This window comes from Trachypithecus francoisi, unplaced genomic scaffold (genome assembly GCF_009764315.1).
Source record: "Trachypithecus francoisi isolate TF-2019V2 unplaced genomic scaffold, Tfra_2.0 Lachesis_group20, whole genome shotgun sequence".
Taxonomy (NCBI): Eukaryota; Metazoa; Chordata; class Mammalia; order Primates; family Cercopithecidae; genus Trachypithecus; species Trachypithecus francoisi.
The window spans coordinates 12867205-12973305 of record NW_022681466.1 but is presented as its reverse complement, the minus strand read 5'-3'; the positions used below and the strand labels follow the sequence as shown (position 1 = coordinate 12973305).

At 61.0% G+C, this 106101-nt stretch overlaps 2 protein-coding genes and 1 pseudogene across 7 annotated transcripts; 1 reads left to right on the top strand and 2 right to left on the bottom strand.

The window, feature by feature from the left end:
* Nucleotides 1-1459: 1459 nt before the first annotated feature.
* On the top strand, nucleotides 1460-10414 carry LOC117066823. The gene is given in 5 exon segments (XM_033182591.1): nucleotides 1460-1515; nucleotides 8548-8651; nucleotide 9068; nucleotides 9283-9575; nucleotides 9577-10414. Coding segments are annotated over 5 exon segments (744 nt in total). The 5' UTR covers nucleotides 1460-1473; the 3' UTR covers nucleotides 9881-10414.
* An 18191-nt stretch (nucleotides 10415-28605) lies between these two features.
* On the bottom strand, nucleotides 28606-30399 carry LOC117066821 (annotated as a pseudogene). Its single transcript, XR_004430514.1, has one exon. The product of XR_004430514.1 is annotated as an uncharacterized LOC117066821 (transcript).
* BAHCC1 (BAH domain and coiled-coil containing 1) lies at nucleotides 28606-98698 on the bottom strand. 5 transcript variants are annotated; one of them, XM_033182584.1, is made up of 28 exons: nucleotides 98520-98698; nucleotides 94272-94644; nucleotides 67276-67455; nucleotides 56312-56434; nucleotides 51061-52794; nucleotides 50709-50817; nucleotides 50136-50323; nucleotides 49878-50036; nucleotides 49521-49684; nucleotides 49023-49347; nucleotides 46877-47686; nucleotides 42997-43199; nucleotides 42759-42895; nucleotides 42020-42148; nucleotides 39439-39562; nucleotides 38335-38623; nucleotides 37326-37508; nucleotides 36694-36995; nucleotides 36432-36536; nucleotides 36186-36342; nucleotides 35987-36101; nucleotides 35827-35902; nucleotides 35552-35660; nucleotides 34803-34922; nucleotides 34494-34670; nucleotides 33156-34333; nucleotides 31915-32151; nucleotides 28606-31346 (listed from the first exon to the last, which is right to left on the bottom strand). In XM_033182584.1, exons 2-28 carry the CDS (start codon nucleotides 94447-94449, stop codon nucleotides 31140-31142), a joined length of 7818 nt encoding a protein of 2605 aa, XP_033038475.1. In that variant the 5' UTR covers nucleotides 94450-94644; nucleotides 98520-98698; the 3' UTR covers nucleotides 28606-31139. The 5 variants fall into 5 exon arrangements, with proteins under 5 accessions (XP_033038475.1, XP_033038478.1, XP_033038477.1 ...); XM_033182587.1 differs by lacking the exon at nucleotides 98520-98698 and adding an exon at nucleotides 94859-95482; XM_033182586.1 differs by lacking the exon at nucleotides 98520-98698 and having other exon boundaries at nucleotides 94272-94845.
* Nucleotides 98699-106101: the final 7403 nt, after the last annotated feature.

Here is a 106101-nt window from a genome sequence, read left to right as displayed (position 1 = left end):
ATGCCCGATCATGGGTGGCCGTTGAGGCCTGGGGGAATCCGCTGCAGGGGCTTCTAGGGCAGGTTTGTCTTTCCCTATAAAAGGGCACAGATGTGACTGGTCCTGTCTCTTCATCCTTTCTTTGTGCCTTGACTGTAGAGGTGTGTGGTATATGGAGTTCCAGCAGCTGCCCTGTAAACAACGTACCAAAGCCCACCTGCCAAGGATGTCGGAGCAGAAAGACGGAAGGGGTCTGGGTAGTGACGGGGATAACTCCTACCTCCAGATTTCTGGTTACAAGAAAAAGAAGAAAAGCCTCCATACATTGAATCGCCTGTTAGTTGGGTATTCTGCTGCTTGCAGCTGAATTTATTCCTCACTAGCACCACGTTCTTACGTGGATACCCCGTGGGCCTGCCTCTGCAGATCAATGCGTGTATTTGCATGAAGCTCTATGGCAAACAGAGGTTCTCACTTTTCTTTCTCTCTCTCTCTTTTTTTTTTTTTTTTTTTTGAGATGGAGTCTCGCTCTGTCACCCAGGCTGGAGTGCAGTGGCATTATCTCGACTCACTGCAACCTCTGCCTCCCGGGTTCAAGCGATTCTCCTGCCTCAGCCTCCTGAATAGCTGGGACTACAGGTTCACGCCACCACGCCCGGCTAATTTTTGTATTTTCAGTAGAGACGGGGTTTCACCATATTGGCCAGGCTGGTCTCAAACTCCTGACCTCGTGATCCGCCCGCCTAGGCCTCCCAAAGTGCTGGGATTACAGGCGTGAGTCACTTACTGTAATCCCAGGTACTTGGGAGGCTGAGGCAGGAGAATCGCTTGAACCCAGGAGGCAGAGATTGCAGTGAGCTGAGATTGTCCCGCTGCACTCCAGCCTGGGCGACAGGGAGTGAGACATCTCCAGGCCACCATGCTGGGAAACAGCAGAACTCAGGCGCTCCAGGCGAGCTGGATCAGAGAGCTGTGTTCTGATTGGCTGAGGCCTGGATTGCCTGAACCAATCATGATGGAGCAGAGGCCGCACTGACCCGGTTGCTGGCTGGCGTGGGGCAGGCGCTGATGGAGGGAGGCACCCCACAAGCAGGTGGTTTTGTTCCAGGAAAGCAGCAAGTGCAGTGGTTAAGAGTGTAGATGCAGAGCCAGCCTACCTGGATTGTGTCCTGGCTCTGCCACTTAATAGCTGTGCAATCTGAGTCAAATTATACAACCTCCTTGTGCCTCAGTTTCTTAATCAGTGTGGTGGGAGCTTCCTACCTCACTGGCAGGTTGTTAACCTGTGTAAATAAGTCCTGTTACCACCACACCCCCCACTTTCTGGTTCCTAGCAGAGACCAGAGAGCTGACCTGCATGCCCTGAGTCAGCAAATATTTACTAAGTGCCATGGTATTCCAGGCGTGTGGGTGGCTCTGCAGACAGCCCGTCTGGTGAAGGGCAGCTCCCTGAAGCCTGTAGTACTGTCTGCTGCAGGGGATGGCCCTCCTTCCATGTTGGAGGAAATGCTCGTGTGGCCAGAAGTGCCCTGGAAGGTGAGCGTGTGGCTTCTGATACATGGGAGGACCAAGAATTTTCTGGGCAGAAGGAACACCATGTGCAAATGAATGGAGGACCAGACAGCTGACTCCTGCCAGGGACCAGATAGCTCGGGCCTGCAGCCCCTAGGAAATGGAGACATGGAGAGGAGGGTGTTTGGGTTCCATCCATCCCAGGGCTATAGCCACAAATGTGGGGCTTCCCCTGATGTCCTGGGTCAGAAAAGGAAAGCCGCGCAACTCTGAGGTCTTCTCTCTCCCTCCTCTTCCCTGTTTTCTTTTCTTTCTTTTTTTTTTTTTTTTTGAGACGGAGCCTTGCTCTGTCCCCAGGCTGGAGTGCAGTGGTGCGATCTCAGCTCACTGCAACCTCTTCCTCCGACTTCAAGCGATTCTCTTCAAGCCTGGCTAATTTTTTGTATTTTTAGTAGAGGGGGTTTCACCATGTTGGCCAGGATGGTCTCAATCTCTTGACCTTGTGATCCGCCCGTCTCGGCCTCCCAAAGTGTTGGGATTACAGGTGTGAGCCACCACGCCTACCTCCCCCCTCTTTCTTTTTTTTCTTTCTTTCTCCTTCCTTTCTTCCTTCCTTTCTTTTTCATTCGTTTGTTCTTTCTTTTTTGAGACAGGGTCTTTCTCTGTTGCCCAGGCTTGAGTGCAGTGGTGTGATCACAGCTCACTGCAGCCTGGAACTCCGTGGTCCAAGTGATCCTCCTGCATCAAGCCTCTGGAACAGTTGTGTCTACAGGTGCACACCACCCTCAGTAATCAGATGCCCAACCCTCGGTAACAAAGTGAAAAAAGGCAGTCTTGGGGATGTGATCAGGTCCCACTGAAGCCACAGTCGACAGAACCTTTTTCAGAAGGTGGGAAGGAACCCAAGGAAGGGTCGCCTGCACCCAGAGTGGCTCAGTGGGGGAGGGGGAGTGGCCCAGCTGCTGTTGATCCTGAGTCTCTGATGCCTTCTTTGTCACTGCCTGGAGATTCAAAGTCCTCACGGAAGCATCGGATCCATGCCTGGCTGTTTTATTTTTTAAATTTTCTGTAGAGACGGGGTTTCACTATGTTGCCCAGGCTGGCTCCATCCTCGGCCCCAAAGTGCTGGGATTACAGGCTGAGCCACTCCCCGGCGTTTATAACCAGCTCCTCTTAGGTGCCTGGCTACACCTGCTCCTGCTGCTGCTTTAGCAGTGCGTTGGCCCTCTACTGCTGTGTAACAAATTACTCCAAAACACAGGGGCTTACAGCAAGCAGCTATCATATCTCACAGCAGCCGAGGCACAGGAAGCAACTCACCTGGGTGGTCTTCCACGAGGCTGCGTGCCGGGCTGGAAAATCCACTTCCAAGCTTTTTCCCCTGGCTGTTGGCAGAGAGTGAGTTCCTCCCCATGTAGAGGAAGGGAAAGGAGAGATGGCACGGGGTGGGGGGATGGAGAGGGAGAGAGAGGGAGAGAGAGGGAGGGAGAGGGAGAGAGAGGGAGAGGGAGAGGGAGGGAGGGGGGCGGGGAGAGAGGTGGGGGAGAGAGGGAGAGAGAGAGAAGGAGAACCAGGACAGAAGCTGCTGTGTGCTATGTCTCTCTAAACTGGCCTCCTGGCGCCTCTGCCCTGCTCTACTGATTACAGACCCTCCCTTGGTGGGGTGTGGCTGACAGGAGGGCAGAGGTGCAGGCCTGTGGGGCCATCTGGGAGGCTACCCACCCTGGATGGCTGCTGCTCTGCTGTGTGTGTGTGGGTGTGCACACGCACTCCGGCCTGTGTTTGTTTTAGTAGCTAGTTGGTGTTGTTATTAAGATGTCTCAAGTCCACTTGGAGCAGATTGAGGGTCACACTTAGAAAGTGGAATGTGGTTCCTCTGAATCCCTTCTTGGGAGGTCCCGAGCTCAGATGGCCTCTGCCGGTCCAGAGTAGACAAAGAATTCTTGTGGAAGCTGCCTTTGGATTTACTCTTGAACACACTCATATTTGCTGTGAATAACTCCCTTTTTTGTGATGCTCCCAGATCCTGCCTGTCCTGGCGATGTAGGCAAACGAATGAGCAGCATCCAAACTGTTCCCATGAGCTGAGGTCACAGCCTCGTCAGGCCCCAGGAAGGGGCAGTGCCCCTACCCCCACCTGGCCCCCAGCCCCCTGTAAGGCATGGAAGAGAGATGCAGGGGACAAGGCCAAGCAGTCCTGATACAGGTCCCAGACGGATGGGCGTCCCAGGCTTCAGACAAGTCACCTATCACGGACAGCATTAGTGATGTCCCAGCACCAGAGAGTGGCCCCAAGCTAAACCGAGGAGGGTCTGGGAGCCGGGGACATGGGTCTTCAGTGTGGGGAACTCATTACATCAGCCACTCGAGGGTCAGGAAATAATTTGTCACTCTCTGCCCCGCGTGGCCTCTGTGGAAATCAAACAAGCAGCGTTGCCCATTTTTAAAGATAAATTAATGCATCAATATAAAAAACGTCCGGCAGTGATGTGGAGGGGGTAGGCAGACAGGGCTGTGATTTACTGGCCCTTTAAGGAGTGTTTCTGGGGCCACTCTGGCTTCCTCCTGCCACCTGCAGGGTGCCCAGGGACCCCTCCACCGAGGTCATGAGCCACCCACCCCAACTGGGGGGCCCCTGACCAGGCGGACGTGCCACACTCCTCGAGCTGGTGACTCAGAAACATCCAGTATTAACTGCACTGGGACAGAGAGACAGGGAAGGAGTCGGGGCAGGAAGGAACAGTAGGCCTGTGCTGGGGCTGAGTGCTCCTGCATCCTCACACTGAGGGGCTTCTCCGGGCCTAGCCGCAGTGAGGCTAATGGGGTCCCCAAGGGGCTGTGGCTCCTGATGCCTTAGCACGAATAGGTGCCCCGCAGGCTCAGAGGGTCCCCCAGGGCTGTGCCCTCCCTTCCTGAGGGCACCTTGCCAGCATCCCCACCAACACCCAGGACCACCCCGGTCCATGTTTGCCAGTTCGGAAGGTGAGAAATGACACTTCCTGGCTGTGTGAATTTGCATGTCTTTGGTTTTCGGAGGGCGTGAGCTTCTTTCCATTTGTTTGGGGCCATTGTGAATGTCTGTTCAGTCTTTGCCTGTTTTCTATGGAAGGGTCCCCGTTTCCCTTGCGGACGGATGCAGCACTCTGGCAGCTGAACTGGTGGCGTTCAGCAGTGCTCATGTGTGCTTTAGCTGTGGTGCATGCGGGTGAGGAGGGCTGACGCTGGCCTGGAATCGTATGGGGCATCTGCAGCTGCAGCTTTGTTGTCAGAAAATGCTTAGAGAGGTCTCCTGGGAGCCAGGCAGGATGCGGCAGGAAACAGAGGGGCAGAGAGCTCAGGTCCACAGCAGCGGGAAGGGGCGCCAGCTACCAGAACCCAAGCAGGAATTGGGCTTGAGGGGGATGAGGAGTGGGAGAGGGGACTGAACATTTAGACAGGGTTGTGGGGGCCCTCTGAGAAGACATGTGAGCAGAGATGTGTGGGAGGAGATGGGGGCGCCTAGAGCAAGAAGAAGAGCAGTCCTCAGAGGGATGGGCACACAGAGGCCCCGGGGCGAGCACAGCCTGGGTGCATTCCAGGAGCTGCAGGGAGGCCAGGTCAGTGCCGTGGGGGCTGGGGCAGGGGGCCAGGCTACCTGGGGGTCTGTGGGTTCCGGGAATGCTTTGGCTTCTGCTCTGAGTGCTGGGCGTGTAGGCTGTCAGTTCTCCAGGTGCAGGGCAGACAGGTGGTATGAGGCCCAGTTTGCCAGAGCATGGAGCTCCAAGCCTTGTGACCCACAGAGAGAGCCCTGGGTCCGCAGGCCAGAGTTTGGTCCTCCGCAGAGCTCCTGGTCGGCCCGCCTCTGCCCTTCTCTCCATGACTTGGGGGTCCTGCTCTACAGCCAGGCGGCCCATGGGGAGCAAAGGTCCGGGCCAGTGAGAATCTCACATATCCCCAAGCCCCCACAGCAACAAGGGTTGAGGGAGCAAAGGACGGTCGGGATGGTGGGAGGTGGCAGTGGCCTTGGTTGGGGCGGGGGCGTGCTGCTGACTTTAGTGCCCTCCCGTTACTACATAAGGGTAAAGTGCTTGCCAGCCCCCACCCGTGTCCCTCTGTAAAGTGCTCCTGGCATCAAGCTGGGCTCCCCGGAGGCTCAGCCTCCATTTTCTCCTCTGGGCAAGGGGAGTCCTGGGCCAGCGCCTGCTGTCCAGCCTCGCTGTGCCCCGCAGCCCATTCCCTTTCCTGGAGACCCTGAGAGGCCTGGAGGGCCCAGGCGTCGGGGTCGGGTCAGTAGGCGGCCCAGGCCAGCTGAGGACCGGTCAGTGCGAGGGGTTTTGTCGGAACCAAGGCTGTGGCTACCTGAGGACTTTCTGCAGAGCTCCGCTCGGGCCACCTTGGGGGGCCGAGGCCGGGAGACCCGCAGGGCCCCCTAGCAGCGCCCTCTGCCCCCTTATCGACCTCTCCCAGACCAAGGTAGGGGACAGTGCCCGAGGGCAGCGGAGCCGGAAACGGGAGCGGGCACAACCCGGGCCCGGAACATCCCGGCGGCCCCGGGGCCTTTAGAGCCCGCGAGGGGCTGTCTCCTCGGGCGCGGTGGGGCCTGGGCTCTCAGCCTTGCCGCCGACCTCGGGAGAAGCCCCCCAGCCTCTCCACCCGGCAGCTGGAGGAGGCCCGTCCGGGGTTGGGGACAGCGCGATCGACCCGCCTGGGGCTAGGCCGAGGGCTGGGGGTCGCGGGCCGCGGGGGGCGCATGTACGAGACGCTTTTCCCGGCCCGCCAGGAGGCAGGACAGCGCCCCAACTTCACAAGCCGACGCTGCGTCCGCCCGCAGACCGCCGCGGAGGGCCGAGTGCGCACGCGCCTGACGCTGTCCCCACCGCGCGCCCTGTGATTGGCCCGGGCGGCCGCGCTCTCGGCCAATGAGTGCGTGGCTTCTGGCTCGCCGCGGGCCTTTGGGGCGAGGGGCGGGGAGGGTCAGTCTCGGGCTGGGTCTCGGGGCTTGGGGAGGCCTGCGCCGGCCCGCGGGGTCGTTCCTTCAAGCCGCCTGCTGCCGCTCCGGAGACAAGGCCAGCGAGTCCGTGATCCCGGCCGCCCCCAGTAGTGAGCCCGTGCGCAGAAGCGCCGGCAGAGAGACGCGGAGCCCCGTCCCACCTGGCCGGGGCCTGCCCCTCGCAGGGCCTCCCCGTCGACCCCCGGCCAGCCCCGCTCTCCCCGCTCCCATCCTGCGCGTCAGAAAAACAATGCTTGACTGGAGGGAGCCCGTGCCTGTGGTCCCAGCCACTCGGGAGGCCGAGGCGGGAGTCCCGATCTCTTGAGCTCGGGAGGTAGAGGCTACAGTGAGCCGTGATTGCGCCGCTGCACTCCAGCCTGGGCCATAGAGCGAGACCCTGTCTCTAAACAAAACAAAACAACAGTGCTTAGAAAGCAATCAAGGCCGGGCGCGGTGGCTCAAGCCTGTAATCCCAGCACTTTGGGAGGTCGAGACGGGCGGATCATGAGGTCAGGAGATCGAAACCATCCTGGCTAACACGGTGAAACCCCATCTCTACTAAAAAATATGAAAAACTAGCCTGGTGAGGTGGCGGGCGCCTGTAGTCCCAGCTACTCGGGAGGCTGAGGCAGGAGAATGGCGTGAACCCGGGAGGCGGAGCTTGTAGTGAGCTGAGATCGCGCCACTGCACTCCAGCCTGGGCGACAGAGCGAGACTCTGTCTCAAAAAAAAAGAAAAGAAAAGAAAAGAAAGCAAACAAGTCTGTTGCCAAAAACGATCAACAAAAATTAGCAGTGGCCATCTCTAGGTGGTGGGGTTGGAGGTAAATAAAAAATATTTTGACTGGGTGCGGTGGCTCACAGCTGTAATCCCAGCACCCCAGGCAGGAGTTCGAAACCAGCCTGGCCAACATGGTGAAGCCCCCGTCTCTACTGAAAATACACACACACACAAATTAGCCGGGCGGGCGTGGTGGTGCGCACCTGTAAGCTACTCAGGAGGCTGAGGCAGGAGAATCACTTGAGCCTGGGCAAGGCGGAGGTCGCAGTGAGCCGAGATCGTGTCACTGCACTCCAGCCTGGGTGACAGAATGAGACCCTGTCTCAAAAAAAAAAATTTTTTTTTCTATCTCTGTAATTTGTTAATTATTTCAGTTAGTATATTGCTTTTGGGCTGGGCGATGTGGCTCACGCCTGTAATTCCAGCACTTTGGGAGGCCGAGGTGGGCGGACCACGAGGTCAGGGGATCCAGGCCATGCTGGCTAACAGGGTGAAACCCCGCCTCTACTAAAAATAACACAAAATTAGCTGGGCGTGGTGGCGGGCGCCTGTAATCCCAGCTACTCGGGAGGCTGAGGCAGAATTGCTTGAACCTGGGAGGCGGAGATTGCAGTGAGTCGAGATTGTGCCACTGCACTCCAGTCTGGGTGACAGTGTGAGACTCCGTCTCAAAAAAAAAAAATTGCTTTTTTAAAATGAAAGCTGTGTAAGAAGAACGATAATAAAAACAGTAAGTGTTGGAGAGGATGTGGAGAAACTGGACCTCTCACACGATGCATGCGCTGTGAAAAACACTTTAGTGGTTCTCAAAGAGCGGAGGGTAGAATTACCCAGCAGTTCCGCGCAGTCACACACCCAGAGAACTGGAGGCAGGAACACAAACAGTGTGCTCAACACCGGTTATTCCAAATGTTGACAACGATACCACAGAGAAAAGGTGGAAAGAACCCATGTGTCCATCCATAAATGGAGTAACATAAATGGACCATAAATGTGGTCCCTCCATACAGTGGACTATGATTTAACCTTAAAAAGGAAGGAAATTCCCACGCACACCACACACAGATGGCCTGAAAACATTATGCTAAGTGAGATGAGCCAGTCACAAAGGACAACTTCTGTCTGATTCCCTTTATAAAACATCTAGAATAGGCAAGTACAGAAATAGAAAGTAGGTAAGGGGTTGCCAGGGGTTGGGGGGAGAGGGCAAGGCCAGGGGCTGGGGAGGGAGGGCAAGGCCAGGGGCTGGGAAAGGGCAGCAATGCTTCACCAGGTGTGTGCCTAACAGTTCTCAATCCCACTGGAAGAGCTGCGAGGGAAGGATGGCTCCTTCGGAATGGACACACAGAGACGGCTCCAGTACAGAGAGGGCCCTGAAATGCTGTGCTCCTCCCAGGACGCACAACTCCAGGTGACGGGGATAACACGCGACACAGCTCCTGCATCGATGCTCCCCCAGCTCCTGCCCTGATGCTCCCCAGTTCCTGCCTGGTTGCTCCCCTGGCTCCTGGCCGGGATGTTCCCCCAGGTCCTGGCCTGTTGCTCCTCAGCCCCTGCCTGGCTACTCCCCCAGTTCCTGCGTAGGTTCTCCCCTATCTCCTGGCCTGATGCTCCCCAGTTCCTGCCTTTGTGCTCCCCCCGCCCCCCGAACCCAGAGCGCTCTTTCCCTCTGGCCAGGCCCCTTTCGGGGCTCAGGTGGGAACCGAGCTGGCTTCTTCCTCCCAACCGGAGCAGCTCCCTGTGGTTCCCAGGTTGCCTGCCCATCCAGCTGGGAACACCGGCCTTGCGGGGAGGGGCGGGGGCGCTCACCAACAGGCGGCCGCACAGGGTGCGAAGGGATCCCAAGGCCCACCCAGGAGGAGCTCCTGGCTTTCAGTTGCCGGCTGCGCGCGCTGCCCACGCGGCCACGCTTGAGGCCTGGCAGGCGGCCGCCATCCCGGTCACGGCCGCTGGAGGGCGCCCCCGCACCGCTCCTGCCTGCTGGTTCCCGCGGGAGGGCGCCTGTGGCGGGCGCCGGAGGTTGATCTCCCGGTTCACGCCAGGATTGCGACCGGCGGCTAGAGCGGGAGGCCGCAGAGGCGAGTTCAGATCGCGGTCCCGACCCACCTGGCAGCGACTTCCTGTCTCGCGGCTGCGCTGCAGCTCTTCAGGTTGGGGTGAAAATGCAGAAACGGTCCCGTGGACTAAGTCACGGACGTTCGCTTCTCACAGTGCCGCGTGCCTGCCTGCAGACAACCGAGCCACGCACGCCGAGGCCACCCCACCGCCCTGGGCCTGAACGCGCCGGCCCAGACCGGCAGCCCCCTCGGATCCTAACACCTCTGCACCGCAGCGCAGGTGTGGGGGTCCTCAGCCCGCGCCATCCAAGCAAAAACCAAGAGCGCGAGCGCCACGCCTTCCCCCACCCTCTGCCCTGCGCCCCTGGCTGGCAGTCCCTCCTGCAGCAGCTGGGCCTGGAATTCGGCCTGTGGAAGGGGCCGCACCCACACAGGGCTCACGCCATGGATGTGGGCGCTGGGAGGGTCTCAGCGCTTTCCAGCCCTGGTCCCCGGCTGTTTCCTGGTGCTGCCCAAGAAGCAGGTCCCTCGGCCAAACCAGCCCGTCCTGGTGCCTCCCAGTGCCCTCAGTCTGTGGGCCTAGGGGCCAGAATGCTGGCGGATGGGCAGGCCCTGACCACTCTGTCCTCCCTGGGAGCTTGCTGGTGAGACGCTCATCTGCCTCAGGGGGCCCAATAATGGTCACCTGACATGAAGGGACAGAGGCGGTCTGTCCAGGGTGATGGTGACCACTGTCCTGGCATGTGACGGAGCCCAGGCCCTGGGCAAGTGCCATGCTGAGAGGGGCTGGCCGCCCGCTGCCGGTGGCCTCATTCAGGAAACCTCACTCCCCTGAGCAGCAGCTGGAGGAGAGGCAGTGGCACTGGGCCTCTGGGGGCGGATTAGAGGGGTGGCCCTGTGGCCTTGCTTGGGCAGGAGGGATGCTGCAGCAGCTGCTGGAGCTCCTGGGCAGGGGCTGTCCCTCAGTCAGCTGGGTCACAGAGCAGCCGGCGCCTGCGTCATTCTCAGCCTGCCCAAGGGGGAGGCTTCCGCTCCAGGTGGGTGACCCTGGGCCCTTGCTATTACCCCCACCGTCTTTCCTCTTTCCTCTCCGCCTCCTCCAGCCTCCCTGGGCAGCCTCCTCTCTTTCTCTGGTGGAGACTTCCAGCTTCCGGAGGCCTCCTTGTGAAAGCAATAAAATGCCTTTGAAAGGAGGCTGGGGTGTCTTGGGAGCTCCGGTGCCTCAAAGGGTCACAGGGCTGGGGGCTGAGAAGCCCAGAGGTGGCTGGGTAGGAGACACAGGCCTTGGCGTGCTTTCAGGGGACACAAAACAGGGACAGTCCCCACTGACTTTCCTCCCACTCCACCTCCACTAGCTCACCTCCCTCTTGTCAACACGGGGATCTCCTGCCCTGGAACATCCAGGGAAAGAGGTGCGTCTGAACCCCGAATGGGGAGACAGACGCCCTCAGGCTGTCCTCTTGGCTCCACTCCCCTCTTCCCTCCTGTTCACTGCTCCCAGCCACCCCGATGGGGCCTGTTTAATTGATTCAATTTGTTCAACAGTAAAAGCACTCCACAGATGTCAGCCTCCCAGCACCCGCCCCCGGGGAGCTGCAGACACCTGCCAAGGCTCTGGGTCTGGGAGTCCTTCCATGGCCACTAACACCAGGATTTGGGGGAGGCCTCTGGGTCTGGGAGCTCGCGCAGGTGCCCCCACTCACCAGAGCAGTGCAGCCACTTCAGCCCAAGGACTGCTCTGTCAATGGCACCAGCGGCGTTCTGAACAGTGATCTGACGCAAATGTGTCATTCTGAAGGGTTTAATGTTTTTAGACTCCCAGGTCTGGGAGGATGACCTTGGAGATGACCCCCGTTTTGGTCAGGCTGCCATCCCAGGCCCAGGCCACTGTCAGGGTCCCACCTTCTTCATCAACCCGGGCTTGGCGGATTTTCCAGGTAATAAGTGTTGGGAGGTGGACTGGGGGCTCCCAGGGTCCTGATCCTGTCCCCTGCAGGGGAGAGGCCCCTCGCCTACAGATTGGGAGCCCTGTGTTCACAGCTTCAGCGCGGTGGCCCGTCCTACTCCCAGGGATGTGTGTGGCCACAGTGGCGCTGGGAGATCCTCTCAGGTGTTGTCTAAGGGAAGATGTGGGCCTGGAGGTCAGGAGACCCAGGCTGAACCCCTGACACCCCTGCCCGGATCACAGCACTCTCTCCCTGTGTAGGTCCCTGGTCCCTGGGGCCACCACTTTCCATCCCAGAGGGAGGCCCGTGCTATGAACTGACTGGTTGGTTGAGTGACTGAAAAGGTGGACGGTTAAGAGAGCATTTGCACAGCTGGCCAGGCTGTGGCTATGGGGGCCTCTGCCCACCCCCATCCAGCCCCACCTTGGACGAAGACGCCCCAGCCGTGATTAGGAGAAAGCTCACCCTGAAAACTCCCAGGTTAGGGTTACCTGGACACCTGCCTCTCCGGCTTGGGGGTCTCTCTCAGGCAAGATCGGGCCTGTCTATCATTGGCTTAGGTTTTAGGAAGGTCCCAGGCTAATTTGCCAAGGGCTGCGCTTCTCCATAACTCCCAGGACACAGGGAGAAGACGAGGGGAGGGAAACTGAGGGACGGAGATGAAAGCGCTCGTCCCAGCACTTCAGGCGCTGGGCCCTGGTGGCTGTGAACAAGCTGGGGGTGGGGCGTCGGGCCGCGCCCCCGCCCCCTCCAGACCCCCAGCGCGGACCCCGGCTCCGAGGTGGGGGCGCTCGCAGTCGCGCGAACCCCGGGGTGCGGAGAGAACAAAAGGGGCCCCGCCCCCTCCCCCGGGCCGGCCCGCCGAGGCCAATCGGCGCGGCCGCTACCTCCTCTGCTCTCTAATTGGCTGTGCGGCGGCCAATCGGGTGCGGGGACCACCAGCTCGTGCGGCCCCACGTGGGGCGGTGCGCGCGGCTGTTCGCGGACCGCAGCGGGCGGGGCGCGTGGTTCGGTCGCGCGCTGCGCGCCTCGGGGACGCGATCCGCGCCACCTCCAGCCGTCCCTGCCGTCCCAAGGCCGCCTGCGAGCGGCGTCGTGATTTCGGGCGCGCGGGGCTGGGGGCCATCGCCGGGAGCTGTGCGGTTCCCGGCTCGGAGGCGCTGGGCCGGCGTCGCGGCTGCCCCTTGCCCACGCGGGAGGTGAAGCGAGCGGCGCTTAGGGACCAGGAGCGAAGGCAGTGCCACCTGGCGAGACTGGGAGGCCGAGGTGGGCTGTGGAAGGAAGAGGTGGGCCTGCAGTTGGTGGTGGTGGGATCAATTCATTCATTCATTGAGTCCGTCATTGACACCTCCTACTCCAGGGCCCTCGGGACACAGCGGTGGCCCCAGCGGAGGCTTGGAGGCTCGCCTCCCCCCAGTTTCCATTAGTCTCCCCTCCAAACTACTCCAAGTGGAACGTACAAGCATGTTTTTTGATATGGGCAATTGACACACTCTTACATTTTTATGGCACCCTCAGACAGGGTGTTTGAGGAGAGTTGAATAAATGGAAAATATGTGAATTAAAGGAGAGCTGTGCAGTACCCAGGGCCAGCAACAAAGGGGAGCTGTTACCCCCTGAGACCTGGAGGGCAGCTACAGCCATAGGAGAGGCTGTCTCCAGGAGCAGTGCCCTTGGAGAGGGACACAGCGACCCGGCAGGGAGGAGCCACTGCTGTACACTGACCTCATACCTCCTGCCTGCTTGGCTCGTCTGCGGGCTGCGCATTAGTTGAAGTAGGTTGGAGGCCAGGGAGCAAGGAGGCCCCATGGATCCTGGACCTACAGTCAGCTTCCTGGGACACAGAGCGGGGGCTGGGGTGGGGCAATGGGAAGGTGTCCAGCACCTTTTGAAGTGTGAATAAAAGCATCGTAGAAAATGTTGCTGTTTTGCTTTGATTCTGATGTGTAGCCCATGTAGAGGCAGCCCAAGATGGGGCAAGGCCAGGCTGGGCCCCGCCTCTTGCAGATCCATTAGGACCCACCCAGCCCAGAGCCAAGGGGAACTTCCCTGTAGGGCTTCCCATCCTGTAAGTGATGAGTCACAAAACGAGGCAGGACTGTGGACGAGGAATGCCCGTGTCAGTGCGCGTGCACGGTGCTGTTCAGTCGCCTCTTCCTGGGAGTCCTCCCGGATGCTCTGATGCTTGCCGATCTTAGCAGCTGTCACAAGTCACAGCTGGGACCCTAATTCCCCAGGCAAGGACTGATCCTGTTCACTGTTGCCCCTTCATGGGGCCTGCATCTGGAAGGACAATGAATCTGCCTGGCTGAGGCCTGAGACGGGGGCTTCCCCCTGAGGCAGAGGACATTTGTTTACTCACCAAACCTTCTCAGGGGAGCCTTTCTTTGCCAGGTTGGGCTCAGCCCCAGGGAGCCCAAGGAAGAAAGGATGTAGTCCAGACTTGGAGACGTCTGTGGCCCAACAGTGAAGCCATGCACAAGTTCCTGATAAGGTGGCTCGGGCCCAGGTCCTCTGAGAGGCTCAGCAGGGGAAGGACTCTTGGATAATGAGGACGAGAGAGGGGGTGGCACTTGAGGTGGCTTTGAAGGGCAAGGAGGAGTAGGAGTGGTGGAGAAGCTGAAGAGAAGCAGGGAGCAAGGAGGTGCCACGATGGGGATCAAGGACGTGGCATCCGGGGGAGTGTGGCTGTGCACAGCTGGGCCTCTGCCTCTCGGGCATTAGGAGGCCAGGACGAGGCACCCCGTCCCTGGCTTCTCCGCCTGTGGTATGACGATGATGATAGGGTTGTTGGGAGGGTGAGAGGATGTAGGTGACGTGCAGCACAGTGTCTTGGTAATTACAGGCTTGATAAATATACGTGAGCTGTCATTACAAGCATTTGTTGCAGTTGAGGAGGTGGTGGTGGGCTTGGCTGGAGTGAGTGAGCTGCCTGTGGGGGGCTGTGAGGTTAGCGCGAGGATGGCCCTCTTTCAGGGACGTGCAGGCTGCCTCTCATTCCTGCAGCGCACATGGCAGACATCACTAATCCATCAGCCACTCTCTCCCACGGAGCCCAGCGGTGGCCTCAGGCCTTCAGCTCATTCTCCAGGCAGCCCCTGCTAATCAATCACAGCTGGCACACAGATGTCCCTGCCTGCCATCTCCGATTCCACTGACATCAAAAGCTGGGATCTGGGCTGGGTGCGGTGGCTCATGTCTGTGATCCCAACACTTTGGGAGGCCAAGGTAGGAGGACTGCTTGAGCCCAGGGAGGTCGAAGCTGCAGTGAGCCGTGACCGTGCCACTGCATTCCAGCCTGGGGAATAGAGGGCGTCCCTGTCTCAAAAAATTAAATTAAATTAAAAAATTGGGATTTAATGGCTGGGAACCAGAAGTGCCCCCCAACCCTGGGCCTGTTTCCCATGTGGAAGGGAGTCCTGGGCTGGTGGATGGGATTTTATTATTTTTTTGAGACAGGATCTTACTCTGTTAGGCTGGAGTGGGGTGGCGTGATCTCGGCTCACTGCAACCTCTGTGTCCCAGGCTCAAGTGATCCTCCCATCTCAGTCTACCGAGTAGCTGGGACTACGGGCACACCACCATGCCCAGCTAATTTCTGTATTTTATTTTATTTTTGAGACAGAGTCTTGCTCTGTCACCTAGGTTGGAGTCCAATGGCACGATTTCAGATCACCGCAACCTCTCCCTCCTGGGTTCAAGCGATTCTTCTGCCTCAGCCTCCCGAGTGGCTGGGACTACAAGTGTCGCCACCACACCTGGCTAATTTTTATAGTTTTAGTAGAGACAGGGTCTCACCATGTTGGCCAGGTTGGTCACGAACTCCTGACCTCAGGTGATCTGCCCTCCTCAGCCTTCCAAAGTGCTGGGATTACAAGCGTGAGCCACCACACCCTGCCTAATTTCTGTATTTTTTGTAGAGATGGGGTTTTGCTCTGTTACCCAGACTACTCTCAAACTCCTGAGCTCAAGCAATCTGCCTGCTTCGGCCTCCCAATGTGCTGGGATTACAGGCGCAAGCCACCACACCCAGCCTGGGATCTTTCTTAGGAGTAGAGGGGCTGGAGGGTTCAGAAGCCTGTCTCTAGAAAACAGTTTCTGGCTTGAGGTTCAGGATGTGCGGGTGCCCTTGGTGCTGTCAGAACAGCCCGGACCCAAAGCCAGGGAGGGCAAGAAGGATGGCACCTGCCAGGGTCGGGGAGAGAATGGACCAGAAGGAGGTACTGGAGTACAGGAGCACTGGACTGGGCCTGGGGACAGTGCAGAGCCCTGAGCCTCAGGGAGGGAAGCCCAGGCTATCCTGAACAGGGGACAGAGGAGGAGGAACAAGGGCTGCATTGTCGGGCAGGCGGCAATTGGTGGTTACAGGGATGAGAGCGTCCTGCAGAGTCATACTCTGCATTCTCAGACCACGCCTCCTCCATCTTTATATTCTTATTAAAAATGTGGGCCGGGCGCAGTGACTCACGCCTGTAATCTCAGCACCTTGGGAGGCCAAGGCAGGCAGATCACTGGAGGCCAGGAGTTCAAGACCAGCCTGGCCAACATGGCGAAACCCCGTGTCTACTAAAAATCCAAAAAATTAGCCGGGCGTGGTCGCGGGCACCTGTAGTCCCAGCTACTCGGGAGGCTGAGGCAGGAGAATGGCGTGAACCCGGGAGGCAGAGCTTGCAGTGAGCCGAGTTCACGCCATTGCACTCCTGAGTGAGACTCCGTCTCAAAAAAAACAAAGAAACAAAGAAACAAAAAAAGTGAAGTAGGTGCATCTTTTTTTTTTTTTTTTTTTTTTTTTTTTTTTTTTTGAGACGGAGTCTTGCTCTGTCGCCCAGGCTGGACTGCAGTGGTGCAATCTCAGCTCACTGCAAGCTCCACCTCCTGGGTTCATGCCGTTCTCCTGCCTCAGCCTCCCGAGTAGCTAGGACTACAGGCGCCTGCCACCATGCCTGGTTAATTTTTTTTTGCATTTTTTAGTAGAGACAGGGTTTCACCGTGTTAGCCAGGATGGTCTTGATCTCCTGACTTTGTGATCTGCCCTCCTCAGCCTCCCAAAGTGCTGTGATTACAGGCGTGAGCCACCGCGTCCAGCCAGGTGCAACAATCTTAAACTGCAGATCACTGGACTTTCACATTCGCGCACACCCATGCAACCGCCAGCGCAGTCCAGAGAACTCCCAGCCCTCAGAGGCTCCCTCATGCCCCTTCCCATGCAAGCCCAGGAGCGCTCGGACACCCATCCCGGAGACCGCTCCACCTGATCCTTAGTCCACGCCAGCGGAACTGCACAGCCGTCCTCTCTGAGGCTGGCGCCTTCACGCAGCACAGTGCTGCCCCGTGTTCGCTGCATTGCGGGGTCACTGCAGGAGTCTGTAGCGTGTTGTAGTCCATTGTATGGATGTAACGCTTTATCTATCAAGTGTCTTGTTGACAGACATTTAGGTCATCTCCACAGTTTATGAAGAGTGTTGCTACAAACGATCTAGTGTGTGTCCAGTGCTCGACAGTGGGGGTTTCTTGTGGATGTTAGCACACACCACCAGCTCTCCAAGCCGCTATCCTGCCCGCTGCTCCCACCTGCAGTGTGGGTGGGTTCTGATTGCCCCACATGGTGCCAGCACTGGGGACTGTCTGTCCTTTCCCGTAGGCCATTTGTGGGGTGGGGGAGACACGTCGCCTCTCCATCCTTCCAATGTCCCTGTGGATGGGAGACTTACTGGGGGGCCTGCGCTACCCCCCACACAGCCACCAGCAAGCCCTGGTGGTGCTGGAATGCCAGCCTCAGTTCCTTCCTCATGTTTGAAACCGGGTTCAGAAAATGAAATGTGGCTGGGTGTGGGTCACTGGAAGGCCCTGAGGCCTGCAGCCTCAATGCAAGGTCAGGAAGGGGGCAGAGAAGACAATGGGGTGGAAGAAAAGGGCTGGGAGGGGGACTCTGGGCATTGGGGGAGGGTAGAGAGAGGGACAGGAGTGGCTGGGGCCAGGGAGGAAGGGGTGGGGAGGGTGGTGGGTCACGGAATGGGCACTCACCAAGACGAGACTCACCTGCCCAGCGTTCACTGGGTACCTGCTTGAGCCCAGACCCCCAGCCGGGAGCTAAGGATATAATGTGAATACCAGGCAGGGGCCCTGCCCTCACATTAGTGACAGTCCTGGGGAGGCAGCAATCAAATAAACCCACAATAAATACATAATTACAGGCTGTGCGAGAGCTCTGTGCTGTGAGAGGGGCTGGCTTGGCAGCAACATCAAGCTGAGAGTGGACCTCAACCTCAGAGAACACGGGGCCCTGGGAGTCTCAAAGGGGGGGTCCCAGCAGAATGAGAGTGGGGAGAAGTGGAGAGTGGATGTTGGGTGTGGGCCGGCAGGGCTGGTCACAGAGGAGAGCCAAAGAGACAGGGTGGACTGAAGGGTAAGCAACACAGACATCAGATTTCAATTCAGGCTCTACAGAAATACCACAGAAATAGTGGTGACTGAAGCAAGGGGGATGCTTCTTATTTTTTTACATAAGGCCTCCAGGGCCACTCTGGAGCCTCTAATCACCAGGAACCCAGGCTCCTCTGTCTTGTTGCTCTGCCATCCTCAACTGTGGCTTCTTTCTCATGACCCAAAATAGCTGCTTAGGATCCAGCCATCACACCTACATTCCAACTAACAGGAAGGGAGAAGAGTACAACCTTATGCTTAAGGATACTTTCTTCTGCACATGTCATTGCTGTTCACCCTTGTTACCCAGCACTCGGACCCATGGCTGCATCTAGTTGCAAGGCACGCTGGGAAATGTAATTTTCACTCTTAAAGGCCAGGTGCCCAGTTATGAGTTGGGGCCTCCATTACTGAGGAAAAAGCGGGGGCAGGTACTAGGCAATATAGTTCCCCCCACCCCTGGTGATTGGAAAGGAAGAGCTGATGCTGGAGAAGAGGTGCCAGCAGGTCCAGTGCTCAGCCGTGTCTTCCATGAGCCGTCCTGCTGCTGTCACTTTCCATGTCATTTTCGTGGACAAGGAAATCAGGTCTCAGGAAGGCCAGTGGCTTGCCCAAGGGCCCACAGCAAGAGGCAGGCCAAGAGAAGCAGACCCAGCTAGGAACCTTCCAGAACCTCCATCTATCTGGTGGGGAGAGGGCTCCAGACCATGAGGCCCCCACTGCTCTCTTCCCCAAGATTCTCCTTCTCTCCGGGTCCCTGGATGATCAAGGCTGTGACGTCACCACCTTAAGCAGGACACAGGTGTGGCCACAGACCCCTTCCCATCTTCCTGGAGCACAGCAGGCATGGCAGGGACCCACAACGGGGTGGCCACGCTCTGGATGGTCAGGTGTGCCCTCAACACTGGTAGCCCCCTGCCCCCAGCACTGGCAGCCTCCTGCCTCATGCAGAAACCAGGACTGATGAGAGAAGAGGCTGGACCTGCCACTGCCCTCTATCCTGGCCTCAGTCCACATTTGGGCTCAAGGATAGCGTCCTCCCCAGCACCAGAGCTGAGTGTGATCCTCCCGCCTTGGCCTCCAAAAATGTTGGGATTATGGGTGTGAGCCACTGCACCCAGTCCAGAGCATTTTCTATGCGGACACAAAGGCTGCATTCACACACACACGTGTATGAAACAGGACGGGATGTGGGTTTTTTTTTTTTTTTTTTTTTGAGACGGAGTCTCGCTTTGTTGCCCAGGCTGGAGTGCAGTGGCGCCATCTCAGCTCACTGCAAGCTCCGCCTCCCGGGTTCACGCCATTCTCCTGCCTCAGCCTCCCAAGTAGCTGGGACTACAGGCGCCTGCCACCACACCTGGCTAATTTTTTGTATTTTTAGTAGCGACAGGGTTTCACTGTGTTAGCCAGGATGGTCTTGATCCCCTGACCTCATGATCTGCCCACCTTGGCCTCCAAAGTGCTGGGATTACAGGCGTGAGCCACCGCGCCCGGCCTGGGATGTGGGTTTTGTGCTGCCACCGGCCCTGCTCACCTCCCTGACTGAGTGGCTGGGCTGTCACTCATACTGGATCAGTGAGGTAGACCCTGCTGATGGAGGAGTGTCCAGTCCAGTCTTTTGAGGAGGTCTTTGTGTTGGGTACTTGTGGGTACTCGGGAAGGAGGGCTACCTTCCCCCTTCGTCAGGCCTCAGTTGGCCCCACCTGCCACCACAGTGTTTGTGGGACGCCGGGAACCCGGAGATGCTCAGAGCATGCACTGTCACCAGGGGCGGTGAATCCGTCACTACTCTGTGCAGGGCAGGAGCTGACAGCACCAAGACCCTTAGGATTTTAACGGATGCAGTCAGCTCAAATGCCGTCAGCACTAAAGGAAGCTACGGCCAGAACGGCCGGGGCAGCGTGGACCTCTGGGCCTCTGAGCCTCCGAGGACCCAGCTGTCATCAGGGTTCTGTCTGTCTTTACATTTGTCTCCGCGTTTCTGTCCCTTGCTCTTTCTCTCTGTGTGTTGGCCTCTGCTTCTCCACTACAAACACGTGTTTCCCTGTTCTTCAAGGGGAATGGGGGCATGACCCAGGCAGGGCCAGGCCAGCTCGTTTCCAGTGTGGCTACCCAGTAGCAATGCAGGGTCCTTGCTCATTCCAGGAAAGGGCTTGGTTCCCTGGGCCAGGGGACATGGCTGTGTGATCATCCAGGCCTGGGGGTCGGGTAACAACTCTACCAGAACCACGTGGGTCAGGCGAGGGCAGTTCCAGCACAAAACAGGGGCATCTGTTACCAGAAGGTGGCAGGAAGGCCTTGGGGCAGACATGGCAGCGGGGGCCACACTCAGCCCCGTGGGAGCCACACATTTCCCCTGAGCCACTCCCACGACTCCAGGGGCACCGTGCAGCCATCTGATGGTCAAAAATCCACTCCCTTTCCCCCCAGGAGATGAGCCGGGCCACTCAGCTGTGGCTGCAAAGGTGACAGCTGTGCCTGCTATCTGGGATGTCCACCTCCCTGAGTTCTCCTGAGGGTCTGCCGGGTGTCTGCAGCTGTGGAGTGGATGCTGGAACTACCCACTGCCAATCTACCTGACACCCAACAGAAGGGGAAGAAGAGGAGAAAAGAAAATAGAAAGCACACAGCCCCACGTGAGAAAGTCAAGGTGCCCTCCTTTTCCTGAGGGAGCCCCGAGCTGCCATGGGTGTCTGCAGTGCCTTCACTCCTGGCCTTACCACCGTTGCCCTCATCTCCAGCTAGAGCCTTGCACAGGTGGCTTCTTTCCCTGGTGGGGAGACCCAACTTTTATTCCTGGGGTGTCTGAGCCCCTGTGGTTCTTGCCCTCTTGGGGTTGCAGAGGTCTCCCACCAGTGCATTTGTGTGTCGTACGGGTAGGTTCTGAGGTCCCCAGCTCCACCCACATCCCCTTGCTCAACTGCAGGCCAGAATGGCAACCACACACCCTCTTTCTCCTACCCACCCTGCGGCCCACGGAACCCGAAATGGTTCCAGATCCCTGGGCTGTAACGATGTCCCCCGTGGGTGCCACACTGCAGACCAGTGCAGCTCTGAGTCAGGACCGGAGGCAGAGCTTAGGGGCACTAGTGTGACAGTGAGAGGCTGAAACTCCTCCTCCAACTCCTGCCTCCTGAAGCCAGGACTGGAGCTTATGCTGGCTCGTGGGGTGCCCTGCCCCAGACCAACCAGGCTGCGTGGCTCCCGGGTTGCAGATGCTAGGGACAGAGGGTGAGATGGGGAATGGCCGTGACTTAGTTCCTGGCTGTGCTTGTGCCTGGAAATGAGTTCCTTGGTTGCAGGGGCGGGGTGGGGTTCCCTGAGCAGGTCTAGAGGTTCTCCAGGCCCATGGCACGACCTCATCCAGAGCAGTACCTGTTCCTGATCAGGACAAGTTGCTGCCCATGCCACAACGGAAGGGACCAAAGTCATCAATGTGCCCCACAGCGCTGCCAGGTGCCCGTGAAGCATGGCACTGTGCTGGGATTTCAGGTCTGTTGTGGCTTCTACAATTGAGCCTTCCTCAGTGCGAATCCAGACCAGCCACTGGATTGGGGACGGCAGTTTCAAGACGGAGTGCCTGTGCTTGACCTTCCTCCCTGCACACTGCGAATCCGTGGGGCGAGCTGCAGATTGGCTGGGGGGAGGGAGGTGATGGGCACCCCTTGGTGGGTCATGTGCCCACCTGACTCTGAAGAATTCTTCTGCAGTGGGGCTTCTGGTGGGCTCACATGGCCCTGCACGTGCTCAGCCTCCAGGCACAACACAAATGCCTGCGGATCCTCCTGTTCCTCGAACTCCCCCGACTCCTGTCCCCAACTCGTTTGCCATGTGTTTTTTCCAAGTCCCTCACATTTGGCCAGATGGCCAGGCACTGCCCAGGACCCTGTGTAGGCCTCGGCCTTAAACATGGAGACGTCCACTCAATGTGCTGCACCCTGGAAGGGGTATCCTGCGAGGTGGGGCTGTGAGGGTGCAGCCATCCACTTGGGGCTGGGGCAGGCATCCTACAGAGCATGGTCTGTAAACCAAGGCTGCTGCCTCCTTGGTCAGCAGGTGATGGCGCTTTGCAGAGGCCATGAGTTTGAGGTGAGGGAGGGTCAGTGTAGCAGGAGTGGGCTCCAGCAGCTTCCTGAGCCTTCAGGGCCTGCATGGGTTTTTTCTGCCAGTGATGGATGGCTGGGTGCAGCTGCGTGCAGCCAGGTGGGCTGAGGAGACCCACTTTATGTTGGACAGCTGGGTTTCAAGGTCAACCGCAGTTGTGAAGACAGGCTGCCAGATTTAATGAATAAAATAGAGAAGCTGGGTGCGGGACTCACGCCTATAATAACAGCACTCTGGGAGGCTGAACCGGGGGTTCGAGGCCAGCCTGGGCAATATAGCGAGACACTCCCCCACCCAACTCTACAAAAAATAAAATAAAAAAATTAGCCGGGCTTGGTGGCATGTATCTGTAATCCCAGCTACTTGGGAGGCTGAAGTGGGAGGATGGCTTGAGCACAGGAGGTGGAGGCTGCAGTGAGCCAAGATCCCACCACTGCACCCCAGCCTGGGTGACAGAGTGAAACCCTCTCTCTGTCTCTAGATAAATAAATAGGACGTCAGGTTAATTTAAATTTCAGATAATGAATAATTTTTAGTGTAAGTATACCCCTCATATTGCATGGAACATGCTTATTTTACAAAGTACTTGTTCTTCACCAGTAATGTGAATGACACTGTGGGTTCTGCAACCCCATCCGGACTCCCAGGTTCCGCCGCTGTCAGAGCCCAGTGCTGGCAGAAGAGAATGTGGCCGGTTACCTGCAGGAGGTCACAGGAAGAACTGTGTGCTCATTGGGTCCCAGGGCTGAACCCTGATTGGCTCAGCTTAGGTCACATGCCTGGCCCAAAGCCAATCACAGTGGCAGAGGAAGCAGAGGTGTTGTGATTGGCCTGACTTGGGTCATGTGACCAGAGAGTGGCATGGCTGTCCTCGCAGCCACGTGCGTGCATGGCGTGTCTGTGCCCCTCCTCAGAGGAGGCTCTTCCAGCAGCTTCCAGGGCCCTGGGACAGTGGCCTTGGACACCCTCTGAGGGCTTTGGCTTTTCGGAGCCCCACATGTCTGGGGGCAGCACCGTTTGCCTGCTGATCCTTCAGAATTCCCGTCTGCCCCACAGAGCTTGCAGCCCTGAGCAGAGGCTGCCTGGGCTCTGGCTGTGCAGACCTGCCTTGTCAGTGGGTGCTCGTCCCCTTCCTGTCCGGGTCCCCCGACATCACCTCTGGCCTTCTGCACCCTCGCTGTAGATTGGCTTTCCAACCCCACCCCCCAAAAGACGGGCCATAGTGGGGGCTTCCGGGAGTACCAGGCCAGGGGTGCTTTGCCCAGGACCAGAGTGGAGAATAACCGGGGCAGTGGTGAAAAATATAATTAGCCTCTCAGTGTGGAGTCTTCCCTCACTGGTCTGCTCACCGCCGGCCCCTGAGCCAGCCTGTTTCTTATAAGTGAAAACAGATTTCCTGACAAGGGGCAAGATCATAAACTTGTTCAAAGGCTCCCAAATAAAAAGGGTGGTTTTAACTTTCCCCTCTCAGCAAACCAAATTGTGAGAAGGTTTCTAGACCATTCCATCACCGCAGGAAGGGTTTGAAAAGAGCCTGAGGCTCCTGACTGCTAGGAACCTTAGGGGAGAGGGGCTCTGGGAGGCCTCTGGCTAAGCCCACCCCACTGCCATCTGGAACACTTTTTCTCAGTGAAGTCTCAGCCCCCAGCCCCAGTCTCAGTGAGACCAGAGTTCCCACTGGCCTCCTAGCCAGTCTGTCCCGGGGCTCAGGGCCCAGGCCTAGAGACTGTTCTCTGAGTCAGTTTTCTGAGGTGTTGCCAGTGGAAGACAAGTCCTACCTAGCAAGCCCTTAGTCCTGCCTTTCTCTGCAAGCTGCCTTAGCTCAACTTTTGTCTTCGGATTAAACTAAAGGAAGCAACTGTGGATGCCCCCAGAAGTGCATTCTGCTAGGAGCTGAGCTTCCTGGAAGGACGACAAGACAGCTCCTCTCCCTGGGGCCCTGAAGCCGGATTCCTTGGCTTGCAGCTGCTCTGCACCGCAGAAAGGCCCCGTCCTGTATCCTTCGATGTGGCTTCTTGGAGTTCTTGGTGTGCCAGGTGCCAGGGCTTCTGTGTGCTGGCCTTCTTCCCTACTGGGCTCCGAGTTTCTTGAGGGTGGGGGCTTTGTGTAATCTTCTCAACACTGCATCCTGGTGCATGGCACAGGGCCTGGCACACAGTAGGTCTTCCGTTTGTATTAATGCTTGTTGAAATGATGGACAGATGGATGGGCAGATGGACAGAGGAATGGATGTCTGAGAAGGAAACAAGATGTGTCCTTGCCAAGAACAGATCACATCATCAGGGGTTGAGAACCAGCATGCACTGTCCCCTGCTTTGATGGGACAGGGACATCACAGGCCTCTTCTGGCAGGACGACAGATTCTAGGATATTTGGGATAGGCTGGAGGTGTTGAGTTTCCCCACCAGCCCTGGGTATCATGAGGGACCCTGCTGTCCTCTGTCCAGGGAGACAGGACTGGAGATTTTCCCTGAACAGTAGGTGTTGGCCCAGGACCCCAGGGTGCTGTGTCAATCCCCTGCCTTTTCTTTCTGTAAATGGGTACAGCCAGCCTCAGGAGCCTCCAAAAAACAGACAGGAAACGCCCATCAGAGTGGGCCCTGCTGACTCTAAAGCACAGGGTAGAGCCTGCCTGAAAACTCAGTCTCAGCAAAGGGGCAAAAGACTCCAGGGGGACATGGAATGTAAGAAAACAGATGCTTTTCTCAGTTCTGTGGCGACATCAGGCCCAAGACCATGTGGCATGCTCATGGCAAACCCTGCTTCAGGCTCCGAGTGGCGGCTGTCTGTGTCTGCTTTCTTCTTTTTCTTTCTTTTTTTTTTTTTTTTTTTTGAGACAGAGTTTCGCTCTTATTGCTCAGGCTGGAGCGCAATGGTGAGATCTCAGCTCATTGCAAACTGCCTCCTGGGTTCAGGCGATTCTCCTTCCTCAGCCTCCCAAGTAGCTGGGATTACAGGCGTGTGCCACCACGCCTGGCTAATTTTGTATTTTTAGTAGAGACGGGGTTTCTCCATATTGGTCAGGCTGGTCTTGAACTCCCGACCTCAGGTGATCTGCCTGCCTCAGTCTCCCAAAGTGCCAGGATTACAGGTGTGAGCCGCCGTGCCCGGCCTTAGTATCTGCTCTTAGTCTGCTGCTGCTTCCTGCTCTGGGAAAGCCTTTGCTCAGGCCCTCAGGAGTCCGGGGCTGAACGGAAGTGGAGTGTGTCCGGCCTTCGGAAGTGATGCAAGTGGCCTGAGAGCCTCGACCACAGACCTGATCTCTGTGATGAGGCGCTGACAGAGGGGAGGCTTGGAGGCCAGCCCTGCTCCTCTTTCTGCCTGAACTGGGCCTCTCAAGCCTCCCTTGGGTGTAGGTGGGGACACAAGGCCTGGGGGTTGAGGTTGGGGGCCAAGGGAAAGGGGCTGAGACCACCATGCCGACTGGGCTCTGCCTGTGCCTCTGTCCAGAAATCCCTTGGGCCGCCTGTGAGCCTCATCCTGGTCTCACGGGTGGGGAAAGAGGCCAAGGTCTGTATTTCAGACAAGGACACTGAGGTCCGAGCTACTGGAAAGTCAGGCTGCACCTAAAGGCCTGGCCCCGGGGGCACACCTCCACCCCACTGACCCATGGCCCGGCCCGCTCCCCACCCGAGACAGGGGCAGGCCTCGTCCCCCGGTAGCTGTGCTGTGGTCCCAGGTGGGCACTGAGTGGTGGCTGGGCCTTGAACAACCCACCCGCCTGTCCCTGGGAAGCTCGCTCCCCTAGACGCGTCCTCATCACCATCATGGCTCCAGGTAGCCTGAGGCGGGTTACAGAGGCTGCACTGACAGGGAGGGCACGGGAAGCTCAAGGCCGGGTCCCCTGGCTCTTACAGGAGGGAGGTTCTGGCTTCTCACTGGGACTCCTGGGGAGCGGGAGAGGGGTGGCTGTTGGGGGAGAATGGAGGCCGAGAGGCCCAGGTTCCTGGTAGGGGCTTGGTGGGAGGCAGGGAGCCATTCAGTTATTCCCCTGGGATGCTGCCTCTGCTTGTTTTCTTAGCCTGCACCCAGGGGCCAGAGGCAGTTCCCTCCTCACCTTGCCTGGTACAGACTCAGGAGACCATTGAGGGGCCTGGCCGGCATGGGCATCTGGCCAGCTCCAGTGCCCGGTGACCCTGCAATGGCTGAGCGGTGCGGCTGCCTCTCCCCCACTCCCCACCAACCCCCAGCAACCTCGCCAGGCCGGGGACGAACAATTAAAGCCCCCTGGTCCCCATTTGGTTTGTGGTATTAAAAACGAATTGCGATCAGCCAGGTTGTCATTTCTACCTGATAAAACATCACTTTTATTGATCTTACTCACCCAGCGCCAGCATTCATCTTGCTCCAGCATTTCACATAATGGCCCGTTTGTCTTGATCAAAGTGTAGTCTTGCATGTTTAACCCTTGGGGCTCTGCAGCTGTGCGTGCCCAGCCCCCCGACTGTCCTTCCCACAACGCCCCGCCCTTTGTCCAAGCCCTGTTCTGGGGGCAGGAGGTTCTGGAAGGCAAGGATGGCTGTGTCTGAGATAAGGTGGGAGGATGAGTGGCAGAGAGACGGTGGAGGGGAGGGTAGCACGGTGGTGTTTTGAGGCCAGGCCCAGGCACGAGTCCTGCCGTTAAGACTCAGCAGTGCGCCCTGCAGGGCTCCTGTGGAGGTCAGTCCCTTGAGGTTGGGGGCTCACCTAAGCCTGTGGTCAACCCCACTCGCTGTGCGCAGGTCACCTGCCTCCTGGGCTCACCCAGCCCATTCCTGGGCCCATTGGTGGCACCCCCTTCAGCCAGGCCCCCTCTGCAGCCATTTCTGGCCCTCAGTCCCACCTGGACCCCTGGCCCTGTGTCATCCTTAAAGCCTTTCTTCTTGGTGCTAGCCCCTCCCCGCAGGTACCTGTGTTGGCCTGGCCCCTCTAACCCTGACCCCCAGGCACCCGGCTGGCCTGGGACCTCCAACCCTGACCCCCAGGTGCCCGGCTGGCCTGGGACCTCCAACCCTGACCCCCAGGTGCCCGGCTGGCCTGGGACCTCCAACCCTGACCCCCAGGTGCCCGGCTGGCCTGGGACCTCCAACCCTGACCCCCAGGTGCCTGGCTGGCCTGGGACCTCCAACTCTGACTCCCAGGCTGCAGAATGTGTGCCTCAATTTGACCGCAGACTCTGCTTAGAGCTCTTGGGGCACCCTTTGTCAAAGAGAGAACACAGGCTCCACGCTGTTCTCAGGGGCTTGAGATTTGGACTGTGCCACCCTCTAGCTCTAGCATCAGTCCCCTACCTCCCCAGCCCCTGCTGGCCACCTGCTGTTCCGTGACTGCCCTCTTCCCTGCCCTGGGCTCTTCAAAGACAGCCCAGGTATTACCTCTTCCAGGGAGCCCACCTGGACTGCCCCAGAGACAGTTAATCTGCTTTGCCAGGTGCGATGTCCCCGCTGGCCCTGCTGCCACATGCAGCAGGGGGGCAGGGAGCTGCAGTGCTGCCCCACCAGGCCTGGCTCAGCCCTGATACCACACTTTTGGCTGAGATGGGGGTGGCCGACCTTAGGGTTCCATGGGCGAGGTTATCTCGGCTGTGTAGCCCCGGGTATAGCTGCTGGGCCCCACTGTTCTCTCTCTCCCATCTGCCCGTCATGAAGGTGGGGCCATGGGCCGCTCACTCCCACCGTGGCTCACTGCTTGGTACACTGCTAGCACCAGGCAGTGCTGGATGAATGGAGGATTTGAACCAAGACCTGCTGGCAGGTTTCCTGTGGGCTTCCCAGGCAGGTGTCACCTCTCTGGCCTGGGCTTCACCCGGCTCTCTTGCCCCAGAGTCCCTGTTGGCTGCCTGTGGCCTCTCTGTGCAACCTGCTCCATCAGGCAAGCTCCTGGGGTGGGCAGGAGGTGGCAGCAAGTCCTGGCTCAGGGCTCCAGGAGCCGGGGCAACAGCTGCAGGCCTTTCTCCCTGTTCCAGGCTGGCTTCTGCCCCAAAAAAGTCATTGAGATGAGTGAAGTCAGGGTCTCCTGAGCCCACAGGGAGTGTCTGGTCTCACCCATCTTTCCTTTCTTACCACAGAGGACCTCGACCTAGACACCTGGTCCAGCAGGCCCCCCTTCCTCAGGGCCCGGCCAAGGTCCTCATCTGCTCTCTGCCCTCGCGGCAGCCCGAGGCACAGTCGGTCTCTGAACACCTCCCTCTGCACTCACTGGCCCAGGGAAGCGCTGCTGACTCGGGGACTCCATCCTCCAAGGACCATGTTTCCTGGCCGTGGACACAGCTGTGACCAGGCACTCGGGCCCACTGGGACAGATGCACACCGACTTCACGCAGCTTCCCGAGATCCCGGTGGCAGAGGGGGGACAAGGAGGGTTCCCCACCCCCTGCAAGCATCCAGCTTCCTCTGGGTCTGCAGCCTCATCAACAGGGCTCCCTCCAGCTGGGGGTGCACTGATCTGTGTTCCCACACCCGGGCCGTGGGCCGGTCCTCGCAGGGTGGCCAGTCACATCGGAGGCCCTGCCCAGCGTGGCGGTCGGAGACTGCTCTTGCCCCTCGTCCTCTCCAGTGGAACCTACTCTGGCCCCGGACTCTGGTTCAGGCTGGACAGGGACTGACCAGGGGTCTGTGAGAGCAACCAGGAAAGGGGCTCTCCTCCTGGAGGGACCCCACCCCTAAGACCACCCTAAGCCATTCCAGTCACATGACCCTTTTCTGGCCTGAGGCTCAGTGCCCTGAGGGGCTACACAGGGGGCAGTGGGGAGGCCTGGTCCAGAGGCCCCAGCTCTGGGAATGAGGCTTTTGCTGAGCCCCTGGAGCCCTGGCCCCCCCAGGAGCACCGTGGGACACAGGACCCTGGACCCCCGAAAACCTGTACAATAGTCCATATATTTATTCTTAAGCAAGTTATCAATAAAAAATTTGATACTAAAATGCCTTTACATAGTCTGCTGTTCATAAAACCTTTGTGTGTTTTTTTGTCCATTTTGTTTTTAGTGTTTACATTGAAAAAAAAATCCAACCATCCCCTTAGTTTACACATTTACAGGAATCGTGCTTTCGTCACGTTAAGCACGGCGAGAGGGGAGGGGCCACACCAATCTCACGCACACAGAAAGGAAAAAAAGAAAAAAACAAGGGACATAGCGGAACCCAGCAGAAGCGGGACGAGGATGAGGCGGCCGAGCAGAGGACCCGACCTCCGCGGCCGCGCCCTCCTCAGCCTTCCCTGAACTCCAGGGGCTCGGTGTGCCCCAGCATGTTTCCTCACTTGACACTGTCTGATCCCCGAGCCTCGAGCAGGACCTCGTACAACCACCTCCCCAGACAACCACCGGGAATGAAATATTGCACTCATGTGAGACAAAGCCTAGGCTCGGGGGTGGGAGCAGGGGGCTGGGGGCAGGGACCCCTGACCACAACGTAAGCCCCCAGCCTTGAGCTTCCTGGGGAGCCTTCAGGAATGGCCCTTCAGGGGGTCCGCCCAGCAGGTGAGAAACAGGCCCCAATGGGCCCAAGAAAAATAGGGGGCCCAAGGGGACCTGGGATTGGAGCGCAGGGCACCCACCAGCACCCCTGCTTCCGAGGCCTGTGGTGTGTGGGTGACACAGAGCTTGTCCTAGAGCAGCGGCTAACTTGGGGGGGCTTTCCTGAAGCTCCCGTGGGGGCCAGGGGAATCTTGGTGTGGGAAGACACGGGGAGTACGTGGTCCCCCATGCATTTCTGCAGCTGAAGGCTGTTGGGCTCAGGTCCAGGCAGCCCTATGTATCCTGGGCTGTGGGAGAAGCGGAGGGGTGTGAATTCTCCTGGGATACTGGGGTAGAGCCCCTGAGGGGTGCTCCTTGCACCTGGGGCCAGGATGTGGGTTCGGGTGGTCAGAGGGACCCTTATTCTATGCCCTGAGCACACCCATCAGGCCATCTGTCCCACCGAGTGGCACTGAAAAGACCAAGAAACCTCTAAAGGTGCTGGGGCAGGCAGAGGGGTCTGAGGGCCAGGCAGACGTGGCTGGTGGAAAAGGGGGCCCAGGAAGGGGCCTTCCCCTGCTTGGGGTGGGCCGTGGGGCAGAGTCTGCATTTTATTTTCTTTTCCCTTGGCCATAGCACTGCTGGCCTGGCCTCACCACCATTTACCCAGCAGGCCAGGGGTTTGGGGGCACCGATAAGGTGGGTGGGAAAAGGGGTGTCTTTTGCATGCACTCTGCTCGGGGGTGAGGAGACAATCTGGCTGGACTGTGAACCTGCCCTCGTAGGCCCAGAACCCTGCCCAGTTCAGGATCCCGGCCAAGCTGCCCCTTCACGCGGCACCTGCTACTTTCAGGAAAGTTAAGACCCCAGGGGTGAGGAGGGCTCAGAGCTGGGCCTTGCTTCCTGAGTGTGCCAGGGCGGCGAGGGTGAGGGGGGCGAGGGGCCAGCCCCTCCCTGCTCTGGGTGGAGGCCAGACCCCTTGGCCTCAGACCAACTGGCCCCGGAAACAGAAATCAGATATAAGTTGGAGTATGATTCAGGAAATACAATCCAAACATCGCTTTTTCTTATCCATACTTGAAAACATTTGTTCGTCTTTGTCTTGTTTTGAACAGAGGTGAGATGCACACGGCTGCTGTCACACTCCCTGGTCTGGGCTTTGCCTCTTGAATTCTTCTTTCCCTACAGGCCCCTCATCACCACCCCTTGCTCTAACACTTCTTTTCTAGGAGACACACTGAAAGCAAATAAACTCCACTGACTTTCATCTCACACGGTTGTCCCAAGAGATTGGAGGGTGCCACCAAGGGTCCCACCTGACCCTCCCGTGGCCTCTGCCCCCTGCCCCGAGCTGCCTCTGTCGTCCCAGGTGCCCCCATTGGAACCCAGCTGGGCTGAGAACAGTGCATTTCCAAAGGAAACCCCAGGACAAAAATCGCCACACACACGCACACACACACAGGCGCACTCACACACACCTTGTCACGCGGATGGGGAAAAACCCTTTTCTACTTTTTTCCATAAAACTTCCCCGCAGAAATACAATATTTACATAGAGAAATAAATAGGCAACACACCTGATTTCTGCTTTCCCTGGTGGGACAGTCGGAGGTACCAGGGAATATGGCTTGGATTCGAATCTCCCGTGAACTGCCGGTGCGGGAAACGGAGGGTGCTGTGGGCGGGGCGGGCCAGGGACCCATCAGGGCCACAGCCCGACCCTCCGCAGCGGATGGGACGGGACTGGGTTCCGACACCTGGAACGCTCTTTCCAGGGAAAACCGTGAGAAAGCCTGGTCTTGCCCTGTGGCCTTTTGCATATTTGCTCAGACTCGCCCCTGGGAGGCTGGGGCTGCCTCCTGCCCGGCGGCTTGGCTGATGCCAGGCTCCGCACACAGGGTCCCTGGCACAGGTGGGAGGCATCTGCGGTGGGCGGCTCAGCATAGGATGGGAACGCCATCGGCTGTCACCAGGCGCCCGGTGGTGGGGTCGTAGGTGCCCGCCAGGTAGTAGAGGTCCTGCCGGTCCTGGCACTTGCGGCTCCGGGCCATCTGCTCATACTGCTCACGCGCCACAACCTGGCACTTGTGGGAGATGGTCTGCACATCATTCTCATCCTCATGGCAGGACTGGTACAGTGCGTTCTGTGGGCAGGGCGCACGGGGCGTCAGCGGCCGGCCAGGAGACCCGCTGCCCACCCATGCTCTGTAAGGGTCACTGGATGGGCCTCTAACTGTGTGACCGGAAGATGGCAACCAGTCCAGAGGCCGAGGAGCCTGTCGGGGACCCTCTGGGGACTGCCGGAGTCAGAGAAATACTCATTTCCCTGGAAGATGGGACACGTCACATGGTCTGGAAAACGGCTTCTTCTCAGGGAGGAGCAGAGGGCGTGCTGAGGGCAAGTTCTGTCCTGGGCTGGCATCGCAGGCGGGGAGGACCCACGGGGTGGGGGCTGCCACACATCCCAGGAGTGAACTGGGCCTGCCGGATGCTGAGCACTGCCGTGGGCCACAGCCCCCAGCTGTGGGGAGGGACCCGGGGGTCCTGCTCTAGGGCTACAGGCTGTGCGGCTCCCTGGGGGGCCGTGGCACCTGCCGAGCGGGAGATGTGTGGTGGGGCCAGGTGCCCTGTGTTGGAGCACAGCGCTGGCTGCTGTCATGCCCGCTCCCCGGGGCCCCGAGCGGGGCTGGGCCGCACCTGCCTGGGCCTCACCTTGCCGTCGCACTGCCTCTTGCCCAGCTTGGTCTCTTCAGGGTGGTAGAACCACTTGACCTTGACGACCATGTTGCTGCCCCAGGACTCCCACATGCTCTCGATGCGGCCGATGTAGGGGAGGTGGGGCCGGCCAGCTGACAGGAAGACGGCGCAGTCCCCGACACGCAGAGTCTCCTCGCCCCGCACGATGGCCTTGTAGAACAGCTTCCGGGCCTTCCCCTTCATGCCACGCCGCTGTGGGGGACATGGGCAGGGTGGCTCTGAGAGGCCGGGGGCAGGGGGGACGGGCGGCGGCCAGGAGGGCGTGGTGTGGGTGTGTGAGTCTGAGTGTGAGCGTGGGAGTGTGCAGGGCGCCCGCAAGGACGGGAAGCGGCAGCACTGCGGCTGATGGCAGCTGTGGATCCGGAGCAGGGGCCGCGCCTCCACTGAGCCTGCACATGGAGTCATGACGTCTGGACACTGGATCTGGGGCAGGGACGTGTGGACGAGACGTTCACCACAGTGTTATTTACGAGGGCAAAAGACCCATGAGTGGCCCTGTGCGTCCCTGAGCAGTGCCCTGGCGAGGACAGACGCTGGCTTCTGAGCTCGGGGATCCACAGCTCTCCAGCTGGCCGTGCCACTACTGACGTGGAAAAGTGAGGCCATCACATGTGGAGTGCAGCTTGGGCCCGGCGCCGACATGAAGTCGTTTCCACTGTCACGCAGGCCGTGGGCTCCGGCGAGGGGCCAGCGGAAGTAGCTGTCTGCCTCACTGGGTCATGGATGGGTTTTTGTTCTTCCCTTGAGTTTTCCACATTTTTTTTTTATTTTTTATTTTTTTGAGACGGAGTCTCGCACTGCTGCCCAGGCTGGAGTGCTGTGGCCGGATCTCAGCTCACTGCAAGCTCCGCCTCCCGGGTTCACGCCATTCTCCTGCCTCAGCCTCCCAAGTAGCTGGGACTATAGGCGCCCGCCACCTCGCCCGGCTAATTTTTTGTATTTTTAGTAGAGACGGGGTTTCACAGTGTTAGCCAGGATGGTCTCGATCTCCTGACCTCGTGATCTGCCCGTCTCGGCCTCCCAAAGTGCTGGGATTACAGGCTTGAGCCACCGCGCCCGGCCGAGTTTTCCACAGTTTTTAACTTGCAATCAAGTAGGAAGATGCAAAAAGGAGAGGAAGGGCAGCAGGGGCGCGTGAGCCCACCCTGGTTTCCTTGGGAACATGGAACTCCTCCTGCCACCCACTGGAGACCTACCTGTGTGGGGTTCCCCGACCACTTCCAGAGCTGCCGGGCGGGCAGGAAGGCTGAGATCTTTGGCCGGTTTTCCACGGAGGGCAGCCGCTGCCTCCGGGAGAGCTCTTTGGCTTTGGAGAAGCTCAGGGCCTCTTTGCGCTTGAGCTTGGATTTGCCGCTGCTGGGGCCTGAGCCCGCACCGGTGCCAGCCACTGTGGCCCTGGACAGGAAGCAGCGCTGGGCATGTGCGTGAGGGCCGCCGCCCTTGGAGCGCAGGGCCTCGGGCTGGGCCAGGAGGGTGGGCACGGGGTGGGTGAGGCAGGTCTGCAGCAGCAGGGCTGGGTCCTCGTCGTCTGAGCTGTAGGACGAGTCCTCGTTGTCAGAGGAGCAGAGGCTGGAGGTGGACATAGAGCCTGAGGAGGAGGAGGTGGACGAGCCGGAGGAGGAGGAGGACACGGACAGGCGGGCAAGGAAGCGGGAGGGCACACCGGCCGCCAGCCCCGGCCCGTCCTCGTCCTCGTCCGAGAAGGAACTGTGGCAGTCGCTGTCGTAGGGCAGTGGGAACTCTGCCTGGCCCGCATACTTGCGCAGTGCCAGCCCCATGGACAGCGGGGGAATGGGTGCCCGCCCCTTCTTGTCCTTGCCCACAAGGGCGGGGTGCGCATAGCTGGGGCTGGGCAGGGGCCGCCCGAGCTTGGGGCCGAAGTCCTTGTCCCCCATGAGCAGCGCCCTGCATGTTTTGTTCTTAGGGGAGGTCACACCCTCGTGGTCCAGCTTGACCAGGAACTCGCCGCCCGCCCGCCGCCGCCCACCCTTCTCGGCCTCCACCCTCTCGGCCTTCTTGGCCCGAAGCAGCTTGCGGGCCCCCCCGGGGAGGCCCGGCCCAGTGCCCCCGACGAAGGGCGCGTAGGAGCTGGCCAGGCTGCTGAAGGAGTCAGCGCGGAAGCCGTTGCCGAACACGGGCGTGGCCATGCTGTGCACGGGGAACAGGGCCTCGCGGGCCCGCAGCTTCTTGCTGCTGCCGTTGAGCTGGAAGAGGTTCTGCAGCACCCCCGGCCCCTTGCTGGCCGCTGCCACTGTCTTCCGCTTGGTCTGCGCCACTGCGGACCAGCTCAGCAAGGGGCTGCCACGGCGGCCCAGGAAGTGGTCGGAGGCCCCGGTGGGGGATTTGGCACCTGAGGTTAGGAGTTCGGCTTTACCTGAGGACAAAAGCCCAGCGGAGTCAGCCCCAGCTGGGCCCATGAAACTGCCTCCACCTGCCCCTCCCTGGACCCTGCCTGCCCCATGGGTCTCCTCGTTCCCCCAGCCCCCAGAGGATGCCTCCCCCCGACCCGGGTTCTGGGAAGTCCAGCAAAATACCAGCTTTGTCTTTGCTAACGGATTTCTTCCCGGGTGTCTTCAAAGCTTCAGGGCCATCCTGTGCTTTGGGGGACAGGCTGGGGGTGGCGGCTTCACTGGGCGGGGGGGCCTCGCTGGACGCCTTCTTGGTCCTCCGGCAGCTGCTAGACACTAGCAGAGCTGGAGAGGGCTCTGTGCCTGTGGATAGCATGGGCCAAGGGCTTCAGTGCCATGGCTGTGGGGTACTGCCATCCCAACCCTTCCTTGGGAGCCTGTCTGGACACAGTGGAGCCCAGGCAGGGCCCTGCCCCACACAGGTCCCAGGCTCACACTGGATCTTGAAGTCAGGCGGCAGCAGCCTGACGTTGGAGACAGCGATGTGGCCGGTGTCCCCATCGTCAAATTCCACCACTACCGAGTCCAGGTCCTCATCTTCGTCACCGGAGGCCCCTGTGGACGGCACAGCTGAGCTTGTGGCTGGAACCCCCAGCAGGTGCCCGAAACGAGGCAGTGCTGCCGAGGCCGGTCGGGAGGGTGAGGGGAGGCTCCAGGGTTCTCCTTGACCACACGGAGGGTGGAGCCGCCCTGCAGTCCAGGAGCCGGGGCCCCCTCTCCAACTCCTGCAGTGCCTCCCATGGGATGCCACCGTCACCCCACCCCGACCGGAACCTGACCTCCCCACACGTGCTGATGCCCACGTGCCCACCTCCCACCTGCCTGGCCACTTGCCTGTGGGATTTTTGTGCCTTTCACCCTAGGGACCTACATGCCCTGCCTGTAGTCAGCAGGTTTTGCCCAGGGGAGCTGGTGCCCCCCGATGTACTCTGTGACCCCCAGCAGCAGTGCTCTGGGTCCCTTCCTGCTGGGCCCTCTCTGCTTGGCTGAGGCCAGAGCCCCTCCCTCCCTCCCCACACACCCTGCGCTTTTTCACGGCGCCTGGGAGCTCATTTTACTGTCGTGCTCTAAGCAGAGAGCTGGTTCTGCCCTTGCCAGCCTCGGAAGTCAGGCTGGTGGGGCCAGACATGAGCCTGTGGGTCTCAGAAGGGCCTGCCCCCGCTCCCGCCTTGGGTATAGCTTACCCCGGACCACGTTGCCCGGGTACAGACATCGAGACTTCTGGCTCCAGTAGGCGCAGACCCGCGTGCCGGGCGGGAGGTACCGGCTGGATTGTGGCCGCACGTCAAGAACCTGCAGGAAAGCGGGCGGCGGCTGTGAGCAGGTGCGGTCCAGCCCAGGGTTGCCTGAGAGCCTGGTCCCTGGGCCCGGGAGTGGCTGTGGCCCAGACCAAGGCCCTCCTTTGTTCTGGGGCAAGTCAGTCAGGCCCCTCCCCAGGGCAGGCGAGCCCGGTCCTCACCGCTTCCTGCAGCAGCTGCTCCAGTGAGTAGATCCTCTGCCGGTTGCCCCGCTCGCCCTCGATGACGATGCTATAGCTGGGGGCATTGGGGAGTGTGAGGCGTCATGGGTCTCGGTTGCCCTCCAGGCCCCTGCCCTGCCCCACCGTGCCCAGGCCTCACATGTCGGGTGGCTGCAGGGTCCTGACGCTGCCCGCGTACAGCAGGCTGTCTTCCTTGGGGATAAGCACGGGCAGCCCGTCCCGCAGGTCCTCCTTGTGGATGGCACATGAGCGTGCTGTGGGCACAGGGTGTCAGCAGCCAGCATGGCCTACCCACTATCCCTCCCCAGGTGGCTGGCACCTTTCCTGGCCCTGCTCACCCAGGGCGGCACTCTGCTCTGCGCTCAGGGGACCGCTGTCCTCCTCCTCTTCCTCCTCGTCCTCCTCCTCTTCTGAGAAGCTGCTGTTGTCGTCAAACTCAAAGTCGTCCTCCACAGCGAAGCTTTCCAGCAGGCGGCTCACAGCCCGGCCCTTGCCCTGGGGGCCAGAGGGGTCAGGCTTGGGTGGGGCGCAGGCAGGGTGCAGGTGAGTGCACAGTGGGCTCCCAGGGTTGGGGGGGCTGCTACCTGCTTGCCGGCCTTGCGCTTCACCTTGCTTAGCTTCCGGCCCTTCCCCAGGATGGCCTTGGCATTGCGTGCAGCCAGTGTGATGGACAGGGCCCCGTTCTTCCGCTGTGCATGGGCAGGCAGAGAAGGCGCTGAGCCGAGGGTGGTGGGACAGCCTGGGGCTGACCCAGGGCTCAGGGGCCGGCATGTGGGGGAGGGCGGGGAAGGCCTTTCTTCATAGGCACCCAGCCTCTTGGCCCAGCACCCCAGAGCCCAGCCTCACCCGCAGCACTGGCTGCAGCACCGTGCCCTTGCGCGTGGCCCTCTTGAGGCGTTCGCTGGCCAGCTGGCTGCCCTCCTCATGGCAGGTGAAGGCCCGGGAGGGGCTGAAGAGGGTGTCCCTGCTGGAGGTGGCCCCTGGCTCTGCCCGCAGGCCGCCCTTGGCCTTGCCCTTGGCTTTCTTCTTGCCCAGTGCACCTGGGGGCCTCTGCCCTGAGGCCCGCTCCAGGGTGGTGCCCACCTTGGCCTTCACCGGCCGCCTCTTGATCTTGACCTCACTTTCAGGGCTGGACAGGCGACAGGCCCCTGGGGGAGGGAGGGAAGGCCGTCGCAGGGATCCCCAACCTGGAGACCTGGCTGGTTGGGCTGACTGTACCTGTCCTCCCTCCTGGTTACCTAGCAACCCCTGCCCTCCCTCCTGGTTACCTAGCAACCCCTGCCCTCCCTCCTGGTTACCTAGCAACCCCTGCCCTCCCTCTTGGTTACCTAGCAACCCCTGCCCTCCCTCCTGGTTACCTAGCAACCCTTACCCTCCCTCCTGGTTACCTAGCAACCCCTACCCTCCCTCCTGGTTACCTAGCAATACCTGCCCTCCCTCCTGGTTATCTAGCATTTCCTGCCCTCCCTCCTGGTTACCTAGCAATCCCTGCCTCTCTTTCTTCTTCTTGGCCTTCTGGTTGGCCTCCATCTTGACCACAGAGGAGGGCGAGGGCCCCAGCACGGCCACACTGGCCCCGGCATGCAGCAGCAGCCCTGCCTCCCTGGGTGGTGCCTCTGCCCCCAGGAGACCCTCACAGTCCTCACTGTCATAGCCACTGCCTGGGAGAGAGGCAGAGGGGTCCCGATGACTTGATGTTAAAGCTGTGCCATTGAGAGGTGGGGGAGGTGACCCTCTGGGCATGCGGTTATGGCGGGGCTGTGAGTGGGACCAGTCACTGTCACCCTCTGGGCTGCTCTGTGGGGCTGCTTTGGAGGCAGGCGCCTGAGGTCCTGGCCTCCAGCCTGAAGGGATTTGTATGGGTGTGGGGACACGTGATTTTTTCTTTATAGCCTGGGCAATGGGGCACCTGCCTGGCAGGGCTGGTGCCCCCTCCCCAGGAAGTCCCTTCTCCTCTTTCTACTGTCCCCCACCCGCCCAGATGGCCCTTTGCCCCTCCCCCAGGTCCAAGCAACCCTCCCTTTGTTCTTTCTCAGGCGTCTGAGACCTTGGGGGAAGGGGCTGGCAGGAGAAAGGAAGCTTCTATTTTTCTAGGCTCCTGTTTCTGGACACACGTGTTTGCTGGGGGGTCAGATAATGCCTCAGGGTCAGCCCAGCCGGACGCTACAGTCGCAAGGGCTGGGGCCGTTGGGAGGGCTATTTTTAACCTGGATGCTTCCAGGGGGCGTCCTTCCTTCCCCTTCAGCCCCGACATGGGGGTGAGGCACACTGAGAGCCACTGAGCTTGCCTTGCGGACGGGGGTCTCCTTCTGTGAGACATTCGCCTTCTTCCCCAGCCTGTCTAGTGAGAAGGTCTCCTTGGACTTGTCACACCCCACGAGCCCTGACCCAGCCCTGGTGGTCGCCGTGAACTTGCCACCCCCTCCTCCAGCCCCCCAGTGACCATGACCGGGCTCCTGGCAGTGGCCACTCACGCCAGCAACTTGCCTGCCTCCCGGGACGCAGCCACAGAAGGCTGGGCTGGGCACCTGGGTGTCTCCCGGCTGCTGTGGCCCTTGGGCTGTGGGTGCCGTGTGGCCCCAGACACCTTGGCACTCTTGGCTCGGGACAGCTTCTCCCGGATGCGCCCCCCGGGGGTGGCCTCCTTTTGCTGGAAAGAGCTGAGGCCTGTGGGCAGCCCTTTGCTCTTGACCTTGGGTTTCAGCTGGGCCACCCTGTGGGCCACAGAGGGTGCCAGCCTGTCCTGGCAGCTGCTCTTCTTACACTGTGCCTTCTCCTGTGAACAGAGAGGGGCAGCTGCACTCTCAGGGCGCCCTCTGCAAACCACAGCCCCTGGGTGGTTAGGTGCCTCTCTGTTGATGCCCGGCTCAGAACTGGTACCCCCCAGGTCCCTGCCCTCGATCCACAGGGACTGAAGGGATGTCTGGCCCAGAGACACAGGGGCCTGCCCCTGGAGCCTACGCTTGGGCCTTTCCCACCCACTCCACTGCCTACCAACTGCCCACCCCACTTAGGGGGCACGGAGGAGGCTGAGGGCCCAGTGGCTGTGGGTTGTGGGGCCAGGCCGTTAGCTTTTCTCAAGGCAGAGATAAAACAGCATTTGGACAGAAGGCTCAGCCCCCTGGGCAGGCAGGCGGAGCATGCTGGGGCCCACCTCTCACCCGGCCCCGAGGCCACGGAGAGGGGAGGGCAGGAGGCATCTGCTGTGCCAAGAAGGAAGGGGTGCCGGCAGCTGGGGGAGCCCCCGCCACACCAAGTGTGCCCTGGGCCACTGAGGAAAGGCAGGGCCTCGCTCCAGGGAGTCTCTGTGAACAGAGTGTGGCCTCGGCATTTGCTTTCCAGCTAGAGTGAGACGAGGAGGGTGGAGACACACAGGCAAGTGGCAGCAGGGCCACCCGGTCGGACCTTCCCACATCACACCACAGGGTCGGGCTCCTCCTCCTGCTGTTGGCACTCAGAGCTCCCCAGCCTTGGTTCGCTTGGTTCTGAGCAACGGGTGTCAGCACAGGGCTGGGGAGAGTCCACTATCTGCTACCTGCCCAGGAAGGGACCTGAAGGGCCCTGGGGCAAGGCAGGTGCTTCAGCACTCACCACAGAGGCAGTCTGCAGGCCTGGGTAGACGCTCCTCTCCAGCTTGCTCCGTTTCTTTGCAGGCTCGCCCCCGCTGCCCCCTCGCAGCTCCGCGCACAGCAGACCCAGGCTTGTCCGCACCGCCCTGGGGGGAAGGGGTGGTGGGTGCAGGGCAGATGCAGTCCTGGCTGCCCCAGCCTTGTCCCCCTACTGTCTCTGCAGTGGGTCACACTCCTCCAAGAGCCCTACGTCTCAGGCAGACAGAGCTGAGGGTGAGGGGTCTTAGGGCCTGAGCCAGCTCTGACCTCCCCTCAGCACCTGCCTCCAGCCAGCCCCTCTGCCTGCCAACCACCAGCCCTCAGCAGTCCCTGCATCCTCAAATCCATCCCATCCCCCACTAAGCTATACTGGAAGTAGGCACGCTTCTGTTACCCGAATCCCATCCTTCCACAGCCTGCTAGGAAGAAACGCCCTGGCAGTGCTGTCTGGTCCTAGCTATAGTGACCCAGAAGCCAGGTGTCAGGGACTGGGGCCGGTGAGGGCTCTGAGGGGCCAGTACTCAGGAGCCAGGGCTCTGCTGCTAGTGGGGCTCTAGTGGGGCTGTAGCCTCAGCCTTGGCACCTGGAACAAGGGACAGCCGCACACGTGCCATCTGTGAGTCTGAGGCACGGCTTCTTATGCAGGCTGGGCCCGGCCCTTGGCAGGTGTTCAGGGCCTGATGTTACCACCCTTAGGAGTGGGGTGGGCACCAGGCAGGTTTGTGAGAACTGCATCCACATTTCTGCCACAGCTGGAAGAGGACATGCCAACTGGAGTCCCACCAGGGGCGGTGGTAGGGGCAGGCGGGCAGGGCAGGGTCCAGAGAAGCCTGGGCTTTCCCCCGAGTCCCCAGGGACCCCACGGCCTGGCTCAGGCCCTCTCAGGAGCCCATCCTGTCTTCCACGCATGTCTTGAGGACGGAACTATGCATCCTCAGCCCCTCCCAGATAGAGCCCTGGACACTGTGGAGGCCGAGCCTCAGTGTTCCCCACGCCCCATAGCTGTGCTGTCCCCTAGGTTGGGAGCCCTGGACACTGTGGAGGCCGAGCCTCAGTGTTCCCCATGCCCCATAGCTGTGCTGTCCCCTAGGCTGGGAGCTGGGGCAGAAATCGACTCCAGCTAACATGGGCCTAGCAGTTACCTCCAGATGCCCCCAAACAGGTCCCACCTGATTCCCCCACATCCCAGACTCCCCATCTTGTGTGGGTGATGCACTCTCCCCAGAACCTCCCACTGCCCCATTTCACATGGGGAAGCCAAGGCTCGGGGAGCCTTTCTGCCTGTTCCTGGCTAGACCGGGGCTGGGGGCTTGTCCTCTCACCTTTCAACCCCCTGACTCACAGGTGCAAAGGGAGCCCCAGCTGCTCATGAAAATGAATCACAGATGGAGACAGAGAGCCCTGCCTGGCCCTGGCTGGCATGGCCGGATGTCCCTTTCCACCTTCCTGCCCACAGAGGAGGCTGGGCTTCTGAGGGCTGAGGGGCCAGGCAGGAAGCTGTGGGCCAGAAGACACCCCCGGACCTCCACTCCCCAACTTCCTGCACAGTAGAAGGCCCGTCCCGGGGCCAACTGCCTCCGCCACCACTGCCTGGATGAGTGAGGGCAGGAGGTGGAAGGGTGAGGTAGGGCCCTGACCCTCAGGAAGAGGGGTCCTGGACTCAGTTTCCCTGAGGTCCTGAGGCTGCTGCCTTCTAGCCAGACTCTGGCTTCCAGGGGCCCTGTCCTGCCCAGCAGCTCCCACAGTGCTGGCCGGTTCTCAAAAGGAGACCCCAGGAGACGCCCCCAGGAGACACCTGGGCAGGGCAGGGGCAGCTCTGGGGGGCTGCCATATGGTGACCCCTCCACTGCCCACAGCCACGCAGCCCCTCCCTACAACCTTCCCTGCATTTGCTAATGTTTTGTGACATAAAGCCCTGAGATTAATTTTTTGCCTCTGTCTTAATTGAAGGAACCATTTAGTGCCGATTTAACTATTATTACCAAATCATCAGGATTGATGCAGTGCGCACACACACGCGCCAATCGTGTTTGGAGGAGCTCGGAGGATTTATGCAAATGGGCCTGCCGGGAGAGGCAATTTGTAGCCGAGAAGGACAATTATACCAGGCCCGGGAGTGCACCAACGGCTGTGCCGGGCGGGTAATGGATAATAACATCGCGCCGGCAGCCGTGAGCAGAGCCGCAGCGTGACCAACGACTTTATACAGCGCAGATAAAGAGGCCGGCACGCAACGCCGCCTCCCACTCCAGGGGACCGGGTGGGGCACGGGCGGGGACAATGCCACAGCCAGGTGTGCAGAGCCGGTGTGGCCGGGCCTGGGAGCTGTGGCTTCCAGAGGGGGACCCATGCCAGGGTGCTGCCAGCTGGACAAAGCCTGTCTGGAGCAGAGCTCTGTCCACTGGTCACTCTCGATGGTCTAGGAGGGGCAGGGCCAGGCCTTCAGAGTGGCTGTGAAGGGGCACCAGCAGCCCTGGAAGCCTCAGAGCTGAACCCTGCTGCCCCAGCCTTGAGGGCCCAGGGCCAGCCACAAGTGCCCTGCAATGCCAGTGCCCAGGACTCACTTGACTTTCTTGCCATCGCTCCTGGGGAGCGGCCCCGTGGGACGTGGGGCGGGCAGTGAGCTTGAGTGTTTGCGCTTCCTCGGCCGGCCAGGCCCCCGCCGTGCAGGGCTCCTCGAGCTCTCGTCTCTCCTGGGGGCCACAAGGGGGATGGTCAGATGCTCACGCAGAATCCAGCGCCCCAACAAGGTTCCAGGCGAGGGCATTGGCCTTAGATGGCTACTGGGTGCAGGGAAAGGTGGGGCCCAGACGTGGCCTGGGGAGCCTGACCCCTCAAGCAGAAGGCAAGGCCAGCCAGGGCCCCCGCCGCCCCCACCTCCCACCATCCACACACACTGGTCAGGCAGTGCCCCTGCCCTTGTTGCAACTGCAGGGTGTCCCCTCTCCCAGATAAATTTCCAACTTCTGCCCTGGCCCCCCAGCGCCCCTAGTCCTCCCTACTCCCCTTTCTGCCACCGTCCCCTCACCCACCACCCTGCGGCTGGCCTCCTGCACACCAGGCTCTGCCGAGCGGCTCTTCCAGACGCCCAGTCCTGCTGCTTGGTCTCGCTTGGCCAAATGCCTCCCTCCTTGGACCCCACTGCCTCTGGGAAGGCCTTCCCGACAGACCCCAGTGTCTACCCACAGGCATGGTGCAGAGCCCAGTCCTGGCCTGTTCCCACATTGGCCCCACCACCGTGGGCACCTCCCAGGGGTGGGGGTGCAGCGACCCTCCCAGGCCCTCCCACCACACCAGGCGTACTCATGGTCGTGCCTGCGCTGCAGGCGGGCCAGCTCCCGCTGCTTCTCCTTGTAGCGCCGCTGCAGCTCCGCCAGCTGCACACGCATCCCCACCTCTTGTGTGTCCAGCCGGTCGATGGCGGCCTTCAGGGGGCACACCTGGTGGGCAGGGGCACAGGGGCCTGTGAGCTGGGCCAGGGCCCAGGCTGGGGCTGTGTGGCAATGCATTGGGCAATGTGGGCACTGGGACCCCTACTCACAGGCTTGGTCTTGGGGGTCCAGGTGTCCTTGCGCTGCAGGATCTGCATGCGGGGGGTGAGCCTGGGGCCGCTACAGGGGTCAGCCGTGGGTGGCTGTGCTGGGACAGTGGTGCTGTCTAGGCCAGCGGCCTCCACCAGGGACCAGGCTGTGGCCAGTGTGGCCAGGTGCTGCAGGTTGAAGGCTAGCACGTCCTCTTCCTCCTCTGTGGGGCATGGGAAGGTCAGAATGGGCACAGCTGGGCACACACTGCCCCTCACAGGCTCTTGACGTCAGCCATGGCCCCCTGAAGCCACCCAGCGGTGAAGACCAGGATGAGGGTCAGGAGGCCGGGAAGAGTGAGGTGGGTATCAGGATTGGCATCTGGCACCCGTTTGGTTCCAGGCTGGGGAGACACTCCCTTGGTTGTAGGGCAGGGCCAGCTGGGAGGACCCATGTGGCAGGGTCCTCCACGTCACAGAGCAAGACAGGCCCCAAACCATGTAAGTGAAAGTAAGCTGCTGGTCACTGCTTCTAACGGAAATGCCTGTGTGCCCCCTGGTGCACTGCTTCGAACGGCAGCCCTGGGAAGGGGCACGCGCTCTGGGGCCCTCAGAGACACAGGCAGTGCCCGCAAGAGGCCGCCGAGGCTTCGAGCATGGAAGCTGTTGAAGTTCAACCAAGTTCAATTCAGTGGCTCAAGCCCGCGGTTGGTTCCCCCAGACGTCTGTCCATGTGGCTTTAACCAAGTTCAAAGTCACGTGGAGAGATGGCTTTGGAACTGCGGGCTTCAGTACCTGGCATCACTCAACCCAGGTGGTGGAGGCTGGTGTCCCCCAGCAGCTAAGACGTGCCACTGCCCGTCCATCTGCCCATCAGTCCTTCAGTCTACTTGCCTGTGTGGACACCTAAGGAGCAGTGGCTGCAGGGAGGCCAGTGGTCACTGCAGAGGGAGGGGACAAGTCCCTTTGATACCTTTAGGTTTGAGACAAGGCCCTGCTTTATTGCCCGGGCTGGAGTGCAGTGGGGTCCCGTTTTATTGCCCGGGCTGGAGTGCAGCGGCTCCACCACGGCTCACTGTAACCTCGAACTCCTGGGCTCCAGCACCCTCCCACCTCAGCCTCCTGGGTAGCTGGGACCCCAGGCCCTCAATTCCTTGTGAGGATGGCAGCAGCAGGGGTATCTGGATGCAGCCTTACCTGCTATGACCCTTCTCAGAGGGGCCCCCACCATTCCTCCATCCTCCCTCAGAGCACCAAACCCCTGCCCCTGCCCCGTCTCTGAACACAGTGCTGGGCTCTGCCAGGCCCTTTCCACACACTCCGGCCCTGTTGCAGGCAGGAGGGCCAGGGGTTGAGCACAGGTCAGGAGGGAGGGGCTGCCAGGGCCGCATCCTCTGGGACCTCAACCTGGGGGCCGGGGCGGGGGAGCTACCCTCACAGTGACTGCAGGAACAGCAGCAGCCCAACAGCCCAGGGAGTGGCCTGGGGAAGGGACGGCCCATCTCGGGGTCAGAGCTTGGGCCAGCAGAGGCTGGCATCCATGCAGGGGAGGGCCCAGCACGGGGATTCAGGGCCTGAGTAGGGGGACCCAGCCCTGGGGGCTGACAACAGAGACCAGGAATGGGGCCCCCATGGGCTGATCCCACAAGGACATCCAGCAGGAGACAGGGGCCAGACAGCTTGCGGTGGGGGTAAGTGGTTATGGCCAGGAAGGCGGGAGAATTGGGGGACCCCTATGGGGTCAGAGTAGAGATGCTGGCACCCCCGGGAAAGCCTCGGAGTAATGATAACTTCACAGCAATCAGCACCCCAAACCTGGTCTCTGCCTCTGAACCCCATGCTCCACTTAACGCACTTGGGCTCCCTAGAGACACGGTTGATCTCAGCCAGAGGCAGGAGTGCGGGACGTCAGGAGTGCGGGACGACCAGAGCAAACCCCATCCCTAATGGGGCGCATCAGCGCCTGACCGCTGGGGGATACACCTGAGATTCCACCAAAGGCATCAACCCGAACGCCTCGGCTGGGAGGCGCTCCACGGTGCGCGGCCAGTTCCCTCCTCAAGTACAGGGGAGGGCCAGGAGGCCACAAGCCCAGCCCAAGGGTTGATCCATCCACAGAGATCATTACTCAGAAGCCAGGAGGAACTCGGAGGGGCAGATGCTGGGGTGCAAAGCTCTGGACCGAGACCACAGATCTGGTGGGGACCACGGGAGCGCTCAGGCTGCTGGGTCCAGGGTCCGCAGGGAACGGGAGGGGAGAGAGGGCCGAGGGGGTGGACTGAGCAGCTGCTGCCATCAGCAGCTGGGGAGATGCATCTGCAGGCCCCTTCCACCAAAGGCCCCAGGTCTCCTGGTCTCCGGGTCACTGCAGTTGGCCAGAAGTCCCTCTGTGCCTTCCCTGCCCTTGCAGGCTACAGGCGTGTGGCCCCCACGTGGCCTCACCCAGATGGCTCTGCCAGGCCTGGGGCCTCTATTGCCCGCCCGGCCCCGATGCCGGCGACATTTTCCCCACTTTCCCCTCTGCAAATCCTGCTGTCTGGCACAGTCTCCTAATTAATTTCAACCAAAGTGGTCACTATACTTGTAGGGTTGAGCTCTGAGCCCAGCAGCTGCACAGACCTGCCCATTAATTGGGACAAGGGGAGGGCAGGGGCGAGGGTGGAGACCCAGAGGGCAGAGCTGGCCCTGACTCTGCCTCTGCACACCCTGGTGACTGGGACACCTGGTCTGGCCAGAGTGTGATGATATCCATGCTGGGTTAAGCCACATGGCTCCCTACCTGGGACACGTGGTCTACACCTGATTATTCATGCAGTGAACGGGCTCCTGTCCTGCAGGTGTTCACACAGGCAGACGGGCCACTCTGGCCACACACATGGCACCTGCTTTCTGTTGACGCCTCCTCATGCTGCCGGGTGAGGGTCCCCGAGACCCTCCCACGGCGGGTCCCCGGCAGCTCAGGCCGTGCCCCGAGGTGCCTCCACCTCGCCCTATCTACCTTCTCATACACCGCCGGCTGGAGGCCCAACGGAGGGCCTCTGGGGGGTCCCGGTGGAGCCCACCCTGACAGGACTCCAAGCTTCCTCAAACCCTCTGCACAGCTCCACCCAGAGGCAGGGACTCCGGGCCAGGTACCCCCGAGGGCAGGCAGCTCCCAGCACTGCAGAACACCCCTGCCGAGTGCGGGCCAGCAGCCTCATCCAGCAGAGGGTGACCAGAGGCCCCTGGAGAAATGCACTGTTAAAGAACATTCTCTTGATTGTGGTGGTGAGATTTATGCATCCAGAAAGCAGTGGCCAAGCCCTGAGGACTGTCAGGTTTGTGCTGTGAACAACCACGGCACCGTATCCGGCTGGGGGACGCCCTCTACCCTGGGGCTTTCTGCGGGGTCCACAAGGAAGATGGCAGGAAGCAGGGGCTTTCCCGGGAGCGCTGGACCGCAGGGAGTGCCCAGACCAAGGGCTGGGGTAGGCTAAGCAGAGACCCGGCCCTCAGGTGTCTCAGGTGATCTGGCCCCGCCCACTGTTGTCCGGCTGTCCTTGGGGCCTCTGGGTGGGTGGAAGAGCCCAGGAGCTCCCGGTCCCACAGGCCTCCCTGCAGCAAGAGCCCTAACCTCCTGCTGCCTATCCTGGGCCTGAGCAGGGAGCCTCTGAAACCACCATGCGGGCGAGTCCTGCTCCCAGGGCCCCACCTGGGACAGGGGTTCGGAAAAGGCACACCTGCCTCCGACTTCCACGGACGAGGGTCGGCAAGGGGGAGGTGGACACTCTCCAGGGGACCCACCACACTTTGGGGACAACTGAGCGGGGCCCAAGGCTGCCATCTGGCCAGGTGACCGTGAGCCAGGCCTGCGGGTCCCACCGCTGGGGCTTTGGGGGGTGGCGGCAACCACCGGGCTTACCTGGCACAGCCCTCTCACTCCTCTGCCGCTGGATTGCCAGGTCAGCCAGCTCGCTAAGCAGAGCGATTCCATGAGTCCCTGAGCTATGGGGCAGGGGGGCTGTGCTGGGGGGCCCAGAGGCTGCTGGGGGCTGAGAGTCTGGTGCGCTGTCGCTGGGCAGGTCCCCCAGGTCGATGGTGGCGGCCACCAAGGCATCCAGGCCTGGTAGCGCCCTGGGTGGGTGGCTGTTGTTGGGAGCTCCCCCACAGTCCTCCGAGTCCTCCATGCTCTGCTGCCCCAGCTCATCTTCCTCCAGCTCGTCCTCCTCAGGGGTCGGCTGCTCTCCCTCGTCCTCAAGGGCACCCGGGCTCCCTGCTTGCTGCTCCAGGACTTGGGGGGAGGCCCCTGATGAGGGCTCCTGCTCCCCCTCCTCCCTGCTCCTCTCTTCTCGTACCCCTCCCTGAGTAGAATGAGCCTGGCCGGTGGCCTCGGGGCCCCCTGCCTCGAGGAGGGCCCCACATTGCAGTTCTTGTAGCCCCTCAAGTGGGCTGGGGTCCGCTGCCTTCCCCTGGGGTCCCTGCTCGGCAGGGTGGGGGGTGGCGGCAAGGTCCTGGGTGGCCTCCCTGGCCCCTGAGAGCAGCCCGGGCTCCTCCAGGCTCCTAGGGCTGCAGGGAGGTGGCTCCCCAGGCAGGAATGTCCTTGTGGGCTCAGGCTGGGCCCGCAGGGTGGCGGTTTGCATAGTTTCAGGGTCCTCGAGGTTAGAAGAGTGCACGTCTGAAGGTAGGGAGAAGCCCAGGCCAGCCACGGGGCGCAGGTATCCGGGAGGCAGGTCTGCAAAGGAGGGGACAGGTCAGCAGGGAGCTGGGAGTGGTGGTGAGGGGGTATCCTGCGATAGGATGGAGGACAGTGACCTTGAACCCTCAGACCCAAGCCCACGCAGAAGGGTCCTGGGCTAGCTGCAGGTTTGCAAGACTGGTGGCGGGGAAAGTGTTAACGTTAACTAAGGGGGCAGCCTGGCTGGGCACAGTGGCTCACGCCTGTAACCCCAATACTTTGGAAGGCTGAGGAAGGAGGATCATTAAGGCCAGGAGTTCAAGACCAGCCTGGGTAACAGAGTGCACGCACCACTACAAAAAAACAAAAGAACAATTAGCTGGGCGTGGTGGTGCATGCCCGTGGTCCAAGCTACACGGGAGGCTGAGGTGGGAGGATGGCTTGAGCCCAGGAGGCCGAGGCTGCAGTGAACCATGTTCGCGCCACTACACTCCAGCCTGGGCGACAGAGGGAGACATCCTGTCTCAAAAAAATAAAGAAAAAAAAAAAAAAGTGTGAGCAGCCTGAGGCCAGGCCCTCATTCCCCCGCCGAGTGGCTCTAATGTTCCCCCAACAACCCTGGCCGCCCGGGCTGGGGTGGCCTCAGGAGCCATCTCTGACATGGTGTGCTGTGGGTAACCAGAAAAGGGGAAATTTGTAAAACATGATGCTTGAATCAGGGTTTTCCTGAACCAGAACGTGCCGGCAGCATGTCAGAGGCATCACGTCCCATTAACTGCAGAAAAAAAAAAAAAAAAAAACTAAGGGAGAAAAACTGAAAAACCCTCTGCTGGCTCCGTCTCCTGACCATGAAACTAGGCCGGGTTTTATGTTCGCCACACGGTTTCCAGTGTGAACTCTCAGCCCCATTCAGACAGAATCAAATAGGCTGGCGGGGAGTGGATGGGCGGGTGGCAGGGGTTGAGGCCAGGTCCGAGACCCTCCCCCCCACCCAGGCACCCCGCCTCACTGCCCCTCCCTCACTCAGCTTTGCCGAGACCCTGAATGGCAGCCTGGTCAGGTCCCATGCCCGGTGCCCCCCAGGGTGCCAGCACCACCACCAGCAGGCCCTGCCTTCATTGCTGGAGAGTCCCCACGACAGCCAGTGGGACCGTCTTCATCGCGCCTTTGTCAGCCCAGGGCCAGGAAGGAGGCAGCTGGGCCGCTGTGTGCTTCTCCCATGCCCATTGGGAGGGTTGGGAAGAGGGAAGAGAAAGGAAGGGAACAGCCATGCTGCCCTGGGCCTGGGCTGGTGTGGAGCAGCTCTGCAGGCAGCCCGGATTCAGCCCTGCCAGGCAGGGGCGGGAGGGCTTGGAGCGGAGCACAGCGGGCCAGGTCAGGCGGCTGCTCTCACCTGGTTCGGACGTGACGATGTCAGCCGTGGACTGCGGACCCTCCCCCGTCTTTTCCTCGGCGCTGGGCACCCGGGAGCCAGGCCCGGGGCTGCTGGCAGGGCAGACATTTAAAGTGCACGGGGCGCTGGGCCGAGGTGGGGTGGGGCAGCTGGCAGGGGGCTTTGGGGCGGGCGGGTGACAGCAGGGTGGCAGCTTGGTGGGGCCTGCAGCGGGTGAGGGGGCACCTGGGGCCGTGGGGGTTAAGGCAACTGGCTTGTGAGTGGACTTTGGGGCCTTCTCCTGGGCGGGCTCCTCCAGATCCAGGTGCTGGTCTTCCGGCTTCCGCTGTCAGGGATAGGGGGAAGCTCAGGCAGGCTCAGGCTGCCCTGACCCCATAGGGTCCCCTGCTTGGGTTCATCCTGCTGGAGGGCAGGCGTGCAGGGGTCTCCCGGAGCCAGTCGCGGCCAGGCAGGGGGGGAGAAGTGCCTGGCCCAGGCAGGCGTGGCTGGGGGCGGTACCTGGAACTGGGTGGCCCTCTGCTGCTGCAAAGCATAGAGCTCCTGCTGCCGGAGGAGCTGTGGCCTCGAGTACACGGGGAGCTGGCCGGGGTGCTGCATGTGAGAGGCAGGGCCCCGGCCCCCATACACGGGGGGCCACAGCGAGGCCTGGTCCATGACATCCGCTGCGGGCAGGGCCCAGGAGGGGTCAGCCTGGTCGGGGAGGGGACAGCTCCGGGGCTGCTTCCCCGATCCCCGTCACCCTTTCCTTAGCCCACCAAGCCCACTGCTCCCTCCTGAGCGCTGGCCAGCCCACCCCCAGCTGTCCCTCCTTCCAACAGCCCCCCAAGTGTGGCGGCCTGGGCCAGGGGCCCTTACCAAGTGCGTGGGGGGCGCTGTGGGGTGCGGGCTCTGAGGGCAGGATGACCAGCTGCGTGGGGGCATCCTGGGGAAGGGGGAAGACAGAGGGCACGGGGCCAGCCACAGAGGCGGGGAAGCCGGGGGGCAGGTTCTGGTGCAGGGCAGGGTGCCCCAGGCCTGGGAGGCAGAGGGCACAGTGGTCAGGCCTCCCACTCTCAGGGACCAGTAGGGAACCCCCGTCAGCCCCAGGCCAGCCCCCACCCTGGGATCACTGACCGTAGGAGTGCCCCCCCATCCACAGGGAGGGGCTGCGGGTGCGGGGCAGCCAGGGGGGATGGGGGTGGGTGTGGGGGGCTGGGTCCCCGCCCAGCTGGCTGCTCTGCATCATGAGGTGGGGGGCCAGGTCCCCAGGGCAGCTGCTCGGTGGGTGGATCCGGGCGAACTCTACGCGGTCTTTGCTGTCCCTGTAAGACCTGGGGCTCAGCCCTGCCACCAGTGCCAATGCCCAGCTCCCCACCCCACCCCCTGCCATCAACCTGGGAGAGAGAACGGGCCCTGGAGGCTCAGGGAAAACCCCAGGCTCCAGCCTCAGTGCTCTGCAGGGCTGGCTGGGGGCCCTCTCCTGGCCCCTGAAAGTGGGCAACCTGACTGTTGCAGGGGGTTAGCTGAGACCCCCGACCCAGGGTGAGACCCCAGAAAGGCTCTAGGGGTGGGTAGAAACCCACCCACAGCTAGCCATAGAATCTGCTGCCCCAGCCATGACCACCCTCTTCCTCCACGTGGCTCTGAGTGGGCAGCCCCAAACCCAGGTCCAGCCCCACTCCCCAGGGCCACAGGCCCAGCTCTCACTGCAGCAGCAGCTCGCGGCCGGCGAGCCCCAGGCGGTCATCACATAGCCGGGTCCTCTCCTCCTCGGCCTCCAGGTCCAGTACGTGTGTGGAACGGGGCCCACCGCCAGCTGCACAGGGTGGAGACAGCAGAAAGGAGAGGGTTGGGCGGCCAGGGAGCCACCAGCTAAGGCAAGCAGTGACCCCGCTACGAGCTCGGGGGCCTGATGCCCTGAGGAGGATCCCCTGGTCCTGGGGCCTTGGAGGGTCTGCCAAGGGCAGGTGTGGGAGTTGGCGAGCAGGGGCGCAGGGCAGGGCCAGCTGGGCATCCTAGACTGGCCCGGCCTGCCTCCCTCTCTGTGCAGGGCCTGTACCTTTGAAAGCGGGGACGGCCCGGCCTTGCCGCACAGTGTTGGTGCCGTAGGCTGCCTCAGACCGGCTCGCCGTGTCCTTCTGCCGGGCCAAGGCCACTGCGATGCCCACAGGAGGCTGCCGCACCTCCCCGTCACCGTGCATGGTGTCGTGCTCCCGGCTGCGGGCACAGTCCGGCCTCTCCGACTGGCCTGGGGCCTTAGAGGACAGGAACTTTGCTTCCTGCTGGACGCAGCTGGCCTTGAGGCCGCCCAGGCCCACCAAGGGTGCCTTCTGGCCCACCGCCAGGGCCTGGCTGCTGTACTTAAGCAGGTTCTTCATGGCCGAGACCTCGTCCGGTGGTGCAGGCAGTTCCTGGGGCAGAAGGGCCGCCTGCTGCAGGCCGCTGCCAAAGGGGTCCAGGTAGGTGCCAGCCTTGCGCTCCTCGCTGATGGCCATGGCGGTGCCCGGGCCTGCCTGGACACCCCATGGGGGCAGGTGGGGCCCGCTGTAGCCCAGGGATGCCAGCTCCAGGGACTTGCGCTTGGCCTCAGCCCCAATGCCCCCCTGTTCCACCTCGGGGGCCACCAAGTGCTGCTGGTGCCGGATCCGGGCCACCTTCTGTGCCCCCGGGGGGCCGGCCGGGGCTTCCTTGCCAGCAGTCTTATCTAAAGTGCAGCAGGCCTGGGGGGCCTTCCCGCCCAGCGGGTCCTGGTGACCAGGCCGGGCACAGTCCTGTGAAGAGGTGGGCAACTCGAAGTAGCCGCTTTTGTCCAGACCACCTTTAGGGAGTCCAGAGAAGGAGGCCTCAGGGCCTGCGCTGCTGAGATAGTCTAGGCCCTTTAGCCGGGGGTTGAGGGCCGCCTCAAAGCCCCCAGGCCGCCGCTCGCCCTTGCTCTCAGCCTTCAGGTGGGCATAGGAGACTCCATAGGGTGCAGCGTGGTCGGGGGCCATGGTTCCCTCCAGGTGCCGGTCCTTGCCCTCCCCTGCCACAGCGCAGGCCTCAGTGGCCTGGAAGGGGCGGCCCTTGTCGGTCAGGTGTCCCACAGAAGGCACGAAGGTGGGCCCGCTGGCCTTTAGGTCCCGGGGGACTTTGTCCTGCAGCGGGCAGAGCCCGTCAGGGCCCCCATGCAGCTGCAGGCAGGGGAAGGAGCCAGCGGCCGTGCTGAGGGGCGGGGGCGGCCCGGCGTAGGACGCGGTGTGGTGTAGCATCTGCCGCCGCTCCAGGCACTCGCTGAAGGCCGGCCCGGGCTCCGGGGGGCCTGCTGCCTCCTTCGCACAGCGCCCAGAGGTTGCCACCCCCGCGCCAGGCCGCCCCAGCACGCCCCCCGCACAGCTGGCTAGCGCAGCCCTGCCCATCTCGCCATTGAGCACCTTGGTGTTGAGGAGGCAGGAGGTGAGGTGCTTGGAGCGGCCCTCACAGGCTCCTCGGGGTGCGGGGCCACCCTCCCTGCAGTGCCCGTCAGCCGGCACGGGCAGCACCAGCTTGTGCCGCTCCTTGCCACCGTCCTCCTCTGCCGCCGGCCGCTCCTTGCCCTCAGCCGCCTTGCCCGCCTTCTCTCTGCCCAGCTCCTTGCCCACGAGGAAGCGGTCGAAGTCCTTGGGGCCCTTCTGCAGGGAGCCAGCCTCGCCCCGGTCTCGATCCCGGCTGCAGGAGCCCATGGGGTGGGCAGGGGCGGCCCGGGCCACGCTGGGGAAGTTGTGGTTGGCCGGCAGCAGCGTGGGCTGGGGCGGTAGGTTGCGCAGGTAGAAGTTATCTGTGTGGGAAAGAGCCAAGGTCGATGGGAGGCCTTAGGGGTGAGGCTGGAGGAAGACTCCCTGAGACAGGTGCTCTAGGTGCCTCCCGGACACCAGCTGGCACTGACCCCAGGTTACAGCCTAGGGAAGGTTTTTGCTTTTTTTTTTTTTTTTTTTTTGAGATGGAGTCTCGCCCTGTCCTCTGTCGCCCAGGCTGGAGTGCGGTGGAGCGATCTCGGCTCACTGCAAGTTCCACCTCCCGGGTTCACGCCATTCTCCTGCCTCAGCCTCCGGAGTAGCTGGGACTACAGGCGCCCGCCACCTCGCCCGGCTAGTTTTTTGTATTTTTAGTAGAGACGGGGTTTCGCCGTGTTAGCCAGGATGGTCTCGATCTCCTGACCTCGTGATCCGCCTGTCTCGGCCTCCCAAAGTGCTGGGATTACAGGCTTGAGCCACCGCGCCTGGCCTATTATTTTATTTTATTTTATTTTAGAGACAAGGTTTCACCATGTTGCCCAGGCTGGTCTCCTGAGCTCAAGTGATCACCCGCCTCGGCCTCCCACAGTGTCGGGATTACAGGCGTGAGCCACCGTGCCCGGTCGTTTTTTGCTTTTGTTTTTATAAAATTGTAGTGAAATATGGATAACATAAAATTTCCCGTTTTTGGTGCACAGTTCAGGGGCACTGGGCACATTCCCCCTGCCGTGCAGCCGTCACAAGCATTCGTGGCCAGAACCTCTCACCTCCCAGAACTGAAGTTCTGTCCCCATGAAACACTCACCTCTGCCCCCACGTTCAGCCCCCACACCTCAGAGATGGGAGATGCAAACCCGAGGCCAGCCTCTCCCCGACCTGGCCTAGTGTCAGTAGGGATTTTCGGGGGACACGGGGCAAGCAGTAGATTTTCAGGGGACGGGGGCAGGCGGTGGATTTTCGGGGGACGCAGGGCAGGCGGTGGATTTTTGGGGGATGCGGGGCAGGCAGTGAGTGTTACAGAGCATCTCCGCTGGGTCTTTACAAACAGGCACCAGGACCTTGGAAATCAGGGACAGGTGGCAGGCGCAGCTCCTGGCACCCCCGGAGAAGAGGCCAGGAAGGACAGGCGGTCATGGAGGAGGGGCTCACCCACCTGCTGGACCCCCTGGGAGCTCCCAGCCCCTCGGCCTCTCGTCTGGGTGTCTCAGTCTGGTGGGGCCAGGGTAATGGGTTGAAATGGAGAAAGGCCAGTGGCTCCGGGGGCAGAGAGCAGCAGCTATGCTCACTCTGCCTGGTGGCTGGTGGGTGTCTGGGGGCTCCCTCTGCCGGTCCCTGAAACAGTTGCCCGGCCTGGGCCCTCGGCCTGGGCCCGCCCTTCCCGGCTAGGGTCTGCCCCAAGCTCTCCACACTCCTGGCTGCCCTGGGGGTACCCATCACCCCACAGAGGGGGCCAGGTCACTGCCTCTGGGAACCCTGTGGGGGGCTGTTCCTCTCCACGCCCAGCTGGGTGGGTGGGCAGCGGGGTGGTGCCAAGAGCGGAGGGAGCAGACAAGAGGGGAAACAAAAGAAACATTTGGAACTTGTAAAATTGTCCTCAGGCATGTAAATTCCTTGTCAATTTCCTGCTAATTAGAAACAAGGGGGAAGGGGAGCGGGAAGGGGCTAGCCCCAGCGAAACCTAATTAGCTCCATTTCCAAAACCAAATACTGTTCTTGGACGTAGCTGCACCACAATATTGTGAAAGCCGAGAGGCCTGGCCGGCCCACTGCCCAGAGGGAGTCCCCTGTGCTGGTGGAGGGGCTGGGTTTCTGGGGCTGGGACCAGCCACCTGCCCGCCCTTGACAAACACTGTCAAAATAACTGCACGTGCCGGGGCTGAGGTGGGTCTGGGGGAACCGGGCCTGCGGGGCTGTCCTCTGAGCAGCAGAGCCCCTCAGCCTGCAGCCACAGGAGCTGGGGTGTAGGGTGAGGAGATGGGTTTGGGTGCCTGTCCTGGGTGAGAGCTGAATTCCCTGGGTGGGGCTGGTGGTGAGTTCCTGGCCCCCATGCCTGCTCCCCTGCAGCTGGCTGGCATGGGCGTAGGCCAAAGCCCACCTGAGCCTTAGCAAATCTTGGGCTCCTGCAGGTGCGGAGGTGCAGGCCACACAGAGGTCCTGGAGTGAGTGTGAGGTGGGGAGAAGGGGCTGACGGGCAGCCGAGCGAGGGTGGGCAGACTGGCCTCAGGTCCCCACCCCTCGGCTCACTCAGAGTTGGGGTCATCATGACCACTCAGGAGCACAGGCTCACTGGGGTCCCCCACTCTGTTCCCTGCAGCGTGTCTAGTCTGCCTCTCAGGCCCTGCAGGGGCTTTCTGGGCCTTTCCTCTGCCGCGACCCGGAGCTCCAGCCCTAAACGCCAGGGCTCCTGGGCTCCCAGGGGCTGTGCGGAAGCCATCTGTCCCCACCTCCCTTCTCACCCCCCACAGCCTGGGTGTCCCTCTCCACAGCCGGGACAACCTCCCAGTCCACCTCTCCACACTGACCGCACCCCGTGTGTCCAGACACCTCTCAGATCCTCCTGGGGAGACGTCCCAGCCCCTCTGCACTGAGGCAGAACTCACACCACTATCCAACTGCTTCTCCCCAGGTGCGCCCTCCCATAGCCCAGACCAGAAACTGAGGGTCACTTAGACCCCTCTACCCCTCCCTGCCCCCAATCCCCCTCCTAGATATCACTGATGACGGCCCTTGTAGGACCCACACCTGTATTGCTTCTCAGTGAAGCCCAGTAACTAACCGACGGCTTCCTGCTCCAGCCTCCTGGTGTCACCCCAAGGGGAACTTTTTAAAATGCAAATGAGATGTCACCCTACCAACTTGGAGATAAGGACCCGCACCCGTCCCACCTCCAGCCAGGCCGTCTCGGGGACTCCGGGAGGAACTCGCTGGCACCAGGACTTGGCTCTGCTGGGCCTGCGCTTCCTCTTCCCCAAGGCCCCACCGATTCTGACTTCTCAGCAGACTCAAACTCTGCATCCCTTCTTCGGGGATGCCTGCTGTCAACAGGGTAAGCAGCCCTTCTGTCCACCAGGGCACGGGGCTGGGGGGCTGGGGGCTGGGCCTCCTGCAGCCCAGCTCTAGCCCAGGCCACTGAGTGTGTAAGCCAGGAGGTGCAGGTTTCTGTGGGCTTCCTCCAGCCCCCACCGGATGTGTCCTCCTCAGCCACCCCACGATCTGGGGGCTGCTTGGGGCTGCAGGGCAAGGCCAGGTCCTGAGGAAGCTGGTGCGACTAGGGTGATAAGGAAGGTGGGCACCAGCGCAGCTGCTCCCACCTGAGAAGCGAGAGGTCTTGAGACAGCATGATCTGGGGAACTGAACCTGCGCCTGGGGGTGGTCCTGGGCCCCTGGGTTTAAATCCTGAGGGGCAGACCCACCCTCTCCTCTAGCCCCCACCCTGGCCTCGATGACACCTGGTGGGAGGGCTCACCTAGGCTGGTCTTTCCCTTGTGACCCAGAAGCTCCTGTGCCCCCTCCCCACCTCCAGCATGCCTGCTCCCCACGCCGGCCCCAGGCTGCACTTGCCTTTTTGGGTTCCATAGAAACGGTGCTGCCCGTAGAGAACGTTGCTGTTTCCATGGTGATCCAAGTGGCTCACGGGTAGGAAGGTGGATGCCAGACTCCCCGAAAATCTGGGGTACCCCGGAGCTAGAGAAGCAAGGAAAGCCAGCTGCAGAGGCAACTCCCAGCCCGCGGCCCACACTCGCCCTGACCCCAGGGAGGCAAGAAGCCGGCAGGCAGCCCAGGAGCGGTGCCCGGCAGAGCCCACCACGCTGCCGCCAGGGGGAAATCAACCCGTCAATACATCATATTAACTCTGACTCGACTAATGCCGTCCCTCCGGTGCGGCACAAATTGAATTGCTGATGGGCTGGGGAGAGGGGAGGACGGACGAGGGGGCCTCTGTTCCCTCCCAGCAGCACTCGGGATCACAGAAGCTCCCAGGCTGGGCAAGAAAAGGGACTCCAGGGAAGTTCTGTGGGAGGAGGGGGCACGATGGACAGACACTGCGCCAAGGTCCTGCCCAAAGGACAGCCAGGCCTGGACTTGGCCTCTCCAAGGCAGGCCCCAGGGCCCAGTGGACAGCCCAGGCCAGGGACCAGTGCTGCTGGGGTGTGGCCAGCCTCCCCTGACCCTGGCTGGAGGTCACAGGTGTGTCCATCCGACACCGAGTTCCCACCACGGCCAGGCCTCTTCCGGCTCAGAGATCTGCACAGGGTGGGGAGGGGACGGGGGCAAAGAGTTCCTTGCACAGGCCCCAGCCCCCAAACCGCAGGCGGTGACTCCAAGTCATGCCAGACAGGCCCCTCTCTAGGCTAAGGGGTCTGTCTGTCCCTCAAGGCAGCCACATTTCTAAGCGACCTGCCCCTGCCCAATACAGGAAAGCCAGCCACACCCAGCCACCCACGTGGCTGGCCCCGGGCCTTGGGACAGCTCTGGCTGTGTGGGGCACACTTGCCCCACCCAAGGGGTGAAGCACAGCTGGCAGCTCAGGACAGGGCTGAGCACAGCCTGGGAGGCCTGCAGGCACCAGAACCCAGCCCAAGGGCTGCAGAGAGCATGTCTGCTGGACACCAGAGACACCAGTCACAAGGAGTGTGGCTTCTGGTTCCCCAGCAGGAACCCGGGCCACGGGCAGAGTTCTCCGACTCAGACCTGCCCAACCCCATCCCCAGCCCCGCGTGCAGTCCCAGTGGTGCTGGTGCTGGTGCTGGCCAGCCCACCATAGCAGCTGCCTGAACATGAGGGCCGAGGGGTGGCTGTGGTTCGGTGTCTGGCAGCCCTCTATAGGCCTGAGGAGAAGACATTTGAGGCAGCAACCTACAGCTTCAACCTGCCAGAATGAGCCAGAATGAACCAGAATGAATGAAGCTGGGTGGGGCAGGACGGCGGGGACCTCACCTTCTAAAACTCCTGCTCTGAATCTTTCCTGGAAAACGGGCCCCTGAGTCCAACTGGTGCACCCCACACCCCAATCCCCCTGGGACCCCCAGCAGTGGCAGGCACCACCCAGCTACCGTTCGATCTTCTCTGGCTCAGTGGATCCCAGGGAAATCTGTGGAGCTTGAGCCCCAGGAGATGCTCCAGGAAACCCCAGCTCTGGGTCACCAGCTCCAAGCATGCAGCCCACACCCATCCCATCTGGAGTCTCGTGCAGGGCATGAGCACAGGGAAGGCTCTGGGAAGTCCTGAGACATGGAAGCCAGCTTGATAGGGCGAAGTCCCATCTCCCTGTGAGGCCGCACATCCCAGGCCGAGTCTGGGGACCTGGGGAAGGCGCCCTGGCCCTGGTGTGGCCCTGCAGCTGCCCTCCAGCTGAGGACACGGGGCTGAGGCTCGAGCCTGGCCGACTGGCCTGGTCTGTGTGGGAGCTGCATCTGGAGCAGCTGTTTACCAGATTGAACTCTGCTCCTGGAAGACTTGACCAAAGCTGAGAGGGACTGGGTGGGAACGAACTGGGGCGGGGGTAGGGGAGTGGCAGGGCAAGGGGCAGGGCCTTGGGGGGCACTGGCTAAACCTCCGCAGCTGTCCCCCTTTAATTGGCTGCTGTTAAATGTTTTACGAGGCCTCGTTTTGGTAAACAGAAGTCTGTAAATTCCTCCTTCCCAGACACCGTTTCCCAGGCACAGAGCCCCTGTCCCCCAGTCCATCCACTCTCGCGGGGAGCAGCACTCAGCTGGCCGAGGAGTGGGCTCCTTCCTGCCTTCCCCTCTGTGGGCAGCTGAGGGTGGGCAGCTATGCATGTCCCTCAGCTGCTGGGCCTTGACTGGTGGCCCCGGGCTAGGGAGCAGGGCAGCATTAGTCAGGGCCCTAAGACCAAAGGCCTGGCCACTGCCCCCATCCTTTCCTGCTCAGTCCCCACCTCTGAGGCCCCAGAGGGGAAGTTAGGGAGTGGGGAGGAGGAGGGAGTGGGGAGATGGGACGCAGGGGCAGGGAGCAGAGACGGAGGGGCTGGGGTGCCGGAGAGGCCCAGCCGGCAGGGTGGGGTCATCTTTGGGCAGGGGGCAGAAAGAGGAAGGGAAGAGGTCCTCCTAGCCCAGCGACAAAAAGCCCCTTTCTTTTTCCCAACAAGACTGTACTCTCAAAACTGAAAAAGAAAATTAAAAAAATGATTTTCATGAATCAGAGCAGCTGTTTTGAGACCAGAAGCCAGAAGGCAGGGCTGCTGTGGCTGGGCCGGGGACACAGCGGCGTCCTGGAAGAGGCTGCCACTGAGGAGTGGGGGGGGGTGGTCCTGGGGAGGGCTCCAGGGGGACCGTAGAGGCCCCAGATGGCATGGAGGAGACACTCCAGGGCCAGAGACCAAGAGGGCTCAGCCAGCAGGGCCTCGGGGCACACGAGACCAGAGCCAGAGGTCCTCAACTGCAAGTTCCTGCTAGAACGCCAGGGCCCCAGAACCTCCCCTTCCCACACCCCTTTGAGACGGGAGCGTTTATGATCACCCCAGCAGACGAGGGCAAGCCCTAGGCTAAACGAACCTCCCAGACGGGCGGGCAGGACTCAGGCTGCTGGTGCCCTCAGAGCCTGGCAGAGTGTGGGGAAGAACCCTGGGGGCAGTGGGGGTTGCACCGAGGTCCCCACATCCTGCTCCTGCTACTGTGGTGAGCAAGAGACTCCAAACTCAGTCCCGTGACGGGATGGACTGCAGGAGACAGAGGCTGAAGGTCATAAGCACCTGACGGGTGAGTCAAGCCAGGAGGCCACACATGGGCTTGGCAGGGGGCACAATGGCCACATCCCCAGACCCCTCCCAACCTCCCCCAGGCCTGAGCTCACCATGTCTGGGGAGGTCAAGGGCTGCAGGTAGGAGGCCTGTGGTGTGGGCAGGAGGAGAGACAGTGGGCAGTCGGCGGGGGTCAAGGCTGCCCCTGGGCAGGGCTGAAGGACAGAAGAATGGGAGGGCACAGTGCCAAGAAATGGGGGCTGGGGGCAGCCAGGCGTGAGGGGACCCTTCCTCTCCTCCTGCCCACCTGGAGAAGGGAAGCCTGGAGGCTTCTCACCCCTGGGGAGGGAGAAGCAGCCCCCCCACCCACGGCACACAGGGCCTGGCCCAGTGTCTCTGCTCACACCAGCCCTGGCTGCCTGCCGGGCACCCCCACTCTAGGCACCTCATTTCCCTCATCCCTCCTGCATTCCGACACATTTTCCCAGCAGCCCAGCGCGTCGAGGCCCTGCCCTCTCCAGGCCAGCCCTGCGTCTTCCTCCTCTTGCCAGACTGGAGAGGTGGCCACAACCCACCCCCCAGGGAACATCCATGTGGTGGAAGACCGGGGGGCTGTTCCTGGGTCTCTCAGGATGCTGGACTTGGGGTGTCTTCACGGTCAGGTCTAGGAGGGAGGACGCCAGCCAGCAGAAGGACTGAGATCACCCGGGGGGTCAGGGGACTTCCCACGGCAGGGTCACCCAGGAAGCTCCGCTTGGGGCCACGGAGCTCAGGGCCCGGATGCTGCAGGCTTAGCAAACTTCTGGGGGTGCTAAAGTACACCTCGAGCACCCTGCCCCAGCCCCCACACCTTTGATGACAAAACCTTCGGCAGCGGACACCCCACCATCCTGACAAACAGCAGTGCCTCCTCCCTGGGGGAAGGACTGGGCACCTGTGTCAGCCACGCCGGCCTCCCACGGCTGAACCTCGACCTGTCTCCCACTGTGGTACCACTTCGGCTCCCACACGCACCTGGACGGGTGGGCAGTGGGTCACGCAGCCAACTGGGCGTGGCCCTAGGCCTGAAATCTGCACGTGGCAGCCAGCCTGGGAGGCCCTGGGGAACGTGGGAGGCTTTGAGGACTGTCTCAAATGTTCACCGTCCAGTAAGGGCCCATCCTCCGGGCTCAGAAGCAGACAACCCTCCCCCACCTCCTGCCAAGTCTGCCAAATCCCCTGTTCCTCCTCCCACAGTGACCCCAGGGGAGTCCCAGGAGACCCCTGGCCTGGCAAGTGGTCCCTGCTTTTCTTGTGACCCCATACGTCCCCCGTCACGTAGGATGTCCCTGCCTCCCTGCCATGTAGCCACATGCATGAGGCTCAGCCTGGCCTCCACCAGCCCGCAACTCGGCAATGGCTTTTCAGGGTACACCCCCTTCACTCAGGTGTCAGTGGGTTTCAGGTGCAGTGCACGGGTCTACCTGATGACTGCCAGGCCACAAGTGCTGGACTGACACGGATTCTGAAACCCTGTCCGCATGCGGCACACAAAGCACTGTAGTCGACTGATGACGCCTGCCCTGGGCACAGGAGGGGCCTTGGTGGGCTGATGACGCCTGCCCTGGGCACAGGAGGGGCCTTGGTGGGCTGATGACGACTGCCCTGGGCACAGGAGGGGCCTTGGTGGGCTGATGACGCCTGCCCTGGGCACAGGAGGGGCCTTGGTGGGCTGATGACGCCTGCCCTGGGCACAGGAGGGGCCTTAGTGGTGACCGCAGCTGCAGGCAGTTCTCACTCCCACTCTAGGGCTGGAAGGGCCTACAACCTTCCAGCACCCGTCCCCAGTCCTGTCTGCTCTCTGCCGAACACCCCTGCTCCCACACACAGGCCCCTCACCCCAGGTGGGCAGACCCCTGGGCGTCCAGGCTGGGTTTCAAAGTGCAGCTCCCCGGTCATGAGTGGTTGGTGGGGCGCATGGCAGGAGATTCCTTCTTGGAGCTGGACTGCCCAATCCCTGGGGCCCCCTGAGGCTGGGGAAGCTCAGCCCCTTCCCCATCCACAGGCCTGCAGGGAACTGGCCCAAGTGATGCCCCTCAGGGGCAGGCCAGGCCAGCTCTGTCTGTTCCTAGGCTAAGAGCGGGGACAGGTGCCAGGTTCCCATGGGAGCCTCTAGAACAAACGCAGTGAGCAGCCTGCCCAGGATCCAGGCACCAACGCCACAGGGAGGAGCACAGCCCTCCTGGGGATGTTGGGGGATGGTGGCCCGGGGATTGGGGATAGGGTGGGCCCGGGGATGGCAGGGAGCGTGGGTCCGAGGCTGGGGCTGTCCTCAAACCACGGGAGGTAACGGACAATCCTCAGAGTGTGGAGCTAAAAGCAACCGCACGACCCCCACAGCCTTCGCTGGTACCCTGGACAGCAGCTCTGGCTGCCAGGGAACTCCCTCCTGCCTGCCACCGGGACCTTCCTCACGTTCTCCAGGCAGCGTCCTTGACACGCAGGTCACGGCCCCCAGGCCACAGGCACACCACCAGCCAGCCCGACACACAGGCACACAGTGGACGGTGCACCTGCCGGGGTGGCTGCACCCCCACCGGTCAGGTCCAGGGATGTCAGCCCAGGAAGGTCGCACCCCACTCCCAGTGACCAAGGCCACTGGCCCCAGCAGTGGACAGCTGCCGCCGGACACGGGAGGGAAGGTGCTCTCTGTGTCTGTATCACATGGGGTCTGGACAGCTGTTCTCACTGGTGTGGCAGATGGAGAAACTGAGGCTGGGCGTGTGAACTCGAGGCTAAGGCAGCTCTGGGTCTGTGAAGACCCCTGCCCTGCCCACCTGCTCTGCACATGGCAGGGGCCCATGCTGCATCCGCCACAGTCCTGCCCTGTCCTGCGGTGCCTGGGTGTGGGCAGGGCCTTGGGTGCAGCCTCCTAGGTCCCAGAGCAGCCTCTAGCCCAAGTCCCTAGCCAAGTCCCTGGCTCTTGGAGAGCAGAGGGGGCACCCACTCCAAAGCACGGCAGGTCAGAGAGCAGGGAGAGGGTGAGGGGACAGGCTCTCAGTCACACAAAATCCTCAGCCTCAGTTTCCTCACCTGTAAAATGGGCGCAAGTGCCACTGTGCTGTGCGGCGTTGCCAGACGGAGGCAGGTGCCGTCCCAGGGCCAGGCTCATGACAGAAGTGTTGTCAATCATGCCCAACCTCGAGCCTGGGCTGGCCCTGGGAACCCTGCAGCTGCAGGGACCAGGCCCTTTATCCAAACCAGGGTTGGTCCTCTCCCCAACCTCCCTGGGGCTCAGGTTCTACCACCTGGGATGCCCCTACCCTGGCTTCCCCAGGCCTGTGTCTCCCCCAGCCACCTCCATACAGCCCTCTGCCAGGTGTGGACCTGGGTGCTGGTCACCATGGCCATGAGATGAAACCCCTGCCCTCAACAGTGACTAGCAGCACTCAGCCAGGCCGTGAACATGACACTCATAAAGTCTTAGCGGGCTGGGGTTCGGGAACTGCCAGGGCCTGAGGGTAGACTCTAGTGGGGACAGGAGGGCAGGGCAGCTGGCCAGGGCAGGCCATGGTGAGGGGCCAAGGGTTTGGGAGCGCTGGCTCCAGAAAGCCACAGGATGCCTCCAGAGTGGGGAGGCCCTCTGGCTGCGAGAAGCTGGCTGGAGGGGGGTCACAGACCTGGACGGGGCAGCCGCCCTCTGGCTGCAAGAAGCTGGCCAGAGGTAGCCAGTCTGGCAGAGCCCTTCTACCCCAACGCCGGGATCCCCACCCTGTCCTCCCATCCCCACGCTGGGATCCCCACGCTGTCCCCTCCCTCCCCACACCAGGACGCCCATGCTGTCCCTTGCATCCCAGGGGAGCCAGCTTGTCCTCACTGGCCCAACTCTCCCTCGCACATGGGAGGGGACAGCAGGTCCAGGCAGGGCAAGGGCTCCCCCTCCCCCGCATAGATGTGGGGGCCCTGGAGTGAGCCCAGGTAGAAACGTCAGTGCTGGGGTGGTCAGCGGGCCTGTGGGGGACAGGTCAAGAGGCCATTTTAGCCACTGAGGAAACCGAGGCCGGGAGAGGAAGGAATTGCTGACGGGGTCTGGGAGGAAGCGGCGGGTCCTGGGCAGGCATCACAGGAAGGATGGAGCTGGGGCCGCAGCACCTCTGAGGGCACTCAGGGTGGGTGGAGGCTGGTGGGATCTCTGTCCCTCAGACAGATGTGGTCCCAGCTCCTGCTCACTCCCAGCAGCACCAGCGAATCCTGAGACCTCAGAGGGGATGAAGGGGACGGGGGGGCAGCCGGCAGGATGTAGGAAGCTGCAGGGCTCTGTCGGCAGGGAGCACTCCGCACGCATAGCCCCGGACCCCTGGGAGCTGGCCAGGCCCGGTGAGAGGTGGCCGCTGGGGGGGGCGTGGTTCTGAGCAAGAGGCTGGCCAGGCGGACAGCCAGCGTGTGTGTGTGCCTGTCGCCGCCAGGGCTCCCCTCAGGTGGCACAAGAGACCACGAGTGGCCTCAGTGGGCGGCTCAGCAGCCCCTGCCCCCACCCTTCCCAGCTGAGCCCCCAGGAACAGAATCCTCTTTCATTGGCCCTGTGGGTGGTCCTGGCCCGGCAGCTGGGGGGCGCGGTGGGGAGGGAGGGGACCAGGCCTGACGATAATACGACCAGCTGTGCCTCCACCCCCGCTCCCACCCACCCAGGACAGGCTGGCTGACAGAAGTCACCTCTGCCCCTGGCCAGTTCCGCTGCCCACCCCACCCAAAGCCCCAGGGAGGCCCACCGCTGGTGGGAGCCCAAGCCTCGTGTGAGCTGTGGGCTGGGAGGAGCTGAACAGGCCAGATGTTCCAGGCAGCTCCTCCAGCTCCAGGCTGCCTCTGCTGCACCCCCGGCTGCTCCCCCAGGGAAGCAGGAAGCCCTGGCCCGCTCCAGGGGCTGCCCTGCAGATGGGGAGAGAGGAGGCCCTGCCTGGCGTCGGGGGGTTCCTGGGGCTACCCCAACCTGGGTTCCTGCTGGCTTGCCCCAACCTGGCCTCCCTGCCCTCAACGAAAGCCCTGGGCTGGGGAGGGGGTGGCAAGCTGGCCTGGCGGGGCACTTGCCTCCTGCCCATCCTGGGCCACTGGAAGGATATGTGGGCGAGGCCAACCGCCCAGGCAGCCCGCTGTGCCTGCTGGCCCCCACTCTCCAGCCGAGTCGCGTGCCCCCCGCCCACCTCGCTCCCCATCCCCCATGAACACACACGGCAGAGAAACAGGCCCTGCGCACGGGAGCCAGCTGGCACCCTGTCAAACTAGCAGCCAGGCATGCTGCCCGGGCAGCCAGCCAGCCTCTCACCCTGGCCCGCCCTCCCTGGCCTCTGCCGCTCAGCTCAGTGCGGCAGCTCCATGTGGTCTGTCGGGGAGCACGGCTGCGTGGCAGGGAACCCCTGCAGGGAGGGGAGGGGATCCCGGGGGGTGGGGCAACTGAACTGAAGGCAGCGCAGGGGACAGCAAGCCGGAGCACAGGCCTCACAGGTGTGTGGCTTTGGAGGCTCTGCCACCCTCGGGGGGTGCCCACACCCATCCTCAGCCCCGGGTGGGCCCTGCGTTCTGGGGCCCAGGCGGGCGGCTCAGAGGCTACGCCCCGCGTCCTCTTGTCCTGCCTCCACCTGTGCTGGTCCACCCAGACCACTGTCCCGCACACGTGCCCGCCCCAACCTGACACGGATGGCGGGAGATGCATCTCGCCCAGCCAGGGTGCCAGGTGCCCAGCAGGCTAGACAGGTGAACCTCCTCGGTGTGACACAGCCAGGGCCACTGTGGGCACAGTCCTCCCCTCCTGCTCAGGCCACCCCTGCCCGGAGGAGCTACTTCCCCGGGACACAGACAGAAGGGGCTCAGGAACCCAGACGCCAGGGGCTCATGTCGAGCCTTGTGGCAGGACACGGGTCTCCCACCCAGCCAGGGGGACTCCCAGGGGCTTGGGAGCAGATGGAACCCGCTGATGCCGGGCCCCACGTGAGGGGCTGAGAGGTGGTGGGGTCCCCAGGGTGGGCGTGAGGGGCTGAGAGGTGGTGGGGTCCCCAGGGTGGGATGTGGTCAGCTCCGCCCAGGCAGCCGTTGGCACGAGGGGAAGTGAGTGTCTAGAGGCCGTTGTGGGTGCTGTCTGCCTGTGGGCCACCGCACACCCACCCTCTGAGCAGCCCCCAGAGGGGCGGGACGGGGGCTCCAAGGCAGGTGGTGCTACCCACAAACGGCCCTCCTTGCTGCTGGAGTCCTCCAGGGTGGGCAGAGGGAGTGGCATAGGAGCTCTCTCCTGGTGCGGAGAACACTGGAGATGGGTTGGTGCCACTTCTGGGCCCTGACTAGGGGCCACCACTGCCAGGAGGGGAAACCAAGTCAGTGGTCCTAGGTGGATCTGTGCACCTGTGGCTGGGCCAGGGCCAGGCAACAGCCGTTGCGTCTGTTGTGGGGGGGTTCACCACGGCTGCCGCAGGCGTCCCCTTCCTGCTCCCCCCATGCCAGGCCACCCTCCTCCCTCCCAAAGACATCCTGGGAGCCAGATGCTGTGGCTGGCGGGGGCGTTTGCCCACAGACACAGAAGGCTGAGGCAGGGTAGGGGGTATGAGCCAGGAAGGCGGGGCCCCCACAGCCAGCCCAGGAGCCATGGCCAGCCTGGTCTCCCCTCCAGGAGGCCGCTAGGAGTACAGGGGTGGGAGGAAGGGGCAGGGGAGTCTGGACCGAGGACCCCATGCTATCCACGACATCTCAAGGTAGCGGCCTCCCCTGCACCCAGGAAGAGGTTGTTCCTTGTCGCCTGCCCAACATGTGCGCCCTGCGCCGAAAGCCCAGATTATTTCAGCAACTGCCCCTCACTCGTCACCTGTTCTGCTTGGAAAACAGCCCCTTTCTTGTTGCACAAAGAGAGGTTTCTCTGCTTCCAGCAGTGCCGGGTGCTAATCTCCCTGCCTGGAACGGGGCGGTGGCGTGGTGTGTGGGTCCGCAGCACTCTGTAAACACGACGCCCGCCGCTCAGCAGTCATTGAGTTACGGCAGCGCCGGGTGCCAGGAGCAGAGAGCCCTGTGTGCCCGCTGCCAACTGCAATTACCTCTCTGCGTGCCAGCCGCGGGGGGCGGGGGGAGCTTAACCCTTCCCACACTGCAGGGTTGGGGTAGCCGAGGGAATACCAGCAACTGTGGGCCCAGGGACATGGGGGCCCAGGGCCGCCGCCTAGGCTGCAGGGCAAGGGGTCTGAGCAAGCAAGGGGATCCGGGCAGGGGTGCCCTGCCAGTGAAAGGCCAGGAGGGCCTCCAGGGGCCTCCTGCTGGCCAGGCAGCCTGAGAGTAGCCAGTATTCGTGAGGTGCCTACTGTGTGCCCAGGGCTGTGTCCCATGGGGAGGCAGGTGGCCTGGGAGGAACTCTTTGTCCTGGGCCAGGCCCCAGGGTGGCAGCCTGTGTGCAATGACAGCTCTCCCGCCCCCTCCCCTCCCGGCTGGCAGATCTGGAGCCCACCTCCTAGCATCTGGGGAAGTGGGGCGCGGCCACTGTGAGGGTGAGCCCAGCCCGGCCGGCCCAGCTGTACTCCACATTTTCTCAGCTCCCCAGAGCCCCTCCTGGCTCCCCCGTTCCCCCTTGCTGCCCATCTGGAGCACACATCTGGTCAGGACCACTGCTGAACAGGCTGCCCTTGTTTCCAGCCAATCACCACTTCCCCTGGGGCTTCCTCGGCAGGGAGGCGGCCCCACCAGAGCCTGCTTGTCAGCGTCCACCAGCCAGGTTCCCACTGCCCTCGTGGGAGCCCCTCACTTGCCCCTGGCCCGGGCACCAGGGTCAGTCTCTTGGCCACCAGGGCATCGCTGAGAGCCCAGTCTGCCAACTTACCTTCGTGGGAGTGGGAGAACCAGATCTGGGAGGTGGCAGGGTGGGAGCCACGGTAGGCCTGCTCAGAGGGGGAGGAGCTGGGGCCGCTGGGGTGCGTGGAGGCTGCCGAGCCCAGGCTGCTGGAGAGGAAACTGCCCATGAAAGAGGAGGCCGGAGAACTTCCCATCAGGCGGCTGCTGGCTGTGGACACACGGCAAGAGTGAGTCTGGGGGCAGGTCCCAGGGTGTGGCCTGAGGCAGGGCAGGGTCAACACCCCAGCCCTTCTCCATGGGGGACTCTCAGGCCCAGTCTCCCCTGGAGTCTTTGTCTTTCAATACCCAAGAAACCGATGATGGGAAAGGCTACCCACACAGGCCTTTGACAGCCACACTCAGAGTCCTGAGTCTTTGGGTGCCTCAAGTGTCCCGGTACTGACACCCTCCTGCTGATGCAAAACCCAAGAATGTCATCTTTGTTACAACCACATCACCACCACCACCAGCCACATTACCTACCACTATCACCCCCAACCACATCACCCACCACTATCACCCCAACCACATCATCACCCACAACACACCACCAACCACATCACCCACCACTATCACCAACCACATCACCCACCACCATCACCCTCAACCACATCACCCACCACTATCACCCCAACCACATCACCCACCACTATCACCCCAACCACATCATCACCCACAACACACCACCAACCACATCACCCACCACTATCACCAACCACATCACCCACCACCATCACCCTCAACCACATCACCCACCACTATCACCCCAACCACATCACCCACCACTATCACCCCAACCACATCACCCACTATCACCCCCAACCACATCATCACCCACCACCACCCCCAACCACATCATCACCACTATCACCCCAACCACATCACCCACTATCACCCCAACCGCATCACCCACCACTATCACCCCCAACCACATCATCACCACTATCACCCCAACCACATCATCACCACTATCACCCCAACCACATCATCACCACTATCACCCCAACCACATCACCCACCACCATCACCAACCACATCACCCACCACCATCACCAACCACATTCAATGACAACCACATCACCATCACCATCACCAACCAATTACCACCACCAACAACCATATCACCATCAATACCCAATCACCATCAATAACCACATCACTCACCACCACCACCACCATCACCACCACCACCACCACCACCACCCAGGTGCTGGGTACTGTGCCAAATCAACTTTCATGGCCTGTGGATAGGCCTCCTCTTCACAGGGAGAGCACCCCGACTCTCCCAGCCCACAGCGGTGGGCAGCTCCAAGGCCCCTTAGGCACTGGCAAACTTGCTACAAAGGCCAAGGTGACACATGAGGCACCAGGGTCAGCAGGGCCCCAGCCATAGGCCATGTGTCAGCTCCACGGGCCCCGCAGTCTCGGCCCCTCCAGGCAGCACTGGGAGAAGCTGTTCTCTCTCCTGAGTGGGGTCTTCATCCCTCTACCCAGACCCAATAAACTGACTTGTCAGAGGAGTGCCCCAGTCCCAGGTGAGCGGAGGGAGAAACTGAGCCAGGCAGAAGACCGAGGGTGGGGGACAAAGGAAGGAAGGGCAGCGCTGAGGACAGATCTGCTTCTAAAATCCCTTCAGGGTTCCCAGGGCTGGGCCCCAACTCGGCTGGCACAGAGCTGCGAATGGCGCTCACCTCTGGGTCAGGTGGAGGCAGTGAGAGGCTCCTTCCTGGGTACCGCCAGGATACCCCGCACTTCCCCTGGCAGCCTCAGTGTGGGAAATGGTGAGCCCCCAGGACCCCAGGCCCCGTCCAGCCCAGCCCTCCAGGCCCATCGACCCGCCTGCACGCTTGCTTGTGGCCCATTGACCGTGCCCCCCTCTGCCCAAGTCCAGTGGCCAAGGCCAGCCCAAGGGAGCCTCCCAGGGTTGCCATGACTACCAGCTCCTGCACACGGAGGACAGCACACACAGATTTCTGCACACGGTGGCCCTGCTGCTCCGTGGGTGGTCTGAGGCTGTCACTGAGCGGCCCCCACCCCAGCCAGGCACCCTGGCACCCTGTCATCTCCATTCCACGGGCGGCAAGCCTGGCCTGGGACCATCCCAGGAACCCAGGGCGGGGGCACTGCCCCCTCGGGAAAGAGGGTATGAGGCTGAGTATGGGGACAGTGGGGGTCTGCAGGGGCCCAGCCCGAGGTGAGTCAGGACAGCCATTCCCCTGCCCGGGAGGCAGGGGGAATTTGTGAATTTCTGATGCCTCATCCAGCCTGGCTTGGCCCTGGGAACTTCCCAGACATGAAGTGACTCAGCAGAGGCGGCGGGGCCAGGGGGGTGGCGGGGGCTGCCCTGCAGCGCCCTGGCAGGGTCCTGCTGTGTGGAGCCAGTTCCCAGCCCAGGGCCCCCAAGGCCCCTTCCCCTCTCGTGTGTGAACGCAGCCACGTGGACTCAAGGGGCCTCTCCCGGTCGTGGCAGCAGAGGAGGGGTCTGTAAGTGCTGGTGGGGGACGTGGGCTGTGAGCTGGCCTCTGCGGCGGGTGGGCGGGTGGAGAGGAAGAGCCGGCCCAAGGGACTGTGGAGCAGGCCCAGGTCCAGGCCCAGGGCAGGGGGCGAAGGTGCCCGCGAGCCAGGGGCTTCCCGGACCACAGGGCTGGGACTGCCATGGGCCAGGGCCAGACCACAGGCCCAGCGGCCAGGGAGGGGACTCTGGGTTGGGAAGGGAAGTGCTGGCTTCCCCTGCTTGGGGACACTGGGGCATGCCTGTGGGGTGAGTGTGGGCTCCCCTTGGAGTTGGAAGCTTGCTGCTGCCTCGCCCAGGCCCGCCTCGAGTCCCCCAGGCCTTCCCACCCCCACACCCTCCTGGGGAAGTCCCTCCCGCCTCTTCCTCCCTGGGATGGTGGGAAGCAACTAAGTCCAAAAGTTGGGTCTGGAGAAGGGATTTCTCCAGGATCCTGGCCTGAGAACCCCGTACCTTGAGCTCTCCCACACCACGTCAGGCGGGGGCGGGACACACCCTGGTGTCCCACGGGGCCCTCAGTAGGCAACCAGCCTGTCTCCAGACTTGGGGGACCCTGCTGTGCTGCCTTATCTGAGCCCACTAAGGAAGGGTCCCCAGCCCCAGAATCTGGGGAATGAGAGGGAAGGGGATGGGGGCTCCAGCCTAGCCCCTCCCTGCGCCTGACCAGCCTCACCAAGCTGGGGGCCCCAAAGTGCTGTCTGTGCCCAGAGTCAGGCAGGGCCGCTGACGTGGGGGTCTCTTTCACCTCTTTTCCCTTTCATTCTGGTAACGGGCCAGCTGGATTGCTGTCTCCTTGTCATACAAACTTCACGTCTTTGTATTTTCACCACAATAACCTCAGGTAATAAAGCACAAGGGAGGCCAGACACGGTGGCTCACGCTTATAATCCCAGCACTTTGGAAGGCCAAGGTGGTGGATCACTTGAGGTCAGGCGTTCAAGACCACCCTGGCCAACATGGTGAAACTCCGTCTCTACAAAAATACAGAAATTATCCGGGCACGGTGGCGCGCCCTGTAATCCCAGCTATTCGGGACGTTGAGGGTGGGAGAATCGCTTGAATCTGGGAGGCGAGGATTGCAGTGAGCCGAGATTGTTCCACTGCCCTCCAGCCTGGATGACAGAGTGGGACTCCGCCTCCAAGAAAAAAAAATCACGAGAGAGGAAGCCGAGTCACCCGAGACCCCTGCCCGAGGCCCTCGCGTGAGCATTCCAGGACCACTGTGAGCACAGCGGCACACACACTTCTCCAGTAGCACGCCGGGTCGCATGCTGTATCCCAATTCCATGTCCGGGCATCCTGGGCACTGAGCCTACCATGAGAGGCCCACCATCCCCCACAAGGGACTAGGGTGGCCTCTTTTGCTTCTGGAAATCCTGACTTGGGCGGCAGCTGCTGCCAGGGGTCCTCGCTGGCGGCTCAGCAGGCCAGCACCTCGGAGACCAGACCAGGCAGGGGAGGAGCCTCGGCCCGGCACCCCCCTTGCCCCATGAGCACGGGCCCCGCACATGGCTGGGGGCTCAGATGCTTACTCTAAAGGGGGGATTTCTCCCCCATGGCCCTGTCCTTGGCTTGAAACTTGGAAGCAGATTCTGCAGGCCCTGCCAGGTGGTCACTACTGTGGTGACCTCCGCGAGTGTGGGGGATGGGACTCCTGGCCACCTGAGGCCCTCCCTATCCCACCCAGCTCCTGAGGAGTCCAGGAAACTCCAAGACAGAGCATCACGCCTCTACTGTCACCCGCACCTCCAGGTGTTTGGGGATGGCACTGTGACTGGCCGGCAGAGCCACAGGCAGACCAGGCTACCACCTCCCCAGCCCCCACCTGCCGACCAGTGGCCAACCCCAGACACAGCCTGGGCCTCAGCTGCCTGGGAGCCGAGTGTAGCCTGGGCTCCAGCCAGGGCCAGACCGCGTGGGACAAGGCCAGCCGGGAACTGGGCTGAGGGTTCTTTCCTCTTGGCAAAGTCCCTGTCTACCAAGTGCTGTGGTTACCAGCCCAGGAGGAGGCAGCTGGGAGCCGGGGAGGGGTCTTGACCTAGGCCTCCTCAGGCCAAGTGCCCCATCCTGGCACTGCCTGCAGTGGCACCTTCCTTGCCTGGGGCTTCAGACTCACGTGACCTAGTGCCACCATGCTCCTAAGGTCGGTCATGGGCCCGCCATGGGGCTGGTAAGAGATGGAGCATGACCGAGTCTAAGTTGCTGGTCCAGGCCCATTGCCCCAAGTGCTCTGCTGGGGGCTGAACATGGCCTGTCCCCCGCCACATGCACGGTCAGGGTGCCTTGGCCCCGCACAGAGCCTGCCTGGGGCCGCTCTGCCAGGCTTCCCATCAGCTCTCATCACAGAGATGCAGCACAAGTTTGGATGTTCCTGGGGAAGGGACCAGGAAGCTGGACACGGTGTCAGCGGGGCCACCGAGGACTGCACACTGGCCTCCAGCCGGCTGCCCTCACTGCCCAGCCAGCCCAGGCCGGGTTTGCAATTCTAGATCCGGACTAGGCTCTGGCCCCAGCTCCAGGGCCACCTCAGCTCTGCCTAAGATGCTGCAGAGGCCTGGTTCAGACGCCCGGCTAGCTAAGGAAACAGTTTCGGGAGACAGCAATGCCGGGAGGTCTGTGGCCACCCCCAGGTGGCTCAGGTCCTCGGGCACAGCCCTATCCCTGGGAGGCCAGTCTGACCTGGAGCCCAAGGTCCAGCCAACTAGACAGGGAGGCAGGCTGTGCCTGAACCTGCTGTCCCAGGGCGGCCTAGCAGCGGGAGGACTGGGGAACAGCTGCACAACAGCTGGGCTAGAGTCTCGATGCCCACTGAGCCCGGCCCCGGCCCAGGGCTGCTGTATGAGGAGGCTGGCACACAATAGGTGAGAGTTGGCCACATGGGCTTGCAGCAGATGTGGCCCTAAGTGGCCAGGACGCCGATGGGAGCTGGCCTACCTCCTCCCAACCTGTCTGCCAGGCTCCCTGCCATGGATGGCCAAGAAGGGCAACACATGCTGGGCAGCCCGAGGGGTACAGAGCATGCTGGGGCCCTGGAGCCCAGGACTCCCCGGCGAGCCACTCCCTCCGTGAGGGTCGGTCCAGCAGCCATGCCAGCAGCCCCCATCCAGGGCTCCCAAGGATCCACACACCAGAGGCTGGGCCTGGGCAACCGGATGGCCAGGTGCCCACTGTGCCCCACCCCACTCTCCTGCCAGGCTGACCCTGCTCTGCCCTGTGGCACCAGACTGAAGACAGACGGAACAAGAGGACTGCAGGGCCTGGGAGCCGGGAGAGGTGGGCGCAGAGCCGGCAGAACGAGCATTTGTTTTGAGTTAAGTGAGCCGCCGAGACATCCTCCTTTTCTGGAAACTGTGAAATGGGTTGTAAAAAAAAAAAAAAAAAAGCCTGGCTGAGATGGCGGCAGCTCCAGAGAAGCAGCGAGGCCCTTCCCAGGCTCCCGGCTCCCGCTGTTTCCGGAAGCCCAGCTGCCGGGCTGCTGGCATGGGCCTCCCCAGCTCCGAGTCTGGCGGCTGCACCCGCCGCCTGCGCCAGCTCCCACCCCCGACCCACACCCGCTCAGGCTCCCCTCTTCCCTCAGCACTGGCTTCCGCTCCACACCTTCCCCGCCCCCGACAGGGCCCGCCCAGGCGGGGGACACCAGGCTCCCCTGGGGCTGTCCCTTGGTCTCCCCCAAGACACCAGGAGTGGCTGGGAATGGAGTGATGGGCGGTCTCAAGCACCCTTCCCACGAGCCAGGCTCCCAAGGGAGCTGCGCAGGAGGGGAGGGGAGGCAGGAAGGAGGAGCAGCCCCGCTGCTGGCCCTGCCCCACATTCCTCATTCCGGGAAAGGCGGGGGAGGAAGCCACACTGCACAGGTTCCTGGTGGATGCAGAGGGGAGGTGCAGCCTGCTTGGAGGCAGGGGTGTAGCATCTGACCATTTGGCTGCCAAGGAAGAGGAGTGAGGGACAGGGGTGGGGAGACCAGGCCCTGCCTTGGGGTGAGAGGCCACTCTGGGACCGCCACCCGCACCAGGAGACCAGAAGCTGCTGTGGCAGGGGCTAGAGGCCCAGCCACATGCTACCCTAGGTGTGCAGATGTGGCTAGGAGACAGGAAGGTGCACGCTGGGTGTGCAGGTGTTTGCAGGCTCAACCCCCAGATACAACCCAGTGATGCTTCCCCCACCCTGGCTGCAATCACTAGTGGTCCAAACTCGAGAAGATGTGGGGTGCACCTCACACTTGTGCACACTTACACTTGCGCGGAGGCAGGAGAGGGAGAGTGTGTGAGACTCACAGTGTGTGTCTGAGTGTGCAAACCTGTCTCTGGGCATGTGCACGTGACTATGGATATGAACACAAGGTCTGACTGTGCTCGCGTGTCTGGGATGAGTGGCTACACACACACACGTCTGTGGGTATGCACACCTTGGCAGACTCTGTTCTCGGGCACGGGAGCCACATAGCTGGGCAAGTCTTCAAAGATGCTGCTTCCCAGGGCTCAGGCCTCCACCAGGCTTATCCCCTTACTGGCCTGAACCTTGGCAAAGGCTCTTGGTCTCCGCTGTGCACAAGGTGGCATGGAAGGGGCACTGGGATGAACAGCTGCCCTGGGTCAGGGCACGTCCCGGTCCACTGGTGGTGGAGGGGGCCTCAGATCTGCACCAAGTTGCAGCTCCAGCCCCCAGTCCCCTGCTGCATGGGAGCCAGCCACCCACCCAGCACAGCTGCTCAGTTCTGAGCTGCCTCTCCAGACCCTAAAGTGGCCCCCAGGCGTCTTGTAGATTCTGGGGCCGGCCAGCAGGTCATGTGGCCGGGCCCAGTTCCCCTCTGCGGTGGAGAAGTAGGCCCCAGCGTTCCTTGGGCTGTCCTGGAGTCCTCTCCAATCTGAAGCCCTCTCCAGGGCCCGCAAACTGTCCAGATTCGGGGCGGCCCTCTGTCCCGACTGCACACCTGCTGCCACCAGATGTCCATCTGTCCAGCACAGCTCCCTCCACGCCTGGCGAGACGTGGGGCCTGCCCTGCCTAGCGTTGCCTTTTCTGCCCCCACAGCCTGGAAGTGTCTGAGGGTACCTTGGCCCCCTGGGGTCACCAAACCTCCCCACCCACACACAGCTCCACCAAGGAGGCTAGACAAATGGAGACTGAGGCGGGCACAGGGAGAAAGGAGTAACAGAGAAGAAATGGGGCACAAAAGGACAGGAACCAGCATGGGGGCAGCGAGGGAGAGGCTGGAGGGAAGGCCAAGAGCACGCAGCCAGGGGCTCAGCCCAGGACCTGGAGCAGCCTGTGAGAGGGGCGCCCGCCCAGGAATAGGAGCACGTCACCCGGGAAGCCCCTTGGCTCGCTCAGGAGAACCTTCCAGAAGCCTGCACTGGCCCAGAGGCAGCATCTCTCAGGCCTTAATAGGAAAACTCTGTGGTTTCTGTGTACCCAACCCAACCAGTGTGGAAACGGCCGGGAGCCGATGATGACAGAGGATGGGCTCAGCCACCAACAGCCCAGAACTAATAAAAGAAAAGGAAAATCGGATATAAGTCTGGTTCTTATTAAAAGGGTAAATTTAGCTTTTTGGCTAGAGCGGGGTAGGGGTGGCCGATGCTCCCCATGGGGTCCCTCCTCGGTCTCCCTCCCCCAAGAGCTCTGGGCCAAGTGACTCAGAGCAGCCATGGTGGGGGCTGGGGGGGGGCGCAGGCTGGCTCCCTCTCTGCTTCTACAGTTCTTCACACCTTCTCCCATGTCTCTCACCCGCACTCCTGGGCGGGCAGGTGGCCAGGACCTCCCCTTGCCCCCAAGACACTCTGGAAGGCCGTGGGGCGGCTGGCCAGGGGCGTGGGAAGGCAATCAGGGTGGTCAGTGCCACTCCCTCGGCGACCCCCCACCACAGCTGGATGAGTCTCCCCGCTCCAAACCGAACGCGTCCCATCCCACCATCTTGAGAGAGCCAGTCGCGGGAGACAGACACGCCAGTGAAGATGTCGGGGCGCACGCACACCCCAGCACAGGTATCCACCCTGGCCCACAGGTCCCCGCAGAACAAAGGAGGCCATGTGGACACCCACCCTGCCCTCCTGCACTCTGGCCTCTCAACTGGGGCCCCCGCCCCCTGCCCTGACCCTGGACATGTCCAGTCTAGCTGTGGACGTGGAGGGGACACAGGGCAACGGATGAGGACCCAGGGCCTGCCCGGGCATACCAGCCACAGATGAGCCCCAACAGAGCGGGGCTGTAGGGAGACTCTAGTGCTCTTGGCCCTGTGTCCACACAGCCATGTGGCCTTGCTGGCCGGCCCCTCTCATCCTCCAGTGGACTAGCCACAGCCACGGCTGGGAGTGTGCTCCTACTCCTGCCACCTGGCCCACACAGGCGACATCAATGACACAGGCTCCATACCAGAGCAGCTAAAGAAGGGTGGGCAGAGGCAGGTGCAGGCTCAGGGTGGCCGGGGGGCAGGCTCTCACCCTCCTGCATGTTGACCCATCCTTGTGGACATGTACACGCGCATACACCTATCCTCATGGACACACACATACACCCCCATCCTCATGGACACACACACACATACACACGCGCATACACTCACCCTCATGGACACACACATACACCCCCATCCTCATGGACACACACACACACACACGCGCATACACCCATCCTCATGGACATACACATGTACACACGTGCATCCACCCATACACATTCACATACACCCATCCTCATGAACACACACACATGCATACACACTCATCTTCATGGACACACACACGTACACACGCGTATACACCCATCCTCATGGACATGGACACACACACATATACATGCATATACACCCATCCTCATGGACATGGACACACACGTGTATACACCCATCCTCGTGGACATGGACACACACATGTACACACGCGTATACACCCATCCTCATGGACATGGACACACACACACGTGTATATACCCATCCTCATGGACACACACACACGTACATACGCGTATACACCCATCCTCATGGACATGGACACACACACATGCACATGTACACACGTGCATACACCCAACCTCTTGAACACACAGGTACACACGCATATACACCCATTCTCATGAACACACACACACACGTATACACTCATCCTCATGGACATGGACACACACACACACGCACATGTACACATGCTCATATACTCATCCTCATGAACACACACGTACACATGCGTATACACCCATTCTCATGAACACACACATGTACACATGCATATACCCAACCTCATGGACATGGACATACACACACATGCACACACACTCATACACCATCTTCATGGATACACACACTTTCACACACGCACACCCACCCTCATGGACACACACCCCACGTATACACCCATCCTCATGGACCTGGACACACATACACATGCACATGTACACATGCACATACACCCATCCTCATGGACACACATACACACGTGCATACATCCATCCTCATGAACACACACACACATATATACCCAACTTCATGGACATACACACATGCACACACGTGCATACACCCATCCTCATGAACACACACGTACACATGCGTATACACCCAATCTCATGAACACACACACACGTACACACATGCATACAACCCATCCTCATGGACACACACACACATGCGCATACACCCAAACTCATTGACATGCACATGTACACACATGTACAACCATCCTCATGGACACACAAACACATGCACACACACGCACACACACACCATACACCCACCCTCATGGACACATACACACGTGTATACACCCATCCTCATGGACACACACACGCATATATACCCAACTTCATGGACATACACACACATGCACATGTACACACGTGCATACACCCAACTCATTGACATGCACATGTACACACATGTACAACCATCCTCATGGACAAACACATGCACATACATGCGCATACACCCACCTTCATGGACACACACACACACGTGTATACACTCATTCTCATGGATACGCATGTACACACGCACACACTCATCCTCATGCACACACACACATACACACGTGCATACACCCATCCTCATGGACGCACACATGCACACGTACACACGCACATCCATCCATCCTCATGGACACACATACACACGTGCATACACCCATCCTCATGGGCGTGCACGTGCACACACACACACACGCACACTACTCGTTTCCCAGACTGGCCTGCCTGGAGGTGTGAGGCCTGTGGTCTCCCTGGCAGGGCGGGGTGCTCTGCCCACAGCCAGCCTGGGCTGTTGTGATGGTTCTGTGGGTAGTTGCAGCCCCCAGAGCTGGGGTCCCTGCACCCAGGCGAGAGAAACGACAGTCTGTGTCAGCTTACGCAGGGCTGAGGGGTAGCTCAGGGAGCAGGGGCAGCTTCGCACGCTGTGGTCACCACGTCGTGTGGTCACCACGTCCAGTGTGGAGGTGGCTGCTATGTTGGCCGAGAGAGTCCACCTGCCACCGAGAGGGCTCAGGTCACCCTTGCCCCTGGTGCTGAGAAGGACCGGGTGCCAAGGGCCTGACTCCTAAAATGAGGTTGGCTCCGGGTGCAGTATCCCAGGAAGGGGCTAGGTGGGGGCTGGGGCCAAGACAGGTCACTGGAGGCTGAAAGGGCAGGGACCAGCCCCAACCGAGGACCGGCCCCCACTGAAGTGCCATTTTGTTATTTCCCAGCCAACTGCTTTTGGTACAGCTGGCTCCAGCCATATGGGGCCTCGCACCTGTGTTCCCCTTCCAGGGGGACGTATGCCCCTTGCCAAACTCTGTTTCTCAAGGCTTGGTTCACACCCAGCCACCTCCAAAAAGCCCAGCCTGCCCTCCTTCACAATGAAGGTCCCCCTCGGAACTCCCCACCACTGCGGGACCCTCCAGGCAGCAACCTGCTGCAACCCCAAGGGGCTGAGCACGCCTATTGCTGCTGTGTGGCAGCGAGCCAGGTATGGGCTCTGGGCTATCCCAGGGTCCAGGGAGATGGCTGGAGAAGGAGAGGAAGGAACCAGGAAGCTGCCAGCAGACAAGTCTCAGAGGGCGGGGGTCACCAGGCCAGGTGCCCTCCTCCAGCCCCCTTGCCTGGGCCTGTCCCCAGCCCCCCTGTGCAGCATCTGGTGGCCCTGGAAGGGGGGCCAGGGCAGGAAGGGCAGAGCTCCGATGGGAGCCCACAGCAAACGTGCAGAGTGCACGGCCTCTGGCGAGGACAGGGCACCGTGGTGGGTGACGGCCAGCCGGGTGGGGACAGGACAGGCTGGGGCGGGGAGACGGAGACCATGCTGGGATCCAGGGAACCCACGAGACTTCTCAGTGCAGTGTGGCAGCGACAGGAGCAAGCAGGGCTGGGCCCAGGGGGTGCCTGCCACCTCCACCCCAAGCCTCACCCTGTCCCGAGGCCTTGGGGTTTGGGGACACGTGGTGAAGCTGTGACGAACCCCAGGGACCCTCAGTCCTTCCTGTCCCGAGAGAGGGGGCGGCGGCACGCCAGGCCCTCCTGATGGCCAGTGCTCCTGCCGCACGGCCCCACACCCTCACGACACACACGTTCATCTTGTTCATCTTATTTTTCACCTCAGCCTTCTGAGGTAAAAACTCGGCATTCCTAGGAACTCTGCAGGTGGGCGGGCAAGGCGGGTGGCTCAGGCAGGGACCTCTGGGATGGGGCAAACGGGGCTGGCTGAGGCGGCTTGGGGTCCGGGTGGGAGGCCCAAGGGAGAAAAGGCCCTGGTGAGGTCCGGCAGCTCCTGGTGCCCTCAACACCCGGCCCTGCAGCTCGAGCTCCACCTCTGTGGGGTCCGGGCAGCGAGGCTGGCCGCCTGCACACCCCTGCTGGCCTCACGGACCATTGGGAGGACCAGCACACTCCTGAGCCTCTGCTGCCCAGACAGGACCTGCCCCAGGGACCAGGGCGCCAGGCAATGGTCCTCGCCGAAGGAGGCACCCCCACACTGTTGCCCCTGCCCCAGGACAGGTCCTGCCTCGGAAGGAGCCACTTTGCTGCCAAGGGGGACATCAAGGGGGCCATGGCTGGTCCCGGGCAGGCGGCTTGGGGTGCTGTGCTGGGGCTCCCCGGCGTGGGGCAGGGCCCAGAAGGCACCCCCACAGCTTCGGAGGAGAGTCCAGAGACACGCTCAGAAGGTCCAGGGCTCGCTCTCCATCCCGAGGGCACCCAGGTGGGCTGCCAGTGTCGGCCCAAGGTGGGCTGGGGGAGCCCCTGGGGGGGCTGACGCACCTGCGCACCCCACCCAGGCAGGCAGCTGATGCAGAAACAGAAGGAGAAAGCGCTGCCTAGATCAGAGAACACAGCGGCCCCAGCACCCCACAGCAAGCCCTGCGCTCCATCCAGAGAAGGACACCTTACCCCGGCTGGCACACGAACAGCTGCTGAGTGCCCATGACAGGCCAGGGTCACCGACCCTCGCCCTGAGTCCAGCCTGGAGTCCAGGGAAACCACAGGGGGTCTGAGCGGCCTGCCTCCTGCATGGGCCCTGGGGCCTTGCTACAGACCCTGTGACCTCGTGGCTGTTTTGGGTTCGGCTCGCTCCACCAGTTGGCAGAACATCTGGGAACGGACCTCCCACAGGTGCTGAGACGACACTGCACCTGCGTGGACAGCACTGCCCTGGCTGGGGTGGGGACGGTCCACAGGTATCCAGGGGCCTCCTGCTGCGGAGGGGACAGCCCAGAGTGGAGGTGGTGATGTGGTGTTCCGGGAAGAGAGAAGGGGGAGGAAGAGTGGTGAGGGATGAACAGGGCCAGCCTCGCCTCAGATGTCCAGGACCAGGCTGGCACAGCGGGTACAGAGACTGAGAGGGAGCAGGCTTCCAGTGAGTCTGGGGCTTGCACTTGGCCAAGTCACATGGAAGGAGGCCGAGGGCATGAGGCAGAGGAGAGGCACAAACCCCTGAGGGCAGGTCTCCCCCAGGCAGCAGCGAGAACCCAGGGAGGGCATGGTCAGCACAGGGGAGGCAGCCACAGCCACGGGTGGGGTCCCGATGGCCCACTCTGGGGTGGGGGAGGCTATGACTGCTGTGGGTGGCCTCAGGAAGGCCCCGATAACCATGGACCCTGGGGTTCACATTTGTGTAATCAACCCTTGGTGTGGACAGGACCTGGACTCATTTCTAGAAATAGGATATGGTAGAAGTGATACCACCCACTGCCCCCCAAGGTGAGGCCGCACCACGCCGAGCTTCCGTCCTGCACCCACTGCCCCCCAAGGTGAGGCCGCACCACGCCGAGCTTCCGTCCTGCTCTCTCACTCTCGCCCTCCTGCCAGCAGCCAGCAAGAATCCGATACCCACGACAGCCGGAGGGTGGCCTTGGGAGGCAACTCCCCACAGCTGGGTCTGGATATGTCCGAGGCCCCAGCCAACACCTGGCGACTCACTGTTTTAAGCTAATATGTTTTGAGTTTTGAGATAATGTGAGAGAGCCCCAGCTACTCATGCAGAGAAGAGACAGAGCCCCAGGGTGGGGCGGGGGTCATGGACAGGGAAAGTGCCCCTGGGAAGGTATGGGAGGGGCCAGGAGAGAGAGTCGGTGACTCCAGAAAGACCTGCCTCACACGCATCAGCAGTGCAGGCCGAAGCCTGGTGGCTGCTCCCTGCCCTGGCCGACCGGCCCCAAGGGTCTCTGACCAAGGTGTGGGAAGCTGCCCCCGGGCCTCTGCGGGCCACGTGTCTCTCTCTGGCTTTTCTGACTTTCAGCATTTTCAAGGGTGTCCATCCAGCCATCTCCCATCTGAGGCCCTCCAGTCTTAGGCACTTTGGATTTCTGCTAAGTATTACCATCAAACTCTCAATGGGTTAGGAAGGATGGCATGGCCTCACATACAGTTTTCGAATTTTCTTCGATTTTATCTGTATTTACACACACTAAGAGCTTTTTTTTTTTTTTTTTTTTTTTTTGAGATGGAGTCTCGCTCTGTTGCCCGGGCTGGAGTGCAGTGGCCGGATCTCGGCTCACGGCAAGCTCCACCTCCCGGGTTTACGCCATTCTCCTGCCTCAGCCTCCGGAGTAGCTGGGACTACAGGCGCCCGCCACCTCGCCTGGCTAGTTTTTTGTATTTTTTAGTAGAGACGGGGTTTCACCGTGTTAGCCAGGATGGTCTCGATCTCCTGACCTCGTGATCCGCCCGTCTCGGCCTCCCAAAGTGCTGGGATTACAGGCTTGAGCCACCGTGCCCGGCCCACACTAAGAGCTTTTTAAGGGTTAGCCGAAAAATGCATTACAATTTAATTTTGGTATTACATTAAAATAAATTAAAAGTTTATTGTTAGATACCAAAGGGATGCAAAAACTCTCAGAGAGGGGACTGGCTTCCAGGAAAACTGGCCGCAAGGCGACCTTCTGGCCTGGTGTGACCAGGGCCCACAGCAGGGCCGGCTCGATGGGGTGGCCGTCCCACTATGGAGACCCGGCATATCCTGGGTGACCACAGAGCTGGGCTCTTTCCTGTCACTCCAGGGCCAGTTCACCGGCCAGGGATGGGGGACCTGCCATCGGGCCTCCTGGGGGTCACCAGCTGAAGCCAGAAACCAGGAGACCATGGGGCCCTGGTCCCACCCTCATCGTGGCCACTCGTGGGTCTCTGTGCACCTGTGTGTCTCACTGAATGTAAATGCTTCCTGCAGCAAAGCTACCCGCAGACGCAGGGATACGATGGTGAGTGCAGAGCTGGAGGGAAGAGTGACCAGGGTGCGGAGGGGCAGGGGCCAGGGCGGCAAGGGGCTTGTTGGGAAGGACCTTGCTGAGGTGTGCAAGTGTGGGTAAAGGCAAAGGCCCAGAGACCCAGGGAGGCTGGGCTGGGGTCCCCAGAGCTCGAGGACTATGCTGAGGCCTCCCCGGCAGGGTGGGCTGGGTAGAGTGTAAGGGGAGCTGCCCAGAGGGCCTCAGGTCTGGGATGCCCCAAACCTACACCCCGGGCCACCCCATACCCTCTCCGGGTGGCCAGCAGCTCACCCGTCTTTGTGGGTGCTGGGTGGAGAGGCCTCTCAAGGAAGGAAGGAAGGAAGGCAAGTAGGGGTGGGGCTGGCCGACGATCTCAAGGACCCCGCTCCCCGACACCCTCCCTGATCTATCTGAATGCAGTGGAGGATGGAGCCAGCCATGGCTCCCACCCACAGGGCAACAGTGCCTCCTGTCTCCCCAGCCTCTCTCTTGGGCCTAGGCTGACTGCAAGTCCACCTCCTGCTGCCTGTCTGGGGTCTGGGTTTGGGGGCTGCCAAGAAGGGGAGCAGGCCAGGTGTTGACTGGGGAGCTGCTCAACTGGGGGTGGTGAGTCCTCCTGGGGCCCCATCAGGCACATGGCGCAGACCCTCGGCCTCAGTTTGGGGCAGAGACAGGACATGGGCATCTGCAGGCATGCGATGAATGGGCTCAGGCGGAGGACAGCTGCACGACTGAGAACAAGGGAGCGTGACCCCAGAGAGAGGGACCACTGCTCAGGCCTGAGGGCAGGTGCACGGGGGCCCCAGGTCTTCACACAGACACATGGAGAGCAAAGACCCAGGCACAGCTCCGAAGCCCTCCTTCCCTGGGAGGGACCTAGAGAGCTCTGAAACCCACCCCCGGGAAGTAGAGTGTTTGATGAACGGCCTTCCACACCCCTGGACTCGGCGGAAGCATAGCCTGCTTCACTGTCCCCCAACCCCAGGCAGACAGCCCCACCCCCGCCCCGAGACTGGGGGTATACAGGGACATCTTTGCTCTTCTGGCTCTGTGGTCCCGTTGCACGTCATGTGCTAGTGTCTCCCCTGGGCCAGTCCCCCTCTGCCACTGGGAAGCTCTCTCAAGTCCTAGAGCCCAGCAGACCCGGAAGGTCACGAAGGCCCCCCAGCACCCAGGCCCCACCTGGGGGTCCAGAGCGCCTACACTGCCCGGGGTGCCAGGACCCATGGTGCCTCAGAGCAGGGCCACATCTGCCCATCCCAATCACATCCAATGCCCCAGGACATGCTGGAGGGTGGGCATCCACCTTCATGCCAAGCCCATGCCAGCCCCTGCACAGGTGGGGTAAGTGGGGCAGCTGGACCCCCATGCCAGAGCACAGGAGCCAAGGGCCCAGGTTTCCTAGTTCTGTGGCCAGACTAAGGCCTCAAGGTCACTGAACCCCTTGACGGACACGCAGGAGAGGGCCTGGGCCTCTGAGGCATGAGGTGGGGCCCTCAGGAGTCTCACTGCCTGCCAAGAGCGGAGGTCCCACCAAGGGGCCCCGGACACAGCCGCCTCCTCCCCAGGCCTCTGAGTCTCCACCAGAGAAGGGCCGTGCACACGCTGGCTGTGTGCCTCCGGCAGCTCATGCAGGCTCCCAGGACCCCGCAGGTGACAGGGATGGCCGCAGTGCCCCCGGGAGGGCACCAGGGCCAGGACTGTATCCCCTAATCCCACTCAACCCTCCGGCAAGGCAGGGCCACTGCCCATTTTAGAGGTGGAAGGCCTAGGTTCAGGGAGGGAAGAGGAGGGGCCACCGACCCCCACCCTAGGCCAGGGCAGCTGCAGCCAAGGCGGCTTGGCAGGGCCCCATCACGCGTGCTCCCCTCAGTTCGGGCAGGCACTGAGGCCAGGAGCTCTCCAGGGACCGAAGTCTGGAAGGCAAAACCCACAATGTGAAGGGCCTGAGGCAGCACTGTGGCCTGGTGACATGTGTCCCGAGGCCATGGCCTCCCGGTCGCTGGCACACCCAGCCTGCTGGGGAGGTGCTTGCAGGGCCAGACTGTGCATAGAGATGTTGCAGAAGGTGAGGCAGCTGATTTACACTCGGCCTTCTCCTCAGGCCCATGGGTGGGGGGAGGAGCAGCCCCCCCAAGGTGTCCCCTTCTCACCCACCAGTGCCCTATGACCCAGATGAAGCCATTGGCTTTTGCTCCCAATCCTAGCTGTACCCCCACAACCTCGCGTGGACAATCGGGGAGTCGCCTCACAGCCCCAGCCAGGGCCACGAGATGAACAGGAACTGGCCCCCACCCTGAGCCCACTCCTGGCCCTCTGTGACTCTCCTTCACAGCTGTGGGCCGCCTCCCTCCACTCACACACACGTGCCCCCTTCCCCAGGCCACTCAGCCAGCGCAGCTCCAGCTAGTCTTTGGGGGACAGGAGCCCCACCCCCACTTCTGTCTCCCCCCACCTCATGTGGTGCTAATCATCAGAGGACAGCTCCATCTGCCAATCCCCTGGGCTCTGACACCCTTTAAGGTGTAGGGCACGCAGCCTCAGGAGCCGCCATGACAGCTGAAGACGCTATAGGAAGGCCAGGGGATGCTGCCATGTCCCCCAGGCAGGTAGCCACACAGCCTGTGTCCCCATGCCACGGTTCAGTGTTGGAGGAACACCTTGATTTTTAATAAAGAGACCAGAGACCCTGGCTGGGCCTCTCACCAGTGCCACCTCTTAACTTAGTTTTTCCCAGAGTTAATCGTTCATCTTTTCCAGCATGGGGGTGAAATCCTAGGGGAAAAGCAGAGCTCTTCATACCCACACGTGTGTGCCTGTGTGTGTCACCCGAGTGTGGATGGACACTTATGTACCGTGGCAGGAGACGGAGGCCAGCGTGGCTCAGCCCAGCTCTGGGGATAGGAAGGGACAGGAAGACATGCCCCCGCCGACTCAGGAGCCTGCAGTCCCCCAGGAAAGGTGGCTGATATCGGGGGAAAGGCACTGGCCCCAAGCAAGCCAGCCAGGGGGGCTGGGCAGGGGCTGCTGCCAGACTTTGTGGGACAGATCCAGGTGGGTGGTCAGGGCTAGAAGGTCACAGAAGGGGACAAGAAGGGCTGCAGGCCCAGGAGATGCTGCTGCCAAGAACAGCTCAGCTGGTGTGGGGCATGGAGGAAAGGAGAGGTGGGCATGGAGCAGTCGGGGGCCCCTCTCCACTTAGGCAGGGTCACATGGGGGCTCTGAGAGGATGTGACGCCAAGATCAGGCCTCCAGGGTGGCAGGGGCAGGCACTGAGGATTGTAGAAGCTGACCAAGTGAAAGGCCGGGCAGGGGTAGGCCCCAGGAGGGCAGAGATGGTACTGGGGGCAGCTGAGAGGTGGGAGTGCAGGGTGGGAGCCTGGGGGGTTGGAGGAAGGTGGGGCCTGGGGTAGCCGAGCATCTAGGAACCTCTAGGACCCCAGGCACAGAGGCTGGGGTGGAGGCGGCCACACGGGACAGGAAGCAGCGCCCAAAGTAGGCAGTGGCTTCCAAGATAGCCAGACAGTCTCAGGGCAAGCCAGGGACCAGACCGGATCCCGAGGCACTCGCCATGCACTAGAATTGATCTTGACCGGAATGTCCTCTTGCCGAGCAGGAGCTCAGGAAAGGGCAAGGCCAAATTCAGCTGGAGCCTGAGGACAGGGTCCACAGCCACACTGTGGCAGCAGGAGGAAGCAGGCCAGGGAAGGCGCTGAAGGGAGGCTGAGCCGCAGAGGGTCATGCGGATCTGGGGCTCTGCTCCCTCCTGCAGGTGGCCAGGAACCATGAGCCAGGAGACGGAGGATGGAGCTGGTGCGGAGGACGTAGGGGGCAGACAGATGCCCGTGCCAGTCACTAGGCAGCCTGGCTTTCCCAGGGGTCACTGGAATGGGACTCCTTGCGGGTCAGTTGTGAACGGTGGGAGTGTGAGTGTGTGTGAGTATGCAGGTGAACGCCTGCCTTGTGGTGTGAGCACACAGGAGCAGGTGTACGTTGCCACATCTGTGAGTATGAGCAGCTGTGAGCTTGGTCAGTGAGCCTGTGACTGGACCCCGCTGGGATGTCCTTCCTGGGGTCTACAGAGTAGGCCTCACCCAAGAGGGGGCCACAACTCTACCATCCGCAGGGCCAGGCGGCAATGTGTGTTCATGCCTGAGAGAGGCACCTGCCCTGCAGCACACCCCTTCCCCCACCCACCGTGGCACCCCCATCCTGGGCTCAGGTCCCTTGGGTCTCCGGTCTGGGCATCCCCTATCTCTTCTTCCCTGGATCTGCTCACTCTCACCTATGCCATGTGTAAGAACAGGAGGGGCCTCTGCTTGCAGAAGTCTCAGGGGAAGCAAACAAAGCTTCAGCTGTGCCCCAAGGACCAGAGGGAGAGGGAGTCGCACTGGGACCGGACTTCCCTTGAAGACGCCAGCAGGCTGGTTTCTTTCTTACTTAATATGGCTAAGGCTTCTCTTTTTTGGTGGGGCACTGCCCCCCAATGTCACCCTCTGCCTCGGGGAGCCCAGCCTGCTGCTCAGAGGACTCTATGGGAAGCACACCCATCTCCCATTTCTGGAAGTTTCCACTGGAGAACCATGTCCCTGCACTGAGCTGGGAGACAGTGGGTCTCCCACAGACCCCAGAGAAGGGGCAGCACTTCCGGACAGCCTCAGAGTCTCTGCATGTCAAGACACTGGACTTTTTGTTGGGGGATCCTAGGGGACAGGAGGGGAGGCAGGAACCCAACCCACCTGTTTGTCCCTCCCTTCCTCCCCACAGCAGGTCAGAATGAAAAAAATCCACTTCCTGGCTGATCCGATCTGGAACCTAATCGTGTGGATAGCTGCAGCATGCCAGCCCGGCTGGCTCCCAGCTTGGGCGCTGGACGCCTCCCCACCAGACCCGAGGCTCGCTGCAAACCCCATGCCGACCTCATAACAGGACCTGGGCGCCGCCTGCCCCCAGCGCCTGCCACCACATCCCCTCAGCCCACGCCTAGCGCCCACCGTCCCTGGATTCCCCGGCGGCAGCTGCTCCGGGGCCACGGGAGGCAGTAATATTATAGATTACAACAAACAGGGGCAGCCCACTGACAAATAGGCCTGCGTGAGTGAAACGGTATATTATCCCATAAAAACGTCAGCGGGCAGAGCAGCGGAGCCAGAGCGGAGTGCGGCCCCACGCCCAAGGCCCTTCCAGGCCCCATCCTTCGCAGAAGGACCTGGGCTGCAGTGATTTTCCAGACACTGCAAGCTGGCTCTGATTTTGTTTTTTGCTTGTTATACTCTGTCTTCGGTGAGGGGAAATGAGGTCCCGGAGGTTAATGGGGACCGGGGAACCCCAGGGAAGCTGCTCCCAGGTGGGCGGGGAGCGGGGGTCGGGGGGTGAATGCAGAGCTACCCAACAGACAGGGGCGTGCCCCGAGTCCAAATCCATTCACAGCACATCTGCGAGGTAGGGGACACCTGGGGAGGCCACCTCCCCTCGAGGAGGCTGCCCAGGAGCTGAGGGTTTCGGACCCTCCCCGGGCAGGCCAGGACGAGCCTGCCTTCCTCCTCAGGGGAATGAGGCAGTGCGTCGTGAGGGAGGGCTTCTTTTTCGAAACCTGTCATTCAGGATGAACCCATCAAGAAGACACACAGCTTCTGTTGTTTGCGGGTGTCAGGAGGGCAACAGGGCACCCCAAAGGCTAGGAGGTATTTTCTCGAGGGACTCCCTAGGCAGAGGCTGGCCCCGCTGCCACCCAGGAGGAGTCCCCGTATGGCTTCCACAGCAGCTGCTGGGCGACCAGGTCCCTCTGAGAAGGCCGTTCCAAAAGAGGGCATGTGCCATGTACTGAGCTCAGGGGGTCGGGGAAGACTCTCTGGTGGGGCTTTGGCCATGACAGTCACAGTAGCTGCTTCACAGGATCCAGAGGGCAGAGGACAGAGGACAGGTCCCATTTGTTACGGGCCGATATTCAGATATTTATGGTAGGGAGGAAGCCAGGCCGGGGGGCCCAGAAGCTTCTTCCAGAAGGAAGGGTAGGGGGGCACAATGGAGCAAGGCTTCCTTCCACCAGGAAAGTACTTATTCCCAGCAGGACTGGCTGAACTCTATCTGTGCTTGGGAATTCCCAAACCAGGGACATGGGCAGTCTCGGCTCAGACCCTGAGTAAGATCAGGGTATTCTGGGAAATGTAGTCCTTTGGGAGTTAGAAGGGCCGGCCAGGATTTCTGGGCGGGGGCGGGGTATTGAGTTAAGAAACAGCCAAGGAAGAGGGGGGAGCACTGAGTTAAGAAACAGCCAAGGAAGAGGAGGGAGTAAAGGGAGTTACCCTTACTCCAACCCCAGGGTGGATGTTCAAAACTCCTGGGAAGTGGCTGTATATATAAACATCTGCTGCCTCAAAAGACACCAGAGACCGGGCACGGTGGCTCACGCCTGTAATCCCAGCACTTTGGGAGGCTGAGGTGGGCAGATTGCTTGAGCTCAGGAGTTCAAGACCAGCATGGGCAACCTGGTGAAATCCTGTCTCTACTAAAAATACAAAAAATTAGGGCGTGGTGGTACATGCCTATAATCCCAGCTACTAGGGAGACTGAGGCACGAGAATGGCTTGAACCGGGGAGGCGGAGGTTGCAGTGAGCCAGTGAGCTGGGATCGTGCCACTGCACTCCAGCCTGGGAGACAGAGCCAGACTGTCTCAAAAAACAAAAACGAAAAGAAAAACAAAAACAAACAAATAAACACACCAGACAATGCTACCATATCCACATATGGCTTCTCTGATCAAGTAATTTTGGGGACTCTTATTTTGGTAGGGAGACCTAGAAAGTCCCGAGAGGAGGGACCCCAATCAAACCACCCAGGATGAAAGCAGCATTCAGTGATTCCCCATGATTGTTCTCCTCTGGCCCCTGCCTCCAGACACACAGAGAGAAGGAGAACAAAGGTGCCTGCCAGGGGACAGAGGTGCTACCTGCCATGCCTCGGCCTCCAGGAGAGACTGCAGCTGTCCCAAGCGCTCACACATTATTTATGCTCACAGCCAGCTCTGATGACATATGTAAGTTGACAGCGAACATCCTATCAACTTGCTGGAGTGTATCTTGATTGTTAAAAGACTCTTAAAGGTGTACAATCATTTATCAAATTAAAATAGCCGTGCCTTGCCAGTTCTTTTTCTACCTTCCTGGATGGAACCCCCAGTAGTCTCCATCCTCCTCTAACCTCCCGGGTAATCTGCCCTTGCACCCAGGCCCTGCTCCTCAGGGGACAGTGTCCCTGCTGCCAGGAGCCCCAGCCTCAGCATCCCCTCCCCACTCTGGCCCAGGCCAGGGCAAGCCCACTAATCGCCAAGAAGTGACAAACGCCAGAAGCCCCACCAATTAAATTTAAACTCATGCAAAGCTCAGTGGCTAGTAAATTATTATTTTTATTAGCTTGAACCAAGTTCCCGTAAGAGAGAAAGTCAACTTGCTCCCATGAATGGCTCTTGTATAATTTATTTAACTCTGTGCTCTTTGCCAAAGCCTGGAATATTTTTAGCTCGTTCTGTTGTTGGATTTGGCTTTTTTATGTGTGTTTCTGAGGGGTATTTTTAGCCTCATCCATGTTATTCTAACAGCCTCCTATGCATTTTGTCCTGTCTGTGGGGGCTGTTGAACCCTGTCTCACAGGGAGATGAGGGAAGATTTCTAAGAATAACCGGGGAGCGTTTGGGGGGACGCGCGTTTTCCAGGGGAGATGCGCTATTTGCACAACGCCGTTCTCTGCCTGGCTCACTAATTTGCCTTATTACTCACGTGACCTGGATATTCCTACAGAAAGTGCGGCGGCTCCGTACAGGGATAATCAGACGTGGTGGCAGCACGAGCCCCACTGGGGGAAACCCACATTCCAAACAGGGCTTCGGCGGGGCGGGCGTGGCGGGCCACCGCTGCGGGTCCACAGGCCTCACACTCCCGGATTCCCGTAGCTCCTTTGGGCTCGGGGCAACTTTGATGTCTACCTCTGTCACTTATGGAGCAGGACGGGTGACGTCTTCGGAAAGTAACTCTTTTCACACCTACTTAATGTTGGTAACTGTTGCAGAAACACTCCATCGTGTCATGGAGTTAATGAGGTATTTAAGAAAATGTATTTTTTTTCTTTACGAAAAAATATCACATGATGAGGGAGGGGAGCCTGTGATGGGGACCTTCCACACTACGAAATTATCTTTTTTTTTCCTCTACCGAGTTGGGGGTATTTTTTGGTTTTGTTTTGTGGTGTTTTTTCTTTTTCTTTTTTTTTTTCTCTTTTTGAGATTGGCGGTAGGAAGCACTTTTTTAGCAGGAAAGAAGTAGTTTGCAGTTCTCCCACCAGAAGGAGCCTCGCCTTTCTCCCACAACAACCCCCAGGCTCAGAGCACCTGGTTTCCCAGGCCCCAGCAATTTACACCCCAAAGAAGACAAGAGAAGGGGTGGGAGGGGAATCTGAGCAGATTACTGAAACCAAGATGAGAAACAGCGCCTTGGTGGAGCCCTGGCCCCTGGAGAGGGGAGGCCTACAGACCAGGACAGACAGGAGCTGGCCCAGTCAGAAGCCAGGAGGACGGTGGGCTGTCTATGTGGGCCTCTCCCCAGGCCGGGGCTGCCTCCAGATCACACACACACTCCCAGCAGAGGCGCCAGCCCCAGTGGCTCCAGGCAGTAGCACTGATGAAAAATCTTGGGTTGGTTCTTGTTGATTTCTCTTTTTTCCCCCCTAGATTTCACAGCTTTGCCTCCAGACCATCTGTATTAGAGACAAAATCTAACACTGAACTAAAAATAATGATTCCAAACATTTTAATTGCACCTTTCGGTGACAAGGTTACTAGAACAGCACTTTAACATAAAACCCTACAGCCGGAGTCTACAGCTCCCAGCACTTTCATTTTTAGAAAAACAATGGAAGAAGCCGGAGAGCCCCGTATCCCAGCCATCAGGGCCCCTCAGGCTGACATTCTGAAAGTGCTGGGTGGGGTTGGGGAAGGGCAGCCCAGGCAGCCAGCAGGGACAGCCTCAGTCCAGCTGGGGTGGCAGTGCCAGGCCAGACAGGCACAGGAAGAGCAGCCCAGCAAAAAGAGGCAGCCTCGCAGAGGCCAGGGCCTCCATCCCCAATGGCTGGATCCTACTCCCAGACAGGCAGGAAGAATCCAGGTCAATTTTCCTTTCCGAGGGGCAGTCAGCAGAGGGAGGGGCCGGCCGGCTGCAGCTGTGGCCTGCGGACTGAGGCCATCCAGGAAAATGGGAAGTAAGGTGGCCAAACCGGCCATTTGGAAGTCCGCACACGAGATGCAAAAAAAATTGTTTAACTTAATGATACTTTTTTCTCTCTAAACTAGATCATATATAGACACAGACCAAAGCAAATGATCTGGGGTATAATTCTTTTTTCAAAAAAACACATGCAGCTAAATTTTAAAAACCAATACAATATTTTGGCTCTTAGCAATTTCAAAAAGCTTTCTTTGAGCTACAGATGCTTCTAGCTGGATGTCTGTGTGGCCAAGTTGCTCATCACAAATGGGTTGAACATCTCCGAGCACAAGCGGTCTCTTCGGTCTGCAGTGGGGAGGAAACAGGGCCTCCAGGGACAGGGGACACATGGCCCTTCAGACCCTGAACGAGGTAGCCCCGAGGGGCCTCCAGCGCCCTCTAGAGCACCCTGCGCTTAGGGAGGCTGGGAGGGCCTGGGATCAAGAAGCAGCACCGAGGACACAGGCCAGGCCAGAGCCCAGAGCTCTCCCGGGCCTACACACCAAGAACCACGTGGCCAAACTTAGAATGAGCAAGACAAAGGGCTAGGCCACCCGACCCGGCGCCCACCTACCCGGGTGCTGCCTAGACCTGGAAGTAAGGGCAGAAGGGGGAGAATGAGGCTGGCCTGGACCTGGCCAGGATGTGAGCTGGGGCATGGGGTCAGGGAGGCAGCGCTGACCTGACCTGATGGGGAATCTGGCCTGGCCTCCCGGAGGGGACAGCTCCAGCCCCAGCCTACCAACATGCAAGCCTCGGTGTCAGGGGCCCCCGTCTCTGTCGTGCTGTTACTTGCCAGGCTGGAGGGCACAGCACAGTGGAGGTGGGGTGCACACGCTCCCCCTACCCCCAGTAGGGGCCACCCGCCTGCAGCCAGAAGAGGGGCTGGTGGGGAGGCTGGCGAGCTGTCCCTTCTGCCAGGCGGCCCCAGCCTCAGCGCCCCGTGCACCTGAGCCGGGTGGGCAGCAGCTCCCATGCAGGGGCAGGAAGACAAGCTTGATAACCACAGGGACAGCGGAAGAGATATTTTTAAATCACCCATCGCTCAGGCAAGTGCTTTTTCTCCTTCTCTTTCCAGTTATAAATCTAGAGGAGAAAAAAAAAGGCAGAAAAGGAAGAGCGACAGAGAGAAAAGGGCAGCTTCACCAAAGGCCCAGGCAGGGAGGGAAGCAGGTATGGGCCAACCGGGGAAGCACTGGAGAGACCCCTCCAATGGGCGGCTCCCCCGTTCCAATCTCCTGGCGCTGCAAATGCTGGAAGCCCGTTAGCAATTAAGCAATTTCGAGTTTGTTTTTTTTCTAGGAAACGTACGTTTTTGAGCGCCCTCCCTTCTTCCGACGTTTTCCCTTCTAGCCCCGTCTCTGCCATCCGTTTTAATCCGCACACTAATTGTAATCCCATTAAAGCAGATATAATTTTATTAGTATTCACAGTTCATCAAGCTACCAATAATAACTGTTACTGCCAATTTTTTTAAGCGGTAAACATTTCTGAGGTTTAGAACAAACTGTAAACAAAAGCCACCCATGTACGAGGGTGACCAGGCGGGTCCCTAGCGCAGCCCTGCGCGCTTCCCCCGAACTCCACGCGCGCCGCCCGGTGACCTCCCAGGCTTCAGGCGTGGTAGCTGCCTCTTCCCTGACCTCCGTCGACACTCATATCAAAGACACCAGGAAGAGAGCTGCCCTGGAGGCCTGGGCCCGCTCTGCCAAGGACTGACCCTCTCGGGCAGGGAGTCCGAGGGGACGGCCACCGGGCCTCCCTGCGAGGCCCAGCACCGGCGCCCCGCGCTCTCCTCTTGGAGCAAATCCACCACGTTCTCCTCTTGGAGCAAATCCACCACACTCTCGCCTGCACCGAAATCATGAGCGCCGCCCCGCGCCACCCCAGCCCGAGCCCGCGCTGCCCTCCTCCCCGGGCTGCAGGCTGTGAGGCTGGGCCGCACTCCGGCCACGCTTTGTCCGGCTTTAGCGGGATACCAGAGGCACTCGTTAAAGCAAATGCATCCCTGCAAACCCATTCTCGCCCTGACACTTCAAGGCTTTATATAGAAACAGGATTTGCTCGTCTTACACCGGCAGTCCCTATTAACGCTCGCCCGGCGCACACACCACCCTAATCCGCGAGGCCGCGGCGTACCCTGGTCCCCTCCCCCCGCCACAACAGCCGTTTTGTTCCCGCAGAAAGCGCCTCGTTGTCCCAGCCCCGGAGCGTCTTAAGGAGGTGAATGCAGAATGCAGAAAAGAGGTTTCCGTGGAATTTAGATTTGCAGGAGGGGGCGGGGGAGGGTGGCGAGGCGCGGAAAGGCTTTAATTTCAGCCGGCTCCGGGGCTGCCCCTCCGAGACCCCCGGGGGAGGGTGGCCAGAGAAGGGCCGCTCAAAATCGCAGCGATGCAGCGTGGGGGACTGGCGGGACGCGCGGCCCCGCTCAGCACCCAGGCGGCCACCGCGGCCGGGGCCGGGAAATGAAACCAAAGCTTCTCTGCTCCCGGGAGTGGAGCAGTGGGCACCCTGTTCCGCTCTCGAACGCTCCCGTCCCGCGCCCGCCCCGGCCGGGCACTGACCTGTGTGCGAAGCCATGGGCAGCGGCGACGGGAAGTACTTTCCCGGCTGGAAGTGCGCGGGGGGCTGCGCGGCGGGCCCGGCCGGGGCGAGGCGCGCGGCGGCGGCGGCACTGCGGTGGCCCAGGCTCCCGCGCTCCGACAGCAGATGCGGCGGCGGCGCAAAGTCGCGGCCATCCATGCCGGGCCCCGGCCCCGGTCCGCCGCCGCTTCCTCGGAGCAGCGCGGCCGGGGCCCGGGGGCGGCTCGGCGCAGAGGCGGCGGCGTCCGGGATCACAGGCGGTGGTGGCGGCGGGGCCGGTCAGCACACGGGAGGACTGGGCTTCTCGGCGGGTGGCCGCGCACCGAGCCGGCGGCCGCTGTGCGGGTTCATGGTCTGTGGAGGCAAAAGCAGAGGAGACACGGGTGACTGGGGGGCTCGGCTCGCCCTGGGGTCCCCGCCCCGCCCGCTCGCCCACTCCCCCCCCACCCCCCACCCCCGCCGGCCCGAGCGAGCGGTGGCCAGGCCGGGTGGCGGGGCCGGGGCGCTGGGTGTCTCCCCGCGGCACGCGCGCGCAGCCCAGCACCTGGGACCCCGCGCGCGCACGCACCGTCCCGGCCACGCTTGGCCCGGGGCAGCTGGGGGAACCCAGCAGCGCTACTAGCCGCCTCCCGTTCTCGTCCCCGCGGGTCCCTGCAGCGAGGGCACCGCGGCGAAGAGGCTGCTGGCTCTGCTGGGTGATAAAAACCCAAATCTGCGAAGCCATCACGCACACTCGCGCGCACACACACACTCACACGCACACCCTCTCCCCTCCCCCGCTGCCCAAAGGTGTCTCGGAGGAAAAGGCCTGGGGTCCACGCTCGCTCACTCTCTCTCCCCACCTCATGCCGCGATCCAGCTTTTACTGCATTCCGCTTAACCGAATAACTATGCTAATTAAGCGAGTAATTTTATTGATTGTAACTCAAGAGTTTTTTTTTTTTTAAATAACCTTCCTTTTTCCCCACTCCCATCCCCCCCATGCATCTTTCGGCCCATTCTTCTGAATCTGCCGTCGTCCTCCCTCCCCAGCCCCAGCGGGACCAGCTCCTGTCCCCAGAATCGCTTCAGGATCCCAGGCCGGCTCCTCAGAGCCCCGGGCGCCCCGCAACCGCCACCAGCATCACCTGGGCCGCCACGCCGCAGTGCCCGGCCTGCTGTCCCGGAGCCGGGAGCTTCCTGTTGAGGCTGTAACAATCACCCCGCCCCCCAATCAAATTCGCCCAGGATCTTCCTCTGCGGATTGGGGGCTTGGGGGTGGGGGGGGATGCTTTCAGAGTCAGAATGCTGCTCTCTCAACGGCCCAAATCGGCCCTAGGATTTCTTCCTTCAGCTCCTGCCGGGGACCGCGAGCAGAGGCCGGTCTCTGCATGGCGGGGCGGCCTGGGTACGCGGGGTCTGCGGTGCCCATTTTGGACCTCCAGTCGGGGAAGGTGGGCCCGGCCCAGCACAACCTACTGCCAGCCAGCAGACCCCGCCCGGACCTCCGGCGGGGCCACCTAAAATGACCCTCACTTCCATTTTCTTTCACCCCCACCCAACGCGGAGCATCCACTCAGGCGAAATTGCGGACAATTTCAGACTCTGGGTGCGGAGGGTCGGAGCCAGTGATAGAAGCTACGTGCACCACCTTGCTCCCAGGCGTTCCTCCAAAGGCGCTCCCGGGCCGCACTTCACATATTCCTCCTCATCTCCTAAATACGTATTGTTTTTAATGTTTATCGCCTCCAACAAAAGGGAGATGGATAGGCTTGATATTCTTAATTAGGAACTTTGCAGAAAACCTTGTGTTTTTGTAGCCATCCCACCATGACAACAAAGCGATTAAGATGTTTTCCATCTCCTGAATACCTTTTTAAATTGCGATATTTTACGCTGCGGGTTCTAAAACGTCTTATTTGCAGACTATTTTGTGTCTGATTTAATCTATAACCGAAAACATAATGTATTAAGTGAATACATATTTGCTCAGCTGATAAGCTTTTTTAATATTTATTCGGAGAGCTTTTGCATTGTAAATAAATGGGTCTACACAAAGCGTTCTCTTTGTCTGGCAACTACATACAACGGCGTTTGGGGCTCCCTTCCCTCTGGGATCGCCAGCTCTCTCCCCCGGTCTTACAAACAGCTCGACTCCCAAGCTCCGAGCCCGGCCTGCAAAGCGAGTGCCCGGCCGCCAGGGCCCGGAGAGTACTCTGGCGAGGGGGCTGCGAGCGCTGGGATCAGGGGAGGGGCTGCCCGGGCAGGACTAGGGACGTGGGGGCTCCCAGCACCGGCCGGTGCCTCCCGAGCTCCGGAGGGCGCCGGGCGGGACAAAGGGAAAGAAGGAAAGAGAGAGAGGTCAGAAACCTGCAGCTTCAAAGGCGCCGAGGGCCGGAGAAGGGCCGGGGGCGGCGCACGCGGGGGTGCCAGGCTTCCTGGAGGCCTCCGGGGAGTCGTGTGTGCTGTGCTTTTGTTTTGTGGTGGTTTATTTTTTTCCAATGAGAAATTTCAAAGTTGAGAAAGCGTGAGCTGCTGGCGATTCTCGGGACGCGGGCTCGGCTACGAAGCAGCAATTTTAATCTCGCACCCCCTGCGGGCGGATCGCAGGCCCGATTGTTCCTTTCTCACCAGCCGGCTCGACTTTTTAAGCAAACAAGAGGCGGATTACTGTCGCCCGCCTGCGCCGCCACGGCTCTGACCGGATTGGAGGGGGCTTTTCTTTGTGTTCTCTCCTCCCGGGGAGAGGCCGCGCGGCGCCTCCGCGTCTGCCAGCGCCGGGCTTCGGGGGCCTGGAGAGCCCGAGGAGGCCAGGAAGCGGGACGAGGAAGGGCGGCCACACGGCCTGGGCTGGGAGCCCCACAGTCCCGCAGCCGCGACGCCGCCACCCCCCGAGTGCCGAGGCCCGGGGCCCACCCCCAGCCCAGCTCCAGGAGAGGCCGCGCAGGAGGACCGCGAGGATAGCGCCACAGCGCCAGGTCAGGCTGAGCTAAGGGAGGAAACGGAGCGAAAAGTGATGGCGGGCAGAGGACCCCGGGCGGGCGGAGAATCGCTGACGAGGGCATTTCGGGAGGAGCTGAACCTCGGAGCACAGGGCTCCTTCCCGGGAAGGCAGGGCGTGACCCGGGAGCCGCGGGTCCCTCTTCCCGCGGCCCCAGGCGTGGCTGGCGCGCTCCAGGATCTGGGGCTTCTACAGGTTTGCTTTATTTTCTGCTTTTGCATCTAAAAATCCGCTCTCTCCTCGCCCGCCTGTCGGAGACCCGGACTCCGACCCGCCTGCCTCCCTCCGGCGCCGTCTCCGGCAGCGCGGGCGCGGTGGGGCCTGCAGGCCGGGCTGGGACCTGGCGCGCCCCGGGGCGCGAGTGGCTCGGCCGCCGCCGCAGAACCCGCTCCCTGCGAAACCGCCGCACCCGCTCCCGAGGAGAGTTATGAGAACTAGGGTCGCGCCTGACCCCCGCGCTTGAGGAAAACCAGCCCGCGGACCCCGCCACACGGGCCGTGACCCGAGCCCCGCGCGCTGTCCCGAACGCGCGCGGTGAAAACGCCCCGCTGCGCCAGCCTCGCTCGGCCCCCCTCCTCCACCCCTTCTCCGAAAAAAAAATCTGAAATGGGAACGAAGACCGAAAAACTCGCCATGACCGTTTCCCTTCCCGGCCCCTAGCCTCGGCCCGGAAGGCCCTTCAGGGCAGCGGCCGTGGGTACCACGAGCCGGCCGGTTCCCCTAGCCGCGGACCGACCGGGCGGTTGGCCAACTCAGGACTGCTTCGGGGAGGGGAGCAGGCTAGGGGAGCGAATAGTTGGGGTTCGTTCGTGCGTCACCCAAAGCTGGGAGCACGCTGGCGGCGCCCGGACTTCGCCGACTGTCCGCCCGGTGCCACCCGCGCGGCTCGCGCCAGACGCAGCCTGGCGGTCCCTGTCCTGTCTCGAGTATTTATTTTTTATGCTGGGTGTCGATCGAGACAACAAGCGTTCAGAGCAAAGCAAGGACGCATTACGGGGGGGATTTTAAACCGATCGATAAGATTTTTCAGAGAAAAAAATCGCTTATATAGTCCATATTTTTTAAGAAAAAAAAGCTTCGACATTTTAACGGATTTTGTTAAAAGGGAAGGTATATATTTCTTAACATCACAACCCTGAATTTCTTTTGCTAAAAAAAAAAAATGTAAAACCCCAAAGCCAGAATAAAAAATAATAATAAAAATACAAAAACAAAAAAAAAAAAAATGAAAGCAATTTCAGTTACTTACTGGAGGCTGTTTCCTGGATACAACTGAATGCAATACAATTAAATCAGTAAATGTGACTTTGTTTTGTATTCCTATTGGTATTTTCAATGTGCTGACTGTTGCACTGTAAATGCACCGCTTCCACAACAACGACTCTAGCGAGCCCATCCAGAGCGGCTCTCAAACCTGCAGCCTGGCGCGGCGAGCCACGGGCCCTGCATACTAATAAGCTCGTGCCACTCAGCCCGGAGCAGCCAGCGCGCTGATTGGCCGCGCAGCCCTCCACGGCCGGGAGCTCGTGCCACTCATTCGGCGTAAACAGGCCTCCCAATAGGCTGGCGCCAGGCCAGGGAGCTGCCAATCAGGAAGCAGCGGGGCTACTACCAAGCCCGATGGCGCCTAATTCAAGCCCGGCGACTGCGCAGCTCCTCTGCGCAGATCATTGCTGCTGAATGGGAATGTGGTGGCGCAGGGCAGGAGAGGGAGCTGGAACCAGCGAGTGCGCGTGTCCCGGCGGAGGGGGAGGCGTAGACACAGACACAGACACACACACACATATATGTTTAATCCAGCAGGTCTAACGTTTGGCTTCTGCCGCACGGAAGACCAAAGGAAGAAACACCGCCACCCCTTAAAAGTAGCTCCTTTTTCTTCCTGTGATCTGTCTGGCAGGTGGCAGGTAGGCCAGACCTCCAAGCCCAGAGGCCTCCCCAGGTTGCCTGGCCCATCTATCGCTCTGAGGCTGCTGCCTGCCCGGACCCGAGCTCACGGATGCACGCCCGTCCGCTGCTTGGGCAGTACAAGCCTTGAATAGCCCGCCCGGCCCTCTCCTCCCCCTGACCTGGGGATCAGACCCTGGGAAGTGAGTTCTGAGTCTCCAGCCGTCTACATTACTGGCTCTCAATTTTATCTCCCTCTGCCACACTTTGCAACAGAGCAACTACTAAAATGAAAATCAGGGATTTATTGCGAAGACAAGGATTGCCCTTTCTTCATCTACACCTAGATTTAAAAAATATTTTCAGCTCGATAATGGGGGAAGGCGGTATGGTGTGGTAAACCATGTATAGTATTTCTCAGTGCTGCTCCCTGTCTGCATATCTGCTAAATCCTCACTCCAACTAAAGCAAGCTACTGAACAATTTTTATCGTAATCAGATGCAAACCACTTCTAAAATATTCTGCAAACAAATATTTCTGTTAGAATTTGGTTTCCCACCCAAATGCTATTTATTCTCAGGGAGTCGAGGTGATGTCTTAGTGGCGATGGATACATTTATTTTTGCTCCTCTTTCTCCCTGTGAATCTCTGCCTCCCCCTCTGGGGGAAAAAAGGATATTTAAACTAGAAGCCAAATGACAGATTCACACGCATTCGAAATTCTCCACCGTCTCATTCCAGCAGGGACACGAAAGAGTTAAACTCAAAGCCTGTTGTCTCTCTGTTTCCCCGCCCCCACTCCCGCTCCCGCGGGACCGCTGGGATTGGTTGGCACTCCGCCAGCGGACTGTCCATCACCGAGTGTAAACAAGGCGCTGATTGGCTGTTGTCCAGTCCGCACTGGGCCTCCTGAAAAAAGCAATTACTGGCTCCGCGGTTTCAAGGCGGCCCAAGGCCGCTTGATGAAAGGAGATAAGCTGGGGACCGTTTCCAGGATCCCCGCGGGCCGACCCGGGCAGCCCGGGAGCCGAGGTGCGTCGGAGAGCCCGCGGATCAAAGGAATCTGGAGAGAAAGGGGAAGCGGGCGGCCGGTCCCGGCCGGCCTTCCCCCCCGCAGGCCACGCCGACCTGGGGTGGGGGGCTGCGGGCCGCGGGTGGGGACTCCGGGATTTCCCGCCTGCCTGAGTCGGGGCCTGCGCCGGCGCCGGCTTTGGGCGGCGCAGCCGGGAGGGGAGCTCCGGAGAGCCCGGGGCTCGCAGGTAAGCGCCAGGGCTCCGCGGGCCGGGCCGGGGGCTCAGGACAAGGCGCGGGGCTCGCCCCGGCTGGCTTAGGAGTGGCGGTCGCGCAGGCCCGGGTCCCGGCTCCGGCGTCTCCCGGCTCCGGCGGCCGGGACCCCCAGCGACCGAGCCCCTGGCCAGGCCCCAGGCCGGCGCCTTCGGAAGCGACGTCTGGCGGGCCGCGGGGCCCGAGGGGCAGAGTCGGGAAGCGTAAATCCCCGTTGCGCGCGGAGATGAGATTAGCGCGCGGCTATTCATTAGGGCGGGGACGATTGAATTAGGTCCCTGGGCGCGGTCGCCGGCTGGGGGTGTGTTTGGCGCCGACCCCCGGGCTTTGGCCGTAGCATCGGGAGGCTGGAGTAGCGGCCCCAGCGAGTGTGTTGGGGAACTGGGCGCCTCCGGGTCCCAGCCCCGCGGGTGCAGGCGGAGGCTGCCCGCTTCCCGCGTACACCGAGGACGGCCGGCCCGGCTCCGGAGAAATGGCGCTTGAGAAAGGAGGGGAGGGCAAGGTTCCTGGACCCTGCATAGGGACGGGTCGCCGGGGACCCGCGCAACCCTCCGGGGATGGGGGAGGCGCACGCTAGAAGCGGCGCGCGGGCCCGGGCCCGGGGCTAACACCATGGGGCCCAGTCTCTCCTGGCTTGGGTGAGTCGACGCGCACCGAAGCCCCGGGTCCACGCAGGGCGCCCCTCACAGACGGCGCGTTTCCTACTCTCCTAAGGAACCGAGTTCCCATCACTGCCTCCGATGAGCTTGTTTCCGGATCAGGAACCTTTTTCAAGTTAATTTTTAAAGCCTCATTTGAGTTTTTTAATATAGGAAAATATGTATATGAGAAAAACATTGGCTCCAACAAAGAGAACACCGTGGTGTCCCAGGACTTGCTCTGAGCTCCCCGCGTCAGGGCAGGGGCTCCACCTCAAACCGACCTGTGGGGGAAAGGGAGGCCTCAAGCCCCTGGGAGTCCTGGTCCCCTCCAGAATGTGTTGCAAGGAGAGTGGCTGGAAAGGCCCCACAGAGCCCCTCAACCAGCCTCCCCTCTCCCTTGGGCAGATTGTTCTAGGGTCCTGGAGCCTGAAGGATGGACCCTCAGTTTGCCTGCCCCCATCCCCAGTCACCGTTCACCATCCGAGAAATGCTCACTGCCAGGGACATGGGAGGGCAGAGAGTAGCTCACAGGTGCGTGGCCCCTGTCTCCTGAAGCTAGTTTAGACCCTTCTAGCTCAGCCTCACCAGATCCCCAGGGTGAGCACTGGCTTCACATCCCCCAAGTGCTGGCCCCTTCGTGTCCCCAAGAGAGGCTGCTCGGGCAGGCGGGCAAAGGCCCTGAGGCATTGAGTGCACCTTCCAGAGCACTGCGGAGGCTCCCTGTCCTTCTCCTTCCTCCCCACTCCTGCCTCCTCCTCCCCCAGTGTTCACTTAAAACAAATTGTACTGGGCTTTTTGTTTTTTTTTTCAATACTGTTTCAAAACAGTTGTTACAGCAAATAACTGCAGACGGGTCTGCTGGACTCGGTGGAGAGGGGCTGGCAGCTGCCCAGCACGGGCGCCTGGCCGCTGGGCAGCTCCGGCAATACCAAAATAAGCTCCCGAGTTCTCCTGGAAGACTTGGGCCGCTGGGAGCTCAGGCTGGCGATCTGCTTGGAGGAAACCTCCTTGGTTTCCTTTTTTACTCTTCCTGCTGTCCAGAGCTAACAAATGTTTTTAATTTTAGAGGAACATGGTATGGGGATCTGCAGGTTCGCCTTCCACTGGGGAGAGGACCAGGGAGGGGACAGGGGAGGGAGAAAGGAGAGGGGATAATAAACCCAAGGTCAGTCTTGATGCTGGAGTGCCCAGGTCTCCGAAGTTCCTGCAGCTTTACAGATGAGTGGGCTGCAAGTGAGGCTGGGCCTGTGGACACCCAGTGGGGCCTGGAACAGTGCCAGGAGTGGCCGTGAACCCCACCTTGATCCCTCTCCAGCAGGATCTGGGGTTACTGCCATGGGCCTGGCAGACACCACTCCAGGTTTGCCCTCTGGCCTAGGGAGAAGATAAACCCCCACCCCACATAACCAGCTGCGTTTCTACACCTGGCAGGCCGGCTCACACATCACACTTGAATGCACGCACACACTTGTGCACAGTCTTGAGGGTGTGCACATACATCTGTCTGTACGCACTCATGTGCCAACATGTGAATCACTTGGAAGCGTATACACCCAAACCCACAGCACAGATGGGCAGACAGGTGAGCCTCATGCAGCATGTCACACTCCCACATGCACAAAACATGCATGCAGAGGCACATCACACATGCAGAAGCACTCCCGAGAACCACCTTCTCCCTTCCAGCCTAGGGGCCCCTGTTCCCCCAGAACTGGGCCCAGCCCTGGAGCCCCCTCCAGCACTCCTCTCCCACCCCCACGCTCCCCAAGAATGGCAGCAGATGTAGGTCTCCCGGCTCCCAAACCACTGAGATCCTGCTCTGTCTGAAATAATCACATAAATAATCATTTTTTAATATAAGGGGGTGGGAGTGTCAGGCAAGTTGCATGAAATTGTGAATTAGCCATTGCTCCAAATAAATGCCTGCTTTGGCCAGAGAGCAGCAGCACGGCACCCCCAGTAATCCTATGTTGGGTGTCACTCCATTGTTCCCTGGGCTGTTAGTCAAAGGGCAAATTTGAAACAATTTCTTGATGACAAAAATTGACTCTTAATTCTTCCCACCAGAGGCACAGGGGGACAAGTCCAGGGACCAGGCCTGAGACTGGGGCTGGCATCAGGAGGGGTAGGCAGGGGTCAAGGTGGGGGGCCTAAAATGGTTCACAGCAGAGACCCCTCCACCAGAGGACAGCAGCAGCTCACCCCCACCCCAGAATCAGTGTTCGGGAGGACAGCTGGGGCGGGGGGTTAGGAACAATCCCACTCCCTCCCAGAAGAGGCCCTGACCCCCCACCCCACCCATCTGCCTGTAGGAGTCCCTCTGCTATAGACTGGGGGGAGTTCTTTCCATCAGGGCCTTTCCTGGTGCCTGGAGGGAAGAGGGTATGGAGGAAAGGTCCATGTGTTCCCCCCGCTCACCTCCCCTGCTCAGCAGTGTGACCTCTGGCTCTGGGGAGGATTGGGAAGCCCCAGGGTCTGTGCCTTGGAGGTGGGGGGCAGCCTTTTCTCTGCCACAGCTTCTGTCTTCGGGAGCTTACCCTTCCTAGGAGCAGAACTGTTGTGGAGGGGAGAGGACGGCGAAGGTTCCGAATCGAAGGGGGCTGCCCCCACTGAAAACAAAGCTTCCAATCACAGCCCCTTTATTTATCAGGACCCAGAGGATGAGGTGGCAGGGGAGGGGGCTGCATGGAGGGAGCGCTGCACCCTCGTCCCCAGCGCCTGGGCTGAGGCCCAGGGTATGGGGGCTGAGGCAGGCCACGGAGGAGCAAGGCTTGTCAGGGGCCAGGCCTGGGTGGGAGATTGTCTTCCAGGCACACACAGCTCCCAGCCCGACGCACAAGGCTGTCTGTCCCTTCTTGGGCCCTCCCAGAGAGTCCCCGGCTCCAGCCTAAGCAGGGAGCCAGGTTGGGGATGTGGGAAGGCAGAAGTCCCAGGGATCCTGGGAGAGGCTCAGGTTGTACCTGCAGGCCTTGGTCTCCTCGACAGACCTCGGGAGGAGGTTGTAAGTTTTTTAAAGAAACCAGAGCAGCAGAGGAAAGGGACTCAGCAGCCCGGGGCGCGACTTTCTGGACTCCCCTCCAGTGAGGGGGCTCCATTGCTGCAGTTGCCAGTTTTGTCCAACCAGGTCAGGAGGCTGCCCGGCCCCCTCCCCGTTCTCAAAGTTGCTTGTTAAACACAGAGTCGTAATTTGTGGCTAAATATAACCAGTGTGTTTGCACGGAAAGTATAATTCAGGGTGCTTGTTGTATGAGGTTATCAAGGAGACCCATCTGGGTTAAATTAAAGTGATTTTCATAAAGGGCAGAAGTGCCCCTCCGCCTGGTTTCCCTGCCTTTTTATTAGTGACAGTGTGATTGCTGCAATTATTAGAGGGGACCGAGGAAGGTGGGAGTTGCCAGGGACCCCCATGCTGAGGAGGGAGCCTCCCAGCCCCCTTCCACTCACCATTGTCCTGCTGCCCCTCCAGCCTCCTAGTCACTGTCACCTCCTCTGCGGCTGGAGGACTGGAGAAAGGCCCAGGAGCCCTGGGAATCTCCACTGTGCCAGGCTGCCTTCCCTAAAGGCGGGCTCCTTCCCCACAGGCAGCCAGTCTGGGGGTGGACCTGGAGGGGGCCTGGAGGGGCAGGGTTCTCTGAGAATCTCTGGGCCAAGGGATGCACTTTGGGGATCTGCTGGAATAAAGAGTAATTGGTTTTCCCCGCAGGAGGTTGACCCCAAACAGCCCTCAGTCTTCCTGCCCACGAGGACAACGGGGACAGGAAGCCAGACCCGGGAGAGAAAGTCCAGATCAGACAGATGGGGGTTGGGAGGGCCTAGTGGCTGAAACTGCCCTGCTTGGGGACAGTGCTCAGGCAGGACCAATCCAAATGAGGGCACTGCTTATGTGGTCCTTCTGGGAGCATCCTCCAGAGCAGAGCCTGGCTTCAGGCCCTCCCTGCAAGGACACCTGCCTCCACTCCCTGCCAGACCAGGCCTGGCTGCAGAGGTGAAGGGGGCGTCAGGGCTGCCTGTCTCCACTATTTGGCTCTCCACTGTTTGGCTGTGTTTACACGTATCGCTGTCAGGGTGTCTGGACAGTGGGGCTCAGAGGGCCTCAGTGGCCCAGACTTCCCCATGCCTATTCTCACATTGGTGGGAGGGCCCTAGTGGAGGGGTACAGGCTGGGTGGCGGGGCCAGGCCAGCGGTGACCTACAGGACCATGGAGCATTTAGGTCTCCCACCCAACCCCACCTTGTCCTCTGAGCATCAGTTACAGAACCCAGGCAGCAGGAGGGCAGGGCCCGGCCCCTTCCCACCCATCCTCAAGGCAGGCAGGAACTCTGAAGCCAGCTTCCACCAGGGGTTCCCTTAGCCCCCACCCTCCAAAAGCCCCAGACCCTGCCAGGCCTCACCCTGCCAGCATCGTGGCCCCAGCTGAGGGCTCCCAAAGGCAGTTGCTGCCAACACAAGCAGGAGGCCTCGGGGCATCCCGCAGGGCACACACCAGATCGACCTGGGCTCCCCCCGCACCTCCCAGACCCAGCCCTCTAGTGGGTCCTGGCCCACAAACCCCCACGCCCCGCCCCTGAGATGAGCCCCACCGCCCACCTGCCCTCCAGCTCTGGAGACTTTTCTCTCCCTTGGCCATGGCTCCCATTGGGAGGCTGCAGGCCCTCCCTGGGCTGGACCAGAGGGGACAGACTGCCTCTCCCCTGCGACTTCTGGGGGCACTGGAGTCCTTGGCCTGGTTACCTACAGCATTTATAGCCCTCCAGTAAGTTATTTGGAGTTCTCACAGATCAGCGTGTGCCTGGGGCAGAGCCCTCACCTCCAGCCCCTGGACCACCTGACTGCTGCCTCCGCCTGCTCCAAATACGGCCACCACCTCTTTTGTTAACGGGACAGTTGATCCATTAAATTAAAAATAATTCAATAGATTCATTTTTTTTCTGGCCTGCACAAATACGTATTCTACTTCAATTCATGAAGCATCAGTACTCGCTGCAGGGATAATTCCCCAGGTGGGAGAAGAGTTTCA

What these genes read in the sequence shown, in the direction of transcription:
- BAHCC1 (XM_033182584.1), bottom strand. Translation starts at nt 94,449, where the DNA reads ATGGATGGCCGCGACTTTGCGCCGCCGCCGCATCTGCTGTCGGAGCGC. An exon ending in GCCCATGGCTTCGCACACAG is followed by an intron (nt 67,456 to 94,271) that starts GTCAGTGCCCGG and finishes GTGTGTCCACAG; the next exon opens with CCAGCAGCCGCCTGATGGGA. An exon ending in AGCAGCTGCTGCAGGAAGCG is followed by an intron (nt 35,661 to 35,826) that starts GTGAGGACCGGG and finishes GCTTTCCTGCAG; the next exon opens with GTTCTTGACGTGCGGCCACA.